Raw genomic sequence first — 118,475 nt, 5'->3', positions numbered from 1 at the left:
CTCTGAAAGCACATTGAAAAGTGTTAAATACATATATAATACACAACAGCCAGAGAAACCCTGTAAATGATATCCTTCTAAACAGTGCTTAGTGATGTCATCAGTTATAATCTCTGCTCAGTGATGTCATTTCTGTCACATGACTCACTGGCACTTTATAATGAATACTGTAGCCCCTGTTAAATATGAGGAAACTAGAAATCACCTTGGAGTCCAATGACTTGTATAAAAGTGCTTGGCCAGTTTACCTGGTCATGGAAGTGTTTGATGAATTATCCTTATATTTTATGATAGGGGTAAGTTATTCACTAAATGAACAGAATATTTGTATTTACTGGTGGAACTTGTATGTTCCAGTGCAAAGCAACCCGTGTATTTATCCAAAACATGATGCCTTCTAAAATCTCTGCCTGGTCTTTAATGTGAAATCATCCTGATCATCTAGTGATAAACTTTATGTAACTTAGTTCTATCACTTGGCCCCTCTGATCTCAGCAGTCTCCTGGGTTACAAATAGTGGGAAGGTGCAGAGAGGCCAGGGATGAGAACCACAACCATTTTTGGGGGTGTCTCCCTTCTATAAATGATGAATTGAAGCTCCAACCTGAAATGTGCTTGCGGTGCAATAAATATAAATGGGCCACTGCCACACTTCAAACTAATGTTCAAGTGCTACAAAAGGATTATTCCTCTTAAGGAGCTGCTATGTGTTTGTCTTAGTGTAACAAAAAGGATTGAAAAGCAACCAAAATCCAGGCACTAGTAGAACATACTTAGTCTTCTCCTGTTGCTGGAACACTAATTTCTCACTCTTGGGTGTTTCAATTTCTATTTTAACGCTCTTGTCTTCCTTTCTACCTCCTTCATCATTGATTAATTCCTCACACTTGTGTGTTTTATTTTCTTCTGCCTCTTCTTCATTTCGATCTTCTCCTTCACTTAATAATTCCTTACTTTCTGGTGTTTCCTTTTCTACACCCTGTTGTTCCTTTACCACTTCTCCTTCACTCACTAATTCCTCACTCTCTGGTGTTTCCTTTTCTACACCCTGTTGTTCTTTTATCTCTTCACCTTCACTAACTAATTCCTCACTCTCTGGTGTTTCCTTTTCTACACCCTGTTGTTCTTTTATCTCTTCACCTTCACTAACTAATTCCTCACTCTCTGGTGTTTCTGTTTCTACACCCTGTTGTTCCTTTACCACTTCACCTTCACTAACTAATTCCTCACTCTCTGGTGTTTCCTTTTCTACACCCTGTTGTTCCTTTACCACTTCTCCTTCACTCACTAATTCCTCACTCTCTGGTGTTTCCTTTTCTACACCCTGTTGTTCCTTTACCACTTCACCTTCACTAACTAATTCCTCACTCTCTGGTGTTTCCTTTTCTACACCCTGTTGTTCCTTTACCTCTTCTCCTTCACTCACTAATTCCTCACTCTCTGGTGTTTCCTTTTCTACACCCTGTTGTACCTTTACCACTTCTCCTTCACTCACTAATTCCTCACTCTCTGGTGTTTCCTTTTCTACACCCTGTTGTTCCTTTACCTCTTCTCCTTCACTCACTAATTCCTCACTCTCTGGTGTTTCCTTTTCTACACCCTGTTGTTCTTTTATCTCTTCACCTTCACTAACTAATTCCTCACTCTCTGGTGTTTCCTTTTCTACACCCTGTTGTTCCTTTACCTCTTCTCCTTCACTCACTAATTCCTCACTCTCTGGTGTTTCCTTTTCTACACCCTGCTGTTCTTTTTTCTCTTCTCCTTCATTCACTAATTCTTCACTCTCTGGTGTTTCTGGTGTTTTTACTTTCACTAGGAAGTGATGAAAAGTTGGTCATAATAATATTCTCACAAACACTAATAACAAACAGGAAACCAGTGACAACAATTTGATACCTGGAAGTTTCACAGGTTCTTCCGTCAGTAAAACCTCAGGAATTTCAGGAAGTTGAACAGGTGGATCGTTCTTCCTGCTTTTATTTTCCTGTAAAGATAAAAAAAAGAGACTTTTTAATAACGACATCATTTCAATTTGACTTTGTTATTGGTCAGAGTCACTTTAACTCAGGAACTATTTTATTGAAAGACGTAAAGCAGCAGAGTAATAGTGATGGGCAAAGTTCTCCGGTTTTGCTTTTATGAAAAAAAAAAGGGAAAAGTTTGCAAATCGTGAATTTTGATGCCAGTGGCAAAAAAAATTTCCGCCGCCGAACATTCTGACCTGCATTAAAGCCAATGGGCACCTTTAATTGTCGCCAGCATCAGAATTGTCGCAGGCGAACTTTCACGCCAATTTCACAAATTCTTTCACCAGCTGCAAAATGAGGAAATTCACTGCGAATTTGCACCTGCCGAATAAATTCGCCCATCGCTACTCATTTTCTATCTATTGAGGGCCACATAACTGTGCATTCCAGTATAATTATGGGATGTGTATATATGAATGAGTTTATATAAAATAGTATTTATTACCACTTTATTAATGTATTTAATTCATCTTAGGAATAAAAGATTTTCCCAATATATTAATTATTCTTAAAGAATTCACTAATAATACAGTTATAAGTATCAATCTTCCCCAGTGCAATCACTCATCACTAGTGATGGGCAAATAAATTCGAATGGCATGAATTTGCAGCGAACTTCCCGCGTCAAGTGTTTTTTGGACACGAGTACGAAAAGTCGCTCGCATCAAAATCTGTGCGCGTTAACATTATTCGGATACCCATTAACTTTAACGCCAGTGTCAGCTTGGACGCAGGCGTTAATTTCCAATTTTCAGGATTTTTCGTGAAAATGTTCGATTTTCACTATTTTTCGTGAAAATGTCAGAATTTCACAATTTTTTTGTGAAAATGTCTGAATTTCACGAATTTATCGTGAAGCTTTCTGATTTCACTATTTTCCCATGAATTTTTCACCTAATTTTTCTCTGAAATGGGAGAAATTCGCCCATCACTGCTCATTACAATGAAAGAGTAAAACATTCTTATATTTGTTGCAAACAATTTGTTCCTAGTGCATTTTCTTCTTGGGTTATTATGCTAAAAAAGCTATTAGTAAACTTACCCTTCTGCGGGGTCTGAAAAACTTGCTCAAAGCTTTTCTAAGTCTTCGAAACATTTTCTGTAACATAAAGAATAGAAACATATAGCAGTGAGTTTATGTCAGACTTTTACCTTTATTTTTCTTTGGAAATAATGAACATTTGATATGGAAGTTCCGCTGCACCAGTTGTGGAGGCTTATTTATTAAAGGTCAGATTTAATGGTTTTAGAGGTTTTTGAAACCACCACTAAACTTTAAAATCACGATTGTCATTGAATTTATTAAAAATTCCAATCATAAAACGTATGCATTGAAAGGCTCTAAAAAATGTGCATTTTTTCAGACAAATCAAAGCAAAAAAAATCTAAATACCTATAAAATTATAAAATTCTGTTAAAAAAATGGCTTAAAATGGTCCAATAGGATCAGCACACCTCCCATTGACTTCTATTGCACCTCCACAACTTGTACTTGCTGACGTTTGGCATTAAAGGCTTATTTAGACCTTTTTAGAAATGTAGGAAAATTACAAATTTTTATTATTAGTGGAAAACTTGTAATTTGATTGTTGGCAAATAGACCCCACAGAATCCAATAAACTAAAATAAGGTTTGATAAGGGTTCTATAACCAACATTTACTATACTATTTCTATTTCTATTATTCACAGTCGTGAGCATTTCATAAAGCCTCATCTCACTATATCAAGTTGATTTCAGGAAACGGGGCATATTTATTAAGGTTTGAGTTTTGGGTTTTCCACGAACATTTTGAGTTTTAGAGTTTTTTTGGTCAAAACTCAAATTTTTTAATAAAAACTTGAATTTTGAAATTTATTATACCCCAACCATGGAAATAGCTGAAATCCAAAAATACACCATCTAAAACCTGTCGAGGTCATGTATGAGTCAATGATGGAGGTCCCTTGAACCATTTAATGTTAATAGCCTTCATGATGTTCAAGTTTTTATCTGAGGGTTTTTTGCCTAAAACCTCGATCAATTCAAGCTATTTGAGTTTTTTATTAGGAAGAGTAACATCAAACAATGCAGTTTGTTTATATGAACTATAGTAGTGTTTCTGAAGCAAACAGATCAGTTTTACCAGTGCAGGGCAACACTACAGGGCATATTTAACAAGGGTCAAATGTTGAATTTAAAAAATGTTGAAATTCAAATTCAAAAAGACCAACCGAAATTAAGTCAAAGTTTTTTTTGGCCTTATAGGTCTGTTTTCAATCGAATAGGTCCGTATTTGGCTGAATTTGAATTGTACGAATCGCAGTAATTTGTTTGAATTTGAATCAACGTTTTTCCCCAAAAAAAATTTTGATCTTTCAAAGTCCACCATTTGACTCCAAATAGTTTCTAGGAGGTCCCCCATAGGCTAAAACAGCAATTCGGCAGGTTTTAGATGGCAAATGGTCGAAGTCTAATTTTTAAACAAACAGTACATGATAAATTTCGATATTCGAATGTTTTAATATTTTTCAAATATTTAAAATTCAAATCAAATGTGTACTATGCCCTAGTCAAAAAAAAGCTTGAAATTCAAATTTTTTTAATTTGAAAATTCACCTCAACCTTTGATAAATGTGCCCCTACATGATATTTCCATTACTTCAAAACACTTTGATGTTACTGCTCCTTTTAATAAGATACCATTCAAGTTCTTAGTTCATTAGAATTCATTAGAGTTCACTCAAGTTCATTAGAGTTCATTAAAGTTCATTTAATTAAATTCAAGGTCATTCAAGGTCATTCGAGTTAAATCGAGGTATAAAAAACTCGACATTCGACCTTTGATAAATAACCCCTCAGTGCCATGCAATTTGCCTAATGTATTCCCATATCTTATTTTAATCCCCTAAACCAGAAGTGAGCCCAAGCCTAAATCTAAACACACTGTGATTATTATGCATTTACCAACACTGTTTCATCTCTCCCGAGAGAAATGCTTCTGTCTGCTGAATCAATGTTGGTGTTGGTAAATTTATATTAAATATAGTAGGTGTGGATAATATAGAATTGTATATCTCAGGTAAAAAAGTAATTTTGCTACATAAAGCGATATACTTACCGATTGTTGTTAATAGATGAATAAGATGAAAATCTCTGTTCAGATATATATATATATTTATGTATATATAGATATATATATATAGATATATATATATAGTAAAACAAAGTAAATGCGATTAACACTGATCAGATGATGCAACCAGTCTGGTCAGAAGCTAAACCGCAAATGATACAAGAGTGGAACTGAATGCTCTAAGCTTGCTTTTGACTATTATGACATCACTGCTTTTGACCATTATGACATCACTTCCTGCTTTTTGACTATTGTGACATCACTGCTTTTGACCATTATGACATCACTTCCTGCTTTTGACCATTGTGACATCACTGCTTTTGACCATTATGACATCACTTCCTGCTTTTTGACCATTGTGACATCACTTCCTGATTTTGAACATTATGACATCACTGCTTTTGACTATTATTAGGCTAATACTTTATACAAAACAAAAGTGGATATGTGTATATATGTGTGTTTAATTGTTACAGTTGTGTGCTGTGTATGTGTGTATGTGCTGAGCATGCTAAAGCCCACCCACAAAACTGTCACAACTTACCCACAAAAATCCCAGTCCCCTGCAAATGAGCACAGGCCACTATTTGTTATTTTACAACTTCTTCTACTTTTTTTATACTTTCATCTTTTTAACTTTCCTTCATGCAGAACTTTTTGAACGTGGACTTTTTACTGGTGGCGCTGCTGAGAGAATCTCTGGAATTTCTACTCTCATAAGAACACTCAGTTTACCTGATGATCTTTTCATGGATTGCAGTGAATTCAAGTGATTTCAAGTGATTTCATCAGCACTTGGATTATGAATTGAAGTCTTGCACAAGACACTTTTACTTGTCATTTCAGCTGAATTCAGTAAATGACTGAGCTCCTGAATTTTCATTCAATGGATTTATCCAATGAATTCATCTCAGCACTTTATTCTTGGATGAAGATATGATACACATATACACCTGTTGTCTTTTCATCTCTCTCAACACAAGCATGAAAATAGTCATAGGGAGTGGCTAATAAGGGCTGTGATTGGCTATTAGTAGCCCCTATGTGGATTGTCAACCTACATTGAGGGTCTGTTTGGCAGTACATCTGGTTTTTATACAACTAAAACTTGCCTCCAAGCCTGGAATTCAATAATAAGCTCCTGCTTTGAGGCCACTGAGAGCAACATCCAAGGGGTCGGTGAGTAACATTTTACTCATGAGCCACTGGTTGGGGACCACTGGTATTGAGCATATCTGCTGCTAATCACTATGTGACTCCTTGTTTTGGTTGCCAAGTGTTATCAAAGTCTCACCTTGCAAGAAATTGCTTTTACTGCCCTGGTAATTGGGAGCCTTTATCTTAAAGAGAAGGAATTCCCAGTGGTTAAAATAAGCCCCATTAATAGTACAGGACTTTTTCTTATGTTGTTTATAGCAGGGGTCCCCAACTGCTGGGCCTCGGACATACTTGAACTGGGCCGCCAAGTCCAAATTTGATGCAGACGTACGAGACTTGATGCTGGTGCACCCGAACTTGACTTGGTTTGAGCAGTTTGCACCCCTCCTCCGGCCAAAAAATTAGGGCTTTACACCAGTCCCTGGGGCAAAAAAGGTTGGGGACCACTGGTTTATAGAACAATACATACATGGAAAAGGCTCTCCCGCTGGGCTCTATACATTAATACTTTCTATTTGTCACTGTTTTTCTAATATTGAAGTTGAAAGTGTCACTTTTCACCTTGTTGTGTCTTTCTAAAGCAGCTCTTTGAGGGGGGTCTAAATTTATAGATGAGATACATTTCTTATAGGGGTGGTTCACCTTTACTTTAACTTTTATTATGTTATAGAATGGCTAATTCTAAGCAACTTTTCAATTGGCCTTCATTATTTCTTTTGTTAAAGTTTTTGAAACATTTGCTGTACTGCCTTGACTAGATCCTCAGGGAATTCATATACAGTTGTCTCTGATGTTCTGTCCTAGCCTGTTCTGTTGATTTGCAACAACCTCCTCTTCTTATTCAGTTTCTACACAGTAGCCTGTGGTAGTTGTAGTTTCACTACACCACGTTTCCTTTTCTTCCACTTTGCGAAGGCCCAGCCTTAAGATTTAGGGGCAGATTTATAAATGGTCGAGGTGAATTTTCGAATGGAAAAAAATTCAAGATATTTTTTGTGTACTTTGACTACGGAATAGTGCAAATTCGATTTGAAATTGAAAAAAATGTGAATATCGAAATTTATCATGTACTGTCTCAAAAATTTGACTTTGACCATTCACTGTCTAAAACCTGCCGAATTGCTGTTTTAGCCTATGGGGGACCTCCTAGAACCTTTTTGGAGTCCATTGGTGGACTTTGAAAAATCAAAGTTTTTTTGGGAAAAACTTTGAATCAAATTTGATCGAATGAGCTGAATACTGTTACTGAATTCGGCCAAATACGGATCTATTCAATCGAAAATGGACCTGTTTGACCAAATAAAAACTTTGACTTTTCAATTCAAGATTCAACCCTTGATAAATATGCCCCTTCGAGTCAAATGTAACCCAAGCTTTAGTATATTAGCTGCTTGTCAACCCCGTTGCTCTAAAAAGCTCAAAATCATGTTACATTGAGTTGTTCTGGGGCTGTTTAGACTTATTTTAGAGAATGACAAAAAGGTTCAGTTCTTCATTGAATGAGCTTTATTGGTGTGAATGTACTGTGAAATGGACTCAGTGTTGTGAGCAGAGCCCTTTAAAGGATCACTATACAGTATAAATAGAACGTATTGTATATAAAATGCTGGGAACTGATTTCTGGGGTTACAATTGATAACGAGACTTTAGATTCGAGCTCATTGTGTGATGATGAAAGCAGTTTTGCAGCAGTCTCAGCTGGATCCGGGGTTTTCTTTCATTGGCCTCAATAGTAATTTGGGTGAAGCAATTGCACCTGAGATGGGGGTACAGGGGGGTAGAGAGTTGAATTAGTAACCCCACACAGCACCGTCACCTTCACTGATCTCTCATGATTTCCCTTTGTTTCACCTCATGTTCCTGTTGGAATGACTGACTCTCCCACTGCCTCTGCCTGTTGTTGTGTTATGGGCAAAATACCCTGATGCCCTCCTGCTGGGGCCCCACTGTCACTCATTCCTGCTGCACATCCATAGCCTTATCATAAGCCCTTGTGCCCTCCTCTGTGGGAAATGCCCCCCTATAAGATATATTGGATGTAACTGTCAGTGAATATCTGACACCCAACTGCTGCATGAAGACAGAATGAAGAGAAACAGATGCTGAGAGAGGAATAGTGAACATAAACTTGATTATTTCAGAAACAGTACAGAATTTTTAATGGATTGTATTTAGAAAGTTTCTTATTTCAGTATGAGGAAGCGTATATCAAATCTCATCATTTTTGCCATAGTTCCCCTTTAAAGGGGTGGTTCACCTTTTATTTAACTTTTAGTATGTTATAGAATCAATGGTCAATTCTAAGCAACTTTTCAACCGGTCTTCAATTTTTATTTTATATAGTTTTTTAAATATTTGCCTTCTTCTTCTGACTCTTTTCAGCTTTCAAATGGGGGTCACTGACCCCATCTAAAACCAAATGCTCTGTAAGGAAACAAATGTATTGTTATTGTTACTTTTTATTGTTCATCTTTCTATTCAGGTCTCTCCTATTGATTTTCCAGTCTCTTATTCAAATCAATGCATGGTTGCTAAGGTAATTTGGAACCTAGCAACCAGACGGCTGAAACTGTAAACTGGAGAGCTGCTGAATAAAAAGCTAAATAACTCAAATACCACAAAACCAATTGCAAATTGTCTCAGAATATCACTCTCTACATCAGGGTAGGACTACATGGACGTTTTTGGCGCAATCTGATATGCTGCGACAAAATGCTGCGGATCAACACTGCGACTTCATCCGACATTTCTATTTCTTACCTTATTTCTGTTGCATGTGACTTGTCGCAGGCGTTTTGTCGCAGTGCATTGGATCTTGCCAAAACGTCCATGTAGTCCTACCCATATATTAAAAATTATTTCAAAGGTGAACAACCCCATTAAAGGGCCAGTAACATAAAAAAAAAATTAATTTTTTTTCCACTTAACAAAAAAAACCCCACCAAGGCAGTTTTAACTTTAAATTCGCAAAGACTTTATTAAGAAATTACTTACCGATTCTCTGCTTGCGCTCCTCTTCAGAAATGGCGACAGGGCGACAATGTTGGTGGTTTTTTTTTTGTTAAGTAGAAATTTTCTTTTAAAAAAAATTTCATGTTACTGCACTTTTAAGTGCTCACTTCCTGCTCCTGGAAGACTTGGGGTCCACACTACAGCTGGACCACAGATTTCACTGTAGAAGAATCTTCTGCAGGGGTCGGATGCATGTATGGACTATAAGATCTACAAAACTTGCACGCTGCATTTTCATCCGACAGTCGGATATATGTAGTTCTTACCTGCGATTTCTTTTTCACTTCCTGTATCTTCAGAACATCAGACACGTCGCATGCGTTTCATTGCATGGCGACGCGTCGGCACCTGCGGTATCATGGAGTTCCTCCCTTAGTCTCTCCAATAGAACATATTCCATGTTCCGGGGTTAAGCAGTTAAGTACAATTTACAGAGTTAAAACTCATAATATAAAAATGGATACAATATAATTATACATAACAAGTCACATCAAATATAAAATTTAATCCCAGTGGCAACCGCGTCTGCAAGTCAAAGATCCAGTACACCTCTCCCTTATGTAATTTAGTTACAAAATCTCCTTATGCCTGTCTTAAAGTAGAAGTAAAGTGTAAAATAGACTAAGGCTAGAAATGCTGTATTTTGTATACTAAATATAAACATGAACTTACTGCACCACAAGCCTAATCAAACCAATGATTTATGCTTTCAAAGATGGCCACAGGGGGTCACCATCTTGTAACTTTGTTATACATCTTTGCAAGACCAAGACTGTGCACATGCTCAGTGTGATCTGGGCTGCTTAGGGATCATCATAAATTATCAAAACAGCACAAGTCAAATAATATCTGCCAGAAGCCGATACAACAAGACTGATTAATAATCAGAATATACAGACTGCACTGGGTCCTGTGTTGTCATGTAATCTAATGTGGATTTTATAGTTTTTGTATTGTTTAATATAAACTTTCTCCAACTCTGCAGAACCAGTGGCTGCAGCAAAATAATCCTCCAAATAGAATCCCAGTTTATCTGTTTAAATCTGGCTCCATGATCTTTGTCCCTGCAGCTGGAGTTGGAAACAGTAAAGGGGATGTAAAGGAAAAAATAAAATCCAATACAAATCTCTACACAGTCGCCGACTGCTCTACAGGGAAACAAACAAAGCTTCTTGAGTTCTGCATGGCTGGGAAGTAAGGTGGGGGCTCCCCCTGCTGTTCATAAGTATGATTGTTTCCCTGCAGAGCAGTTAGGGACTGTCTGACAATTCATATCCACAGCAGTAAATGAAGGGAGAATTTCACTGCATACAGACAGGTTTCTTATAAAAACGGTACATATTTTTGAATTAAAGTATATTGGAGATAGGTTTCTTTTTCATTAAAGAAAGTAAAAATGGGATTTTATTTTTTGCCTTTACATGCCCTTTAACTTGTTTAATTTGTTGTACAGAAAAATATTTATCTACATGAACTTTCCAGCAGTGAGAAAGACTGGTTATTATAGAGTCACATCAGCTGTTGGGGCCCCTTATTATTCCCTGGCCCCAAGCAGTTGCAGTTGGTCAATTTCCAGTAAAGTTATTGTTGCTTTTCAGTAAAATAATTTGTGAGTTTGTATCATAGTATCAAAGACCTTCTGTCCCAGTAAAACCTACTTGACTGCTGCTTGATTGTTTGTGTAACACACAGAACTTGACACCTCTTGGCCAAATGTGCAACTGCCATAGGAAAAATCAATCTGAAAAAACCTTGAAAAAGAAATTCTCCCACTCTACATATGGTGCAGCTCTTATCTGGCCAAACCCAGGGTATTTCCAAGCCATAGGAGAAATAAATCCTACTGACCCATATACAGGGCAATTGAACAATTGTCTTCTTCTGACTCTTTCCAGCTTCAAATGGGGGTCACTGACTCCATCTAAATAAACACACATGCTCTGTAATGATACAAATGTATTGTTATTGTTACTTTCTACATCATATTAAAATTAACTCATGGGTGAACAACCCCTTTAAACATAATAGCCCATGTGTCACACTTAGGGGCAGATTTATCAAGGGTCGAATTTCGAGGGTTAAAAAACCCTTGAATTCGATCCTCGAAGTAAAATCCTTTGAATTTCGAATATCAAATTCGAAGGATTTTAGCGCAAAAGGTTCAATCGAATGAAAATCATTCGATCGAATGAAAATCGTTCGATCGAACTCGAATGATCACTGGAATGATTTTTATTCCATCAAAAAAAAACTTAGAAAAGTGCTCTGGAAGGTCCCCTTAGGCTAACACTGATAAACTTCGAATATCGAATAGTCGAACGATTTATACTTCGAATCGTTCGAATCATTCGATTCGATCGAATTCAATCGAAATTCACCAATTCGATGGTCGAAGTACCCAAAAAAATACTTTGAAATTCGAATATTTTTGCATTCGAACTATTCACTTGAGCTTAGTAAATCTGCTCCGTGTTGCCACCTGGCCGGTAAAAATGATGGCTGATCCCAGTGTTATTAATAGGGAATAAAGATAAATATATAGGAAGGTCAGTGATCCCAATGTTATTAATAGGGAATAAAGATAAATATATAGGAAGGTCAGTGATCCCAATGTTATTAATAGGGAATAAAGATAAATATATAGGAAGGCCAGTGATCCCAATGTTATTAATAGGGAATAAAGATAAATATATAGGAAGGCCAGTGATCCCAATGTTATTAATAGGGAATAAAGATAAATATATAGGAAGGCCAGTGATCCCAATGTTATTAATAGGGAATAAAGATAAATATATAGGAAGGCCAGTGATCCCAATGTTATTAATAGGGAATAAAGATAAATATATAGGAAGGTCAGTGATCCCAATGTTATTAATAGGGAATAAAGATAAATATATAGGAAGGTCAGTGATCCCAATGTTATTAATAGGGAATAAAGATAAATATATAGGAAGGTCAGTGATCCCAATGTTATTAATAGGGAATAAAGATAAATATATAGGAAGGTCAGTGATCCCAATGTTATTAATAGGGAATAAAGATAAATATATAGGTCAGTGATCCCAATGTTATTAATAGGGAATAAAGATAAATATATAGGAAGGCCGGAATTTTTTTTTCAGAAAATGTTGCAACCCTAACCCCTACATACAGATATTACATAGCCGACATACACTTCATTTAGAGGCACGCTGCAGACTGTACTGAGATCTATACCATATTAATTGATGATTTATTTGCAGGAACTAATTACTATGGAAGCAGCAGCAGTCTGGCGGATTATATTTCTGCACTGCTGGTCCTGACCAGCCAGATCTCCCCCAGCCATGAATCCCATATGATTCCCTTGTGTGCTTCTATACAGCAGTTTTCAGGTTTCTGCTCTTATTATTTCAGTAATCAGAACCAGCAGTGCAGGGAATAATATAGACAGCAGGGAAATAAAGAGAAGCAGTGCAGGGGCAGAGTAAAGCTGTGACTGTTGGATGTTGCAGGGGAAAGAACTGCCCCAGGCTCCCCATACACCTCGCCTTCACCTGCTCCCTCTGTGCCAGGATCATGGGCTCAAGGTGACTTTGCTCTGACTGTTCAGCTGCCCAGGCAACACCTATACCTGAGTCTCTGGGGAGCAACACACAAGCCCTTTCTTCTCTCTCTTGTTTCCATAATAAACAGCCTGGCGTCTCCTTGTTCTGCCACTAAACAGCAGCTGATTTGGGGGGCCCCGAAGTGATGGGGTGCAACGTGAGTCTGTCCAATGACATGGAAGGATTAGGCCATGGGGTGCTCTCAATAAAGGAAGGAGAAAATTTTAAATTGCCATAACGACCCCACTGGATATCTGCTCCACCCCATATCTGCCCCTTTACTACAGGTCCTTCTCTCCTCCCCCATGTATGTTTCCTACTGAGTCCTCCACTTCCATTTGCTACTGAGATCTATGTATATATATATATTTATACTGAGTGCAGCTCATGGAGCTTTGGGTCACTGCTGGATGCGACTGTAGACTTTGTGTATGGGAAAATATTATCAACAGGAACATGGATTCATTTTGTTCTATTTACTAACACTATAAACCCCCGAGAACCAACCTGCTACTCTGTGTCACAGGAATCTGCCATCAGACTGCCATGTTTTGTGGGGAAATCTGTTACATTTGATCAAGCTAAAAATTTTGCTTTATCATATCTGATCCCCATTCTAAGCAGCAGTCCTGTCCTGCTTTATGGCAGCTGAGATTCTAGCTATCTGTATAACAGAACATTCTGTCCCAGTGGCTGCACAGATCCTATCTGATCCCCATTGTAAGCAGCAGTCCTGTCCTGCTTTATGGCAGCTGAGATTCTAGCTATCTGTATAACAGAACATTCTGTCCCAGTGACTGCACAGATCCTATCTGATCCCCATTGTAAGCAGCAGTCCTGTCCTGCTTTATGGCAGCTGAGATTCTATCTGGATAACAGAACATTCTGTCCCAGTGGCTGCACAGATCCTATCTGATCCCCATTGTAAGCAGCAGTCCTGTCCTGCTTTATGGCAGCTGAGATTGTAGCCAGATTGAGTCTATGTGTATATGATTGATGCTTTGTTACTCTGTATCACAGGGACGTGTCAGACTAGGAGACATTATATAACTCGCTGCCAGTGTTGAGCGATACCCTCCCTGGGGGCACACAGACGGAGGGGTTGGCCAGTGAATAATGACAACCAATCCCTGTGCTCTCAGGCTAATAAGCTCCAGAGCATGCTCCAAGAGGCAGGACTGGGCCGGCAACTCCTTCTGTGATTTCATTTTAGCCGGTGACTTTGCCTCTTTGTTGTTGTCACTGCAAACACAATGTTTCACTTATAGACACAAAGGGACCATCTCCGGCTGTATCTGCCCGGCACCAGCTGCTGTGTCAACTACTCCTTATTGTCCTCCTGCTATAAAGCCATTCATCAGAGAGTCAGATCCCAGTTTCTGATTGGCTCCCCTGCAGGACCAGCTGATAAAGGCCAGCACTAGCCGCATTACTGAGTCACAGCAGAGGAGCGACTATGTGCCTGAAGTACAGCCTGCAGGAGCAAGGTAATGAGAGGGTTAATGTGCAGATTCCTTGGGGCGCACATGACTGGTGGGTGCTCTATAGGCTCAGGGTGGCTACACGTGTGCTGCTCAGAATTAGCCACTGGGAGGTCTGACTGTCAGCTCTGGGTGTGAAAAGCAAGCGAGATGGGCAGAGGGATTAGTGGGGGACTTTCCCTTTAATTGGCTTCCAGTTGATTTAGACTCCCTGGGAATGGGGGCCTTTAGCCTTCTTATTGGGGTCCCAGCTCCCTTCCTTTCCAGCGCTTGTTGAGCTCTAATAACTGTCAGGGTCCCCAGAGTGAATACACGAGACTTAATTAGTACAATCGTTAATTATTTATACAGGTTCACACTTGTTTCTTAATGGTGTCTCCCCAGATGCTCCTGGATTGCAACTCCCAGCATGCTTTAGACCTTCGACGATGTATTGAAGAATGCTGGGAGTTGTAGTCCAGCAACATCTGAGGACCCTGGCTTTATACTAACCCTCCGCCCCAGTGTTGTTTTTAACCTACAGGAATGAGACAACCAGATCTCCCCCTGCAGCAGTTACACGTTCTGACTCGGCCGTTACAGCTTCAAAGGGAAAGAAATGACACAGGTTTTTAACCATAACAAGCTGTGCCTTCCTTTGCTGCTGTTTATATCTCCCCTCCTCCAGTTCCCAGGGATAGGCTGCAATACACTGTGTTTACCTCTATCAGCTGCACCTACAGCCTCTCCTTCCCTCATAGGTGTCTGACCCGAGTCGCCATGGCAACTAGACGTTTGATAGTTGACCTTTGCACCCCCCAGTTGTCAGGAAACTAAAAATCCCAGTATCCCTTAGGGTCCTGGGAGTTGCTCTCTTGTAATTCTGTTTATAGAAAGCAATTCTGAGTTACTTCCATATATATACCTTCATTATCCCCTATATTTAATATAAGGCACTACGTTTGCCCAGGAGCAGTAACCCATAGCAACAAATACGATGTTTGCTTTTTAAGCAGGTGACCAGTAAATGATACGTGCTGATTGGTTGCTATGGGTTACTGCCCCTGGGCAAACTTAGCGGCTCTTATTACATAACACCCTAAATGTTTCCCTGGTTTGTAAATGTAATTGTACTGTTTGTGTGTTCCCCTTCTCAGTCGGACCGACTATAGACACAGTTTATCATGTCAGCTCTCCTCTAGCCAAGACTACATTTCCCACAATGCTTTGCACACACCTGCTCTCCTGTGTTGTTGTCTCAGGTCTGTAGATCACAAGAAGAACTTGCAAGGCATTGTGGGAATTGGAGTCTTGTCTGCTGCAAAGGTTTGAGCAGTCAGGGAAAGCAGAGAAGGGAAATTTAAGGATACAGATCAACACTAGCAATACAATTCACAATTCACCATAAACCCATTGAGAATGTGCAATGATTGTATATTGGCTACATACTATTTTATTGGGTGCCAATTTACCTGTCTGTACATTTTTTGGGGTGTGGGAGGAGCCAACAGGGAGGATTTACCCTCTCATTGCAGATAGTCCCCAGGCTGTAATTGAACCCAGGACCCTGGAGATGTGAGGCAATAAATAAATGCTAAGTATTAATGCACTCTATCACTAATTGAGTGATAGAGTTGCCCATGTAGATCATCAAGGTAACACTCCCTGTGCATTTAATTGCCCATTAGCCTTAGGCACAGGTCTGTGGCCCCTCCCAGGTCCTGTTCACATTCTGACTCCCACCCGGCACCCAACTCCTTTGTAATTCAGGGAGTCCCTGTAGCCCATCCCTAGATCTCACGGATAGTTATTGAGTTGGAAAAAAGACTCCTGTCCAATCACAGGGAAGTTCAACCCATCGGTCACATTCATTCATCAACTAATAGCTCAGTCCCTGCACAACACTAGGGACCCGGGGCCCCTCATTCCTGGGCCTCCTGTGTGTTTATTGCAATGTCTGCTCCTGATCTCCTGCATAAAGGTGAGAGGGGGTGCAGAGAGGTGCAAGGCTCCTTTTGTGCAAATATTTTTGTATCTATACACATGGGTAGGTGCAAACTGAGTAGTAAATATGATCAGTAGAGTTGTGTAACAGTTAATGGGGAGACTGGTTTCTACTACTCTGCACACAGAATCCCCTGAGCAATAACAAACATTAATGTTTATGTTTGGAAAATAAATGGAGAGGAAATATGAATAATTAATTGGAAATAATAATCTGGTATTTGAGCTGTGTGTATCTCTGGGTATTGAAGCCTCATAGAGATCCACTATATTATATAGATATATAAATACATGCACTATAATTTAGCTTTAAAATGTTTTGACATCTCTTCATGTCTGTGCATAGCAGGATCAGTTACCCTTTATTTGAAATGCTGTGTTCTATTTATATTGCTTGTATTATGAGAGATAATGTACCCCCTACTGTAAATGATAAGGATATTAGAAGTCACTGAGGGGTTGTTCTGTGACCATATAAAGACACAAGGCTGCAGGCTGAGTTATACAGGGAACTCTGAGTATCACTCATGTATTATAAGGGATAATGTACCCCCTACTGTAAATGATAAGGATATTAGAAGTCACTGAGGGGTTGTTCTGTGACCATATAAAGGCACAAGGCTGCAGGCTGAGTTATACAGGGAACTCTGAGTATCACTCATGTATTATAAGGGATAATGTACCCCCTACTGTAAATGATAAGGATATTAGAAGTCACTGAGGGGTTGTTCTGTGACCATATAAAGGCACAAGGCTGCAGGCTGAGTTATACAGGGAACTCTGAGTATCACTCATGTATTATAAGGGATAATGTACCCCCTACTGTAAATGATAAGGATATTAGAAGTCACTGAGGGGTTGTTCTGTGACCATATAAAGGCACAAGGCTGCAGGCTGAGTTATACAGGGAACTCTGAGTATCACTCATGTATTATAAGGGATAATGTACCCCCTACTGTAAATGATAAGGATATTAGAAGTCACTGAGGGGTTGTTCTGTGACCATATAAAGGCACAAGGCTGCAGGCTGAGTTATACAGGGAACTCTGAGTATCACTCATGTATTATAAGGGATAATGTACCCCCTACTGTAAATGATAAGGATATTAGAAGTCACTGAGGGGTTGTTCTGTGACCATATAAAGGCACAAGGCTGCAGGCTGAGTTATACAGGGAACTCTGAGTATCACTCATGTATTATAAGGGATAATGTACCCCCTACTGTAAATGATAAGGATATTAGAAGTCACTGAGGGGTTGTTCTGTGACCATAGAAAGGCGCAAGGCTGCAGGCTGAGTTATACAGGGAACTCTGAGTATCACTCATGTATTATAAGGGATAATGCACCCCCTACTGTAAATGATAAGGATATTAGAAGTCACTGAGGGGTTGTTCTGTGACCATATAAAGGCACAAGGCTGCAGGCTGAGTTATACAGGGAACTCTGAGTATCACTCATGTATTATAAGGGATAATGTACCCCCTACTGTAAATGATAAGGATATTAGAAGTCATTGAGGGGTTGTTCTGTGACCATATAAAGGCACAAGGCTGCAGGCTGAGTTATACAGGGTATATATGTACATTACAGAGGTATATGACAGTTTTGGGGTCACTATACAGTAAGTGTTTGTGCTTCTCACTAGAGTCGGGCCTGTGTGACTGTGTTATCAGGAGACGGGAGTTGGCAATGGCTTCCATACATCACACCTTCATTATTAACTGCCACACCGGGACACGGCTTTGCTTTACCGGAGACCCCAGACCTGTCCCACTGAAAAGTCGAGCCCCCTCCAGCCGGGCCCCCAGCACCAGAGAGCGGCTCTGCACCTGCTTCACCCACTGTATAAATAACCAGAGCACCGGGGACCGGTCCCAGAGCTGCCGCTCTTACTCCTCGTGCAAAGCAAAGGATTGTGGGAAACCTGTTGTGCCCATTGGTGAATGCCAACCCTCACTTGTGCCAGCCGAGGGGAAACACAATGGCTGCCAGACCCCCCTGTACAAGACTCTTCAGGACTCGGTAAAGCAGTTCCTGCGGGGAGTCGCCTCTTGTCTCCGCACCCAGAAACCCTAACTGAGAATAAGCCCCAAATGGAGACAATATTGTCATTGTGGGCAAGTCGTAGCCTTTAGCCACTGGGTCTAAATCATTTAGCACGTTCAGCTCCGTGTTCCTCGGGGGACGTCCTTGTATCTGCTCAGGGGTGTGTCTATATCAGCTGCATTTTCCTGGGCTCTTCCCTTAGTCTTTATTGGGTCAGTACTGACTGTATAGGGACCTCTCTAGCACAAACATAATCACTGGACTTTACTAGTAACTGATACCAGAACCAGCCACATGGGACCCTTCCTATAAACATGGAATCTACATCAGAGGAGGCTTCTACTGGTTACTCCACTACCGGCTGGCAAAGGATCATGGGATTTGTAGTTGAGATAGAGCCATAGTGTATATGTCTGGGATCTATAATAATTGCAGGTAGATAATCAGGTGTCTTTGTGCCACAGAGGATTCTCATTTATTCTCTGCCAGTTATAAAGAATGTGAGTGTCCCTGCTCCCAAAGCACTGGGCATGGATTGGCTTCCTAATCCCCCGGCCACATTTCATCTTCTGAGAGTCATTTCTTATAATAAACCTGGCACCTGATCTACATCCTCTGTCTGTCTGCCTGTTACTTAAACTTGAAGGTTATGTTTGCTTTCAACAACATACTGTTCCATTTCTGTAGCCCCAGTACTGACCCAGGTACAGAGCTCTGATTCTCTGTACTTCCTGCTCCTGGGCTGTTCTCTTTCCCATGGTCAGACAGGAACCTCCCCCTGGGTAAGTGAATCCAATCTCCCCCAGTACTGACCCAGGTACAGAGCTCTGATTCTCTGTACTTCCTGCTCCTGGGCTGTTCTCTTTCCCATGGTCAGACAGGAACCTCCCCCTGGGTAAGTGAATCCAATCTCCCCCAGTACTTACCCAGGTACAGAGCTCTGATTCTCTGTGCTTCCTGGGCTGTTCTCTTTCCCATGGTCAGACAGGAACCTCCCCCTGGATAAGTGAATCCAATCTCCCCCAGTACTTACCCAGGTACAGAGCTCTGATTCTCTGTGCTTCCTGCTCCTGGGCTGTTCTCTTTCCCATGGTCAGACAGGAACCTCCCCCTGGGTAAGTGAATCCAATCTCCCCCAGTACTTAACCAGGTACAGAGCTCTGATTCTCTGTACTTCCTGCTCCTGGGCTGTTCTCTTTCCCATGGTCAGACAGGAACCTCCCCCTGGGTAAGTGAATCCAATCTCCCCCAGTACTTAACCAGGTACAGAGCTCTGATTCTCTGTACTTCCTGCTCCTGGGCTGCTTTCTTTCCCATGGTCAGACAGGAACTTACCCAGGTATCCAGGGAAGATTGCTGCCTGACAATGGGAAAGAGAGTAGCCCAGTAGTAAGAAGTGTAGAGCTTAGAGGTGTATGTCTGATCATGGGAAATATATATCCAGAGACGTGTTAGGCTCTTTACAAGTACAGGGCCAGTTTTCTCTATGAGTACAGCCCAGCACGCAGGGGTATCAGCTAATTTGTGCTGAAGGCAGAACCGGCAGTGGAGCTAAGTACTTATGTGCCTGTAGGTGGCAGCAGTGTGAACCATTGCTATATAATAGGACGGCTCTATTCAATCATTACACACAGTGAGACAATCCAGTATATAATTGGTTAATTGTGGCTCAGGGAAGCAGCTGGAATGACATAAGGGGGTTAAATACTGAGATGGAGGAAGGAGTTAAACAGCAGTTGGGGGAGGTGGGGGTTAAATAACAGGCTGTTGCCCCCAGTTCCAAACTGTTCTGCACAGACAAGGCACGAGGCAGCGCCCCCCTAAAATAACTGTTACACCCAGACACTGGCATCCCGGAGCCTCCCAGGCATTTATTGGGCAGAGAATTCCTAATATGGACTCGTCCTGACTCCCCCCCCCCGCTCTGTCTTATCACCTTGTGACACTGATGTGACAACTGCTTTATTCTCAGCCCCGCTTAACCCCTTCCCTGCCAGTGGGGCTGCCATGCATTCCTATGATATTAACTCTTTGCTGCAGTCAGGCTGATGAGAAGAGAATGAGAGAGCACCTCATTGGATGTCTATAGAGAGGAGAGATCACCCCATTACCCAAAAAGGTTCAACGTTCCTCACGGAGTGTAACAAAGAGGCAGAAGAGAGACAAAAAAGAGAGAAATGCTAAATGCAGTAAGGTCCAGGCAAAGGCCCCAACAGATACAAGTGTGGCCCCTACTCACAGTAATGTGACCTTACAGTGGCTCCTCATTGAGTGTGAGTGCAGGGCCGATCCTGCGCATTTCGCCGCCTGAGGCGGGCTTCATTTTGCCGCCCCCCCCTTCCCCATGGTACTCACTTTTCCTGACATGGACTGGGTAGGGGAGGGTCCACGTCGCTAATGCAGAGCGCGCAATTGCGCGCTCTGCACTAGAAGAGCCAAATTTCCGGGTTGAAAACCGGAAATTCGGCTCTTAGTTACCAGGAGCGGCATTTTTGCCGCCCCTGGTAACCAGGGGGGCGCTGCCGCCTGAGGCGAGTGCCTCAACTCGCCTCATTGGCGGAGCGCCCCTGTGTGAGTGTGAGCTAATACTGTGCCTCTCATGTTATGTGGTGTACTTGTATATATGCACCCCTAGTGCTCTATAGCAACTATCATTCAGCTTTATTCTTCTTCCTCTACTCAACTGAACTGCACCTCCCATCAGCCTGGAGGAACATGCCCAAGAACTCTGCAACCTCACATCAATAGTTGCAATGGGTTAATGAAGATCTGGAGGAAAGAGGTGAGTGCAAAGGAGACAAATACAGATCTTCTCTCAGTAACACTTGCTAAGCACTGACACATTAACAACACTGTGTGATTCCTTCCCCTGCAGGTAGAACCTCTCTCTTTTGGACTCAACCAACTCCCAGGCCCTATGGAGAATCATGGGACAGACAAGCAAGATCCAACCACCTGTCTTATACTCTTTATTTCATCAGCCCAGTGGGCTCATCCCAAGAGTTGCCTTTACATGGGGCATCACCTATCCATGTGCCCAACTACTTGATCTTCTCACTGGGCCCAGAATCACAAAGAATGTCCAAGGACACTATGGGCAGGTGAGTGAGACTCATGGCCAGATGAGTGAGACACATGGGCAAGTGAGTGAGACTCATGGGCAGGTGAGTGAGAATCATGGGCAGGTAATTGAGACTCATGGGCAGGTGATTGAGACTCATGGGCAGGTGAGTGAGACTCATGGGCAGGTGAGTGAGAATCATGGGCAGGTAATTGAGACTCATGGGCAGGTGAGTGAGACTCATGGGCAGGTGAGTGAGACTCATGGGTAAGTGAATGAGACTCATGGGCAGGTAATTGAGACTCATGGGCAGGTGAGTGAGACTCATGGGCAGACAAGTGAGACTCATGGTAGGTGAGTGAGACTCATGGGCAAGTGAATGAGACTCATGGACAGGTGAGTGAGACTCATGGGCAGGTAATTGAGACTCATGGGCAGGTGAGTGAGACTCATGGGAAGGTGAGTGAGACTCATGGACAGGTGAGTGAGACTCATGGGCAGGTAATTGAGACTCATGGAAAAGTGAATGAGACTCATTGGCAAGTGAATGAGACTCATGGGCAGGTGAGTGAGACTCATGGGCAGGTAAGTGAGACTCATGGTGCAAGTGAGTGAGACTCATGGGCAGGGGAGGAGACTCATGGGCAGACAAGTGAGGGTCTAAACCACCAGCTCTTTCACCATTTTACTATCAACATTAATGGAAGATGCTGGGAGTTGACTCTTTGAATCTATCCCATACTCACTGGCCTGGATTTCACTTATTGTGCTAACAGACCCCTCTTCCTTCTTCTCCTGCAGTGGGGCCTGTGATGCAGAATAAGCCCAAGAGCATCCCCTACGCTGCACTGTGGGTTCACCCCTGTAATTTTATCCTCCACAGCCCAACTGCAATATACTGTCTTGGATTCGCTGTCCATGGAGTGAGGGGCTGATCTTGACTTGATTAAATAGTTTGGAAATCAGAGGAGAATCAGTTATTTAGAGTCTATTTCCCAAATGGCCCAGAAAGAATCAAATACTAACTGTCAGTTTACTGATGTGCCCCTGCACCTGTGGGAGATAGGGGGGATATTCAGGGGAATCTGAAATCACATACCCAGGGCTGAAGGGTTAAATGCGAGGAGACTATATCTGCTGCAGTACCAGTACCAGCCACCAGGCAGTCAATTATTCCGTATTCAGTGCCATATAAACTGCCAGCTCAGCCCCTCCAGACAAAGTCGCCTGTTTATTGGACTGTATATGGAGACCCTTATTTCATACCACGTGCATACAGCGCTGCGCAATATGTTGGTGCTCTATAAATACACATTAATAATTGATTGTTGCTAGGTAACGGCAAATAATACAAATAAAACCTGATTTCTTCTAGTTTTAAGTCCGTCGCCAGAGGCAGAAATATTCACTGTTTTGGGAATATAAAATCCTTTATTAGAATGATAAACAAATATATTTCATGTTCACGGCGTGGATACAACAATAAAACACTGAAGGAAATGGCGATTTGTTCTTTTCTATCGAGTGAATTCCATTTATCAGTAGAAACGTCTCTGTGTGATTAAATGTCATTAAATGTCATTAACCCCGTCTCTGCCGCTGCTCTGCCAGTTAAGGGGGGCACAGATCAGAGAGAAATGGCAATGAGACCCTCAGCAGCCGCCAATGTAGAGTTAGAGTCTATGTCAGGTGACCGGTTAAAGGAACAGTAAACCCAAATCTAAATTTGGGAGAATGAAAGAAACAAATGCAAAGAACCCTCAGTACTCACCACTATCCATATCCCATTCTGTTTACTGTTTGTGGCCTAAACCCTTCCAAATCCCAATGTTCTTTCCATATCCAGCTCTCCTGTCTGATCTATTTCCTGCTTGTGGGCTGAACCCTTCCTGTTCTTCTTCCTAAATTCAGCCCTTCTGTCTTCTCTGTTTCACTCCCCTTTTCTCTACATTCTATCATCCCTCCTCTTTGTGCCTATACAGGAATGGGGAAAGCAGATGGAATGAGAATACAGTGACAATCGGTTGGGCGAGTAGGTGGAGCACATGGAGTCCCCCTGGTTTGGGACACTGGGAAGGAGGCGGGAGCAGTAAGGGATCAGGAGGGAAAGGGGCAACTAGAAGGCAAAAGGGGTGGCAGAGGGCAGGAGTGGAAACCAGTGGAAGAAGAATGGACCAACTGCAACTAGAAATTAAAGAGCAGAAACACAGACTGGGATAAGTAGGAAAGGGTTAAAACAGCAAAATGTAAAATAAACGGTTTTATTAACTTATATGTCAAGAGTGTACTGTTCCTTTAACCCACGGGAGACTTCGGCAGAGTCTGGGGGTCTCTCTCGCGGGGGGTTTCGATTCTTTGTAACTTGTGTCCAACACACACACAAACCAATCACAGCTACAATTGTGCGCTACACATTTCTCTGCATTTCCAGGTAACAATCAGGAGAGCTCTGGCCCCCTGGGAATAATATCATTTGGGAGTGAAGCAGTTAAACAGTTCATGGTGAGGGGCAATAGGGCAGGTTGTTCCTTCCAAACCAATCAAGCCCATCCCTGTTACCCCCCATTCCTGCTCACCCCCTTTATTTAGATTTTAATCTCAGTCCTGAAGGTCTGTTGCAGGTGCTCCGAGTGCTTTGCCGGGTTCCTCTGGGCCTTCACCGTCAGGTTCCCGTCCTCCCCCAGAGCAGAGGTCACAGTGGTGGGGTCCACGTCCTCTGGGAGTTGACATTTGTGGGTGAAAGTGTTCATGATCGTCCCATCAGCCCCTAACTGGAACAGAAGGAGTTAAAGGTCACATTTCTCATGCCAAGTGAATCACATAACAAGCTGACCATGGGAAAGAGAACAGCCCAAGAGCAGGAAGTACAGAGAATCAGAGCTCTGTACCTGGGTAAGTACTGGGGGAGATTGGATTCACTTACCCAGGGGGAGGTTCCTGTCTGACCATGGGAAAGAGAACAGCCCAGGAGCAGGAAGTACAGAGAATCAGAGCTCTGTACCTGGGTAAGTACTGGGGGAGATTGGATTCACTTACCCAGGGGGAGGTTCCTGTCTGACCATGGGAAAGAGAACAGCCCAGGAGCAGGAAGTACATAGAATCAGAGCTCTGTACCTGGGTAAGTACTGGGGGAGATTGGATTCACTTACCCAGGGGGAGGTTCCTGTCTGACCATGGGAAAGAGAACAGCCCAGGAGCAGGAAGTACAGAGAATCAGAGCTCTGTACCTGGGTAAGTACTGGGGGAGATTGGATTCACTTACCCAGGGGGAGGTTCCTGTCTGACCATGGGAAAGAGAACAGCCCAGGAGCAGGAAGTACAGAGAATCAGAGCTCTGTACCTGGGTAAGTACTGGGGGAGATTGGATTCACTTACCCAGGGGGAGGTTCCTGTCTGACCATGGGAAAGAGAACAGCCCAGGAGCAGGAAGTACAGAGAATCAGAGCTCTGTACCTGGGTAAGTACTGGGGGAGATTGGATTCACTTACCCAGGGGGAGGTTCCTGTCTGACCATGGGAAAGAGAACAGCCCAGGAGCAGGAAGTACAGAGAATCAGAGCTCTGTACCTGGGTAAGTACTGGGGGAGGGGATTGGATTCACTTACCCAGGGGGAGGTTCCTGTCTGACCATGGGAAAGAGAACAGCCCAGGAGCAGGAAGTACAGAGAATCAGAGCTCTGTACCTGGGTAAGTACTGGGGGAGATTGGATTCACTTACCCAGGGGGAGGTTCCTGTCTGACCATGGGAAAGAGAACAGCCCAGGAGCAGGAAGTACAGAGAATCAGAGCTTAGTCCCTGGGTAAGTACTGGGGGGATTGGATTCACTTACCCAGGGGGAGGTTCCTGTCTGACCATGGGAAAGAGAACAGCCCAGGAGCAGGAAGTACAGAGAATCAGAGCTCTGTACCTGGGTAAGTACTGGGGGGATATTGGATTCACTTACCCAGGGGGAGGTTCCTGTCTGACCATGGGAAAGAGAACAGCCCAGGAGCAGGAAGTACAGAGAATCAGAGCTCTGTACCTGGGTAAGTACTGGGGGATATTGGATTCACTTACCCAGGGGGAGGTTCCTGTCTGACCATGGGAAAGAGAACAGCCCAGGAGCAGGAAGTACAGAGAATCAGAGCTCTGTACCTGGGTAAGTACTGGGGGAGATTGGATTCACTTACCCAGGGGAGGTTCCTGTCTGACCATGGGAAAGAGAACAGCCCAGGAGCAGGAAGTACAGAGAATCAGAGCTCTGTACCTGGGTAAGTACTGGGGGAGATTGGATTCACTTACCCAGGGGGAGGTTCCTGTCTGACCATGGGAAAGAGAACAGCCCAGGAGCAGGAAGTACAGAGAATCAGAGCTCTGTACCTGGGTAAGTACTGGGGGGAGATTGGATTCACTTACCCAGGGGGAGGTTCCTGTCTGACCATGGGAAAGAGAACAGCCCAGGAGCAGGAAGTACAGAGAATCAGAGCTCTGTATCTGGGTAAGTACTGGGGGAGACTGGATTTACTTTCCCGGGAGTAAGGAAAATCTTAGCTTCCGGGGTAAAAGCCACTGACCTTCTCCGCATGGACCTCAATCTGATTGTTGGACGTAGTGACAATAATGTCCTCAGGGGAGAAATCTCTCACATCGACAGCAAACTGGAAGGTGTTTCCCACGCTTTTCACATTGTCTGCGGCCCCTGTGGGGAAATGAGAGGGAACAAGTATTTACTTGCTAATGAAGGAGAATAAAGGAGAATAAAGGAGAATAAAGGAGAATACTTCAAATGATGGTCCCGCCCTTTACACATCCAGTTTTTACATTTATCAATGGTTTTGTTTGCTCTGCCCCAACCAAGTTTTCTTAGGTCTCCCACTTTCCCAGCTAAATCAATCACAGGCCCCTCCAGGCAGCAGCGCTGCAATAAAATATGAATAAATAATAAATAAAATACAGAAAGTGGCAGATGATGATCAGATTCTGTGCAGTTCTCTAGTTTATAGTCACTACCGGCTCAGAATTCAATCCTATTAATCCTGGGGATCTCAGGCTGTTCCTGCTGCTTAAAGGGACAAGCTCTCCTATTTATATAAGTGAGTTTATTTGCCCAGTGTGGGGAGTAATGTGCGCGGCAAGGTCTGTGCATCAGAACACGGCTTCTCCGTGGGGGTCTACACACAGGAGTAATTTAACATACAACATAGTCACTGCTTTTATTGGACTGTTAATACTGGTGGCAACATTGAAACTGCACCAGTAGCCCCCCATGCTCATAATAAAGTCCCAGCATGCCCTGTACTAGGTATAATAACCCATGAGCTCCCAGTAGTAAGGGTGCTGGGAGTTGTACTCCAGCCTCATACACAACAGTTAGTATAGGTATGGGTATATAGAATTTAATTAAAAGTAGGGAGGGGTGTGTGTATGGGGCTGGGTTTTCATTTGGAGGGGTTGAACTTGATGGACTTTGTCTTTTTTCAACCCAATTTAACTATGTAACAATGTGAGTGACAGCTGCAGGGTATTGCTAATAATAATAATAATAATAATTATAATAATAGTAATAATAAAAATGCCTTGGACAGTATGGCACCTCCTGCTATCCTGGTGGGTTACAGAGCAAGTGGCAGTTTGTAATTAAACCAGAGCTGACAGTATGGGCTGATACATACAGAGGAATTGTTTGTAATTACAGCTGAATCCTCAAGGTGGCGCCAGTAGCATGACCTCTAGAGCCACAGAACAAACATTAGAGGTCAGTGGATATGAATACAGAGTATGAATTAAAGGGAAAGGTTTGCTGTGTTTGAGGGGATATATTTATGTTATTTATAAACACAGCTGCCCCTGTCTGTATACAGTGAAACCTCTATTTTACATCCCCTGATTTTAAGTTTTCCCTCATTTTACATTTTTTTGTTTTGTAGTCCCATCTATATATTATGCATAATACATTTTCCCTGATTTTACATTTTCCTGGATTTTACACCATTTTTTTCCGGTCCCCTGAAATGGGGTTTAACGGTATATATATGTATATAAGCTATTTCCTGAAGACGGCTCAGGTTTAGGAGCCGAATCGTTGAAATGTTTATTTATATTTATATTTATTCATATATATAATGACTATACATACAGAATACGGGACTCATTGAACAGGATACAGGGATCCTTAAAGGGATATGATCATCACATGATTCTGTTTAAAGGGATCAGAGGGAAAGGTGTTTGACAATATTGTATAAAGTTTGGTCCTTTTGGTGGGAACATATTTTACTCCACTGCTAAAAAAGATTCTGGTCCCTGTGTATAGTAAACTTGACTTTATCCACTTCCTTCGTAGGAAAAGGAAATGAAGAACGCCATTATTATTTTCGGCTCTTGGCCTTTAAAGCATTTATTGCAGCAGAAAAGTGGCATAAGCTCTCAGGGACCAGCCTTAGATGCACCTGAGGAAGGGCTTGTCCCCGAAAGCTTGTGCCACTTTTCTGCTGCAATAAATGCTTTAAAGGCCAAGAGCCGAAAATAATAATGGCGTTCTTCATTTCCCTTCCCATGAAGTTGATTCATTAAAAGTAAGTGGTGTGCCGAAGAACTAAATCATTTATCCACTTCCTGATTATTTCTACTTCCTCTCCAGCAAAGTGCAGCAGTCCTGTCTTGCTTTGTGGCAGCGATTCTAAGTATCAACCAATGAATTGTCTCAGAAGGCACAGCTGGATCAGTTACCCTGATTAATATTTAATAAAATAGTCCCTGATGATGCCCAAAGGGTGGGGCACACAGAGCCAGACCGATGAGCTTTGGCACCAGGGGGGCAACTGTGCGTCTCCTCGATATCCCCTGTGTGCAGCAGAGTTGGGGGACAGACCAAGAAGGGAGAGGGGGAGACAAGGAGATGCTTGTGATGGTTCCTTGGATATAGACAATCAAATTGCAACATTGCAGTTGCACCCCTGCCTTTTCCCAAATTGGTTGTGCCCTATGCAGGTGCCTTTCCTGCAAACACATGGGTTTTGTCAATCAATGAGGCAGATAGTGTTGGTGACAGTTGGGCATTGCTCAGTAATTCAGCGTGTGCCTGGGACAATATTATTTGGAATAATTACCAGTGACCAAAATAACAGTGTGCCCTTGGCCTCTCCAGGCTCAGATAAAGGGTAACTCATCAACTTGAGTGCCACATCATTTGTATTAAAAGTCCAACTTGCCTGGGTAGCCCAGTGGGTCGCCGTGAGGTCTCCGAAACTTGCCAAAGTCATCGCCGAACATTCCCTGGGTCTTGTCCATGAATGGCTCCCGGGGCTGGCTGGAAGATGAGGAAGAGGAGGAGGAGGTCTGCTTGATGGTATGCTCCGATCGGAAGGCAGAGGAAGATTTCAGATTCATTGAAGTCCAACGTTGGGTGTTTAGAGGAGGAACCCACCGAGGTGCCCGGGGAAGAGCTGAGACCCCCCAACTGGAAGACGAGAGCAGAGAAGAGAGAGAGAGATGAGGGGTCTGGCAGGTGTCTGTGAGTCTGTGAGTCTGACTCTGCTCCAGCCAAGCTTTATAGACTGACAGCCCCCCCCAGGGTTATATTTAGAGGCTGCAGCATCTCCCCCGGCAGCTGTGGAAAGTTTCAGTGCAGAGAGTGTGACCCTGTGGGATCAGAGGAGTGAGCTCATAACTCACAAGTGCTGCACCCGGGCACCCTCTCCCCAGGGGCTTTCCTAGGCCGGGACATGGAAAAGGACTGGAGGGGTTGTATGGTATCAGTAATGGGGTAACATTCACCAAACTACAACTCCCAGCATCCCCTGCCAGACAATGTCATAACAAAATGGCCAAGGAACCAGATACTTTCCACCTAAATGAGGTGCTGCCATCTTGATGCTCCCAGGGGTCCCTTGCGTCTGTCCACTATTAAAATCATGGGGTGCCTGGTGCAGAGGGCGGTACCCAGTTCCATGTAATAGAAGAGCAGCACTGTCTTGAGTAAAAAGTCAGATTTTCTTCCCTGGGAGGGGTAATACATTTTCACTTTGTAACTTTCAACAAGTTTTCTTGTCCCTGTGGATGTTCTATAAAATACCACAAATAAATCCAGTTTGGGTCAATCCCAACAACTGTGAATTTTATGCTCTGTATTAACTAACAGCAACCAATCAAAATGCGGCTTTATTCTCCTTATTAGTACAGGGGGGCAGTCAGAGCTCACTGCCATCTGGTTGCTATGGGGAACAGCTTTGCTGTAAAATGAGGACGATTCCCCAATTTCTGAGCTGTATGAGACTGTATGTGGCTCCCCTGAAAATCTGGTTAGAAATGTTGCATGGAGGGTAACAACGATAGGGAATTGCACTGATATTTTGCGCTGCTTTAGTAAATGAGCCCAAATGATGTATATTGGTATATCTAGTCTCACCCAGGCTGGATCTGGTACCAAGAAACAACACTGGCAGCAGAGGGGTTAACTGAGGGTCTTGTTATCTCCTGATTGGATTATCCCTCCGGCCCCTCCCCTTCTGCACTTTCATTGTTTCCTATTATGGTAACTGAATCCCAGTAGTAAATGTGCCCCAGGCTCGGCCACTTCTCGGCTCCAGCCGCCGGCACCAGGCCAAATACTGGAGGGGGGATTATACTCTCTGGGAAGGTTCAGTAACTGCCAAACCTGCTGCCCACAGTCCAATCTGTCAGGGGATGCTGGGAGTTGTAGTTCAGTAACAGTATAAGAGCTGCAGATTGCAGGATTACAAATAATGGAGCCCCACACAGAGCCCACCCATATAGGGGTCCAGTTCCCGGGGTGAGAATGGGGGGGAGGGAAGAAGAAGGGGCACCCCCCTTACTCTCTGTGGTACCTCTGATTATCTACTCCCATTATTTGAGCAGAAACTCATCTTGGGATTGGCTGTTAGTGCCGTGTCTGTATCAGCCAATCACAGGCAGAGTCTGTAGGAATAATGATATTGACTATTAAACCCCCAATAATTCAGAAAAGCTGTTTAGTAAGTTCCAGGGCACAAACCCCCCAACAAGAAGGTCCAGGTCACCCCAACATTTCTTTTATAACCCATGTGAGTTTTGTGACATTTCCATTCAAATTTCCTCCTGAACTTTCAAGAATTTAATTTCTAATTTGGAACATAGGGAACTATATCCCCCCCCCAATGTATCCCCCAAGTGATCAGCCAATAGGAAGGAACCTAAATAGCCTCCCTTTAGTTCAAGGGACCTATACAATCCTATTGTACCCCCTTGTTGCACCCTGCTGCCCTCACGTGGCTGTGACACAATCAATTTGTGTGAACAGATATTATTGGCCGACAACTCCCTGCACCCTTCAGTATATATATACGTAATGAAAGGGTTAAGAAGAGAAGTTGAAAGAGGAAGTGGAATAATAATAATATAAAGGACAGTTTTTCTTTAATCAGGGTGGCACAATGTGTGCCCAGTTGTGAGGAATTCCATAGGGGGCACATTGTCCTTGAGCATTCCTGGCAGTCGTTGGCAGCAGTGCAGTAAGTGAATGTTCTCTCACAGAATTAGATGGTTACACACAGCAGTGACTGAGCAGCTGGTTCCCCCCATAGACAGATCAGTACCAAAGTGCCAGGAATAGGGCAGCGGGTCAGTGCAATGGAATTGTCAGCTCTTCATGTTCCAGCCGCTTAGTAACGACTCCCGGGGGCTGAGTCACTGCTTGGGACAAGCGTCATCCGTGCGACCCCCCCCCAACTGTCCCGAAACCACAGACACTTAAAGGGCCGGTCCAAAGGCAACAATAGAAATTGGTTTATTTGTGTCCTGTGAGTGCAAAGTATATCTGATATCAGCTTGGGTCTGTCAATCTCTTCTGCGCTGTTTCAGGAATCAGAACCAGCAGTGCAGAGAGTATAACCAGCAGGACAGATACTGCTTTCATTAGTAATCCACACTGGCAAATTGTGTAGAATTGAATCTCTTTCATTAATGGGTGGATTTCCCCTTTAAATAAAACAAACACTATATTTACCTGGGGTGTAAAGTGCAGGAGGGCCTCACCTGTCTCTCACCTGTTACACTGCTTGTTCTCATGAAGAATCAACAGTTAAACCCTGGGTTGCTGGGAGTAGAGGGGGTCAGGGAGTTATTTGTCTGATCTCTCTGACATCATCACTTTTATTAAGTGTTGTCACAACACAGGGACATATTGTCACAACAGCCCGGGGGCAGGAGGAACGTACGGCAGCCCCATCACCACTGACATTACCCACAATCCCCTGCGACTTCCTGCAAATCTTCCCACCCCTCTGTCGGTTTTTGGGACCCCATCTCTGCACGAGACATTGTGTAACAGCTAACGCTCCCCCCAATTACTACAAGGGAAACTGAGCTGCTGAGCGTTACTAACATCTGCCCCATAGCAACTGTTACAATTGGTCCATGAGTCGCTCCACTTCCCATATCATTCCAAGAGAGCTTGCAATCTAATTTTTCTCCAATAAACACACTAGTACCAGCTGACATGCACCTGTATTTCTGTCCTATGGGTGGGAACCAGAGCCCCCTACACAGACACAGTAGGGAACCTATAAATATAAACTCTTCCAATAGGGGTGGTTCGTCTTTACATTTGCTTTTGATATGATATAGAACGGCAAATTTTTTTCTTTTTCATCGTTTTTGAATTATTTGCCTTCTTCTTCTGACTCTTTCCAGCTTTCAAATGGGGGTCACTGACCCCATCTAAAAAACAAATGCTCTGTAAGGCTACACATGTATTGTTATTGTTACTTTTTATTCCTCATCTTTCTATTCAGGCCTCTCCTATTCATATTCCAGTCTCTTATTCAAATCCATGCATGGTTGCTAGGGTTTTTTAGCCCTAGCAACCAGATTGTGGAAGTAAAAAAAAAAAACATAAATAATAAAAAATGAAAACCAATTGCAAATGGTCTCAGAATATCCCTCTCTACATTATACTGAAAGTTAATTTAAAGGTGAACAACCCCTTTACACGAATATGAAGAGAAAACGTAAGTGTGGGGCAGTATCACAACTGTGTAACAGGCTCTTCCAGCATCTCTGTTGCCCCAACACAACTGTCAGCTCATAAACAAGAGACGGAAGAGTTGGGAGTGGAATTGGGAGAGAGAAGGAGGAGAAGAAAACCCACAAAATTCCTGCCTCCCCCCATGCTGAGAGTTGGACTGGGCTGGGATCAAGGTGACTGAGTGGAATTCACTCTCACCTGCAGCTCATTCTTATTCCACTCACACTCGCCCCGGGGACGTTCTGCTCCACTTGCCAAGGACTTTATAATAAATACCTGCAACTGTCAGACTGTCAGACTGTGGGACTGGGGCAGCCGCTGACAAGTATTGGGGTGTCTGTGCCTCTTGGCTGCTCTTGTGCCCCATTCACGGATCTTGGGATGAATTGAAGGTCACACGATCCTCTGAAACAGCAGAACCTTCACTAACCTGATACAGGTGAGTCCAGCACTGTCCAATCAGACTAGAGAAGGCACTGATGGCTCTTAAGGACTGGAATTTGGCAACTTATTTTGTGGTGTGAAACCTGCTTTTGTTACTCCATTTCTTGTGACTTCTAATATCCTTATCATTTACAGTAGGGGGTACATTATCCCTTATAATACATGAGTGATACTCAGAGTTCCCTGTATAACTCAGCCTGTAGCCTTGTGCCTTTATATGGTCACAGAACAACCCCTCAGTGACTTCTAATATCCTTATCATTTACAGTAGGGGGTACACAATCCCTTATAATACATGAGTGATACTCAGAGTTCCCTGTATAACTCAGCCTGCAGCCTTGTGCCTTTATATGGTCACAGAACAACCCCTCAGTGACTTCTAATATCCTTATCATTTACAGTAGGGGGTACATTATCCCTTATAATACATGAGTGATACTCAGAGTTCCCTGTATAACTCAGCCTGCAGCCTTGTGCCTTTATATGGTCACAGAACAACCCCTCAGTGACTTCTAATATCCTTATCATTTACGGTAGGGGATACATTATGCCTTATAATACATGAGTGATACTCAGAGTTCCCTGTATAACTCAGCCTGCAGCCTTGTGTCTTTATATGGTCACAGAACAACCCCTCAGTGACTTCTAATATCCTTATCATTTACAGTAGGGGGTACATTATCCCTTATAATACATGAGTGATACTCAGAGTTCCCTGTATAACTCGGCCTGCAGCCTTGTGCCTTTATATGGTCACAGAACAACCCCTCAGTGACTTCTAATATCCTTATCATTTACAGTAGGGGGTACATTATCCCTTATAATACATGAGTGATACTCAGAGTTCCCTGTATAACTCAGCCTGCAGCCTTGTGCCTTTATATGGTCACAGAACAACCCCTCAGTGACTTCTTATATCCTTATCAGTTACAGTAGGGGGTACATTATGATATGTGTATTGATGATATTATACTCTACATGGTTCTGCAGGATTTTCTGTCTCTGTTTCCACCCTCTGTGTAACCTCGATCCTTAGCTCCGTTTAGTTGCTGCTCACCCTTGCCACAAAGGCAATTGTCACCTTGTTATCATAACAGAATTCAATTTATTTACAAGTGAATTTTTATCTCCTCACTCAGAGCTGCTTTATGGTTTGTTGTCCCTAAACAGAGCGACACCTTTTCCTTCCTCTTTATTGTCACTGAGTCACCCAAAATATATGAGATTTATGGGCATGAAATCAGGTAGGCAAAGTACAGAGAAGAGCGACTAAGCTGATAAAGGGAATGTGAGGGATCAGTTATGGGGAAAGGCAAGTTGGGATTGTTACACTGGAGAAGAGACAGTTAAGGGGGATATGATCACTATATATAAATATATAAGGGGGATATGATCACTATATATAAATATATAAGGGGATATGATCACTATATATAAATATATAAGGGGGATATGATCACTATATATAAATATATAAGGGGATATGATCACTATATATAAATATATAAGGGGATATGATCACTATATATAAATATATAAGGGGATATGATCACTATATATAAATATATAAGGGGATATGATCACTATATATAAATATATAAGGGGGATATGATCACTATATATAAATATATAAGGGGGATATAATAACTATATATACATATATAAGGGGATATGATCACTATATATAAATATATAAGGGACAGTAATGAAATAGAGAAAGTACAGAGAAGAGCGACTAAGCTGATAAAGGGAATGGAAGGGATCAGTTATGGGTTAGGATTGGTTACAGTAACTAATGTAACAGTTTAGACAGTGACTCCCCATTACTGAGCTGCTACTGGGGAACATGGGAGTGGATGGAGCAAGTGGGGGTCCCAGGTTAGGAATATCTGAGTTATATACACAGTCCCCCTCTTATGATAGTGGCCCTAATATTATGACCCGACTTCTGGTTTGTAGGAGAACTGACGTTTATAGATGAGGTTCAGTCCAAAGAAGGAAATGGTATGGCAGCTCCCTCTGCAGATAACTGTACCAACATCACATAGTAACATAGTAACATAGTAATTTAGTAACTTGCTTAAAATAAGACAAACGTCCATCAAGTTCAACCTTTTCTATAAACATGAGACGTAAGTGCTAATTAATTCAGAGGACAATCCAATTGCAATGGGAGCTGGAGAATAAAATAGACATTTTAGGTTGAGAAGAAAATTGACTTGTTTTGTCCATGAGATAATAAAGTCAATAGTGTAGGTTAACTTGCCCTTTAATAGAAGTGCTGGTGTCAGTGTGAGACACTGGGGGACTATAATTTGTTTTGTTTTGTATCTTTCTGTTCTTCCATCAACCCCTAATCCCCCTGTGTTATCAGCCCCGGGGTGGGATATTTATAGCCCCATTAGGTCCATAGAGTCTGGGACTGGAATGTGCCGGGAGATTGGAATAATCACGGCTCAAGTATCCCGACAATTGCCGGCTTTGTGCTGGATTTTCCATGAGTTGACTTGGGAGGGACAGACTATTTTGAGATGGAAATGGGGGGGAGGGTGTTGCTGCCGCTCCTTGTCCTACGCCCTGATCCCTGTGCTGCGCTGGACAGATAAGCACCCAATGTCTCCCAGTGTCTCCCAATGTCTCCCGGTGTCTCCCAATGTCTCCCGGTGTCTCCCAATGTCTCCCAGTGTCTCCCGGTGTCTCCCAATGTCTCCCAGTGTCTCCCGGTGTCTCCCAATGTCTCCCAGTGTCTCCCAGTGTCTCCCAATTTTTTCCAGGTGTCTCCCAATGTCTCCCGGTGTCTCCCGGTGTCTCCCGGTGTCTCCCAGTGTCTCCCGGTGTCTCCCAGTGTCTCCCAGTGTCTCCCAGTGTCTCCCAATGTCTCCCAGTGTCTCCCAATATCTCCCAGTGCCTCCCAGTGCCTCCCAGTGTCTCTCAGTGTCTCCCAAAGTCTCCTAGTGTCTCCCAATGTCTCCCAGTGTCTCCCGGTGTCTCCCGGTGTCTCCCGGTGTCTCCCGGTGTCTCCCAGTGTCTCCCAGTGTCTCCTTATGTTTTTCTGTCCAGTTATTCCTACATCATTAAAAGGAACAGGATGATAATGTTTGCCATTACTTTACTTCACTCAGAGTCGCTCCCCCAGAGCAGAACCACAAGGCTGACAATTTATTTGCTCTTTTGCAGTCAGCGCTGTCATTAGCCCAACATTTCAACCAAATACAGAATAAATTTTACAAGAAAAATAGTCACTTTCAGGAGTCATGTGACTTTGGATTCAGTTATAGATATACCCTGCAGTATCTTTCTCTGGCTCATTGGGTACCGAATTCTATTATTATTATTATTATTATTATTATTATCCTTTATTTATAGGGCTCTCAGGTCTGCACCACAGCAAAAGGGCTCTTCTCTTTTCCTACCTGACCATGGGAAAGAGAACAGCCCAGGGGCAGGAAGTACAGAGAATCAGAGCTCTGTACCTGGGTAAGTACTGGGGGAGATTGGATTCACTTACCCAGGGGGAGGTTCCTGTCTGACCATGGGAAAGAGAACAGCCCAGGAGCAGGAAGTACAGAGAATCAGAGCTCTGTACCTGGGTAAGTACTGGGGGGAGATTGGATTCACTTACCCAGGGGGAGGTTCCTGTCTGACCATGGGAAAGAGAACAGCCCAGGAGCAGGAAGTACAGAGAATCAGAGCTCTGTACCTGAGTAAGTACTGGGGGAGATTGGATTCACTTACCCAGGGGGAGGTTCCTGTCTGACCATGGGAAAGAGAACAGCCCAGGAGCAGCAAGTACAAGTATCATTATCACATGTTAAGTTCCAACATATTCTACAGTGCTGTACCTGTCCGAAAGAGCTTGTAATCTAACAGATTCTATATATGATTCTAGAGCAGTGTCACAAGACCCCCATGGAACTGTTTTTATGTAACTAAAATAATAATAAAATGAATATGTCACTTTCTAACACTGGACCCAAAATAACCATAAAATATATGGACCTGATTCTGTATAATACAAATATTTCCTATATCCATTTTTATTGGATTTCCCACAAGCTCCGACTTCGACAGCCCAAGGCCGTTGCCCATAAGAACTGTAAGCCTATCCCGAACCCAAACAGAACCAACGGTGCTGCAGAACTGAAATTAATCATTTATGATAAACTATATATTAACTATTATAATTTATTTATTTGTATGGGCTGAGAGGTTGTTTGTGCGCTTGAGAATTCAAATCAACTGCACTGGCTTTTCTCCTTTATATCAGCAGCTCCCCCTGCTGGTCACATCCATATCTACTGCCTTTGCTTTATGTCTTTGGTTCTGGGTTTTTTATGATTTACATTAGAAAAGAGGTCAGAGGTTGGGGCCAATAAAACATTTTAATGGCTTCTCCAACAAAATCATCTTATGTTAATTGTTCTCAGAAGTCACTGAGGGATTGTGTGACAGGGAACTCTGAGTATCACTCATGTATTATAAGGGATAATGTACCCCCTACTGTAAATGATAAGGATATTAGAAGTCACTGAGGGGTTGTTCTGTGACCATATAAAGGCACAAGGCTGCAGGCTGAGTTATACAGGGAACTCTGAGTATCACTCATGTATTATAAGGGATAATGTACCCCCTACTGTAAATGATAAGGATATTAGAAGTCACTAAGGGGTTTTGTGACCATATAAAGGCACAAGGCTGCAGGCTGAGTTATACAGGGAACTCTGAGTATCACTCATGTATTATAAGGGATAATGTACCCCCTACTGTAAATGATAAGGATGTTAGAAGTCACTGAGGGGTTGTTCTGTGACCATATAAAGACACAAGGCTGCAGGCTGAGTTATACAGGGAACTCTCAGTATCACTCATGTATTATAAGGGATAATGTACCCCCTACTGTAAATGATAAGGATATTAGAAGTCACTGAGGGGTTGTTCTGTGACCATATAAAGGCACAAGTCTGCATGCATACATGGAATTCCAAAATGAATATCCTTATCCTTTACAAGACAGGGTAAATTATTTTCTGTTATACAAAGGTTTCAGGGAGACATGTGACATCACTAAACACCATATATAGGTATATATTTTACAGAATGGTTGTGGCTCTGTGTATTATATAGTGAATAAAGTAACCCTATTGTAAAATATAAGGATATTATAAGTTAATATAATAACACGAGGCCAAAGGCAACAAGGGGTACTTTTTTTATTATAAGACACACGTTTTAGTGAGTCATGTGAAAAAAATGACATCACTACTCACCGTTTATTACTGATGACATCACTGGTCACCATTTATAAGGATATAATTTACAAGATATTCATGGCTTTTGTGTATTATTATAATCAGATATAAGTAGATTGATTCTTTCTTTCCATCATTTCAAGGAATTATAGGGGACGGATGTGACCGCGTTCCCTTTCTCACCCCGTGTGACATCACTGCACATCTCATCACTGATTGGATCGACTCATCATGAGCCGTGTGCTGGTTATTGAGCAGAGGGAAGGAGAGGAGAAAACCCTCATACAGAAACATATTTTCCGCCCCTTCCCGAATACACGGAGGGTTGTTATAGGTGAGGGGTGCAAATCTGTGCTGTGAATATTGGGGTTCAACTAAAATTGAGGCAGCGTGAAAGAGTAATGGGCCCCGGGTCCCCAAGTCTAAGAGACATTTCTATTGGACACTCAGTATTGCTGCTAGGGGGCTAATGGTTTGGGTGGCAGTGGTTCTAAGAAAGATTCTGCTTTGGGGTCCAGTCATGTCTAAAGATCCGGTAACTCGCCCGTGTCACCCAACTGTCATCTCATGTCCCACAGATCACCTGCAGCACTTGAAGAACTTCCTTTTCCGAATCGGCGATGACTGGTACTTCCTGTTTGCACTTGGCGTTATCATGGCGCTCATCAGCTTCACCATGGACTTTACCGTCTCCAAAATGCTTAATGGTAATAACCACATAATATAAATATATATAAATATATCAGCCATGTTGTTCTGCCTCCCAGTGATGGACTTAGACTCATATCTCTAACAACATTGAGTGAAAAACAGCTCCCCCTGTAGGCCCCATGTAACACTACAGATTACAGAGGGTCTTCATAGAATACAATGGGCTTAGTTCTTCCACGGTGGCAAATGCCATTAATAGCTCTTTATGGGATGACAGAATGGAAGCCTCCGATCCCATGCAATACATTGCCCTCCAAAGCACCCAGACTACAGACCAGCTCCATCATATTCTTCCTCCTCTCTCAGCGCACAGGTGGCTCCAGCAGGAGCTCGGGGGGAACGTGCTGCTCCGGTACCTCTCCTGGATTGTCTACCCAATAGCACTCGTTGCCTTCTCTACTGGCTTTGCCCAGAGCATCACTCCACATTCCGGAGGTAAGGAACCCAACATCCCTACAGAAGGCAAGGACTTGGCTCCAGCCCACTCACCTCTGCCTGATCAGATACGGGTAAATGGTGACCCTGACCCTTGTGTTACTGGATATTCCCTTTCCCTAGAACATTTCTGTATACGCAGGTTCTGGAATCCCTGAACTAAAGACCATTCTATCTGGAGTGATTCTAGAGGAATATCTCACCATCAAGAACTTTGGGGCCAAGGTTGTGGGCCTGACCTGCACTTTATCAGCCGGCAGCACCATGTTCCTGGGCAAAGTGGTGAGTTGAATTCACTTATCCAGCGGTAAGTTCCTGTCTGACCATGGGAAAGAGAGCAGCACAGGAGAAGGAAGTACAGACAATCAGAGCTCTGTATCTGTGTAAATATTGGGAATGGGGGGGAGATTGGATTCACTTACCCAGGGGGAGGTTCCTGTCTGACCATGGGAAAGAGAGCAGCCCAGGAGCAGGAAGTACAGAGAATCAGAGCTCTGTACCTGGGTAAGTACTGGGGGAGATTGGATTCACTTACCCAGGGGGAGGTTCCTGTCTGACCATGGGAAAGAGAGCAGCCCAGGAGCAGGAAGTACAGAGAATCAGAGCTCTGTACCTGGGTAAGTACTGGGGGAGATTGGATTCACTTACCCAGGGGGAGGTTCCTGTCTGACCATGGGAAAGAGAACAGCCCAGGAGCAGGAAGTACAGAGAATCATAGCTCTGTACCTGGGTAAGTACTGGGGGAGATTGGATTCACTTACCCAGGGGGAGGTTCCTGTCTGACCATGGGAAAGAGAACAGCCCAGGAGCAGGAAGTACAGAGAATCAGAGCTCTGTACCTGGGTAAGTACTGGGGGAGATTGGATTCACTTACCCAGGGGGAGGTTCCTGTCTGACCATGGGAAAGAGAACAGCCCAGGAGCAGGAAGTACAGAGAATCAGAGCTCTGTACCTGGGTAAGTACTGGGGGAGATTGGATTCACTTACCCAGGGGGAGGTTCCTGTCTGACCATGGGAAAGAGAGCAGCCCAGGAGCAGGAAGTACAGGGAATCGGAGCTCTGAATTGATTAGGAAGCTGGGAGTTGTTTAGTTAGAGATGGAGGGCCACTCAGTGGGTATCCATATGGAAAGTGCTTGCTGCTGTATTGACCCTTTGGTATAATGCGCTGGTGTGATAATTCCTTATCCTCACAGGGCCCCTTTGTGCACCTCTCCAGCATGATTGCAGCCTACCTGGGCAGAATGAGAACTTCTGTCGCTGGGGATTATGAGGTATGTAGCACTAAATATCCCTTATAATCTCATATATGTTGTACTCTGAGTTGCCAGTGGGGGCGCTGTTTGTGTATTTACTGCCTCATGACTTGCACTACCCATATTCCTTCTTCCAGAATAAGAGCAAAGAGCATGAGATGCTGGTGGCCGCTGCTGCAGTGGGAGTATCCACAGTCTTTGGGGCACCAATAAGTGGTAAGGATTTGGCCAAAGATTATTTTAAATGCACCAATATGGCTCCTTGTATCCCTGGAGAAACTTGGGAAAATCTAAGGACTGCTCTACAGTCACCACATTGAAAGCTGAAGGGTAGGGGTTAGATATTGGGGCTGTAGGTTGAACTCCCCTCATTTCTGCTGTGGCCCTAAAGTGGCCTCCTTGTGTCTAACTACAGCCCTGCTTTTCTCTGCCCCATAGGAGTCCTGTTCAGCGTGGAAGTCATGTCTTCGCACTTCGCTATCCGGAATTACTGGCGCGGGTTCTTTGCAGCGACCTGTGGGGCGTTTGTGTTTCGCCTTTTAGCCGTATTCAACAGTGAGCAGGGTGAGTGGGTGCAGGGGGGCTACTTTCTTTGAGACCAAGAAATGAATAGGGATTCAGTTTTTTTCTGTAAAAACCCTTTGATCAATGGGCTGGAGATTATATCGTGATTCTTCTGATTCTTCTCCCCACAGAAACAATCACAGCCGTCTTCAAAACCAGTTTCAAGATCAGCTTCCCCTTTGACCTCCCAGAGATGTTCTTCTTTGCCATATTGGGGTAAGTTCAGTCTATCTAGGCCTTTTCCTGTTTGTGGGCTCAACCCCAACCCTCTTTATGGGTGGAACAAGGTTTAATTGCTTGGTGAGACCATTAGACCTAACAAGTGAACAAATCCACCCACTTACCTGTATGTCTTTTCAGGGTGGTGTGCGGGCTGATTGGCTGTGCCTATCTCTTCTGTCAGCGCTGGCTCCTCGGATACGTCAGGAGAAATTCCCTCACTTCCAAGTTACTGGCCTCTGAGTAAGTAAGGCTACCTGCTCTCCCATCTGGCCAACTGGGCCTTCTCCTGTCTCTGTTTCTCAGACCTAAGTGGCCCCTAAGAGGGTGTTACCTGGGTAGAGGGCATTACCAGGTCCTGATGTCCCCTGGGTTCCAGCAGCACTAACACTTACTGAGCTCTATACGTAAAGGGGCCACAGAGAGAATCACAACTAAATCCCACATTCTTCTGGTCACATTTATTGTGTCTCATTGATACATTTTGATGTGGGCCTTACAAAAGGTAGGTGTTGTTTAGAATAGAATAGGCTAGAATATGATAAAATAGGATAGAATAGGATTGGATAGACTAGAAAAGGCCGCTGGCCCAGACCCGCTCCCTGATAAAATGATCTTCAGGTCACGGCAAAAAAAAACAGTACGTGCACAATCATGGCAGACTGCGATGGGGCAAGGGGCCCGGAGGGGGCCCAGAGACAGCAGCCTGGGTGGGCCTTGGGCCCCCAGTCTGACCCTGGACTAGAATATGATAAAACAGGATAGAATAGAATATGACAGAATAAAATAGAATAGGATAGAATATGATAGAATAGGATAGGATAGAACAGGATAGGACAGAATAAAAAAGAATAGGATAGGATAGAATAGAATATGATAGGACAGGATAAAATGGAATAGGATAGAATAAAATAGGATAGAATAGGCTAGGATAAAATAGAATAGGATAAAATAGGATAGGATAGAATATTATAGAATAGGATAGGATAGGCTAAAATATGATAAAATAAAGGATAGAATAGAATAAAATAGGATAGAATATTATAGATTAGGATAGGATAGGACAGGATCAATTAGATTAGGATAGGATAGACTAGAATAGGATAGAATAGTATAAAATAGATTAGGATAGGATAGGCTAGAATATGATAAAATAGAATAGGATAGGACAGGATAAGATAGAATAGGATCTGCTGGAATATGATTAAATAGGATAGGATAGAATATCATAGAATAGTATATGATAAAATAGAAAAGAATTCGATAGAATAGGGTAGGATAAAATAGAATATGATAGTCTTAAATGGAATAGGATATACTAGGATAGAATAGAAAATGACAGAATATGATATAATAAAACAGCATAGGATAGTACAGGATAAGATAGAATAGGATAGAACATGATAGAATACAATAGAATAAAATAGGACAGGATAAGATACAATAGGATAGAATAAGATAAAATAGTATAGAATATTATTGAATGGGATAGCATAGGATAGGATAGGCTAGAATATGATAAAACAGGATAGGATAGAATAGGATAACATATGATAGAATAGGATAGAATAGAATGGATAGGATAGACTATTATAGAATATCATAGAATAAAATATAGACTAGGATAGGATATAATATTATAGAATAGGATATGATAGGATAAAATAGAATAGGATAGGGCAGGATAAGATAGAATAGAATAGGATCTGCTGGAATATGATAACATAGGATAGAATAGGATAGGATAGAATATCATAGAATAGGATAAAATAGAATAGGATAGAAAAGGATTGGATAGGATAAAATAGAATTTGATAGTATAGGATTAAATAAAATACGATATACTAGGATAGAATGGGATATAATAAAACAGAATAGGATAGGATAAGCTAGAATAGGATAGGCTAAAATTGAATATGATAGGATAGAATATTATAGAATGGGATAGAATAGGATAGGTTAGGCTAGAACATGATAGAATAGGATAGAATAAAATAGGATATGGAAAATAGGATAGAATAAGATAAAATAGGATAGGATAGAATATTATACAATGGGATAGAATAGGCTATGACAGGCTAGAATAGGATCAAATAGTATAGGATAGAATAGGATAAAATATGATAGAATAGGATAGAATGGATAGGATAGAATATTATAGAATAGGATAGGATAAAATATAGGATAGGATAGAATATTATAGAATAGGATAAAATAGGAAAGGAATGGCTAGAATATGATAAACTAGGAAAGGATAGGATATTATAGATTAGAATAGACTAGAATTGGATAGCATATAATATTATAGAATGGGATAGAATAGGATAGGATAGGATATGATAGGATATGATAGAATATTACAGAATAGGATGAAATAGAATAGAATAGAATATAATAGGATAACATAGAATATGATAGAATATTATTGAATAGGGCAGAGTTGGATAGGATAGGCTAGAATATTATAAAATAGGATATAATAGGATAATAGAGAATTGGATAACATAGGATTGGATAGGACAGGATAGAATATAATAGAATAGGGTAGGATAGACTAGAATAGGATAGAATAAAATGGAGTAGGATAATATAGAATAGGATAAGATAAAATATTATAAAATAGGATAAGGTAGTCTAGAATATAATAAATTAGGATAGAATTGGATAGGATAGGGTAATATAGAATAGGTTAAACTAGAGTAGGATAAAATAGGATAGAATAGGATAGGATAGATTATTATAGGATAGGCTATAATATGATAAAATAGGATAGAATATGATATAATAGAATAGCATAGGATCAAATGGGATAGGCTAGAATATGATAAAATATGATAGGATAGGATAAAATAAAATAGAATAGGATAGAATAGGATAGTATAGGATAGAATAAAATAGATTAGGATAGAATAGGCTAGAATATGATAAAATAGGAAAGATTAGCATAGGATAAAATATGATAGAATAGGATAGAATAAAATAGAATAGGACAGGATAGGATAGAAAAGGATAAAATAGTACAGGATAGAAATTATAGAATGGGATCGAATAGGATAGAATATTATAGAATGGGATAGAATAGGATACAATAGACTAGAATTGGATAAAATAGGATAGAACAGGATAGGGTAAAATAGAATAGGATAGGATAAAATAGAATAGAATATGATAAAATAGAATAGAATATTATAGAATAGGATAGAATAGGTTAAAATAGAATAGGGTAAAATAGAATATCATATGATAGGATAGGATAGAATAGGGTGAAATAGAATAGTTATATGATATATGATATGATATATGATATTATATGATAAAATAGGATAGTATAGGATAGAATAGGATAGGATACAATTGAATAGATAGAATTGGCTAACATAGGATAGGACATGATAGAATATTATAGAATATAGGATAGGATAGGGTAGGATAGAATATCATAGAATAGGCTAGCATAGGATAGGATAGGCTAGAATATGATAAAAATAGGATAGGATAGGATCAGATAGAATATTATAGAAGAGGATAAGGTAGAATAGTATAGAATAGGATAGAATAGAAAAGGATAGGATAGGATAGGATAGAATTTTATAGATTAGGATAGAATAGTATAGGATAGGCTAAAATATGATAGAATAGGATAGAATAGGATTGAATAGGATAAAATAAAAAAGGATAAGATAGAATAGGAAAGTATAGGATAGAATAGAATAGGAAAGGGTACGATAGGATAGAATAGTATAGGATGGGCTAGAATATGATAAAATAGGATATAATTGAAGAGAATAGAATTTGATTCCCCTGAGAATTAGACTGTAAGCTCCAGGGCTTCATTCTGCTTTGGTCCATATATAGAAGAAATCATCATTCCCTGTAGATAACAAATGTTTTTCTTTATCCCCTCCCCCACACCAGTAAACCCATGTACTCAGCGCTGGTGGCTCTCCTAATATCCTCCATCACTTTCCCTGAGAGTCTGGGGCAGTTTCTGGCATCGAGGGTAAGTTTCCTCACTCATATAAATCTTTATAAGATCTGAGTGGAGTCAACTGGAGATAATGAAAGCAGAAGTCTGATTGGCTTTCCCAATTCCCTTTCCTTCTTCTGACCCCCCCCCCCATTAGCTGACGATGAAGGAGCTTCTCACCTCCCTGTTTGACAACCGGACGTGGTGGACCCTTTCCCAGAATTCCTCACTGGACAGGTCCCCTCTGGTGGATCCCAATAATTTGTGGCTGGAGTGGGCGAACCCTCAGTTCACAATATTTGGAACCCTGGCCTTCTTCATCATCATGAAGGTGAATAACTTCTCTTTTTCTTTTATAAAACTCTTCCCAAGAAAAAAACAGTTTCTCTCCCAGTGAGAAAAAATAAAATTCTATGCAACTTCCCAATATCCATTCATTCCTCATTCTCTGCACTGCTGCCTCTGACTCCTGATACAACTTCCCAATATCCATTCATTCCTCATTCTCTGCACTGCTGCCTCTGACTCCTGATACAACTTCCCAATATCCATTCATTCCTCATTCTCTGCACTGCTGCCTCTGACTCCTGATACAACTTCCCAATATCCATTCATTCCTCATTCTCTGCACTGCTGCCTCTGACTCCTGATACAACTTCCCAATATCCATTCATTCCTCATTCTCACTGGGTTTATAGTTCTGTGTAACTGTCATTGTGTCTGTCCCTTTCTCTTCTCTGCACTGCTGCTTCTGACTCCTGATACAACTTCCCAATATCCATTCATTCCTCATTCTCACTGGGTTTATAGTTCTGTGTAACTGTCATTGTGTCTGTCCCTTTCTCTTCTCTGCACTGCTGCCTCTGACTCCTGATACAACTTCCCAATATCCATTCATTCCTCATTCTCACTGGGTTTATAGTTCTGTGTAACTGTCATTGTGTCTGTATCTCACTCACTACTGATGCAGAGTTGCAGTGGTGAATAGTCATGGAAAACAAAGGAAGAAATAGAAAGAGACAAATAAAACTCACTTTAAATAGCAATTACATTTACAAAAAACATTAATATCACTGAAAATGACTGGATATTGGAAAAAGGTTAGGGCCATTTCTTACAGGTAGTGGAGGCAGAGGAAAGCAGTTTGATAAAGAAAGAGCTCCCTCTTTATATTGCCCATAGTGATCAATTTAATGTTAAAAACTACCTCAATTAAGCTCCTCCTGCTGCCTGACCAAAGGAAAGAGAACAGCCCAGGAGCAGGAAGTACAGAGAATCAGAGCTCTGTACCTGGGTAAGTACTGGGGGAGATTGGATTCACTTACCCAGGGGGAGGTTCCTGTCTGACCATGGGAAAGAGAACAGCCCAGGAGCAGGAAGTACAGAGAATCAGAGCTCTGTACCTGGGTAAGTACTGGGGGAGATTGGATTCACTTACTCATTGGGTGAGGTTGTTAATGCATACCTCCCAACTGTTCCATTTACCACGTTTCCCTTTATGATCTGGGCCCTGAGCATTTATTTCTCCTTCTCTTCCAGTTCTGGATGTTCATTTTGGCCACAACTCTGCCAATGCCAGCGGGGTATTTCATGCCGGTGTTTGTGTTTGGTGAGTGATTCCGACCCTGGGTCGGGGTGTTCTGGGGTTCCTGGCTTGCGGGGCCACTGTCACTTTAATTAGATGCACTTGGGGCTGAATGTTGTAGGTGTTATATCGACCAATGGTAGAAATTACAAATGGGTTGTTGGGAAATTGCCTCAGACTGGGGCCACTGGGAGATCTGCAGGTGCTCTGGCAGCTTAGTCTGAGCCCAACTACAACTCTCTGCATCCCACTGTCATGTAGTAGAACAATATCTGGATATCACATTAGTCACTAACTGTCACATTTATTGGCTCCTCAATCCTCACTGGTGTCTGTACCCCCCTCTCTCTCTCTGTAGGTGCTGCCATTGGACGCTTGGTCGGCGAGACTGTGGCCCTCCTCTATCCTGAAGGAATTGCTGCGGATGGCATTGTTAACCCTATCATTCCAGGAGGCTATGCCCTGGCAGGTACTAACTCACAGTTTCATTTGTACATTGGGCAGTGTCAGGGCAAATGCATCACTGGCCAATAAATCAGTAATTTAACTATTTATCTTTCAATTGGGAAAGTAAATGGGAGGGTGGGGCCCATTCAACAGAACAGACCTATGTGCTATATTGGTACCAAGTATCTGAATTTGACTCACTGGCACTTGGCTTGGCTGCTGGGGGGGGTATTTACAAAGGGGTAATAGAAACCAGAATTAACACCTCGGAGTGTCTGGCAGCCGTGAGGCTTGTGCCAGTGATAAATGACCCCCCTGAGCGACTTCTGCTTCTAAAATTGGCTCCAGTCTGAGCTACAAGTCTCCCAAACTGACAGTTGCTTTCCACTCAGCACTGAAATGTGCAGCCGGGGCCACGGGGGTCAGTGTTAACTCATTTAGCCCTTTAATAAATGTCACCGCGTGGGCTAATAAATCACATTCTGCAGAATACGGGGAACGATGAGTGGGAAACTGCAGGGTTTAAAGGGGAAGTGTACACCTGTGTTCAACAAGAGCTCAGTTAATAGGGGAAATTAAACGGAAACAGAATTGATGTTTAGTCAGATTTTCCCTCCCAATTAAAACCCCTAGACCTTTTTACCCAGAACCCCTTACTAGTTACATAGTTACATAGTTAAATTGGGTTGAAAAAAGACAAAGTCCATCAAGTTCAACCCCTCCAAATGAAAACCCAGCATCCATACACACACCCCTCCCTACTTTTAATTAAAATTCTATATACCCATACCTATATTAACTATAGAGTTTAGTATCACAATAGCCTTTAATATTATGTCTGTCCAAAAAATCATCCAAGTCCCTCTTATAGTCATTAACTGAATCATCACCCGGCAGTGCATTCCCCAACCTCACTGTCCTCACTGTGATGAACCCCCTACTCTGTTCCTTTAAATGAAACTTCTTTTCCTCTAGTCTGAAGGGGAGGCCTCTGGTACGTGATTCTCTTTATGGGTAAAAAGGTCCCCTGCCATCCTATATACTAACCGAAGGCCTATCTATGTCCCGAGTGGAGGGGAGGCAGATGCGCACGCAACTTCGGTTAGGATCTATGAGATGCGCGCGCAACTTCAGCCGAAAGACATAGATGCGGCCTTCGATTAGCAGATGTGCTGGAAGGTTAGGATCAGAACAGGTTAGGATCGGGGAGGCAGATGCGCTGGAAGGTTAGGATCTAGGGAGGCAGATGCGCTCACCGTCTCCTTCTGCCTCCCGCCGCCTCTTCTTTCCTGCTCACTCAGGCGGCGACCGCTGGAAGGTTAGGATCTAGGGAGGCAGATGCGCTCACCGTCACACTAGGGGAACCGGTTGCGTACCTGCACGAAAGTCTGTATAAGCGTCGGCCATCTTGCTACTCCTCTGCGACTTTGTCATCCGCCCACTGCCAAATCCGCCCACTAAAGTCTGTATAAGCGTCGGCCATCTTGCTACTCCTCTGCGCGTTTGTCATCCGCCCACTAAAGTCTGTATAAGCATCGGCCATCTTGCTACTCCTTTGCAAGTTTGTCTAATGGCGGCGCTAGCGTCACTCTAGGAGGGGAACCGGTTGCGTACCTGCACGAAAGTCTGTATAAGCGTCGGCCATCTTGCTACTCCTCTGCGACTTTGTCATCCGCCCACTGCCAAATCCGCCCACTAAAGTCTGTATAAGCGTCGGCCATCTTGCTACTCCTCTGCGAGTTTGTCATCCGCCCACTAAAGTCTGTATAAGCGTCGGCCATCTTGCTACTCCTTTGCAAGTTTGTCTAATGGCGGCGCTAGCGTCACTCTAGGAGGGAACCGGTTGCGTACCTGCGTGGGTGGCCATTTTTTAGCAAAACGGGCTATATTATCTCCAAAAAATATTGATGTTGACATGATAAACAACCAAGTGATTGCATTACTTCCTGGACAAAGCTGTGTCTTTCTGAGTACTGACTGTATTGATTCTGAAGACGAAAGTGAGAAACTTAACTTCCCATTAGAATATTTAAACACTATCAACAATGCTGGATTACCACAACACAATCTAATACTCAAAGTAGGAACAATAGTCATGCTGTTAAGAAACCTTAAGGGTAGGGGCACACGGCGCGATTTCGCCGCGATTCTGCGCTAAGCGAGTTGTCGCTGCGTTTTTTAAGCCGAAATAGCTTTGCTAACTTTGGCGCTGGCGTCAATGCAAATCGCGGCAAAATCGCTGCGCTAATTCACACGCGGCGATTCGTTTTCTATTGTCGTCCGAAGTTGCCTCGCTGAGCGTTTCCGGGCGACAGTAGAAAAAGAATCGCCGCGTGTGAATTAGCGCAGCGATTTCGCCGCGATTTGCATTGACGCCAGCGCCAAAGTTAGCAAAGCTATTTCGGCTTAAAAAACGCAGCGACAACTCGCCCAGCGCAGAATCGCGGCGAAATCGCGCCGTGTGCCCCTACCCTAACACTAAGCAAGGTTTATGTAACGGTACACGGTTGGTTGTGAAGAGCATGAGACAAAATGTTATCAAGGCAGAAGTGCTTACAGGATCCCATAGCGGTGATACTGTTTTGATTCCCAGAATTGACCTTACCAGTTCTGACCAGGAATTACCTTTTAAACTTAAACGACGACAATTCCCCATTAAGGCTGCATTTGCCATGACAATCAACAAATCACAAGGACAAACATTGGATAAAGTCGGCATTTACCTATCTGAGCCTGTGTTTGGTCATGGTCAACTTTATGTTGCATTTTCAAGAGTGCAGCGTTCATCTGATGTTAAAGTCAAGATTTTAAGTACAGCTCACCAGGGAGAACTCATTCAAGGACAGGAGAACATTTTCACAAAAAATGTTGTTTATAAAGAAATTTTTCAGTAACACTTTACTACCAATAAACTCAAAATTTAAGAATTCTAATAGCAGATAGGTAATAACAAGCAATAGGCACAGATTCACTCTACATCCCCACAAATTAGCGTCGCCAGTTGCTGCCTGGGGATGCCGAGTGAATCAGCACCCATCGCATTTTGCTGCCTCACTGTTGTTACCATTCTTTCATTAACGATTCTTTAGAGAATCGGGGGTTTACTGGTTTGTCTATAATGTCCTCTAATGTACTTGTAAAGTGTAATCATGTCCCCTCACAAGCGCCTTTTTTCCCCCAGAGAAAACAACCCCAACCTTGTCAGTCTCCCCTCATAATTTAACTCTTCCCTCCCTCTAACCAAGAGTGAAGAGGAAGGTGAGAGTAACTATACAGAACTTTCTTAGAGTCCACTTGAATGAAATGTAGTCTCACTTAGTAACCCCCTGCTGGGTAGGTGAGAGCATCCCCAAAAACCCAGTTACAGAGTGCTATGCTTCTACTCCTGGGCTGACAGGAACCTCCCCCTGGGTAAGTGAATCCAATCTCCCCCAGTACTTACCCAGGTACAGAGCTCTGATTCTCTGTACTTCCTGCTCCTGGGCTGTTCTCTTTCCCATGGTCAGACAGGAACCTCCCCTGGGTAAGTGAATCCAATCTCCCCCAGTACTTACCCAGGTACAGAGCTCTGATTCTCTGTACTTCCTGCTCCTGGGCTGTTCTCTTTCCCATGGTCAGACAGGAACCTCCCCCTGGGTAAGTGAATCCAATCTCCCCCAGTACTTACCCAGGTACAGAGCTCTGATTCTCTGTACTTCCTGCTCCTGGGCTGTTCTCTTTCCCATGGTCAGACAGGAACCTCCCCTGGGTAAGTGAATCCAATCTCCCCCAGTACTTACCCAGGTACAGAGCTCTGATTCTCTGTACTTCCTGCTCCTGGGCTGTTCTCTTTCCCATGGTCAGACAGGAACCTCCCCCTGGGTAAGTGAATCCAATCTCCCCCAGTACTTACCCAGGTACAGAGCTCTGATTCTCTGTACTTCCTGCTCCTGGGCTGTTCTCTTTCCCATGGTCAGACAGGAACCTCAGCCTGGGTAAGTGAATCCAATCTCCCCCAGTACTTACCCAGGTACAGAGCTCTGATTCTCTGTACTTCCTGCTCCTGGGCTGTTCTCTTTCCCATGGTCAGACAGGAACCTCCCCCTGGGTAAGTGAATCCAATCTCCCCCAGGACTTACCCAGGTACAGAGCTCTGATTCTCTGTACTTCCTGCTCCTGTGCTGTTCTCTTTACCATGGTCAGACAGGAACCTCCCCCTGGGTAAGTGAATCCAATCTCCCCCAGTACTTACCCAGGTACAGAGCTCTGATTCTCTGTACTTCCTGCTCCTGGGCTGCTCTCTTTCCCATGGTCAGACAGGAACCTCCCACTGGGTAAGTGAATCCAATCTCCCCCAGTACTTACCCAGGTACAGAGCTCTGATTCTCTGTACTTCCTGCTCCTGGGCTGTTCTCTTTCCCATGGTCAGGTGGGGTTACTGTCTGATATGCTGATTAGGGCAATGAATAGAAGTTATTTATAATGTATCTTTCTCTGTCACCAATCAGGGGCTGCCGCTTACTCTGGGGCAGTGACACACTCTGTCTCAACCGCACTGCTCGCATTCGAAGCTACGGGACAGATCGCACACATCCTGCCGGTCATTCTATGCGTATTAATCGCCAACGCTTTTACCCAGAAGTTGCAGCCGTCATTCTACGATGGCACCATAATCGTGAAGAAACTTCCGTATCTCCCTCGCATTCGGAGCCGCGACATCGAGTAAGAAACGCACTTAGTTCACTCTCTTTGGCTGAACCTTGATTAATCCTCAAGGCCTTATTGGTTAACCCAGCAGATAACTCCTCCTCCTGCTGCTCAACATACAGGGCTGAGTTAGAATAGGACGAGGCCCCCAACACTGGGGAGACACCACTATAAATCAGGAGCGAAAAATATTTGTCCCCCCAATTTAATTGGAGTTAAATATCCCCCCTCCCCGTCAGTGGGATGTTGGGAGTTGACTTCATCCTACTGGACATGAGTGTAAGTGGGAATGTTCATTAAAGGACAAGTAAACCTTAAACATAAGTGAATATAAAATTGATGAGGGGGATATTCTAAGCACTTTTGCAATGTACATTGATTATTATTTTTATTTTTTATTCCAAGATATTAAGGGATACATGTGCTGTTACTATGAATGAATTGTGTTACAACAGCGCCACCTGCTGGTCATTTTCCCACCAGTCTGACCAGCAAGTAGTCAAGGAAGTTGTCAGGAGAAAGAAAGAGGCTGATGTTCTTCTGCTTAGGAAAGATGTGAGAAAGGTTTCTAATTTTATTCCTAAGCAGAAGAACATCAGCCTCTTTCTTTCTCCTGACAACATTTCGGCAAGGGAAATGTGGGGCCGAAATCTCCTTCCACTAACCACATAGCACAAATACCTGCACTAGTCGGGAGAGTCTCACCTTTGCTTTCAGGCAATTATTGGGGAGAATTTCAAATATTTTCAAATATTTCAACCCCACTTGGGCTCTGCTCCAACTGGTTGGCCCCGTATATCACCGGCTGCTTTTCCTTCTCTGTCGCCCAAGTTCCTATAAGGTGAACACAGAGGAGTTTATGAACCCGGACATCAGAGTTCTGCCCCGAGAAGCCGGATTTGAAGATGTTCTGAAAGTCATCACTGCGTCCGACGACTCTGAGTACCCAGTGGTGGATAATACAGGTACAGGGTTTCACCTGCTCAGAATTTGGCTACAGCTCCATTCCCCCTCCCTGACTTGTGTTTTCATCCCCTCGCAGAGTCGCAGGTTCTGGTGGGCACAGTCAAGAGACCACAACTCATCCACTTCCTGGAGACCCACGAGTCACATGAGCGAGCGGGTCCCACAGAGAAAGAGGTGGGTGTAGGTGACCAGGGGAACATTGGATATTCTCTACAGAACCATTATGTGCCGTCATATCACTGCCGGGGGCAATAAATTATCTGTGCAATGTGCTGCTGGGGCAGGAGGGGGCCGTTGTACTTCAAGGTGTCTAGGGGACTGTTCATTCGATGAGAAATGTGGGGACACTGGGGGCTTCACAAGTTTCTGCAGGGCGACAGGTACCTGGGACTGACATAGAAGTGGGGTAAGGAGTTTGAGTTTGGTGCTGGTGAGGAACCTCTAGGGCTGGGAGTCAGGGAGAAGCAGCCAGGCCCAAATAATGCACCATGGACCATGGTCTTACAATTAAACTCATGCTAATGATCTTCCGGATTCTCTCTTAGAATCTTTCTGAAGGCAATCTTGGTGAGGCGTGCAGCATAGAGCCAGTCACCTTCCAGCTCTCCACATGGACCTCCCTGCACCAGGTAAGTGTCAGTCTCTTTTCCAAACAGTCCTAGTACACCAGTAAATACCAGCTCCAGTGCAAGTCTACTCTTCATATAGGCCTCCTTCCCTCAAGCATAAGTCTTTCTTCCATTGGAACACAACTCTACCTCTCATGACTTACCAACACACGTTTCTTCATATGAATGTTTCTACACCGACCATCCTCTATATCTCGACTCCAATGATCTGTAAGCCTTGGTGCCACCCTTCTATCCATATGGGCATCACAACACCAACTGTCAGTTCCTAGGGTCACTGTGTCCTGTATGACAATTAGGCATCTATTATCAACTGTCAACCAACACACAGCTCTTGTCTCCATATGAACAGGTCTACACCAACTATTAGCCTCTAGTTCCATATTGTCCTTCATTTGGACATCTTAATATTACCTGTCAACCTGTACATAATGCCACCCTCTGTAAGAACATCTCAATACCAACATCAGCCTCTGGTCCTGCTGTGTCTTCCTCTGCCCATCTCAACATCACCCATCTCTAATACCAACAATACAACTGATCCTCCATACTGATATCACCAACGAGCAGCCTCTAGTGTCCCTCTGGCCTCTGTCTGGACTACCTTGACCTTCACTGAGTCTCTTCCCTTCATTTTACCCTCTACTCATCAGCTCTGGTACCAACCCGTAGCTCAATGGGCAATGCAGCTTTTTCCATTTTGCTAAAGAGCGTCTCTGTCCATCTCCCACAGTTGCCTCTAACTTATATGAGGGACTTGTGAAAGGTCAGGTCTTTCCCTCCTTCTGCCCATTCTTATTCAGGTCAATGGGAGCAGAAGGAGATGGTCACTTCATACCCAGCTGAAAAGCAAAGTTTGTGCTACTGACCTGTTGTTTTTCTCTCCCCTCTGTACCAAAGGCCCATCATCTCTTTGAGCTCCTGCATCTCCAGAAAGCGTTTGTGACTAAATATGGCCGGATTGTGGGGCAGGTCACCAGGAAAGAGGTATTGTGCTCTCATATTGATCTAAGACCAGGGGGGTGGTTTGGGTATGGGTATTAGAATGGGGTGTACATCTGCTCCTGGGCTGCTCTCTTTCCCATGGTCAGACAGGAACCTCCCCCTGGGTAAGTGAATCCAATCTCCCCCAGTACTTACCCAGGTACAGAGCTCTGATTCTCTGTACTTCCTGCTCCTGGGCTGTTCTCTTTCCCATGGTCAGACAGGAACCTCCCCCTGGGTAAGTGAATCTCCCCCAGTACTTACCCAGGTACAGAGCTCTGATTCTCTGTACTTCCTGCTCCTGGGCTGTTCTCTTTCCCATGGTCAGACAGGAACCTCCCCCTGGGTAAGTGAATCCAATCTCCCCCAGTACTTACCCAGGTACAGAGCTCTGATTCTCTGTACTTCCTGCTCCTGGGCTGTTCTCTTTCCCATGGTCAGACAGGAACCTCCCCCTGGGTAAGTGAATCCCCCAGCACTTACTCAAGTACAGAGCTCTGATTCTTTGTTGAATTAGATCTAACAGCTGATTGGCGGCTTCAAGGCCAAACAACATTTACGTTTGCCTTTTTCTTTTAGATGAAGAAAGCGATTGAGGACCTTGCGAACCCTAAGTGATCAATCTGGTTGCCAGGGGCCACTCAGGTACCCTTTAAAAAAACTGAAGAAGGACCGGCATGGGGGTAAAAGAAATTCATTAAGGTTTCTAACCTGAGCCTCCTTCGACCTACAACTTCGCCTTGAATTAAACACATATATGTCACAGAGCTGAGAATAGTCTGTTTCTTACCTGGAACCTACAAAATCCCCATTGTCTTTGGTCAGATGGAGCAGCCCTTCCCCCCTCCACAATAGAGTGTTGTCTGCGCCAGATGCATCTCAATAAACGTGGCTTTATTTATCCTCTGTATCCCAGAGTAATGGGACAACATGGAGGCTGCAATCCCTATATGAGCCATAAGGTGGCAGTAGAATCCCATATAGTGTTAGAGAATTGGGCTCCATTGACCCTGCATTTTATCCTTCACCCCCTCCCCAAACAGACTCCTTGTTACTTGTGACACCATTTTATTGGATTCCAGAGAAGCTGTTGCACCTGAGCTTTCAAAACCACCTCTCCGCAGGACGCCAGGAGCAGCCGGGTGGTTATAAAAGGACACATTAAACACACACACATTGTAACTCACACACGGAAGCCCACGGGAAGTCACACTGCTCCATAAATAAAATATACAAAAATATATATATATATATATCACTCGCAGAAGATAAACATCAGGGTGGGAGGATGGTGGGTGTAAAGATCCTGCTGATTCTCCATCGATAGATTCACCAGGGTTCAATACGTGACTGTGCAAATAGCGCCCTCTGTAGGGCTGGTAGTGAGAATCTGGGCACTGGGCAAAATGAGTGAGGCCAGCGGTGCCAGGAACGGGGTTTAAAGGGGAAATCTTTGTCTGTAAATGTCCCCACCCTGTGATTCATTCTTGCCCTCCCAAGTAAATTTCCACAAATAAAGGTGAAATGATCCAACTGACCCCCTTGGCATTAGCGAGTTGATGATCCAGTCCTGGAGTTCTTCTTTTTAATTCCTCATTCATTCTAAATAAATTTATAGAGATTCACAGAGTGGATTATTACACCCCAATGAGATTGGGTTAGTTGTCAGCTGTGCTCATTTGTTTAAAACCTGTGCCCATTTGTCTGTACTTCCTGTTCCTGGGCTGCTCTCTTTCCCATGGACAGGAACCTCCCCCTGGGTAAGTGAATCCAATCTCCCCCAGTACTTACCCAGGTACAGAGCTCTGATTCTCTGTACTTCCTGCTCCTGGGCTGTTCTCTTTCCCATGGTCAGACAGGAACCTCCCCCTGGGTAAGTGAATCCAATCTCCCCCAGTACTTACCCAGGTACAGAGCTCTGATTCTCTGTACTTCCTGCTCCTGGGCTGTTCTCTTTCCCATGGTCAGACAGGAACCTCCCCCTGGGTAAGTGAATCCAATCTCCCCCAGTACTTACCCAGGTACAGAGCTCTGATTCTCTTTACTTCCTGCTCCTGGGCTGTTCTCTTTCCCATGGTCAGACAGGAACCTCCCCCTGGGTAAGTGAATCCAATCTCCCCCAGTACTTACCCAGGTACAGAGCTCTGATTCTCTGTACTTCCTGCTCCTGGGCTGTTCTCTTTCCCATGGTCAGACAGGAACCTCCCCCTGGGTAAGTGAATCCAATCTCCCCCAGTACTTACCCAAGTACAAAGCTCTGATTCTCTGTACTTCCTGCTCCTGGGCTGCTCTCTTTCCCATGGCAGGGTGCAATACCCTAGCCCTGGGAGGCCTTTCCCTAGAGAATCAGAGCTCTGTACCTGGGTAAGTACTGGGGGAGATTGGATTTACTTACCCAGGGGGTTATTACTCGTGTGAGTGCTGCAAATGGGCACAGGTTTAAGCCAAGCCGACCTCCCTCTGATGTTGAGTGTTACAGTTGAACAACAGAAGGGAAGGGCCGTCAGTTTCCTGGTGATTTGCACTAAGAATGTAGAAAACACAACATGGACAAGTGGATCAGACTCCCCTGTGGAACATCCAGTGACTTAAGTCAAATAGAGATAATGTGGTTCTGCTGGTTATTCATATCGTCCCACCAGCCCTGAGATCCAGTGGTACTGGGAACCCCCCCCCCCAGACTCCAGTCGGGATTCCCTGTTCTCAGGACATTCGTGCTGCCAATCAAGTGGGTGTTACTCTGCTGCTTCTGAGGAGGTGGGAGCCAATCAGAGTCAGAGGGAATGTATGGCCCCCACCAGTATCACAGAGAGCCCATAATATTTGGGGTCCCCCTAGTTGAAGAAGACCTCGTCCTCAGACAGGGAGCTGCTGTCCACGTAGTGCAGGGAGTTGTTGAGTCGGGGTTTGAAGGATTCCGGAAGGGCTTCCCCCTCTCCTGCTGCTGCTGCTCTGGAATTGTCGGAGCTGCTGCTCATTGTCCCACAGGGAAACGCAGGCGGGTGAGTCACATCCCAACTCTCCATGGGCAGTAAGTGCTGGGGGGCCGCTGATAAGGACACGGCCGAGGAGTACGACAGGCTCCCCCCCACATCTGATCCGAAGGCCCCGTGGGTGTAACTCAGAAGCCTCCCCTGTAGGTAGAGACTCTCCAGGTCTGAATGGGGAAAACAGGGGAAATAAACAGCAGGGGGCAGAATTGGACAGACATAATACAAAGGCTATTGTGATACTAAACTCTATAGTTAGTATAGATATGGGTATATATCATTTATGTGACAGTAGGGAGGGGTGTGTGTATGGGGCTGGGTTTTCATTTGGAGGGGTTGGACTTAATGGACTTTGTAACTACAGTATATAACTATGTAACTATATAACTAACTGTGTAACTACAGTATATAACTATGTAACTATATAACTAACTGTGTAACTACTGTATATAACTATGTAACTATATAACTAACTGTGTAACTACTGTATATAACTATGTAACAATATAACTATGTAACTGTGTAACTATATAACTATATAACTATGTAACTATGTAACTATGTAACTATATAACTATGTAACTATGTAACTATGTAACTATGTAACTATATAACTATATAACTATGTAACTATGTAACTATATAACTATGTAACTATGTAACTATGTAACTATGTAACTATGTAACTATATAACTATGTAACTATGTAACTATATAACTATGTAACTATGTAATGATGTAACTATGTAACTAAATAACTATATAACTATATAACTATATAACTGTGTAACTATGTAATTATGTAACTATATAACTATATAACTGTGTAAATATATAACTATGTTGCTGTGTAACTATGTAACTATATAACTATGTAACAATGTAACTAAGTAACTATGTAACTATAAACCTATGTAGCAATGTAACTATGTAACTAAATAACTATGTAACTATATAACTATGTAGCAATGTAACTATATAACTATGTAACTATATAACTATGTAACTATATAACGATGTAACTGTGTAACTATATAACTATATAACTATGTAATAATGTAACTCTGTAACTATATAACTATGTAACAATGTAACTAAGTAACTATATAACTATGTAACTGTGTAACTATATAACTATGTAACTGTGTAACTATGTAACTATATAACTATATAACTATGTTGCTGTGTAACTATATAACTATGTAACTGTGTAACTATATAACTATATAACTATGTAACTATATAACTATATAACTATATAACTATGTAACTGTGTAACTATATAACTATGTAACTGTGTAACTATGTAACTATATAACTATATAATAATGTAACTCTGTAACTATATAACTATGTAACAATGTAACTAAGTAACTATGTAACTATAAACCTATGTAACAATGTAACTGTGTAACTATATAACTATATAACTATGTAACTGTGTAACTATATAACTATGTAACTGTGTAACTATGTAACTATATAACTATATAACTATGTAACTGTGTAACTATATAACTATGTAACTGTGTAACTATATAACTATATAACTATATAACTATGTAACTGTGTAACTATATAACTATGTAACTGTGTAACTATGTAACTATATAACTATGTAACTATATAACTATATAACTATATAACTATGTAATGATGTAACTATCTATCTAACTATATAACTATGTAACTCTTTAACTATGTAATTATGTAACTAACTATATAACTGTGTAAATATATAACTATGTTGCTGTGTAACTATGTAACTATATAACTATGTAACTATATAACTATGTAACTATGTAACTATATAACTATGTAACAATGTAACTAAGTAACTATGTAACTATAAACCTATGTAGCAATGTAACTATGTAACTAAATAACTATGTAACTATATAACTATGTAGCAATGTAACTATATAACTATGTAACTATATAACGATGTAACTATATAACTATGTAATAATGTAACTCTGTAACTATATAACTATGTAACAATGTAACTAAGTAACTATGTAACTATAAACCTATGTAACTATGTAACTGTGTAACTATATAACTATGTAACTGTGTAACTATATAACTATGTAACTGTGTAACTATATAACTATGTAACTATATAACTATATAACTATATAACTATATAACTATGTAACTGTGTAACTATGTAACTATATAACTATATAACTATATAACTATATAATAATGTAACTCTGTAACTATATAACTATGTAACAATGTAACTAAGTAACTATGTAACTATAAACCTATGTAACAATGTAACTGTGTAACTATATAACTATATAACTATGTAACTGTGTAACTATATAACTATGTAACTGTGTAACTATATAACTATATAACTATATAACTATGTAACTGTGTAACTATATAACTATATAACTATATAACTATGTAACTGTGTAACTATATAACTATATAACTATATAACTATGTAACTATATAACTATATAACTATGTAACTGCGTAACTATATAACTATGTAACTGTGTAACTATGTAACTATATAACTATATAACTATGTAACTGTGTAACTATATAACTATGTAACTGTGTAACTATATAACTATGTAACTATGTAACTATGTAACTATATAACTATGTAACTATATAACTATGTAACTATATAACTATATAACTATATAACTATGTAACTATATAACTATGTAACTATATAACTATATAACTATATAACTATGTAACTATATAACTATATAACTATATAACTATGTAACTGTGTAACTATATAACTATGTAACTGTGTAACTATGTAACTATATAACAATATAACTATGTAACTGTGTAACTATATAACTATGTAACTATATAACTATATAACTATGTAATGATGTAACTATCTATCTAACTATATAACTATTTAACTCTTTAACTATGTAATTATGTAACTATATAACTATGTAACTATGTAACTATATAACTATGTAACTATATAACTATGTAACTATGTAACTATATAACTATGTAACAATGTAACTAAGTAACTATGTAACTATAAACCTATGTAGCAATGTAACTATGTAACTAAATAACTATGTAACTATATAACTATGTAGCAATGTAACTATATAACTATGTAACTATATAACTATGTAACTATATAACGATGTAACTATATAACTATGTAATAATGTAACTCTGTAACTATATAACTATGTAACAATGTAACTAAGTAACTATGTAACTATAAACCTATGTAACTATGTAACTGTGTAACTATATAACTATGTAACTGTGTAACTATATAACTATGTAACTGTGTAACTATATAACTATGTAACTATATAACTATATAACTATATAACTATATAATAATGTAACTCTGTAACTATATAACTATGTAACAATGTAACTAAGTAACTATGTAACTATAAACCTATGTAACAATGTAACTGTGTAACTATATAACTATATAACTATGTAACTGTGTAACTATATAACTATGTAACTGTGTAACTATATAACTATATAACTATATAACTATGTAACTGTGTAACTATATAACTATGTAACTATATAACTATGTAACTATGTAACTATATAACTATATAACTATATAACTATGTAACTATATAACTATATAACTATATAACTATGTAACTGTGTAACTATATAACTATATAACTATGTAACTATATAACTATGTAATGATGTAACTATGTAACTATATAACTATAAAACTATGTAACTATTTAAATATGTAGCTATGTATCTATATAACTATATAACTATGTACATATATAATTATGTAGCTATGTAACTGTATAACTAACTATATAATTATGTAACTATATAACTATAAATTCCATGGTTGTGTCCCAATCCCAAATCTCCCCCCTCCGCCTCCTGTATGAAATGGATCTGCTGTTGCCCAATGTGGGTCACTCCCTGAGACCTGAGCTTCAGCAACAGTTCAGTGTCCCAGATTCCTGTACAGCAACTCCCAGCAGCTCCCAGATGAACTAGGTTGGCTCCATTAATAACCGGGGAGTAGGGAGGGAGGTGGGACTCTGATGCACAGATATGGGGGGGCAGCAGGAGTGATTACCTTGCAGCTGGGGCACTTCTTGTGAGCCCAACCCAAAATGCATTTCTTCATCATCCAGAGAGGACCAGGCGCTGAGTGTGGCTTCTGTGATAGCGAATTGCTCTGCGACCCCTGAGTATAAGGAACGAGAATCAGAACCTGCCCCAATATACAGGACTAGAACCAGCCACATACCTTCATCTACTTGCCCAAAGCCAGTCTGCGGGTACAGAGGGGCAACTGCAATGGGGTTAAGCAAATCTGTCAGTTATTTGCCCCGGGGCACAGAGTATCAAGGGATCAGATTGTTGGTTCTGACCCACCAAGACCTTTATACACAGTGAGGGGCAGTGGAACCTTAGAGTGTGGGAGCATTCCCTGGGGACAGTATTTCTTGAGGACCAACGGCTTGTCCTTAAGAAATGGGGATGGGTTGTTCACCTTTAAATGTTAGTATGATGTAGAGAGGGATATTCTGAGACAATTTGTAATTGGTTTTTAGTTTTTGTTATTTGTGGTTTTTGACTTATTTTGTTTTTTATTCTACAGCTCTCCAGTTTGCAGTTTCAGTCATCTGGTTGCTATGGCCAAATTCCCCTAGCAACCATGCATTGATGTGAATAAGAGACTGGAATATGTATAGGAGAGGCCTGAATAGAAAGATGAGGAATAAAAAGTAACAATATCAATGCATTTGTAGCCTTACAGAGCATTTGTTTTTTAGATGGGGTCAGTGACCTCCCATTTGAAAGCTGGAAAAAAAGAAAAAATGAAGACCAATTGAAAAGTGGCTTACAAAAAGCCATTCTATAACCTACTAAAAGTTAACTTTGAGGTGAACCTCCCCTTTAACAAGGACTCAAGATCCAAGTTGTGATTCCCCAGGAGCAACTGATCCATTGATTGTGTCATAGAGTGAGAGGCCGACAGCGCTGACTAGTGGTCAGAATGCAGAACTGCTAGTGATCAGGTGCAAGTGAATGAGCAATGCTGCCTGTCCCTGAGCAACAACATGAGTTCTCCGCTTCATTTCTCACTTGTATGAGGAGAAACAGGAACGGCCAATGGGGAAACAGATTAAGTGAGTGTGGGGCTCAGTTTGGGAGATTTGTACATTTATTATTTTCCTGGTCCTGGAACAGTTTCTTCCTTCTTCCCCGTCTCTCCATCCAAACCCAGTGCTGTACCTGCTGCAAAACGCGCTTCCTTCAGCTCATCCGTCAGGTCTGAGTAACGCTCATCATCAGTAACAGAGGGGTCCCAGCCTGATTGGGGGGCACTCCAGCCTTTCCACTCTATGAGGTGGGCGACCCTCCCGCGAGCCATGGCTGTTGGCTTTGTGATATGGTCCTTAATCGTTTGCACCAAACCTTAAACAAAGCGACAGAAAAACCCTTTGTACATTTCATATTTATCATCCTACAGTACTGGTGTATTCACTATAGACTATGAGCAAACTTAGGGACTGTTCCTGCTGAATTGTGCTTAGTACAGGGAATACCTATGTACCATAGTTTTATGGGATCTCTCTGTACAGACTATGAGCAAACTTAGGGGACTGTTCCTGCTGAATTGTGCTTAGTACAGGGAATACCTATGTACCATAGTTTTATGGGATCTCTCTGTACAGACTATGAGCAAACTTAGGGGCTGTTCCTGCTGAATTGTGCTTAGAACAGGGGAATACCTATGCTGCCATAGTTTTATGGGATCTCTCTGTACAGACTATGAGCAAACTTAGGGACTGTTCCTGCTGAATTGTGCTTAGAACAGGGGAATACCTATGCTGCCATAGTTTTATGGGATCTCTCTGTACAGACTATGAGCAAACTTAGGGACTGTTCTTACTGAATTGTGCTTAGTACAGGGAATACCTATGCTGCCATAGTTTTATGGGATCTCTCTGTACAGACTATGAGCAAACTTAGGGGACTGTTCCTGCTGAATTGTGCTTAGTACAGGGAATACCTATGCTGCCATAGTTTTATGGGATCTCTCTGTACAGACTATGAGCAAACTTAGGGACTGTTCCTGCTGAATTGTGCTTAGTACATGGATCTACAGGTTTATATTGTTTTAAGAGGCACAGGAGTTCAGGAGTCACTCACTGTGGGGGACAGATTGTGGCTTGGGGTAACTGACTGAATGCCCCGGGGCATCTGCATCATTAGTAGCCCCTTTCTTCTAGTACTCTGAACCCCAAACAAGTCAAAGTCACATGTCCTGAAGGAGCCAATCACACGCACCCACATACCTGTAAGTGATGAAGTGGCGAGTTCTGTGATGTTGTAATTGCTGCCGTTTTCCTTGGAGTCGCACATAAACCCATTTGGAGACTTGAAGCATTTCTGTGGGACATGAAGGAGCGGAACCATTAAACCCAATCCCTGGAATTAACTTCTAAAATTCTGTTATTGGTTAAAATTGGTGAGAGATTGGATTGACCATGGGAAAGAGAGCAGCCCAGGAGCAGGAAGTACAGAGAATCAGAGCTCTGTACCTGGGTAAGTACTGGGGGAGATTGGATTCACTTACCCAGGGGGAGGTTCCTGTCTGACCATGGGAAAGAGAACAGCCCAGGAGCAGGAAGTACAGAGAATCAGAGCTCTGTACCTGGGTAAGTACTGGGGGAGATTGGATTCACTTACCCAGGGGGAGGTTCCTGTCTGACCATGGGAAAGAGAACAGCCCAGGAAGTACAGAGAATCAGAGCTCTGTACCTGGGTAAGTACTGGGGGAGATTGGATTCACTTACCCAGGGGGAGGTTCCTGTCTGATCATGGGAAAGAGAACAGCCCAGGAGCAGGAAGTACAGAGAATCAGAGCTCTGTACCTGGGTAAGTACTGGGGGAGATTGGATTCACTTACCCAGGGGGGAGGTTCCTGTCTGACCATGGGAAAGAGAACAGCCCAGGAGCAGGAAGTACAGAGAATCAGAGCTCTGTACCTGGGTAAGTACTGGGGGAGATTGGATTCACTTACCCAGGGGGAGGTTCCTGTCTGACCATGGGAAAGAGAGCAGCCCAGGAGCAGGAAGTACAGAGAATCAGAGCTCTGTACCTGGGTAAGTACTGGGGGAGATTGGATTCACTTACCCAGGGGGAGGTTCCTGTCTGACCATGGGAAAGAGAACAGCCCAGGAGCAGGAAGTACAGAGAATCAGAGCTCTGTACCTGGGTATTGGGTAAGTGGAGACTGGAATAATCACAAAGCCATAACATAAATACTGTTCATAAAAATATATAATTATGGTGAATGTTTTTTCTTACCTTCCCCATTTCATCCTCTTCATCCTCCTCCTCTTCAGGGCTTTCTGTTGGTGCTGGATCCCCTAGGGGACGAGGGGCTTGTGCAGACATTGGGGGGCTGGCTGACTTGGTGACATTGTTGGACAAGTGAATGTCCTTGTGGCCACTGAAGAAGAACTCTGTATGTGAGCGAGAAAGTGAGTCAGACCCAGAGCCGGTAGTGATTCCAGCTAGTGATAAAGGACAACTAAAGGGGTTGCAGGGTCTTTTAGCCACATCAGTGCATTAAAACTCCTAAGCAAAGCTGTCTTGTGCTAGTTTGTTTCAGGAGTCAGAACCAACAGTGCAGAGAATATAAGCAGACAGACAGACAGACAATGACAGACAATAGCAATGTGAGCAGTTGCACAAAATTATAAACCCAGTGAGAATGAGGAATGAATGGATATTGGAAAGTTGTATCAGGAGTCAGAAGCAGCAGTGCAGAGAAGAGAAAGGGACAGACACAATGACAGTTACACAGAACTATAAACCCAGTGAGAATGAGGAATGAATGGATATTGGGAAGTTGTATCAGGAGTCAGAAGCAGCAGTGCAGAGAAAGGGACAGACACAATGACAGTTACACAGAACTATAAACCCAGTGAGAATGAGGAATGAATGGATATTGGGAAGTTGTATCAGGAGTCAGAAGCAGCAGTGCAGAGAAAGGGACAGACACAATGACAGTTACACAGAACTATAAACCCAGTGAGAATGAGGAATGAATGGATATTGGGAAGTTGTATCAGGAGTCAGAAGCAGCAGTGCAGAGAAAGGGACAGACACAATGACAGTTACACAGAACTATAAACCCAGTGAGAATGAGGAATGAATGGATATTGGGAAGTTGTATCAGGAGTCAGAAGCAGCAGTGCAGAGAAGAGAAAGGGACAGACCCAATGACAGTTACACAGAACTATAAACCCAGTGAGAATGAGGAATGAATGGATATTGGGAAGTTGTATCAGGAGTCAGAAGCAGCAGTGCAGAGAAAGGGACAGACATAATGACAGTTACACAGAACTATAAACCCAGTGAGAATGAGGAATGAATGGATATTGGGAAGCTGTATCAGGAGTCAGAGGCAGCAGTGCAGAGAAAGGGACAGACACAATGACAGTTACACAGAACTATAAACCCAGTGAGAATGAGGAATGAATGGATATTGGGAAGTTGTATCAGGAGTCAGAAGCAGCAGTGCAGAGAAGAGAAAGGGACAGACACAATGACAGTTACACAGAACTATAAACCCAGTGAGAATGAGGAATGAATGGATATTGGGAAGTTGTATCAGGAGTCAGAAGCAGCAGTGCAGAGAAGAGAAAGGGACAGACACAATGACAGTTACACAGAACTATAAACCCAGTGAGAATGAGGAATGAATGGATATTGGGAAGTTTCTTAGAATTAGATTTTCTTTGATTAGGCAATAATTGTATTTTTGGATTTATATCCCCTTTAATGTCATCGATACTTTTTATGGATAAAAAAAATGGTGCTGGTGCAGAAAGCCCCCTACTCTCTATTTGTCACCTGCCCCTCCCCCAGATCCCCAGCTGTAAGATTCTTATAAATAACATAAATTTATTCTCTTGCAGCATGTGGCCCTATGGCCCCTCCGTAGCCTTTATATTATACCCATGAAGTGAAACCTCATTTATTATGGATGGAGCAGCTGAACTGCCGCCCCCACTCACCCCCGTTGTGATGGGAATAAAAACTCATCCTCTCAGTGCCCATTCCCAGCACTGAGATTCATGTATAAATGGTCTAGTAACCCACGGCAACCAGTCAGATATTTGTTTACTCTTGATCAGTAAATGTTCCCTGCTGATTGGGTTACTAGACCTGATGCAAAACCATTTGTTACAGGTCTTCTCTAACCTGGACTGTGGTTGCTATGGCCAGCTGTAGCCAGCAACCAGAAACCAAGATTATTCTGGCTATTATTTGAACATTATTTTATTACTTGTCCTTTTATTTGGACCCTTTCCTGTTTCTCTTCCCAATGGGTAGTGGAAATAAAGCAAAGAAATGCCAGTAATAAAAAATACACACTAACTGCTAATCTTCTATTGTACATCGCTACGGCAGATGTTGGTACTTTATATTTATGTGTTAATAATAATAATTGTATTGCTACTTGACAGAGAATCAGCACTGCAACTGCCACCATAAGGCTTGCCTGGATATGGTAAAAGAGCTTACAATCTAGGCACCCTTACAGCCAGATTGTGGTGAAATCTCCTTTCCTCCCCACCAATGAATCACTCATTCCCCTCTCTTGGTAGGGAATCCCATAACCTGACTGTCCTTACAGTAAAGAACCCCTTCCTATACTGATGGTGAGATCTCCTTTCCTCCCCACCAATGAATCACTCATTCCCCCTCTCTTGGTAGGGAATCCCATAACCTGACTGCCCTTACAGTAAAGAACCCCTTCCTATACTGATGGTGAGATCTCCTTTCCTCCCCACCAATGAATCACTCATTCCCCCTCTCTTGGTAGGGAATCCCATAACCTGACTGCCCTTACAGTAAAGAACCCCTTCCTATACTGATGGTGAGATCTCCTTTCCTCCCCACCAATGAATCACTCATTCCCCCTCTCTTGGTAGGGAATCCCATAACCTGACTGTCCTTACAGTAAAGAACCCCTTCTTATGCTGATGGTGAGATCTCCTTTCCTCCCCACCAATGAATCACTCATTCCCCCTCTCTTGGTAGGGAATCCCATAACCTGACTGTCCTTACAGTAAAGAACCCTTCCTATGCTGATGGTGAGATCTCCTTTCCTCCCCACCAATGAATCACTCATTCCCCCTCTCTTGGTAGGGAATCCCATAACCTGACTGTCCTTACAGTAAAGAACCCCTTCCTATGCTGATGGTGAGATCTCCTTTCCTCCCCACCAATGAATCACTAATTCCCCCTCTCTTGGTAGGGAATCCCATAACCTGACTGTCCTTACAGTAAAGAACCCCTTCCTATGCTGATGGTGAGATCTCCTTCCCTGCAGTGTAGTTCTAGAGAGTGGGTAGGTTTCAGTGCAGACAGTGTTTATTTATAGATGAGTGCGTGGATACCAGCTGTCTGCTTTCTTCGTACATTTGTTGACTTTTCCGCCAGATTGCGTGTCTCAGTTTCCATGGTAACCTTCCAGCTTTCGTCTTTTGCATCCTCCACCTTGTGTATTTGTGCTCAGTGTATGAAGGGACTCGGCCTGACAATACCAGACTGTGGCTTTTTCTACACTAAGCTAAGGATTCTGGGAGCTGTAGTTTGGAAAACACTGGGAATCAACAAGTTGGATATTTAGTTACATGAGACAGGGTATAACAATATTACAGCACTGTACCCCTCCCCCAGCACAGAACAACTTTGTGTCTCCCTCTGGTACAAACGCCCCAGCATGGGGCCCCACAATAACTGGTCTCAGCATTATGTATGACAGTGGCCCCTGAATTTCATAATACAGTCACCCCAAGAATTTTACACAATAAACACAGCAACATATGACATGTCCTACTGTCTCCATCTTCTCCTACTGTCTCCATCTTCTCCTACTGTCTCCATCTTCTCCTACTGTCTCCATCTTGTCCTAATGTCTCCATCTTGTCCGACTGTCTCCATCTTGTCCTACTGTCTCCATCTTGTCCTACTGTCTCCATCTTGTCCTACTGTCTCCATCTTGCCCTACTGTCTCCATCTTGTCCTACTGTCTCCATCTTGCCCTACTGTCTCCATCTTGTCCTACTGTCTCCCTCTTGTCCTACTGTCTCCATCTTGTCCGACTGTCTCCATCTTGTCCTACTGTCTCCATCTTGTCCTACTGTCTCCATCTTGTCCTACTGTCTCCATCTTGCCCTACTGTCTCCATCTTGTCCTACTGTCTCCATCTTGCCCTACTGTCTCCACCGCATCTCTCTGTCCCCATCCTGTCCTACTGTCTCCATCTTGTCGTACTGTCTCCATCTTGTCCTACTGTCTCCATCTTGTCCCTCTGTCCCCATCTTGTCCTACTGTCTCCATCTTGTCCTACTGTCTCCATCTTGCCCTACTGTCTCCATCTTGCCCTACTGTCTCCACCATGTCCCTCTGTCCCCATCTTGTCCTACTGTCTCCATCTTGTCCTACTGTCTCCATTGTGTCCTATTGTCTCCCATCTTGTCCTACTGTCTCCATTGTGTCCTATTGTCTCCATCTTGTCCTACTGTCTCCATCTTGTCCTACTGTCTCCATCTTGTCCTAACGTCTCCATCTTGTTCTACTGTCTCCATCTTGCCCTTCTGTCTCCACCGCGTCTCTCTGTCCCCATCTTGTCCTACTGTCTCCATCTTGTCGTACTGTCTCCATCTTGTCCTACTATCTCCATCTTGCCCTTCTGTCTCCATCGCGTCCCTCTGTCCCCATCTTGTCCTACTGTCTCCATCTTGACCTACTGTCTCCATCTTGTCCTACTGTCTCCATTGTGTCCTATTGTCTCCATTTTGTCCTACTGTCTCCATCTTGTCCTAATGTCTCCATGTTGTCCTACTGTCTCCATGTTGTCCTACTGTCTCCATGTTGTCCTACTGTCTCCATCTTGTCCTACTGTCTCCATCTTGTCCTACTGTCTTCATCTTGTCCTACTGACTCCATCTTGTCCTACTGTCTTCATCTTGTTCTACTGTCTCCATCTTGTTCTAATGTCTCAATCTTGTCCTACTGTCTCCAGCTTTGTATCTGCTACCTAGTACTGTTGCTCTATGGGACACCAAGAGGTTGTGATCCCCCACAACAGCAGGGAAGGGGTTAATAGAAGCAGTTGGCAGCCATAGAGGAATCTGGGGATCATCTGGCCATTACATGTACACGTCTGGTCTGTGGGGGCAGATAAGTCTCTGTGTATTATATTTGCACTTGGTATTCAGGTTGTGGGCAGTTTGGGCAGGAGATGGACACTCCATGGAGATGAATATAATCAGTACCAAGTAACTGCACCAGTGGAGGTGATGCCCCTGACTATGGACACTCAACAGGCAGGAACAATGGCAGAGATGCAGAGAATACCAAATCATTTTCCTTTTTCTTCTGACTTTTTTCAGCTTTCAAATGGGGTCACTGACCCTGCTCTGTCCCCATATCAGCTGTACGGAGTCTCAGGGTTTTGCTAAGGACTAGAGAAGATTTATAACTGGATTACTGACTCCAAGAACTTTTAATGTAATAACATCCTGGGCCCCTAATTCTCCATTGTTGGTGTCCCAGGGTCAGGAATAACGTCCCTCTCAGCGGAGACCCCGGGGCCCCTATATTCAGCCCCTGCAGTCAGACACCCCTTCTCTTGGGAGAGTTGGGAATAAGGAGATCTTGGCTGCTCTGCGCTGACTCTCGGCTGCTAATTAGGGAAATAAAGCGCTGCCAGATTTCCTGAAATCCAAAACAATTTTAATGAGGCTGAAGCTGCCCACGCGGTGGGAACCGACAGTACAACTGCCCCACCTGCTCAAACTTGGGGGGGGGAATCATATACTCTCCCACCTGAGCAGGTATCTGTGTGTCTGTCAGCTTGTGCCTCATATACTTTACATATATATTATATACAGTTTTGTGTTTGTACCTTTCTGCACTGCTGGTTCTGACTATTGAATGTAGCAGGAGTCAGCTTCCCTGCAGCCATCTCTCCAATCGCCTCATGGGATCAACTGGATCCTACCACATTGTTTAAGGAGTCAGAACCAGCAGTGCAGAGAATAGCCAGACAGCTACTGATTTTTTTTAATGACATGGAATGTATTTTTCTGTTGGGAAAGGTTATTTAAGGGTTTCCATCCCCTTTAATAAAGGAACAAGCCCCTCCCTTTATAATCATTGGGCAAATGGGGAAGAAAGAATTTTGGGCACTAAACGAATTTCCACTAATTTTATTCACCATGTGACCCAGTGATGTCCACTAGGAATCTCACCCCTCCCCTGTAATAGGGCTGTACCATTAGGGTATTAGCAGGGGGCATTAAGACCTGCTCTGAAGTGATGAAAACCTTAAGGAAATTAGATCCTGGGGTAGGGGGTCCTTTTGAACTTCACTATTTTGTTATTTTGCCTCCATTAACCTTCTTTTATCCTTTATGTCCCTCTGAGCTAAAATCACCTGATGCTATTCATGGGTCTTCCCACTTTCCTTGTGGATTAAAGGGGATAAAAACCTAAAAACAACATTTTGAATTATGAAAACATAATTCTAAGCTACTCCCCATATTCATTCCTCGTTCAGTTTCTGATTCTTTAATCAATGTATCAGGAATCAGCTGACTTCCGCTACATTGTGTCAAGAGTCAGAACTAGGGTTTCCACCTGTTCTGGAAAAAAATACCGGCTTTCCGATATATTTATCTTTTTTCCCTATTAATAACATTGGGATCAGCCATCATTTTTACCGGTCAGGCTAGTAAAATACCGGCTGGTGGCAACCGAAGTCAGAACAGAAAGCAGAAAGAGACAGACAATGACAGATAGAAGCAATGACAGTTGTACATAACTAGGAACCCAGCGAAAATGAGGAATGACAAGTTATTGAGAAAGGTGCAACCCAAACTCCCAGCATGCTCAGCTAGTGAAGTCTCATGGCAGGTAGGTGGGCACATAAACAGGGGCACAGGCTGAAGTGGCACCACCTCTGGCTCCCAAATGGGAACTGGTTGTTGTCTTTGTTCTCCTGCTGCTCATTCTTCCCATAAAACAACTGCCCCATATGGGCTGGGAATTGATATTTATCCTGAATTCTAGGGCTTGTTCTTTATTGGTTGGTTCCCACATTCCTTGTTTATCTGTGAGTTTAATGCGGCTCCTAGATTATCATTTGGAAATGCCCCCTGTCAAGGTTAAATGGTTCCACTCCTCACAGTCTGTAGAACAATCTGAATTTCATGGCGGGGGAGAACAAATAATTCAATAGTAAATTAGACCAATTGCAAAAAGTCTTGGTGTAGCTATACGTACATCATACTAAAGGCCTCAAAAGGGTGTCTTCTCACTAAAGTGGGGACATTGTTTGACAAAAATGGGGTCAATATGTAAGAATATATTTTAATACATCCTTAATCAGCCTCACCAAATCCACTTACACACAACATGGAGACAGAAGGACAAGATGGAGACAGTAGGACAACATGGACACAGCAGGACAAGATGGAGACAGTAGGACAAGATGGAGACAGTAGGACAACATGGAGACAGTAAAGCAAGATAGAGACAGTAGGACAAGAAGGAGACCGAAGGGCAAGATGGAGACAGTAGGGCAAGATGGAGACAGTAGGAAAGACGGAGACAGTAGGACAAGATGGAGACAGTAGGATAAGATGGAGACAGTAGGACAAGATGGAGACAGTAGGACAAGATGGAGACAGTAGGACAAGATGGGGACAGTAGGACAAGATGGAGACAGTAGTAAAGATGGGGACAGTAGGACAAGATGGAGACAGTAGGGCAAGATAGAGACAGTAGTAAAGATGGGGACAGTAGGACAAGATGGAGACAGTAGGACAAGATGGAGACGAAGGGCAAGATGGAGACAATAGGACAAGATGGAGACAGTCAGGCCTGGACTGGCAATCTGTGGGTTCTGTCAAATGCCGGGGGGGGGCTGCTGTAAGTTGCCACAGACAGTAAATATATATAGGGCTGGTGGGGGCTGTTTGGGCCTATGTGTACCTGAAATGCCAATTTTTGAATCTCAGTCCAGACCTGGAGCCAGTAGGACAATATGGAGTGTTGGCTAAGCTGCACTCCTTCCATAGTTTGTTTGTGATGTGAGTGAGGTACAAGGTCCAGTAATTCCCAATTCCCCACCTGTAATTGCCTTGGGTGGATCTTGCACAGAGGAGCCCTCCTGCTCAGATGCATTCCATGTATTTAAAGGGGCGGTGCACCTATGAAATAACTTTTACCACAATATAGATATCGATGTAATTAACCTTTAGTGGATTCCAAACTACTTTCCCTTTCTCTTCTCAATAAGCTAAAATGGCATGTGGTTGGCCAGCTCAGTATCCAAACCAATGTCTGGTTGCTAGGGTCAGTGTGACCTCAGCAACAAGATAAATGATGAAATTGCAGACCTGAGAGCTGAGGAACCAACTGTCAGTTCTTAAACCAGAGAGGAAAACAGAGATACAGACCAAGTACAAATTATCATATATAAAGTCATTGTCTTTAACTCGTTTAATGCCACCAGCTGTTGAATCTACCTGCCCGGGTTTCTCTTTGGTTTCTGCCATGCCACGCATCTCCTGGGCACACACACCTGCTGCCTTATGTTCTGTTCACAGTCAGACCTGAGCTCCACCTTGTAGCCCCCCAATGGGATGGGGTAATTATATCAGTGGGGGATTCAGGAGTCGCACAGCCTCTCTTTAATGAAGTGTTGCTGATGTCCTTATGAATGACCCCTAGGGTGGAAGTGACCCCTGCATTCCAATCTGGGTGCTGCCGTCTCCCCTCCATGACACCAACACTATAAAGTTGGCACCCAGGTTAAACCAGCGGCAGGTTAGAGGGTGCGGGGTCCATGGGGTGAGTCTATGGGGGTCTCTGCACAGAATGGAAACGGCTCTTTACAAAACTACATTCTGTGTCTTCTTAACCCTGTGAGTGCCTGCAGGCCAAGCACCAGCACCCCCAAATACCACTTCCCCCCAACAATAAGAGATATAGGCAGGAGACACCAGCTGCATGGGGGGCTGCATATTTACAGGGGACATCCGATTGTACTTCTGCCCAATTGAGCCCCTGTGATACCAAATGCCCTCTGTGCCCTTCCCTCGGGCCTCTCTGTGGGGGGCAGTAGTGAGCCCAGGGCATGGCAGCACCACTGGAATCGTTTAAAGGGACAGAGACGAGAAGGTCACGGAGCTGCCATTCACTTACATGGGAAACAAGGACAATTCCCAAGATGTGTGTGTTTTTCGGTGCCGCTCTTCCATTGCCATGACAACAAGGTCTGTGCCATGCCGGGCACCTTCATCTTTAATAGAAACAATCACTGCCCCCCCAGGCTACTTGCAGCACCTTCCTATGTGTAATGGATCCGTGTCAATCCCCTTGCTCTGTGCTACTTGTTGCAGCAGTCAGAACACCCTGTGCACCGTGTGCCTACTGGGTCGTATGAAACTTTACTGTGACGGAACCAATGCCCACAGCGATTGTGTTGCACAATGAGACACGATTTTGCCACCTACGTAATTTCCCACTAAAATTAACAGCAGAACCGGATCACTTGGGCATGTGGCGTTAGTTGAGATAGTGCTGCATAATACTGACCCAGAATAAGAGCTCGACCTTATATCCCAGCATGCTGTGCACTTTACCCATCATGTTTGGGTTCTGGAGCAGGAGCTGCGGGTATTGGGCACCTGCTGGGCAGAACAGCTCCCTCTTACTTTGGGTTAACCCCTTGCAGACCCACTTATACCTTATCCTTACACTCCCAGTGCCCCCAGTTACCCCTTATAAGCCACAAGTGCATTGCCAGTCAGCGCTCTGTCGTAGCCATGGCAATAGCAGATGGAGCTGTGGCACCTGTGAAAATGCCCTATTTTCAGAATAGGATTGGTGTGAAACAGAACAAGGACCCCAAGTGGCACCGTGTTTACATTACACCCCCGGGTAAAGAAGACAAGGACTCACCTTTGGAGATACAAGATCCCATAACGAAGGGCAGGCAGCCCTGTGCCATCCAAATCCTCTCGGAGACTGATCCCCAAGTCGCCTCTGTTTGGTTTTGTTTCCCCTTTACAGACCTTCCCGAGACTCTCTGTTGCCCACCATTCCTACTGTGACATTGGGGGTCTCAGCAGTCCCAGCTTGTTGTGCACAGCGCAAGCTTTGTGACCCCTGGCAGTGGTTGGCACTGGAGTGGCAGATAGACATGGCAGTGAGTGGGGGTGAGTGGGGGGCTCTGCATACGTCTGTCTGTGTCTTTGGATTGTACTGGGAATATTGGGAAGGGGGGACACGAGTGGTCACGTTGGATGTGACTGTTGCTCAGAGACTCTCAGACTGTCTGTGCTGTGACATCACCCCCTTCCCATTGTGCCTCTTGTCTCTGGGAGGCGTCTCGCACAAGCTGCGTCTCTCTGACAAACCCCTTTGCTTTCCCTTTTATTCCTGTAGGTGAAGCAGCTGTTGCTCTGGGTGGGGATTAACCCCGACGCTGCTGGATTGGGCTGCTTTGTATGGAGAGTGAGGGGGGCACATGCTGTATGTCGGGGCCCTGCAACCGGTGACTCTTCCCTTTATTCTCAGGTGCCGTCTATTCACTTTGGGACATTGTTCCCTTCTTGCTCCTCAGCAGGGAGTGGGGCACATGTTTTTCAACAGGGGGAATTTGCTCGGATGAAGAGGACACTGCAGTCAGTTTGGTCAAATCTTTGTATAACTACAACTCCCAGCATCCCCTTTCAGCAGTTGGAGGGAATTATACTGTGTTCAGGGCCTCCATTAGAAATCACGGGGCCAGTACAACAGCATTTTTGGGGCCCCCTGGCGCCCAAGACCCACCTCAGATGCCTCCAACTCCACATCACAGTTAAAAGACCACACAGACATCATGGAGTGACGGTGGAGGGCAGCAGGGAGTTAGGGTGGAGGGCAGCAGGGAGTGATGGTGGAGGGCAGCAGGGAGTGACGGTGGAGGGCAGCAGGGAGTGACGGTGGAGGGCAGCAGGGAGTTAGGGTGGAGGGCAGCAGGGAGTGACGGTGGAGGGCAGCAGGGAGTTAGGGTGGAGGGCAGCAGGGAGTGAAGGTGGAGGGCAGCAGGGAGTGAAGGTGGAGGGCAGCAGGGATTTAGGGTGGAGGGCAGCAGGGAGTGACGGTGGAGGGCAGCAGGAGTTAGATGGAGGCAGCAGGAGTGACGGTGGAGGCAGCAGGGAGTGAAGGTGAGGCAGCAGGGATTTAGGTGGAGGGCAGCAGGGAGTGACGGTGGAGGGCAGCAGGGAGTTAGGGTGGAGGGCAGCAGGGAGTGACGGTGGAGGGCAGCAGGGAGTTAGGGTGGAGGGCAGCAGGGAGTGATGGTGGAGGGCAGGAGGGAGTGACGGTGGAGGGCAGCAGGGAGTGAAGGTGGAGGGCAGCAGGGATTTAGGGTGGAGGGCAGCAGGGAGTGACGGTGGAGGGCAGCAGGGAGTTAGGGTGGAGGGCAGCAGGGAGTGACGGTGGAGGGCAGCAGGGAGTTAGGGTGGAGGGCAGCAGGGAGTGACGGTGGAGGGCAGCAGGGAGTTAGGGTGGAGGGCAGCAGGGAGTGACGGTGGAGGGCAGCAGGGAGTGACGGTGGAGGGCAGCAGGGAGTGACGGTGGAGGGCAGCAGGGAGTGACAGTGGAGGGCAGCAGGGAGTGACGGTGGAGGGCAGCAGGGAGTTAGGGTGGAGGGCAGCAGGGAGTGACGGTGGAGGGCAGCAGGGAGTGACGGTGAAGGGCAGCAGGGAGTGACGGTGGAGGGCAGCAGGGAGTGAGGGTGGAGGGCAGCAGGGCGTGACGGTGGAGGGCAGCAGGGAGTGACGGTGGAGGGCAGCAGGGAGTGACCCCCCCACAATCACTGGGTCCGTTGACTGTATATTTACCCCCCCATGTCACTTACACTCCAGGAATATGTATAACATCTCTTTATACTTCATTTAGTCCTTGCGCTCAGGATTCCGGAGATTTAGGAGTCGCTGAGAATGAATAATTAATTCTCATTTACTTTTCTCTTGTTTGTATTGATTGGTGTTTAGCAAATGAGCTGATTTGCATATTTCTGCTGACAGCCCCGCCCCTTTGGATCCTGGTCACTGAATTAACCGATTGTTTGGGTAAAGGATAAATTAAATGATAAAACAAATTATGTACAAATTCCATTTGACTTAGTTCTCATCAGTTAACTGTGATTTCATTGACTTGATCTGGGATCAATACTTGCCCTTTAATTAAGGACCTTGCGACCCCTGGGACATTTTAATCATCTGTGTTGTCTCCAAATGCAATTAAAGGGACACTGTCTACTCAATAATAACCGATTTATTGGACTTAAACACAATGTTATAATCTGTGTGATACTCTACCTTCTCGGGGACTGTATTTCCTGGTACTCGTATGACTGTCTCTACTTCCTTTGAACAGAGGACTGTATTTCCTGGTACTCATATGACTCTACTTCCTTTCTGGCTGAATAACAGCAGTTCTGCCTTGGTTTATGGCAGGGAATAGCACTGAGCTGTTACTGCTGGAGAAGAATATGAAATATTAAGAAGTAGAAATAAAACACAATTGACACCTCCCTATTTCTTTTATTAAAGGCAAAGGAGCGGCGCTGCTGATACAGGGAAGGGCCTGTACTACTGGGCATCTGCCGGGGGAGGGGGTAATTCGTTGGCCAAGACTGGGGCAGAGCTGGTGCAAACAGAGGCCACACAGTTTAACTTTTGTGATTCCCCCCCCCCCAGTGTCCATGGGATTTACCAAAGGGTTAAATAGTCATTGTCTCCCTCTCTCCCTGTACAGCAGTTATAGAACAGACATACAGGGGGCAAAGTGCAGAAATAGGTGCAAAGTCCCTGGGGATATTCGGGAGCAGTTGTTTATGCTCCAGAATAGAAATGGCCACTAGAGAAAACTCCCCGCAAGCCTTCAGCCCAAGCCTCAGATGTGTGTGAGACATTCGGGCTCAGTGACATTAGTACATAGGGATCTGGCAGGAGCAGCCCTGGCATTGCTCATACAACTCCCTGTTAGTCTGTGGGACATTCGGAGGAATCCCGGGGGGCTCGGCTGCTGAGTGTGGCTGGTGGCCAAGTCATGGTCGGAGAGAAGCCAAGTTGGCTACAGCATTTTAACCCCCTCCTTATGAGAAGTTATGTACAAATTGCCCCGGCCCCAGGAGCTCATGGGATTGGTCTGGGCTTTGGTCACAGATTTAATCAGAGCAGCACTAAGATTGTCTGGAAATCAGTTTAGAGCTGTAATAAAGTGACAGACAGAAATGCTATTCATTTTCACTATTCACTAGTCACTATTCAGTAGTCACTATTCACTAGTTACTATTCACTAGTCACTAGTCACTATTCAGTAGACACTATTCACTAGTCAATTTTCACTAGTCACTATTCAGTAGACTAGACACTATTCACTAGTTGCTATTCAGTAGACACTATTTACTAGTCACTATTCACTAGCCACTAGTCACTATTCAGTAGACACTATTCACTAGTCAATATTCACTAGTCACTATTCAGTAGACACTATTCACTAGTCAATATTCACTATTCACTATTCAGTAGACACTATTCACTAGTTGCTATTCACTAGTCACTATTCACTAGTCACTATTCAGTAGACACTATTCACTAGTCAATATTCACTAGTCACTATTCAGTAGACACTATTCACTAGTCAATTTTCACTAGTCACTATTCAGTAGACACTATTCACTAGTCAATTTTCACTAGTCACTATTCAGTAGACACTATTCACTAGTTGCTATTCAGTAGACACTATTTACTAGTCCCTATTCACTAGCCACTAGTCACTATTCACTAGTCACTATTCAGTAGACACTATTCACTAGTCAATATTCACTAGTCACTATTCAGTAGACACCTTTCACTAGTTGCTATTCACTAGTCACTATTCACTAGTCACTATTCAGTAGACACTATTTACTAGTCACTATTCACTAGTCACTATTCAGTAGACATTATTCACTAGTCACTATTCACTAGTCACTATTCAGTAGACACTATTCACTAAACAATATTCACTAGTCACTATTCAGTAGACACTATTCATTAGTTGCTATTCAGTAGACACTATTTACTAGTCACTATTCACTAGCCACTAGTCACTATTCACTAGTCACTATTCAGTAGACACTATTCACTAGTCAATATTCACTAGTCACTATTCAGTAGACACTATTCACTTGCCAATTTTCACTAGTCACTATTCAGTAGACACTATTCACTAGTTGCTATTCAGTAGACACTATTTACTAGTCACTATTCAGTAGACACTATTCACTAGTCACTATTCAGTAGACACTATTCATTAGTTAATATTCAGTAGACACTATTTACTAGTCACTATTCACTAGCCACTAGTCACTATTCACTAGTCACTATTCAGTAGACACTATTCACTAGTCACTATTCAGTAGACACTATTCATTAGTTAATATTCAGTAGACACTATTTACTAGTCACTATTCACTAGCCACTAGTCCAGTGATCCCCAACCAGTAGCTCGTGAGTAACATGTTGCTCTCCAACCCCTTGGATGTTGCTCCCAGTGGCCTCAAAGCAGGTGATTATTTTTGAATTCCAGGCTTGGAGGCAAGTTTTTGTTGTTTAAAAACCAGGTGTACTGCCAAACAGAGACTCAATGTAGGTTGACAGTCCACATAGGGGCTACCAAATGGCCAATCACAGCACTTATTTGGCACCCCAAGAACATTTTTCATGCTTGTGTTGCTCCCCAACTCCTTTTACTTCTGAATGTTGCTCACGGCTTCAAAAGGTTGGGGATCCCTGCACTAGTCACTATTCACTAGTCACTATTCAGTAGTCACTATTCAGTAGACACTATTCAGTAGACACTATCCACTAGTCACTATTCACTATTCAGCTTTGTTTTCCGAAGTCGTCCGAAGTTTCGTCGTGAGGCAATTTCAAGTGACCTCGAAAAACGAAGTGCTCCGAGTGCCGGGCGACTAAATCTCCCTGAATATTCACGTGTGCCTGTGCCCTAAGTGGTTGAAAACTTCTAAGTGCACTTCAGTACAGCAGCCACTAGAGGGCGTCTCTGCTCTTCATTTGCACCCAATGCAGCTTTGAAGGTCATTGATGGACAGAACCAAGATGAGTAGCCAATGAGGCTCAGGCAAAATAATTACACATTGCACTGTTTTTACCCAGAATGCCACAGCTTTCTCTACATTCTACATAGTAACAGAGTAACATAGTAATTTATGTTGAAAAAAGGACACACAGCCATCAAGCTCAACCTTTTATAAGTTAACTTTTCAGTAGGTTATAGAATAGCCAGTTCTAAGCAACTTTTCAATTGGTCTTCATTTCATTTTTTTATATTTATAGTTTTTAAATAATTTGTCTTCTTCTTCCGATTCTTTCCCCTTTTCATATTCCCCTAGTAACCATGCATTGATTTGAATAAGAGACTGGAATATGAATAGGAGAGGCCTGAATAGAAAGATGAGGAATAAAAAGTAACAATAACAATACATTTGTAGCCTTACAGAGCGTTTGTTTTTTAGATGGGGTCAGTGACCCTCATTTGAAATGTTGCTTAGAATTAGCCATTCTATAACAACTTAAAGGTGAACCACCCCTTTAAGACAGGACCTGAATTAAGGGGCAGGTTTCATGTCATACTAAGTGCCCTGACTGAATCCAACCCTAATTACTTTAATTATCTGAATAATTTATTTCTATCTATCTGTAAATTCCTCATGTATTACCCATGAACACTTCTCAATGATCTGACAGTTTATACTGTATATATATATATATATCTAGCTGTGCCTTTCCAGCTTTCAGTTGTACTTTCTCTGAAGAAGGGGCCTGGGTGCTCCAAAAAGCTTGCAATCTATTTTCATTGGCCAATATAGGTATCACTTCTACTATACTTTTGTATTTGTTTTTTATTAGTTATTTTTCTCACTGGCTAATACAGTACCACAGTTTTTGTTTTGTATATAACCTGCCTAACTGCCAGTTGATCCAGAGGAAGGCAAAAAGACCATCTGAAGTCTCTCCAATTTGCCTCAGAGGGGGAAAAATTCCTTCCTGACTCCAAAATGGCAATGGGACCAGTCCCTGGATTAAAGGATAAGTAAACCTAGAAAGTGAATGTAAAATTGATGAGGGGGCGATTTTAAGCACTTTTGCGATGTACATTCATTATTTATTTATTTTTAATTCCAAGATATTAAGGGATACATGTACTGTTACTATGAATGAATTTTGTTACAACAGCGCCACCTGCTGGTCATTTTCCCACCAGTCTGACCAGCAAGTAGTCAAGGAAGTTGTCAGGAGAAAGAAAGAGGCTGATGTTCTTCTGCTTAGGAATAAAATTAGAAACCTTTCTCACATCTTTCCTAAGCAGAAGAACATCAGCCTCTTTCTTTCTCCTGACAACTTCCTTGACTACTTGCTGGTCAGACTGGTGGGAAACTGACCAGCAGGTGGCGCTGTTGTAACAAAATTCATTCATAGTAACAGTACATGTATCCCTTAATATCTTGGAATTAAAAATAAATGAATAATGAATGAACATTACAAAAGTGCTTAGAATAGACCCCTCATCAATTTTAAATTCACTTATTTCAAAGGTTTACTTATCCTTTAACTTCTGAACAGAGGGTTCAGCTTGAGGGCCAGACATTTGTATCTAAGAGTTTCCCTGTAGCTGCTGATACACTTCTTGTTGGCCCCTTTCTGTTGAATTGCCATAAATCTGTACCAATGCTGCCCCCATCAGGACATTGAGTGGAACTGCAATTGAATAGGAAGTTGAGTGAGTTCTGCAGGTGCAACTACATCATTATTGCTCATTTGTTGCAGCATGAAACTATTTTTGCATTTTATGACCCAGCGCTGAGCCATGCGGAAGTGGCAACACCCCGGCTCCTCGGTGATACTGATCATTTACTTAGTGTTATATGTGATATTATATGTTATATTATATGTTTTATTATATGTGATATTATATGTAATATTATGTGTTATATTATATGTGATATTATATGTTATATTGTATGTTATATTATATGTAATATTATGTGTTATATTATGTGTGATATTATATGTAATATTATGTGTTATATTATATCTTTTATTATATGTTATATTATATGTGATATTATATTAGTGTCAGAGACAGACGGATTGGAATGCCTGCGGGAGGCGCACACACACTAATAATCCCTTAAATGATTGGCACTTAATTGTCTGGGAACCGAATTAACCCAAAGCCTAAAATGAATCTGAGTATCAGTTACAGGATCAAGGGAATCCAAGCAGGGAGTTGGGAGATTTGAGGTTTGGCAGGTGACGGTTGGTGAGAGTTGTAGTTTAACAAGAGCTATATACTAGAGCTATATACTCAGTGACATACAGTTCTGCCTTATCATTCCACAGTTGTCGGTGGGACACAAGGAAATTAGTTGACTACTCTGTGTGGCCCCAGGGTTGTGGCCCCTACTTGCACCCTCTAGAGCAGGGATCCCCAACCTTTTGAACCCGTGAGCAACATTCAGAAGTAAAAGGAGTTGGGGAGCAACACAAGCATGAAAAATAGTCATGGGCTGTGATTGGCCATTTGGTAGCCCCTATGTGGATTGTCAACCTACATTGAGGTTCTCTTTGGCAGTGGTTTTTATACAACCAGAACTTGCCTCCAAGCCTGGAATACAAAAATAAGCACCTGCTTTGAGGCCATTGGGAGCAACATCCAAGGGTTTGGGGAGCAACATGTTACTCACGAGCTACTGGTTGGGGATCACTGGTCTAGAGAAAGCTCTGTGAATCTTCTCCTGTAACTAAAGGCCGTTCTGATCACTCGCCAGCAGATGGCGCCAGGGTCAAGGCCAGAGTCTAAAGCTCATTATTAGACAATTAGACAAACCCAGGGAAGTTACTGAATTCCGTGGGGCAACTTGGCCACCCATGAATATAAAGAAAGGGCACGGGCATGAAATCCTACAGGGATATTGGCAGCTTCAGGCTGGAAGTGGGCATTGCCCCTAATATACAAGGACAAAGGTGCAGGAATCATATCTATGAAGCTTATTTATACATAGTACAAGTACAAGTACAAGCTGGGAAATATTATGTGCCTTATTATTATTATTATTATTAACAAGTATTTATAAAGCGCCAACATATTGCGCAGCGCTGACCTATGTTATAATGACTTTATCCAGAAACACCCCCTTTTATCTGTGGGGTCCCAGCCCTTACGCTGCTACTCTCAGCCCCCCTGCACCTGCTTTTTCTCTTTCTATTCCCTGTCCTGCCGGTTCTACTGAAACAGACCAGACCTGGAAAACCCACTTCCGCTACATTGTTTCAAGAGTCAGAACCAGAGAACAGACGAGGCAGCTATAGCTTTCAATAACAATTACGTGAGACAGTGGTGGATTGGGGGGGGGGGTGTTATTTAATGATATTTTATTTCTGTGAGTCCAGTGAATCCGAGTCTGAGGCTTGAAGCAGGGAGTTGCAGGGAGTTGCAGGGAGTTCTGGTCTGGCAGGTGCAGCAAAGCCTGGAGTGGACTTTGGAATGAGGAATGAGGATATGGGAACCTGGGCGTTCCATTAGCAGCTGGAATGTGTCTGAGTCACGTCCTGGTGGAGAAGTAAAGAATTCCTGACATTCCGGGCCTGGGCCGTTCTGCTTATTCATCTGTATGAACTGTCTGTCTCAAGTGCTGATAATGGGGGGTAAGAACAGAACAGGGTCCAGGCGGCAATTGGCCTCCTCTCCTGACTCCTCCCACCCTGCACTGTGCCCAAACTGTCAGGGCCCAAGTCAAAATTAGCCCCACTTTCTCCAGGTGTCACTACAGTCACTCTCCCCTGTATTCCTGGGGCTGCTGTACACTCACACTCATACTCATACTCACACTCTTACACACACTTCAATACACATACACACACATATACACACATATATACACACATACTGTATAGAGGAATTGGATGTCAGATCAGAACTTGTTGGCCACTTATTCAAGATAATGAGCCTGAGGTTAATGAAATTCAACCTGTCATTCAAATTATTCCTACACGGCTTCTAGTTGGTCCCATAAATTTGTCCCTAATTTACTCCATAAAATACATAAAAAATACCAGTAAAAATGGCCATATCTGTGCCTGGCTCCACCCAACAGCCTGCCCACTTTTCCATAAGCCCCGCCCCACTATGGCTCTGCTGCAAATTGGGACTGTCCTCACTAAATGGGACCATTGGGCAGGAGGCTGTGGGAAGATAATGGTGGGCGCACAGGTTGGAGGTTTCCAGCCAAATTGGGCTACTAATTTATAGCCCAGGCGGGTTTTGAAAGTACAAACTAGCCAAAGTATGGATTTGGGCTACTTATGTGGCCTTTGGCTGGTTTGTACTTTGGAAAGTAGCCAAAGTTTTTTTTTGCCCTAATGTGCCAAGCCTGCGTTCCCAATGCATGTTGGGTATTGTAGTTTTTGTTTCACAATTTGCCAAATTGAATGTAAGACTACAATACCCAGCATGCAATGGGACTGACTTGTGTAGAAGTCGGGAGTTACCAGATTTTGGGCTCTGTACCCCAGTCTCCCGTCACTCTTCAGCATTCTTTTTGGGGCAAATATCTGCTGGCCACCAAAATGTCTAGAGGTTTGACCTGTTTTACCAATATTTATTGAAATTGTATATGAATTAGGCTTTATGGGCCCCTATACCCCCCGGCGATGAGCAAATCTATCCAAATGCTTCATGTAAAAATGTGAAAAAGACGTATTTTCATTTAAATTCATTCATTTTTTTTAGACTTTTGTTTCACTGCACATATTGGGCTATTTGTGGGCTACTGTTAAAGTGCCTCTTGGCTAGTTTTGGGCTGGTTTGTAGCCGACTGTGGCTGGTTTTGAAACCCTGGGTGCACACGACATTGGGAAGAACCTGAGCATTTTGGGTGCGGCTGCTGCTGCTTCTTGTACCAACTCCGTATCAGTGAGCAGCAGTTCTGCACCTTAATACTAATAAAGTCCTTTACTGCCCCTTTATTGGCCCTTGGAATGGATTCCCCACATCTCTATGTCACAGAGACTTTCTCTGCAGTTGATCCCGGGGAGCGGCGACCTTTGATCCCAGCGCAGAGGGAGGGGCACCCGCAGGTAAACTTCTCAGGGTCACTTGCGGCTTTGAACTTTCCCTTTGCCGTCAGTAACAGGCGGTTTGATCTTGTTTCCATGGAGACCAGATAAGCCCTCGGCAAATAACATTGTCCCCTGACAAAGGTCTGACACATTGAGAGCGATTTTCATTCATAAAGTGAGTTGTACACACGCTATCCACACCTGCGCCATTCATCTTGTCCTGTCTCACTGTATTTATATATATTATATATTATATATTAATCCCACGTAATCACTGAGGAGATTCACGGAGCCACCAGGCTGAGGTGTAACAATGACAAAGGTTGAAGACATAGCTGGTTAAAGGGGAAGTAAAGTGTAAAATAGAATAAGGCTAGAAATGCTGTATTTTGTATACTAAACATAAACATGAACTTACTGCACCACAAGCCTAATCAAACAAATGATTTATGCTTTCAAAGTTGGCCACAGGGGGTCACCATCTTGTAACTTTGTTATACATCTTTGCAAGACCAAGACTGTGCACATGCTCAGTGTGATCTGGGCTGCTTAGGGATCGTCATAAATGATCAAAACAGCTCAAGTCAAATAATATCTGCCAGAAGCCGAAACAGCAAGACTGATTAATAATCAGAATATACAGACTGCACTGGGTCCTGTGTTGTCATGTAATCTAATGTGGATTTTATAGTTTTTGTATTGTTTAATATAAACTTTCTCTAATTCTGCAGAACCAGTGGCTGCAGCAAAATAATCCTCCAAATAGAATCCCAGTTTATCTGTTTAAATCTGGCTCCATGATCTTTGTCCCTGCAGCTGGAGTTGGAAACAGTAAAGGGATGTAAAGGCAAAAATAAAATCCAATACAAAATCTCTACACAGTCGCCGACTGCTCTACAGGGAAACAAACAAAGCTGCTTGAGTTCTGCATGGCTGGGAAGTAAGGCGGGGGCTCCCCCTGCTGTTCATAAGTATGATTGTTTCACTGCAGAGCAGTTAGGGACCGTCTGACAATTCCTATCCACAGCAGTAAATGAAGGGAGAATTTCACTGCATACAGTCAGGTTTCTTATAAAAATAGTACACAATTTTTAATTAAAGTATATTGGAGATAGGTTTCTTTTTCATTTAAGAAAGTAAAAAATGGAATTTTATTTGTTTGCCTTTAAATGCCCTTTAAAAGAAGAATTAGCTGTACTTCCTGCTCCTGGGCTGTTCTCTTTCCCATGGTCAGACAGGAACCTCCCCCTGGGTAAGTGAATCCAATCTCCCCCAGTACTTACCCAGGTACAGAACTCTGATTCTCTGTACTTCCTGCTCCTGGGCTGTTCTCTTTCCCATGGTCAGACAGGAACCTCCCCCTGGGTAAGTGAATCCAATCTCCCCCAGTACTTACCAGGTACAGAGCTCTGATTCTCTGTACTTCCTGCTCCTGGGCTGTTCTCTTTCCCATGGTCAGACAGGAACCTCCCCCTGGGTAAGTGAATCCAATCTCCCCCAGTACTTACCCAGGTACAGAGCTCTGATTCTCTGTACTTCCTGCTCCTGGCTGTTCTCTTTCCCATGGTCAGACAGGAACCTCCCCCTGGGTAAGGGAATCCAATCTCCCCCAGTACTTACCCAGGAACAGAGCTTAAATTCTCTGTAACTCCTGCTCTTGGGCTGCTTCTCTTTCCCATGGTCAGACAGGAACCTCCCCCTGGGTAAGTGAATCCAATTCCCCCAGTACTTACCCAGGTACAGAGCTCTGATTCTCTGTACTTCCTGCTCCTGGGCTGTTCTCTTTCCCATGTCAGACAGGAACCTCCCCCTGGGTAAGTGAATCCAATCTCCCCCAGTACTTACCCAGGACAGAGCTCTGATTCTCTGTACTTCCTGCTCCTGGGGCTCTCTTTCCCATGGTCAGACAGAACCTCCCCCTGGGTAAGAGAATCCAATCTCCCCCAGTACTTACCCAGGTACAGAACTCTGATTCTCTGTACTTCCTGCTCCTGGGCTGTTCTCTTTCCCATGGTCAGACAGGAACCTCCCCCTGGGTAAGTGAATCCAATCTCCCCAGTACTTACCCAGGTACAGAGCTCTGATTCTCTGTACTTCCTGCTCCTGGGCTGTTCTCTTTCCCATGTCAGACAGGAACCTCCCCCTGGGTAAGTGAATCCAATCTCCCCCATACTTACCCAGGTACAGAGCTCTGATTCTCTGTACTTCCTGCTCCTGGGCTGCTCTCTTTCCCATGGTCAGACAGGAACCTCCCCCTGGGTAAGTGAATCCAATCTCCCCCAGTACTACCCAGGTACAGACTCTGATTCTCTGTACTTCCTGCTCCTGGGCTGTTCTCTTTCCCATGGTCAGACAGGAACCTCCCCCTGGGAAGTGAATCCAATCTCCCCCAGTACTTACCCAGGTACAGAGCTCTGATTCTCTGTACTTCCTGCTCCTGGGCTGTTCTCTTTCCCATGGTCAGACAGGAACCTCCCCCTGGGTAAGTGAATCCAATCTCCCCCAGTACTTACCCAGGTACAGAGCTCTGATTCTCTGTACTTCCTGCTCCTGGGCTGTTCTCTTTCCCATGGTCAGACAGGAACCTCCACCCAATCTAAGATCTGAAGTTTTCCAAGTGATTATTATTGATTATTAGCATTTGGCTGCTGGTAATTTCTGGCAGGACAATTTTTGTGGCCCTGGGGCTCATCTAAGACAAACAAGTGAGTGTCAGACTTACTAGAGAGACTTTACAACAAGTGGGTGGATTCTTTCCCTCACCCTTTAAATAATATTATTCACATCAGTGCCATGGGGGTCGCAATAGAATTAAATGCCCTCCATCCTGCCAGCCCTTGTGCCACACGTATGTTACCATAGAAACAGGGATGTGGGACAATAGCAGCGACTGTTGCGGTGTCTGAAAGGGACGGCCCCACGGAGGGGCAAGTGCAGGACAATATTGTCATTAAGTGAGGAGATGTGCAGAGCATTTCTCTGCTCCTGTTGCTTTAACCCAAGAGACATGAGTGCTGCTCTGCTATAGGACATTGACTACAGAGCTGGTTTCAAACAGTTGGTCCCACCCCCAGGTTGCAGAGGATTGGAAGGTGATGACCAATCAGGAGTGAGATTTGAGTAGATCTGTAGGTTGGCTGCTGAAGGCTGTTAGGGTTAGGCAGTGTCGGACTGGGAAGCCAGGGGTCACCAGAAAACATTAGGCTGAGGGTCCACTTTCCAAACTATTATTCCTCCTCTCCTCACTCTTTATTCTCATAGTTTTTTATATCTACTTACTATACTCTTATCTTCCATTATTCAGCCTCTTAAAGAAATAGGGAATGGCCATGAAATAGGCCAAATGATTAGAAGCAAGAGGCCCACTGACACCTGGGCCCAGCGGGAGTTTTCCTGGTATCCTGGTGGTCCTGTCCGACACTGGGTATAGGGGTCCCATGCTTTGGTGCTGATTTGTCTCACTCAGTTACAGTATCGCTGTGCTAAACTAATTACCCCCTGTCTGGGTGAGACCTTGAGCGAGGGAGGGCAGTACAACCTCCAAAGGGACCCCTGTAGGGCGGAGCTACGTGGAACTGGAGCAGTCGGGATTCCCAGGGGCCTTTCTCAAATCTTTCCTAAGCAGAGCCTCTTCCTTTCTAGTACATACAATATATACAGTACATACAGTACATAGAACACATACAGTACATACAATAAATACAGTACATACAATAAATACAGTACATACAATAAATACAGTACATATAGCGCATACAGTACATAGAACACATACAGTACATACAATACATACAATACTGTACATACAATACATACCGTATATACTCATGTATAAGCCGACCCGAGTATAAGCCGAGGTACCTAATTTTACCTACAAAAACTGGGAAAACGTATTGAGTCGCGTATAAGCCTAGGGTGAGAAATGCAGCAGCTAAGTTTCCCTAAATGTGGCTCTTCTAGCTGAGAGAGCCCAATTGTGCCTCTCTGGGCTAGCATCGTGGAACCCACAACCTCCTCCAGAGCCAAAAAGATGAGGGGGGGGGGCAGCAAGCAAATGGGCCAGGATCACCCAAGTGGCAAAGCTCTCTGTCAAGCATCACCTAATATCACTTGAGGTTCAAAGCAGCCTGGCGGTTCCAGTGCTCTCGGGTACCATATAACAATAGGATGGTGATAATAAAACTGTTTAGAATGTATGTGATAAATGTATGGCAAAATACCTTCTTCAGAAGAACTGCTGTCTCCATCGTACCCTGTTTCAGAGCAGTCACACTCAACCTTAGCAGGGAAGGGGTTAATCATCACCCCTGGCTAGCTTCTATTACTAAACTGCAATGTTACCGTGGTAACCCGTACCGCACTCTCTACTGGCCACTGCCATCTTGCCCACTGAAAGTCTCGTGAGAGTTGCAGAGGCTGAGCGAGAGCGGACGGGGAGTAACTCGTACCGGTAACTTGTGCAAGATTAATACGGAGTCCGGGAGGATCTGGCGGAGAACGTCGCAGTTGTGGCGGACATGTTTGCGGACAGTGGCGAGAGAAGAGGCGCTGGTCTGTGAGCGCTGCCTGCAGGAGCAGCCGTAACACAATCCCAGGTACTGTGTGTTGTTCTGCAGGGAAACTGCATAGACATTGTCCTATTCACTATTTTAGTACCTGCCACGGACCCCAATAGTGAACCCGAACCTGCCCGCGGATATCTCTGGTGCGCATTGGCTTTATCGCTCGCTTGTCTGCAGGGTCTGGTCTGGTACTGACTCGAGTATAAGCCGAGGCAGACTTTTTCAGCACATTTTGGGTGCTGAAAAACTCGGCTTATACTCGAGTGTATACGGTACAATAAATACAGTACATACAGTGCATACAGTACAAAGAACACATACAGTACATACAATACATACAGTACGTACAATAAATACAGTACATACAATAAATACAGTACATATAGCGCATACAGTACAAAGAACACATACAGTACATACAATACATACAGTACGTACAATAAATACAGTACATACAATAAATACAGAAATATCCCCGCATAAGCCCCAAAAAAACACTTACATTTACTAAATACATACAGTACGTACAAAAATACAGTCTACAATAAATACTTTTAATTTTATAGGCTAAAAGAAAAAAGAAACATAAGACTACAATACATACAGTAGTAATAAAACGTACTACAAAAAACAGTAATAAGCGCTTTACAGTGCAAAGAACACATACAGTACATACAATCCCATAAATACCTTAAAATAAATACTTTTACATAAAAAAAATACTTTTACAATAGCGCTAACAGTGAAAGAAAATACATATAAATACATACAATTTTTCCCAAAAAATTACATACATACAAAAATCAGACATTAGGCTACAGTACAAAGAAAAAATACGTACTAAATACTAAATAGTAAAAAAATACATACATAAATAAATACAAATAGCGCTCCTTTGCAAAGAAACATACATACAAAAACATACAATACGTACAATAAAACAGTACATCAATAAATAAAGATTTTATAGGCAACAGTAAAAAAAACACACCCCAGTACACCCCAATCCCATACAGTATTTTAAATAAAAAAAGACTACAAAAAATACAAAAAAATACAGTACATACAGTGCCCCCATTAAAATTAAAACCCTTTTACAGTACATAAAAATTTTTAAAAATACAGTACTTTCAATACATACAAAAATACGTACATACAGTGCAAAGGTATTTTAAAAACACTTTAAAAGTACTGAAACCCCCCATACAATAAACAAACATCCCGTACATAAAATAAAATACATACTAAAATTTAATAGATGGTGGTTTTCCACACCCCTAATATTACAGTAGATTAATACAAAAATACATCAACATACAATATTTTACATACAAAAAATATTCCCTGTGTTAAGTAGGGGTTTTGAGTAGTAACGGAGCCGCATGTGGATTTATCTTGCTGGGGACCCTTCGCCCCGGGATTGGATCCACCCAAAAAAAAAAGGAATTGCCCCCGGGGCGCAGGGCGAAGTCCCGGGAAAACGTTACCGGGGGAAGAGAGACCCGGAATTTTATTTACCCAATAAAAACCAAATTCCCCTAATTATTAACCCAAAAGGAATTATCATAGATTTTAAAAAAAACATGAAAATCGGGGGGGGTTAAAGTAAGGGGGCCCCGGGGGGCCCCCTAAATTTTTACTAAGACACTATCTCTCCCTACTATACCTGCTATCCCACAGTCACACTCCCTTCCCAGAGACTATTATCCACTGTTCTATAGGCACCATCTCTCCCTACTATCCCTTTTTTTTTTTTTTTTTTTTTTTTTTTTTTTTTTTTTTTTTTTTTTTTTTTTTTTTTTTTTTTTTTTTTTTTTTTTTTTTTTTTTTTTTTTTTTTTTTTTTTTTTTTTTTTTTTTTTTTTTTTTTTTTTTTTTTTTTTTTTTTTTTTTTTTTTTTTTTTTTTTTTTTTTTTTTTTTTTTTTTTTTTTTTTTTTTTTTTTTTTTTTTTTTTTTTTTTTTTTTTTTTTTTTTTTTTTTTTTTTTTTTTTTTTTTTTTTTTTTTTTTTTTTTTTTTTTTTTTGGGGGGGGGGGGGGGGGGGGGGGGGGGGGGGGGGGGGGGGGGGGGGGGGGGGGGGGGGGGGGGGGGGGGGGGGGGGGGGGGGGGGGGGGGGGGGCTATCCCACAGTCACACTCCCTTCCAGAGACTATTATCCCACTGTTACTATAGGCACCATCTCTCCCTACTATACCTGCTATCCCACAGTCACACTCCCTTCCCAGAGACTATTATCCACTGTTACTATAGGACAATCTCTCCCTACTATACCTGCTATCCCAGTCACACTCCCTTCCCAGAGACTAATATCCACTGTTACTATAGCACCATCTCTCCCTACTATACCTGCTATCCCACAGTCACACTCCCTTCCCAGAGACTATTATCCACTGTTACTATAGGCACCATCTCTCCCTACTATACCTGCTATCCCACAGTCACACTCCCTTCCCAAGACTATTATCCACTGTTACTATAGACACCATCTCTCCCTACTATACCTGCTATCCCACAGTCACACTCCCTTCCCAGAGACTATTATCCACTGTTACTATAGCACATCTCTCCCTACTATACCTGCTATCCCACAGTCACACTCCCTTCCCAGAGACTATTATCCACTGTTACTATAGACACCATCTCTCCCTACTATACCTGCTATCCCACAGTCACACTCCCTTCCCAGAGACTATTATCCACTGTTACTATAGCACCATCTCTCCCTACTATACCTGCTATCCACAGTCACACTCCCTTCCCAGAGACTATTATCCACTGTTACTATAGGCCCCATCTCTCCCTACTATACCTGCTATCCCACAGTCACACTCCCTTCCAGAGACTATTATCCACTGTTACTATAGACACCATCTCTCCCTACTATACCTGCTATCCCACAGTCACACTCCCTTTCCCCAGAGACTATTATCCACTGTTACTATAGGCACCATCTCTCCCTACTATACCTGCTATCCCACAGTCACACTCCCTTCCCAGAGACTATTATCCACTGTTACTATAGGCACCATCTCTCCCTACTATACCTGCTATCCCACAGTCACACTCCCTTCCCAGAGACTATTATCCACTGTTACTATAGGCACCATCTCTCCCTACTATACCTGCTATCCCACAGTCACACTCCCTTCCCAGAGACTATTATCCACTGTTACTATAGACACCATCTCTCCCTACTATACCTGCTATCCCACAGTCACACTCCTTCCCAGAGACTATTATCCACTGTTACTATAGGCACCATCTCTCCCTACTATACCTGCTATCCCACAGTCACACTCCCTTCCCAGAGACTATTATCCACTGTTACTATAGGCACCATCTCTCCCTACTATCCCTTTTTTTTTTTTTTTTTTTTTTTTTTTTTTTTTTTTTTTTTTTTTTTTTTTGGGGGGGGGGGGGGGGGCTATCCCACAGTCACACTCCCTTCCCAGAGACTATTACCCCACTGTTACTATAGACACCATCTCTCCTACTATACCTGCTATCCCACAGTCACACTCCCTTCCCAGAGACTATTATCCACTGTTACTATAGACACCATCTCTCCCTACTATACCTGCTATCCCACAGTCACACTCCCTTCCCAGAGACTATTATCCACTGTTACTATAGGCACCATCTCTCCCTACTATACCTGCTATCCCACAGTCACACTCCCTTCCCAGAGACTATTATCCACTGTTACTATAGACACCATCTCTCCCTACTATACCTGCTATCCCACAGTCACACTCCCTTCCCAGAGACTATTATCCACTGTTACTATAGGCACCATCTCTCCCTACTATACCTGCTATCCCACAGTCACACTCCCTTCCCAGAGACTATTATCCACTGTTACTATAGGCACCATCTCTCCCTACTATACCTGCTATCCCACAGTCACACTCCTTCCCACAGACTATTATCCACTGTTACTATAGACACCATCTCTCCCTACTATACCTGCTATCCCACAGTTCACACCCCTCTTCCCAGAGACTATTATCCACTGTTACTATAGGCACCATCTCTCCCTACTATACCTGCTATCCCACAGTCACACTCCCTTCCCAGAGACTATTATCCACTGTTACTATAGACACCATCTCTCCCTACTTTTTTTTTTTTTTTTTTTTTTTTTTTTTTTTTTTTTTTTTTTTTTTTTTTTTTTTTTTTTTTTTTTTTTTTTTTTTTTTTTTTTTTTTTTTTTTTTTTTTTTTTTTTTTTTTTTTTTTTTTTTTTTTTTTTGGGGGGGGGGGGGGGGGGGGGGGGGGGGGGGGGGGGGGTTACTATAGCACCATCTCTCCCTACTATACCTGCTATCCCACAGTCACACTCCCTTCCCAGAGACTATTATCCACTGTTACATAGACACCATCTCTCCCTACTATACCTGCTATCCACAGTCACACTCCCTTCCAGAGACTATTATCCCACTGTTACTATAGACACCATCTCTCCCTACTATACCTGCTATCCCACAGTCACACTCCCTTCCCAGAGACTATTATCCACTGTTACTATAGCACCATCTCTCCCTACTATACCTGCTATCCACAGTCACACTCCCTTCCCAGAGACTATTCCACTATTACTATAGACACCATCTCTCCCTACTATACCTGCTATCCCACAGTCACACTCCTTCCCAGAGACTATTATCCACTGTTACTATAGACACCATCTCTCCCTACTTTTCCCTGCTATCCCACAGTCACACTCCCTTCCAGAGATATTATCCACTGTTACTATAGACCATCTCTCCCTACTAGCCTGCTATCCCACAGTCACACTCCTTCCCAGAGACTATTATCCACTGTTACTATAGACACATCTCTCCCTACTATACCTGCTATCCCACAGTCACACTCCCTTCCCAGAGACTATTATCCACTGTTACTATAGACACCATCTCTCCCTACTATACCTGCTATCCCACAGTCACACTCCCTTCCCAGAGACTAATATCCACTGTTACTATAGGCACCATCTCTCCCTACTATACCTGCTATCCCCAGTCACACTCCCTTCCCAGAGACTATTATCCACTGTTACTATAGACACCATCTCTCCCTACTATACTGCTATCCCACAGTCACACTCCCTTCCAGAGACTATTATCCACTGTTACTATAGACACCATCTCTCCCTACTATACCTGCTATCCCACAGTCACACTCCCTTCCCAGAGACTATTATCCACTGTTACTATAGGCACCATCTCTCCCTACTATACCTGCTATCCCACAGTCACACTCCCTTCCCAGAGACTATTACCACTGTTACTATTAGACACCATCTCTCCCTACTATACCTGCTATCCCACAGTCACACTCCCTTCCCAGAGACTATTATCCACTGTTACTATAGACACCATCTCTCCCTACTATTCCTGCTATCCCACAGTCACACTCCCTTCCCAGAGACTATTATCCCACTGTTACTATAGCACCATCTCTCCCTACTATACCTGCTATCCACAGTCACACTCCCTTCCCAGAGACTATTATCCACTGTTACTATAGACACATCTCTCCCTACTATACCTGCTATCCCACAGCCCACACTCCCTTCCAGAGACTAATATCCCACTGTTACTATAGGCACCATCTCTCCCTACTATACCTGCTATCCCACAGTCACACTCCCTTCCCAGAGACTATTATCCACTGTTACTATAGGCACCATCTCTCCCTACTATACCTTGCTATCCCACAGTCACACTCCCTTCCCACAGACTATTATCCACTGTTACTATAGACACCATCTCTCCCTACTATACCTGCTATCCCACAGTTACACTCTCTTCCCAGAGACTATTATCCACTGTTACTATAGCACATCTCTCCCTACTATACCTGCTATCCCACAGTCACACTCCTTTCCCAGAGACTATTATCCACTGTTACTATAGGCACCATCTCTCCCTACTATACCTGCTATCCCACAGTCACACTCCCTTCCCAGAGACTATTATCCACTGTTACTATAGGCACCATCTCTCCCTACTATACCTGCTATCCCACAGTCACACTCCCTTCCCAGAGACTATTATCCACTGTTACTATAGGCACCATCTCTCCCTACTATACCTGCTATCCCACAGTCACACTCCCTTCCCAGAGACTATTATCCACTGTTACTATAGGCACCATCTCTCCCTACTATACCTGCTATCCCAGTCACACTCCCTTCCCAGAGACTATTATCCACTGTTACTATAGGCACCATCTCTCCCTACTATACCTGCTATCCCACAGTCACACTCCCTTCCCAGAGACTATTATCCACTGTTACTATAGGCACCATCTCTCCCTACTATACCTGCTATCCCACAGTCACACTCCCTTCCCAGAGACTATTATCCACTGTTACTATAGACACCATCTCTCCCTACTATACCTGCTATCCCACAGTCACACTCCTTTCCCAGAGACTATTATCCACTGTTACTATAGGCACCATCTCTCCCTACTATACCTGCTATCCCACAGTCACACTCCCTTCCCAGAGACTATTATCCACTGTTACTATAGGCACCATCTCTCCCTACTATACCTGCTATCCCACAGTCACACTCCCTTCCCAGAGACTATTATCCACTGTTACTATAGACACCATCTCTCCCTACTATACCTGCTATCCCACAGTCACACTCCTTTCCCAGAGACTATTATCCACTGTTACTATAGGCACCATCTCTCCCTACTATACCTGCTATCCCACAGTCACACTCCCTTCCCAGAGACTATTATCCACTGTTACTATAGACACATCTCTCCCTACTATACCTGCTATCCCACAGTCACACTCCCTTCCCAGAGACTATTATCCACTGTTACTATAGGCACCATCTCTCCCTACTATACCTGCTATCCCACTCCCTTCATTATCTCACAGTGTTACAAGTTATAGCTATAAGGCAACTGTGATGTTTTGGATCCCCCCGTTGTATTTATCTCTGATCCCAGGCAACACTGTGAGTTCAGATAGATGAATATAAATAGAGAATTTGAGTGTCAGACAAAGGCAGGAATTGGATCTTTCGACAGGAGGGGGCTCCAGGCTTTGGTTTGTTTTCCGTTCTGATAAAAGTTTCCACTAAAAATTCAAGAGCTTTTGACAATGGAGAAACTGCGGCTGAAAATGGAATTCAGGGGACCTGGTTATTGAAAGGTTAAACCCCCGGATGTTACAATTGGTTATTAGCACTGCACCCCAAAACTGTTCTGTTTCATGGGGAACAATGGGCCAATCAGGAGAAATGCACAGAGGTTGGGGTGTGGGGAAGGTTTACATGGGGGTTGGTGGTGGATTTCAGGGTTGGGGTGATCAGCGATGGTGGGGGCCCTTGAGGTTAGGTTATCTGACACTGGATGTATCACGGCTGTCCAATCAAATCCATATCTGTAGTTCCTTCCCAGGATTCTCCATCAGCCAATGGCAGGAGGTTGGGGGTTGGAATATAAATAAGTGGGGCCCACACAGGGTCTTTGGCCCCAGGAAGTCACTGCTGGATGGAGGGTACAGGGTATAGTTTAGGGGTTCACAGGGAGACCTACAATTGATTCTCATTCGTTATATTCACTGTCAGGGGTCCAGTTTATGAGTCTGGGGGTGTTGGGTTCATTAGTGAGGGTCTCTGTTCCCCTCATCATTATCCCTTGGATCCAGCGGCTTTTTGCACAGACATTTGTACATAGCACCCAATTTATTTCTAGTTGCCGGGGGCTCGTGGAATTTCTACATTTATTGCCCCGAGCCGCCGGCGCTTTTTGTCTGTTCCTGCTGCGCTAACGGCGAAAATATGTCCTGGGACAAACTGCACCTGGTTACGACTCAGTAGCCAATTGTACGGGGGGGGGGGTGCTCATTAAACCCTGTACTGAGGTCACTAATGAGCGTCTGTACAAAGAGAATTCAGAATATGCAAGAACATCAGAGTAATTATATGTCCTGAAAATGAGTGGGTGAGACTTGGGAGGGGGGGATGGGGCCATTTCCAAATAACTGCACTTTAGGGTGGAATTCTCATTTGCCTCGGCTTTTAGTGAGGTGCAGCTTTGCCTATGGTTTTAGTGGAGGTTTTTGAAATAAACTTCCTGATTGGCTTACAGATATTAGTGTAAGGTTAATTAATGACCCTCCTGATTGGCTCAAGTGTAAGGTATAGTGATGACCTTCCTGACTGGCTACAACCCCTACACTCTCTCCAACAAGTAAGGGAAGCCAGTTTCTCTGCTGCTTCACTAGGAACAGGATTCTCTGTACTTCCTGCTCCTGGGCTGTTCTCTTTCCCATGGTCAGACAGGAACCTCCCCCTGGGTAAGTGAATCCAATCTCCCCCAGTACTTACCCAGGTACAGAGCTCTGATTCTCTGTACTTCCTGCTCCTGGGCTGTTCTCTTTCCCATGGTCAGACAGGAACCTCCCCCTGGGTAAGTGAATCCAATCTCCCCCAGTACTTACCCAGGTACAGAGCTCTGATTCTCTGTACTTCCTGCTCCTGGGCTGTTCTCTTTCCCATGGTCAGACAGGAACCTCCCCCTGGGTAAGTGAATCCAATCTCCCCCAGTACTTACCCAGGTACAGAGCTCTGATTCTCTGTACTTCCTGCTCCTGGGCTGTTCTCTTTCCCATGGTCAGACAGGAACCTCCCCTGGGTAAGTGAATCCAATCTCCCCCAGTACTTACCCAGGTACAGAGCTCTGATTCTCTGTACTTCCTGCTCCTGGGCTGTTCTCTTTCCCATGGTCAGACAGGAACCTCCCCCTGGGTAAGTGAATCCAATCTCCCCCAGTACTTACCCAGGTACAGAGCTCTGATTCTCTGTACCTCCTGCTCCTGGGCTGTTCTCTTTCCCCTGGTCAGACAGGAACCTTCCCCTGAGTAAGTGAATCCAATCTCCCCCAGTACTTACCCAGGTACAGAGCTCTGATTCTCTGTACTTCCTGCTCCTGGGCTGTTCTCTTTCCCATGGTCAGACAGGAACCTCCCCCTGGGTAAGTGAATCTCCCCCAGTACTTACCCAGGTACAGAGCTCTGATTCTCTGTACTTCCTGCTCCTGGGCTGTTCTCTTTCCCATGGTCAGACAGGAACCTCCCCCTGGGTAAGTGAATCTTCCCCAGTACTTACCCAGGTACAGAGCTCTGATTCTCTGTACTTCCTGCTCCTGGGCTGTTCTCTTTCCCATGGTCAGTCAGGAACCTCCCCCTGGGTAAGTGAATCCAATCTCCCCCAGTACTTACCCAGGTACAGAGCTCTGATTCTCTGTACTTCCTGCTCCTGGGCTGTTCTCTTTCCCATGGTCAGACAGGAACCTCCCCCTGGGTAAGTGAATCCAATCTCCCCAGTACTTACCCAGGTACAGAGCTCTGATTCTCTGTACTTCCTGCTCCTGGGCTGTTCTCTTTCCCATGGTAAGACAGGAACCTCCCCATGGGTATCCAGTCTCCACTCTTCAGTACTTTTTCAGGCAGTAAGGGGGAGGTTCCTGTCTGACCATGGGAAGGAGAGCAGCCCAGGAGCAGGAAGTACAGAGATCAGAATTCCATACCTGGGCAAATGCATCCAGTTTTCCTTCCAGGTAGACTTAACAAATAACAGATTGATACAAGGGACACTCCCTCTATATTTGCTATTGAGCCTCTGAGCAGAGTTGCTGCTGATCGTATATAAGTCTATGAGTAGTCAGGGTGGAACATATGATGAGACATTTAATGCCACACACTGAATATTTCTCTGGAATGTACCACCGGCAGTGACTGGGCAGCACCAGTTCTTTGTAGGGTTGGGGGTCCTGGAGCCCAAACTTCCCGTCCTGCAGATGTTTGGCCCGACATTTCTCACGTACGATCCCATCTGTATGTCATTTTCCTCTCCCCGCAGCCAGAATTAGGCAATGGAGCTTCTGGATTTTTAATATCCTCACTGCCCCGGCCCCAGGAATGAGCTGCAGATAAAACCCCTTTGTCTGGCTCCCCCCATAAACTCTGCTGGAATCCAACTCTCTCTCTCCCTCTGACATCCAAGAGCCGCACTGTAGCCATAATAAATGTCTCACTCATTCACTAGCCAATTTAACCTCTTCAGGTGTGGAAAATCCCTGTTCCTATATTCTGTATCAGGGCCTCGACTTGCAACCAGGAGAAAGTCATCAACTACACTGAGATGCAAAACTTAGTCCCCAGGGCTCCAACACCTCCACATTTTATCTGACCAATCAGACAACGGCTTTCCATAGACTATGACCAAATGCAACAGGGGTTTTTCAAGGGTGCTGAGCTTGGTTATGGCAATATATTACATACCTATTTAGTGCTACCAATCCCTATTTCTGTAGGGAAATGAGAGAGAGCAGACAGTAACCCTTCCAACACTTTCCTCTTGTCTCTATATATTAGGTACCTATCTAGTGTTACCAATCCCTATTTCTGTAGGGAAATGAGAGCAGACAGTAACCCTTCCAACACTTTCCTCTTGTCTCTATATATTAGGTACCTATCTAGTGATACCAATCCCTATTTCTGTAGGGAAATGAGAGCAGACAGTAACCCTTCCAACACTTTCCTCTTGTCTCTATATATTAGGTACCTATCTAGTGTTACCAGTCCCTATTTCTGTAGGGAAATGAGAGAGAGCAGACAGTAACCCTTCCAACACTTTCCTCTTGTCTCTATATATTAGGTACTTATCTAGTGTTACCAATCCCTATTTCTGTAGGGAAATGAGAGAGAGCAGACAGTAACCCTTCCAACACTTTCCTCTTGTCTCTATATATTAGGTACCTATCTAGTGTTTCCAATCCCTATTTCTGTAGGGAAATGAGAGAGAGCAGACAGTAACCCTTCCAACACTTTCCTCTTGTCTCTATATATTAGGTACCTATCTAGTGCTACCAATCCCTATTTCTGTAGGGAAATGAGAGAGAGCAGACAGTAACCCTTCCAACACTTTCCTCTTGTCTCTGTCCCTGTGGAATGTGTAATTTTACCAGGAATATTTTGGGACTAAATGGTCCGTGTGAGACTGAGGCCCAAGTAATTTTCTTTGACACAATTCATTTCCTGAGCGGAGTCGGATCCCATTTGGAACAGAATAAGGAAATGAGAGTGTGAGGAGACCCTTTCCCTGCTGGATAGTAAAGAGCGTCTGCTCAGGAGAATGATAGAAATAACAGCCTGTGCCTGTGACTGATGTGGGATATAAATCTAACCGGCAGCAATGGGGGATAATTGGAGAAAATTACTGTTTTTGCTCATATGGAAAAAATCTCCGGATGAACTGAAAAGACAATTGGATTTTAAGGTTTTAGAGAGAAGTATAAAGTGAGACTGGATATAAATAATGTTAAAGTGTCAGTTGTTCTGTTTCCTTGGCTCTGTGTTTGATGCTGCCATGTGGATTTTTAGTTTTTTTTTGGGGGGGGGGGCTCTAAGGCTTATTGTGACCCATTATGCTGAAACATGGCAGCTGATTGATCGATGGAGCCAATAACTCATTCATTACCGGAGCACCTGTGTGACTGATGGGCTCTTTATGGAACGCGGTTCCCTTTCACATGTAGGAGACACATTGGGGCCATTGTGTTACTGTCAGACACAGAGGATGTTGCAGTTGATGGTTTATTGGTGCATTTCATTTAGGGCACATCTGCCACCCAGCCCCGTGTTCTGGTCCCACCAGGAAAGCCTGGCAATGGTCACTATCACAAATGGGGTCCCATATAAAATAACTTGAACCCCCATTTTAATAATTATTGGTTAAGGAACTTTTAGGCTTCAGAACTTTTGAAAAGAATTTCTGGGCCCCCTTTTTGAGGGATTTTGCTCCCGTTAAGGGTCCTGCTCCAGTCCTCTCCATGGCCACTGCTTCTTTGGTAGTTATGCCATGTTGCATTTGCTGTCTAACTTTGGGTGAGGATCACCTTGGGCCATAAGGTTACAGATATATAGAAACATTGGGGTAACAGTCACCCTGCTATAGTTCCAGGGGTACCCAGGGTACAAATAAGCACTCACCCCAAATCTCCCCCTAACTGACCTTCAGACTGGGCCCCCTTAGCTCATAACAAGGTTACAGATATATAGAAACATTGGGGTGTCACCCTGCTATAGTTCCAGGGGTACCCAGGGTACAAATAAGCACTCACCCCACATCTCCCCCTAACTGACCTTCAGACTGGGCCCCCTTAGCTCATAACAAGGTTACAGATATATAGAAACATTGGGGTGTCACCCTGCTATAGTTCCAGGGGTACCCAGGGTACAAATAAACACTCACCCCAAATCTCCCCCTAACTGACCTTCAGACTGGGCCCCCTTAGCTCATAACAAGGTTACAGATATATAGAAACATTGGGGTGTTACCCTGCTATAGTTCCAGGGGTACCCAGGGTACAAATAAGCTCTCACCCCAAATCTCCCCCTAACTGACCTTCAGACTGGGCCCCCTTAGCTCATAACAAGGTTACAGATATATAGAAACATTGGGGTGTCACCCTGCTATAGTTCCAGGGGTACCCAGGGCAAAAATAAGTATTCACCCCAAATCTCCCCCTAACAGCCAGATATTGGGCCCCTTATGGTGGGTATATGGGTAACAGCCCTTGCCAAACAAGCAGACATGAATATGGGTATGAGCAGCTTTATAAAGGGGAAGATGTTGTTGGCTGGAGATGAAAGAGGAAGATGATGGTGATGGTCGGATCTGTCAGTACAAACACTTAGGGCAGCGGGGAGTTCCTGGACAGGTTTATCCGTCATCAGACCCCCAGTCTCTGACAGCCCCACATGTACATCTAAAGATCCTTCCCTCCATCTGTCATCATCCTAACTGTCAGGCCAGTCCTATCAGCTGCCACATCCATTACTGTTCCAGTGACAGGCAGCCCCCCTGCAGTTCCAAGTAGCTAAATTGTTTTAATCTGTTCCCTGGACTCCCCCTGGGGGGTAACAATCTAATGGTAATGTGCCCCCTGCTGGGACAAGAGCTAATCCCTTGTTCCTGGATGAGCCATTATCACAGGACAGTTGTTTATCAGATTCTCGGGATTAGGGAGCGGCTGAGTGGGGAAGTGGTGGGGGCCCCGTGGGACGGGAGTTAGAAGTGAGGACTGGAATTGTTTGTAGCATTTGTCACATAAGGAACCAGCCTGATTCCCAGCGGGCCCTTCCCGGGAAGCCTTATCTTACAAATGAGCAAATGAGGAGCCGGATCTGTTTTATTAACTGTGGCCCTATCAGCTGGGCCCCGATGGAGTCGTTAAGAGTTAAAGCACTTGCACTTACTTTACTGTATATAGTGCAAACATGTTCCTCAGTGCTGTAGAGTATATACATCATTCCAATCAGTCCTTGCACCCGCAGAGCTTACAATCTAAGGTCCCTCTCACATTCACTAGAGAATTAAAGAGGAACTCTGACACGTCCCTTACATCCCACCCTCCTTGGTTCTTACTCTTGAAACACTGTAACAAAAGGCAGTTCTCCTCCAGGCCTGTTAATAATCTGGCCGGATGCGACTCCTATTTTTCAGAACCAGTCAGAACCAGCAGTGCAGAGAATAGAAAGGGACGGATTCTGCTTTTAACAGTACTTGCATTTTCTTTTAGGTGGAGTTCCCCTTTAAATCCCCCTGCTCTTGTATATTCATTAATAACGCCATCTCTTTTCCTTTATTCAGGGAGGAGAATAATTGGTCGGGCAGAGAACAGCCCCCCCGCCTGCAATAATATTTTAAAGCGAGTGTTTTCCTTTAAATTAACTGTTAGTATTATGTAGAGAGTGATATTCTGAGACAATTTGCAATTGTTTTTTTTTTTTTTTATTTGTGGTTTTTGACTTATTTTGCTTTTTATTCAGCAACTCTCCAGTTTGTTATTTCAGCCATCTGATTGCTAGGGTACTTATCCTGTATGTACCTGACATATTATAGGGCATATTATATTATTATTATTAGGACATATTATATTTGTAGCGCTATAGTGAATTGAGTGCACCTTACTCTACTATAAGCTCCACTCCCAATAAATGTGCTCCGGATGAGACCTTAAAATCTTAGGGAGTGAGCCTTCGCAGGAAGCAGGGTGTAGTGCAACTGTAACTATTTTCAGGGTGCAAATAATTGGGCGCCAGTGGTTCTTATAACTTAACCATAGAACCGATTTATTGAACATACAATCCTCAGTGGAGTGTACATAAAGAGAACATTGCAGGTCATACATTACATTGGATAGGCAATACTCACAGCACCTTTGGTCAATATAAGTTCCCTCAGGAACGAGAACAATGAATGCAGCCTTGAGGAGGTACACCCAGCTTTCAGCCTTTTCCCTAAGTGGAACCTGAGGGGAAACTCTACCCTAGGTCTGTACACTTAGTCCCTACTTCTGCGCAATTAGTATCCTGGGATCTTAATCCCACTCACAATCTGCGGAGGAGCCTCAAGATGCTCAACTAAATATCCTGACTGTCTGTCACTCCTAGAGTGACCTATAAAGGTGAGTAGCCTATTCTTACTAGACCTGACCTGTCTAGGTTCCACTCGAGCTCTGCCTGCCTGCTCAGACCAGGACTTGCACAAAATGGACACTGAAAGCATGGCTTCAAAGTCTTTTATACTCTAGCACAATGCCATCTACTGTCACTGGGAGAAACAACAAGGGGCCCAGTTTAAAGCAGGAATAGGAAACAGTTACCCCTCCCAACAGTATTTTAGGACCCAGTTAGGTGTCTACAACACTAGAGAAACTGCCTGCTAAATAATACAGGGGATGGCTATTTTACACATCCCTACATATTATTATTATTATTATTAGACATATTATATTATTATTATAGGACATATATTATTATTAATATTATAGGACATATTATAGTATAGACTCCCAGTTCTGCTGACACCTAAGCACCCCGGGAGTTTCTGTCTGTGGGGCGCCAGGCAACACCCTCCTAATGTTATAGATTTACCAGGACTGATTTGGGGGGGGTTTATTGATAATTCAGTTTGCTGCCCTAGAGCTGCTATTGCCTATAGTTCATATACGGTGCCCCCTACTGCCTGGGAGTAGCCACAACTCCTACTGAAACCATATTTATTTACTACACTGTCCCGCAGTTATTGGCCCTTCTCCTGGCCCATCTTGCCCCACTATACACACACTGTCAGCTCTGCAGCTGCACAACATTTCCCAGGCTGGCACATCAGCCCCACAGCACAGAGACAAGGGTGCGGTGCTTATTAAAAAAATCTCAGCAGCTCAATATCAGGTGTCGTTCCTATCAGGACATGTATCTTGTCTGTTTCTGTGCCAGCAAATACCCACCTATTGTCCCACACCCCCACCCTTACCCTGGCACTGCCAAGTGTTGTATTGTGTTACTCCTGCAGGGTGGCGCCTCTCCAGGCAATTATTATGCAAATCCCTAGAGTTGTGAAATCCGACATGCACCGACAGAATTGCACCGCTACCCTCGTATATCACCCGACATGGTGGGTGGCTCTCGGGAATATGGCAGAGCTAACGTGCACAGTGGCACCCACACTCCAAACTTGGATAGAAATCATTTAAAGGGGAATTATTAGCAAACACACCATATGAATAGGGGATTCTCATTTGTCTATGCTCTTTTTGCATGTAAAGATGGGAACATTTAGTCTCACTCAACCTTCCAGAAACTTGAGTTGTATCAGATTTATTAGACTTGTGAGCACAGGCAGCACAGAGAAGTAGTGTGGGGCTTATTATAAGAGCTCATTATCAGTCCTTGCACTGGAAGGCAAGTGAGGCTAAATCACTGTTACCTTCCCAGCATTACCTTCTCTCCCACAGTGACTCTGCACCCACCCTATTGTATGTCCATTTTGTACACAAAAGATGTGTGTGTCATTGCACCCCCCAAAATAAACCTTCCTCCAGACTTGCAACTCCCTGTCTCCTCTGTAGGACGGCTAGGAATGTTGGGGTTTTGCAGGTGAAGGTCACTGTCTGTTGGGTGTTTTGGGTGGAAACCCCATTACAGGGGTCAGTTATGGAGTTTGGGGTGCAATGCTGGATCAGGTGGTTACAGATATGAATTGTATGTAAATTGGGGAAAATGGACAGCCATAGGTAGGAGAACTGGGGCTCCAAGCAGATCAATGGAAATGGAAATGAATCATGGGATTAATTAGGGTTTGTGAGTATGGAAAAAGAAGGTACAACATGAAACCCATTAATATTTCATTATATACTCCCCCGCAGAGCTTGCAATCTATTATCACCATGCAGAGCTGAGAGATAGACCTACAGGTAATGGAATGTTCTGGGCAGTGGTGAAGAAGACAAGAGATGCCCAAGAGGAAGAAGCGAGTCGAGGAGAGTGATACATATGGCTGCCGGGCAGGACAAGTCTGGGCAATATATAAAGTGTGTTTCTTCTCCCCTCAGAATATTCCACCTGCAGCCCCTCCAGCTGTTATTAACCTGCACTTTCCCACAATGCATTGTTCTCCTGACAGCAGCTTTGTGTTGTTTCAACAGGGTTTGAAACAACAAGGGGTACCCCAATTCAGTTCTACTAGGTCCCCCATCATCAATCCCTGCAGGCTGCTCAGGGTTATTCTCTTGTAACTATCTCAGTATATTCCTGGGCATCTGTCCTGCTCCATCTTTCCATCCCATCAAAGTAATCAGCCCAGTCCTGCCATCAAGATCAATGCAGAGAATGGATTCTGAATACAGCATTAGCCCCAGATGTGCTGCTATATGAGCATTAAAATGAATATTTAGCACTGCTTAACCCCAGCCATGCCAGTGAGATCATTACATAAAATAGAATAAGTGCATTATATTAAACAGTGCAAGATATCCCAGTAAAATCACTGCAAAAATGGATTCAGAAAATTGCAACCCCAGACATGCCAGCAAGATCAATGCAGAGAATGGGATACCGGGTATTAGATAAATGATTATATAATCACTGGGGAGACCTAAAATTTGGCACAGTTATTTCACGTTTCCTTTATTGTATATTCTGTAGATCTGTATTGGTGCTGTATATAAATAAAGGATAATAATAATAATAATACTCCTGCGCCAGCTGCAACACTGCTGCCATCATTAATGCACCATTGGAGGAGATCAAAGCGCAGAGGCTGGGGGTGCGGAGTGGAACAAAGGTTTCCTTATCAGCGGAGATTGGGGGGGTTCAGAGTGTTGCATGAGATACTGCCTGACCCACAGGGGAGAGAATCCTTCAAAGGCTCATCCTGAAAAATGACCCAAACAAATGACTGTATGAACGACTCCTGGGCATTTCGGGGCTTATTTGGTTCCATTGTTTTCCCACCTGTGCCCCATAAGCAGCCGCATGAGACTGACAGGGTCACATGGTGTTATCACATGATGAACTGTTGGTTTAGACTCATGACACTGTTTGGCTTTCAGTTGTTAGCAGCACTGGGTGTTGGGGGATAATGTCCAGATCTCCTGGTGGGACCCCACTCTTGCCTTTTGGTTTAACCCCAAAAAAGGAAAGGTTGGAAATAAACCTCGGACCCCAGGGATGCAAGGCAGCAATACCTGGGCTGCTGGGAGTTGCTGTTGTACAACAACCATTGGGCAGCAACTAATATCTATTTCTCATGGAAAGTGTTACATTTTACTCCAAGTGTCACTGTTTTCCCCAGGTTATTCCTCTTGGTTATGCCATGACACGAGCCTTAGGTTGCCCTGCAGATAAGAGAAGGGGGTCACATCAGCCTGATCGGCACAGCATTGGGCACAACTCCCAGCCCTCTGGCACCGGGTAGTGAAGCCGCTGTGTGTTGCGCCTGGCGCTGGCACAAAGAGAAACTCGTGGAATGCAGACGGAATGTATCTCTCACCCTGTAATTGTTTGTGGGTCCGACAGGCAGGGGGCTGAGAACAGGGGCCTCTTATTATGCCTGCTGGGTCATTTTAGGGCTAATTGCAGCTTATTTAGCATTTCCCATTTCCAAAAAAAATTTCAATCAGAAGTCTTGTTTCCGTGAATAAGGTGATTTATGGGTCTCTCTTTTCATGCCCAGGAAAGAGGGGAGCGGAGCTCTAACCTGCATTGTAGTTAGGGTTGCACTTGCACCTTTATCTTTATTCCCTATTAATAACATTGGGATCATATCACTGACCTTCCTATATATTTATCTTTATTCCCTATTAATAACATTGGGATCATATCACTGACCTTCCTATATATTTATCTTTATTCCCTATTAATAACATTGGGATCACTGACCTTCCTATATATTTATCTTTATTCCCTATTAATAACATTGGGATCATATCACTGACCTTCCTATATATTTATCTTTATTCCCTATTAATAACATTGGGATCACTGACCTTCCTATATATTTATCTTTATTCCCTATTAATAACATTGGGATCACTGACCTTCCTATATATTTTTCTTTATTCCCTATTAATAACATTGGGATCAACCATCATTTTTACCGGCCAGGATGGTAAAATACGAGCCAGGTGGCAACCCTAATTGTAGAGGATCACAAACTCCCTGTGTTCTCCCGGCGGCCCAGTCCCCCCAATCTCAGGTTTATATCTGGGTCCCCAATGTTAGCACAGGGGGAGAATCACAGAACATGCAAGGCATTGTGGGAGTCTTGGCCGAATAATGCTACACTGACATGTAGTCAGAACCAGCAGTGCAACTAAAAGCGAAGGACAGACCCTGCTGACTTTATCTCCCCACTATTCTCCCTCCTCTCTCTTTCATCCCTGCGCTTGGTCAGCAGAATTTGGCCTTTATTACAGGGCGGCCCAACCTCAGCCGTTCACTAAAGAACCGGTTCCTGAATTCCATCTGGAAAGTATTTTGTGCCCTGTAATTGCTGGTGGGGAGCCGCGCGGGGGCTGAGGCCACATGGCTACTCCAGTTTGGAGACAAATTTAGTGTTTTATGAGATTCTGTTCCCTTTTCTCAGCCAGAAATAGGAACATTCCTCCAATGTGCTTTATATAGAGCCCCAAGGGGTGCTGGGAAACACAGGTCTGAAGCACTGCATTGTGGGTAATTGTGACAAGGCCTGGGGCAAAACACTCCAAGAGAAGGAGGAGCCAGGAGTTATCTGACATTTAGGCCAAAATACATTAGAACCCCCCAATACAGGCAGAACGGTGAGAAATGAAATATATATAAATAATAATAATATCTGTTAGACACGAGCATGATGGGAAACACTCAGAGGTTTGGAAAGTTCCTTCATTTTTTAAATATTTTACTTGTTTAACTCCCCCCCCCCAACATCAGAGATTTCAGCTGAACCTGATAAGGGAGACACGTTCCTCTCGCCTTCCACAAATGTTTGTCTGATATTGTCCAGTCCCACGTTATCTCTCCTACACCCCCCCACGGCCCACACACAAGAAGCAGGAGAAGCTCAACATTAAGGGCTGCGGGGAGTAGGGGGCACAGATTATAGGGAGGGGGTCATGAGATATTATGGAAACAAATTTAAATACATTACTGGGAGGAAACGCAAAAGAACAAAACTGGAGATAAAGGGAACTCTGAGTATCACTCATGTATTATAAGGGATAATGTACCCCCTACTGTAAATGATAAGGATATTAGAAGTCACTGAGGGGTTGTTCTGTGACCATATAAAGGCACAAGTCTGCAGGCTGAGTTATACAGGGAACTCTGAGTATCACTCATGTATTATAAGGGATAATGTACCCCCTACTGTAAATGATAAGGATATTAGAAGTCACTGAGGGGTTGTTCTGTGACCATATAAAGGCACAAGTCTGCAGGCTGAGTTATACAGGGAACTCTGAGTATCACTCATGTATTATAAGGGATAATGTACCCCCTACTGTAAATGATAAGGATATTAGAAGTCACTGAGGGGTTGTTCTGTGACCATATAAAGGCACAAGTCTGCAGGCTGAGTTATACAGGGAACTCTGAGTATCACTCATGTATTATAAGGGATAATGTACCCCCTACTGTAAATGATAAGGATATTAGAAGTCACTGAGGGGTTGTTCTGTGACCATATAAAGGCACAAGGCTGCAGGCTGAGTTATACAGGGAACTCTGAGTATCACTCATGTATTATAAGGGATAATGTACCCCCTACTGTAAATGATAAGGATATTAGAAGTCACTGAGGGGTTGTTCTGTGACCATATAAAGGCACAAGGCTGCAGGCTGAGTTATACAGGGAACTCCTAGTATCACTCATGTATTATAAGGGATAATGTACCCCCTACTGTAAATGATAAGGATATTAGAAGTCACTGAGGGGTTGTTCTGTGACCATATAAAGGCACAAGGCTGCAGGCTGAGTTATACAGGGAACTCTGAGTATCACTCATGTATTATAAGGGATAATGTACCCCCTACTGTAAATGATAAGGATATTAGAAGTCACTGAGGGGTTGTTCTGTGACCATATAAAGGCACAAGGCTGCAGGCTGAGTTATACAGGGAACTCTGAGTATCACTCATGTATTATAAGGGATAATGTACCCCCTACTGTAAATGATAAGGATATTAGAAGTCACTGAGGGGTTGTTCTGTGACCATATAAAGGCACAAGGCTGCAGGCTGAGTTATACAGGGAACTCCTAGTATCACTCATGTATTATAAGGGATAATGTACCCCCTACTGTAAATGATAAGGATATTAGAAGTCACTGAGGGGTTGTTCTGTGACCATATAAAGACACAAGGCTGCAGGCTGAGTTATACAGGGAACTCTGAGTATCACTCATGTATTATAAGGGATAATGTACCCCCTACTGTAAATGATAAGGATATTAGAAGTCATTGAGGGGGTCTGTGACCATATAAAGGGCAGTACCACCCACATGTGTTTGGGTTACCAGTAAATCAGGTGCTAAAATGGACCCATATGATGAGGCACAGAGCGCCATGTGAACAAACAGAGATTATTTCAGTGTGGGGGTATTTTGCATGTAAATAGGCGCAGCCGGGGGTAGAATCCTCAGATTAGTTGGCCCCTCTCATCTGACACATTTGACATGAAATCTCCAAGACAATTACCCAAGAAAATAAACAGCCATTAGAAGCTCAGAGCTGAGTAAATGGGCCGTGCAGAGAGGGTGGAGGTGCCACGCAGGTGTCTGGGCCAGTACTAGTCACTCACCAAAGGCAAATGTCCGATTATCAAGAGCCCTGACTCCCTTATAATGTTGTCACACAAAATTAAAGGGGAACTCCACCCAAAATCTTGCTTAAGTTTGTTTTATTAAGATTTAAGAGAAGAGAATCTCGTTCTAAGGGTAGAACTCCATGAGCGTTTTTCATCAGATCGACGCTGCCGACAAAACGTACGAGACAAGTCGGATGGAGTCGCACGTGCGAAGAAATAATTGGACTCAATGAAAAGTCGGAGGAAACAACTACATTACATCTGGATGCAGAAAGCAGCGCCTTCATGCGACAGTCAGACATTGTAGTTGTTACCTCTGACTTTTCATTCAGTCCAATTATATCTTCACGCGTGCGACTCCATCCGACTTGTGGCGTGCGTTTTGTTGGCGGGCGTTGATCTGACAAAAAACACCCGTGGAGCTCTACCCTTTATTTATCAGATGTCTTCAACTACATTGCTTCAGGAGTCACAACAAGCAGTACAGAGAATATAACCTGCCGGATAGACACTGATTTCAAAAAATATAATTGTGTTTGTTAAAAATGAGAAAAAATTAAATTTTCACATTTTTTTTATAATCTATATTTGTCTAATGATTTTGCTGATTCTGCCTCAGCCCAGCTTTCTTCTGACTCCCATTACTATAGTTAAATGGCTTGCAAGCCTCTCTAGCCAATAGTCCTGTAAAAGTGAGAATTAGGAGCCAGTTTATAGAATGGGAAAACGTTGCCTCGCTAGTGGCACGAATAAAAGTTTAATCACTGGTCTAGTCATTATTTAAATTTTTTTTGTGTCTTCCAGACACCTTCTGCCTATTTATAATGCATGGGAAAGGGTTAATGATATTGGAATGAAACGTTGACTGAACCCCAATAGTTAATCACGCTGGATTAACTATTGCTTCTGTTCTAAATTGGCATTGCTATGGCAACAGTGACCCACCCAAAAATCCAGACTGATCAGCTATAGGAAGTATCCGGGAGCTGGAGGGCTGCCACTTGGATGACTGAGCTGTAACAGGAATGAAGTACAGATGTTACTGGACCCACATGAGGGAAAAGGTTAATTGAGTATCAGAGTTGGCAGGTCTGTTGCCCACATGTGAGATACCAGCCTGGGGGGGGGGCATTCCTGGCAGAAAAGAGTGTTGGAACATTCCCAGAGACTTGTTGAGACAGGACTCAGCTCCAGAGAAGACTCAGGAATGTCCGCTCCAATTCACATACCAACGCCTTGAGATCAACATGGCAACCCCTGCGCTCGGTATCATCCTCAGATACCCTGTGAGTCTGACCCACGGCCATTGCCAACATATGATTAACATAAACATAAAATTCCATAAATCTAGCTTTCCCCCTCATTATCCTCTAATCAGTGAGGCTTCTCTTGACTACAGTGCTGCAAATGCCAACACCGTGCTGCTGTACACGTCTGCTCATACACCAGCTCTGTCCATATGAAATCCAGCTTCATTGCACTAATGGGCAAACCTCTTGTCCCCTGGGGATTTGAGTATTGAAGTATATTGGACTGTTCCACTGAGTGGGAAATACATGGGTGTTACAAAGCAGTTATGGGTAGGGGGCATTCAATTTCCATTAGGGCTGCAGGGCCCCTCATTTGCATAGTGGATAACAGAGAAACTGTTTACAATACAACGGTTTAGTACATAGGAAGAGATAAACAGAGGTCAGGGGTCACTTGCAGCTCCCTACTCACCCAGTAAATAATATATAGTGTTACTGGTCCTTTAAGTAAAGAGGCTGCAGAAAATGGTTTTGATTGGCCCCCCTATAGTCCTACTTTGCATTAGGGCTGGACTGAGAACTAAAATAGGCCCTGGTATTTCAGGTACACAGAGGCCCAATCAGCCCACACAGAGACCCAAACAGCCCCCAGCAACCCACTAAATACTCACTTTCTATGGGACCTTATAGCAGCCCCTCTGGCATTTGCCAGAACCCACAGATTGCCAGTCCGGGCCTGCATTAGGGAGATGCAGACAGGGGCAGCAAGGCAATGTTGACCTTTGGGTTATACTCCATGAGGGTTTTAGGGGTCCCTGCACATGATATTTACACCTAGTGCAGTTTCTCATGATGGAGCTGCCATGCTGCTTGTCCAGTTCATTCACCTGGTACAATACATTTGAGAACTGAACCGGGGGAGGGGGGGGCTGGATTGAGCCCATAAGAAGATGCACAGGGAGAATTATATAAACGAGGAGCTGTTTCCATTTGTGCATTAGGATTTTAAAGGCTTCGGTCCATTTCAGGGTTAAGAGCCGTTTGAAGTTGACCTGATGTCACTGCTCCGGGGAAGTTGTTTTGTTACAATGTTGTGTTGCTTCTGTTTCCAAGAACTGGTTGTAACAATGACACAAACTTCAAAGTGACATAAACAGCACAGGGACCCCCCCCCCCAAAACTGATTCTTCTAATGAACCCCAATAACAACTTCCTATCATTGGCTTCTATGGAAAATATCTGACCCCCCCAAATTAACCCCCTGTTCTCGCTAATATGAGGAGGAAATGTTATTGTTATAAACAAATTGTTACAAATAGTTACAGTTGGCCCCTCACCCCTTTAACCCCTTAGGTGCTACAGACTCAATGTTTCCAGCTCATATTTTCCCCTATGAGAAATCTGTGTTGCCTGACGATGAGGATAATGAGTGAGAGAGAAGCTCTTCTACCTTCTAATTTACATTCCTTGTGTATGTGACGGAAAATATGTAGTTCTGCGTGTCCTGTAATTATCTGCCAGCTCAGACGTTAACCCCTTCCAGCCCAACCAAGGGACACTTGCCGCTCAGTTTGTTCAGTTAGTGTTACTTCTTCAACACAGATACAACTATATGTAACATAGCAAATAGCAAAGTAAAGAAGAAGGGGAGAGAAGCAAGAAGATGGGGGGTGAGGAGAAGAGAAAGGGGGTTAGGGAGTAGAGAGACACATGGGGGAGAGGAGAAATATAGAAGGGGAGAGAAGAGGGAGGATGGGGGAGAGTAAGGCCAAACAGTTGGGGGATAAAAGGAAAGGAGAGGGGATGAGAGACAGAAGGAGAGGAGGGAAAGGGGGTTAGGGAGTAGAGAGACAAATGGGGGAGAGGAGAAATATAGAAGGGGAGAGAAGAGGGAGGATGGGAGAGATTAAGGCCAAACAGTTGGGGGAGAAAAGGAAAGGAGTGGGGATGAGAGACAGAAGGAGAGAAGGGAAAGGGGTTAGGGAGTAGAGAGACAAATGGGGGTGAGGAGAAATATAGAAGGGGAGAGAAGAGGGAGGATGGGGGGGAGTAAGGCCAAACAGTTGGGGGAGAAAAGGAAAGGAGAGGGGATGAGAGACAGAAGGAGAGAAGGGAAAGGGGGTTAGGGAGTAGAGAGACAAATGGGGGAGAGGAGAAATATAGAAGGGGAGAGAAGAGGGAAGATGGGGGAGAGTAAGGCCAAACAGTTGGGGGAGAAAAGGAAAGGAGAGGGGGGGAGACAGAAGGAGAGAAGGGAAAGGGGGTTAGGGAGTAGAGAGACAAATGGGGGAGAGGAGAAATATAGAAGGGGAGAGAAGAGGGAGGATGGGGGAGAGTAAGGCCAAACAGTTGGGGGAGAAAAGGTAAGGAGAGGGAGGAAAGAATTTAAAGGAAAGAAGTAAGGGAAAACAGTACTTTGTATGCTAACACATTTAATAATGTTCGTCAAAATAAAACAGTTCCCTTTCACTGATGGGGATGATTTGACCCCAGTAAGCCCTTTCTATAAGATTTATTTTCCTATGAAATGAGGTGTGGGCTCTTCTGTGGCATTGAAGTCCCCCACCATGTGTTAAAGCGCGGGGCAGAGAACAGGATCCTGATGATTGTGCAGGAAGGAAGAAGTGGTGGAAACAGAAAACGTCAGGGATCACCAACTGCCCAATGCCATATGAGATCCCAACTTATCCTTATCGTTTTTTTCTGGGGGGTGGGGCACACAAATGGAAACAGTTAGGAAATTCAATGGCTGGAACAGACCCTACCTTCTGCAGACTCATGTCTTCCTACTGTATTCAGACAAATGGAGTACTGAGCCTGGAGTTTTAAGAATGGGGCAATGAGCCTAGCATGGAGTGTATATATATATATATAAATCATACATATATATATATCTATATATATAAAGGATGGCTGGCATTACAGTAAATGACTGACCCCGGGGCCCCATATTGTAACATCCTGCTGGAGTCATTTAAAGGCCTGGGAACTGACTCATATTTAGAATAGAAGGAAGTGGAAATTTCGCTTTGTTAGGATGTGACCTCTCATTTCCACTCATCCCATGCAATTAGGTCTGTCCTTAACCCTATTAATTACACCAGGCATCGTTATCTACATGACATTACACTGGCCCCCAAGTCCTTTGGTAGAATATGAATATAAACTGCTGTATCCGCTCGTCCAGCTGCCCAGAAGAAAGTCTGTCCTGACTGATCAGTAAAACATATACCGTAAGCACCACGGGCCTCGTTTCTGCCTATTTGCATTTAGTTTCATTAGGATGTGGGTGGGGCTCAGCCCACAAGCAAGAAGCAACAAACAGGTGCAAAAGAGAACCTAGGTACAAAAAATATCAAGTTTAGGGCAGGACTCCGCAGACAATTCTGGCGGACCGACGCACTGCGCAAAAACGCAGGCGTCACGTCAGATGCGACGGAAATAAGCTAAAGCTGGCCATAGACGCAACGATCCGATCATACGAATCCCGACTTTTTCGTCCAGCGGAGATCGGTCGTTTGGTCGATTGGACAGGTTAGAAGATTTCGGCTGCCGATATCTCTGCGTGTATTGCCGATCGTACGATTTTCAGTGGGAACAAGCTTTGTCGGACATAACTATCGTACGATTACTGTCAGGGGCAGAACATCGGCTCATCTGTTCTTTTACTACTTTATTTGATCTGAATGGTTAGTGGCAGGTCGGGAGATGGGAAAGTCCGATCGTACATTTTTTCGTACGATCAGATCTTTGCGTCTATGGAAGCTTAAGTAATGCTATTGTCGGATCATGTTGCATTGTTGATGCGACGCGTCACGACTGTCGGATGCAGACACAGCGTGCATCATCTGCATCCGACAGTCATGTTGCGTTGCATCAACGCTGCGACACAATCCGACAATAGCATTACTTACCTTATTTCCGTCGCATCCAGCGTGACACCTGCGTTTTTGCGCAGTGCGTAGGATCGCATAGGATTGTGCCGGAATCGTCCGTGGAGTCCTGAGCTTATGATGCTCCCCAACTCCCAAGGGTGGACAGCAGAAGTCTTGGTCCCTCTGAAGGATGGAGCTTATAGAGAAATGGGAAGGGTTTGGGGTGAATCTGGGGCTCAGAACATGGTGGTCATGTTTAAATGTTTGGGGGGGGAGCAGGCATCAATGTGAGCCCCCCATTTGAACTGGTTTTTTATTCTGACAATGCAACAGGGATGGATCATTCTGGGACATTAGTGCCCCGCTAGTGATTAGAAGGGAAGAGAAACAAAGCCTTGGGTGGGTGATCATGTGGCCCCTGGCTCAGTGTATGTGGGGGGTAGAGGGGCCCCGCTGTGAATCTGGCAGGGGGCACATAAGCTCTGCCTTTACCCCGTGGGATCGGGTCCAAAATCCAATTTTGTAAAATATGCTCTAAACATTTTCATGCAAATTCCTTTGAAATCTTCCCAAACGAGTCATCATTAAACGAGCGTGACCTGCATGGATCTAATTAGATCTAATCACTGTGTCAGCCAATAGAAACAATGGAATTGGCACCAGCTTTTCAGTCTGACTGTGAAGTCAGTTTGTCTTTCCAGCTCCCTTAATTATCCATCGGGCACAGATTTCCCTGGAATTCCAAAACCCGCTGGCATTCTGTGATCTGCAGGCGTCGCTGATTGGCACCGACAATGGCCCATTGTGTCTTCTTTTGATGCAATGAGCGGATTCCAAGGGCTTTGGGTTTTTTTTTGGGGGGGGGAAATTGGGTCACGAAACCAAAAGAACCATAACAGCTGTTTTATGGGTGGGAGCAGGGTCAGATCTCGGAGGCACAAGGGGCACAGTGATAGGACACACAATAACAGTTAGGAATGAAAGTGAACGGATGTCATGCCCTCAGCGCAAAAACAGGTTAAACAGAACCAACCTCTATTATTCACTTGTCATTAATACCAGTCCCACACTTTAATGAGAACTAGACCCCAACTCCTCTTTAACCCCCTCTATACCTAGTCACTGATAGAAAAGGCACTGGCCTGGCATTATGTTAAAATGGTATTTGTACTATGCCCCTGGCCACAGTACCCCCTTCCCTTTATACAAAAATGATTATGTGTGGAAGACCAACCTGTAGTCATTAGAATACTCAGTAGGCTAGGCCAACCTGTAGCCAATCAGAGATTTAGAATACTCACTAGGCTAGATCAACATGTAGCCAATCAGAGCATGAGAATACTCACTAGGCTAGACCAACATGTAGCCAATCAGAGCATGAGAATACTCACTAGGCTAGATCAATCTGTAGCCAATCAGAGCTTTAGACTACTCACTATGCTAGACCAACCTGTAACCAATCAGAACTTTAAAATTCTCACTAGGCTAGGCCAATCTGTAGCCAATCAGAGCATTAGAATACTCACTAGGCTAGACCAATCTGTAGCCAATCAGAGCATTAGAATGAGGGATGCACAGAATCCAGGATTCGGTTCGGTATTTGGCCATTTTCAGCAGGATTCAGATTCGGCTGAATCCTTGTGCCTGGCCAAACCAAATCCGAATCCTTAAAGTCATGTGACTTTTCGTCAAAACACAAGGAAGTAAAAAAAAAAATTTCATTGGCAGCTCTCTTTTTCCCTCCCCTCACTGATTTGCATATGCAAATTATGGTTCGGATTTGGTTAGGTATTCGGCCAAATCTTTCACAAAGGATTCTAGGGTTCGGTCTAATCCAAAACAGTGGATTCTGTGCATCCCGAATACTATTAGAATACTCACAACGGTAGATCAACTCTTGTGATTTGCTGAAAGGAAGCCAAGGTCAGGCAGCTGTTGACCAATCAGGAGCCCTGTGGGAAGCTACATGGGATGGCAGGGCCGGTAAGGCTGACCTATGGAGAATGGCGATTGCTGCAGTTACAACAAGTGAGGGATCATTTAATCTCTCTCACATACATAACAAGCCCCTCCGGCTCTGCGTCCTGGGAACGAGCGCTTGGAATCCCCAAAGGGGACAAATATTGTTTATAAATTCTTTTTCTGGAAAATTAAACTTCCTGTTTTCCTATTTTATAGACCCAAAAAGAACAGCCTGTGGCCCCTCATCCCTAGAGACTGTTTCTTCCGCTGTGACTAATCTTATGTAGCGACCAAATAACCAGGAGCACCCGGGGGGGGCGGTTCAGCCCAATGGACTGGAAGGATAATTAGGTTCATCTGATTCTGTGACTGTCCAGGGATGAAGTGGAGGAAGTTTTGGGCTTCAATTTAAAAGAGCAAAAAATACATTGATTAGTGCAGCCTGACTCCAGCTGTTGTTTTCCTCCCAAAGGGCCTCAGACCCTCTGTATGTTATTAGCCTAAGGCTAGTATTGGCCAGTAACTCCTGATACCCCCTGTGCCCTGTACCATTATATTTATAGGCACCTGCTGTCCCTGTGCCAAACCCCCCAAAGTCAATGGCATTGGGCAGAGAGGCATCATAAGTATAGAGTGACGGACCCACTGGCTGCTCTTCCCTCTGTATAGAGGGACCCCTCACCCCTGTTTGTTTCTAGTTAAGCACTTAACCAGTTGTGTTTCCTAATCAGCTCATCAGTCATTTGTAATGTGAAGTGAACCCTAGGGCCATGCCAGGTCCTGTATGGCGTCTTCCACAGCTTTATATATATA

General features: G+C 43.5%; 3 protein-coding genes across 4 annotated transcripts; 1 reads left to right on the top strand and 2 right to left on the bottom strand.

Annotated features, from left to right (window-relative positions):
* Positions 1–22,882: 22,882 nt before the first annotated feature.
* On the bottom strand, positions 22,883–32,834 carry hspb7.L (heat shock protein family B (small) member 7 L homeolog). 2 transcript variants are annotated; one of them, NM_001093089.1, is given in 4 exon segments: positions 22,883–24,242; positions 26,025–26,149; positions 28,662–28,909; positions 32,750–32,834. In NM_001093089.1, coding segments are annotated over 3 exon segments (489 nt in total). In that variant the 5' UTR covers positions 28,840–28,909; positions 32,750–32,834; the 3' UTR covers positions 22,883–24,056.
* Positions 32,637–55,381, top strand: clcnkb.L (chloride channel, voltage-sensitive Kb L homeolog; the record flags this gene model as incomplete). Its single annotated transcript, NM_001085839.1, is given in 21 exon segments — positions 32,637–32,912; positions 38,310–38,500; positions 38,745–38,873; positions 39,184–39,312; positions 39,455–39,594; positions 40,508–40,585; positions 40,705–40,783; positions 41,006–41,131; positions 41,263–41,347; positions 41,492–41,593; positions 45,266–45,350; positions 45,475–45,648; positions 46,857–46,926; positions 47,261–47,364; positions 47,366–47,371; positions 51,836–52,050; positions 52,867–53,000; positions 53,078–53,175; positions 53,547–53,630; positions 54,531–54,617; positions 55,194–55,381. Coding segments are annotated over 20 exon segments (2,067 nt in total). The 3' UTR covers positions 55,233–55,381.
* Positions 55,382–56,843: 1,462 nt separating this feature from the next.
* Positions 56,844–75,089, bottom strand: LOC108696852 (protein FAM131C). The gene is made up of 6 exons (XM_018226536.2): positions 74,630–75,089; positions 64,943–65,100; positions 63,928–64,021; positions 62,861–63,043; positions 61,695–61,805; positions 56,844–57,771 (listed from the first exon to the last, which is right to left on the bottom strand). Exons 1-6 carry the CDS (start codon positions 74,676–74,678, stop codon positions 57,449–57,451), a joined length of 918 nt encoding a protein of 305 aa, XP_018082025.1. The 5' UTR covers positions 74,679–75,089; the 3' UTR covers positions 56,844–57,448.
* Between the last annotated feature and the right edge of the window lie 43,386 nt (positions 75,090–118,475).

The sequence above is a fragment of the Xenopus laevis genome, chromosome 7L (assembly GCF_017654675.1).
Source record: "Xenopus laevis strain J_2021 chromosome 7L, Xenopus_laevis_v10.1, whole genome shotgun sequence".
NCBI lineage: Eukaryota > Metazoa > Chordata > Amphibia > Anura > Pipidae > Xenopus > Xenopus laevis.
Note: the sequence above shows the minus strand (reverse complement) of the source record. Positions and strands in the feature narration are given on the sequence as shown.

Bases quoted from the DNA above. Each gene is read 5' to 3' on its own strand.
- hspb7.L (XM_041568516.1), bottom strand. From the start codon at position 28,839: ATGAATCTGAAATCTTCCTCTGCCTTCCGATCGGAGCATACCATCAAG. The intron at 26,150-28,661 runs GCAAGTTGGACT...ATTTCCCCACAG, and splicing joins CGACCCACTGGGCTACCCAG to GGGCCGCAGACAATGTGAAA. The intron at 24,243-26,024 runs GTCAGTGGCTTT...CTTCTGTTCCAG, and splicing joins TTGAGGTCCATGCGGAGAAG to TTAGGGGCTGATGGGACGAT.
- LOC108696852 (XM_018226536.2), bottom strand. From the start codon at position 74,678: ATGGCACAGGGCTGCCTGCCCTTCGTTATGGGATCTTGTATCTCCAAA. The intron at 65,101-74,629 runs GTGAGTCCTTGT...GCTCACATACAG, and splicing joins GGGATCTTGTATCTCCAAAG to AGTTCTTCTTCAGTGGCCAC. The intron at 61,806-62,860 runs GTACAGCACTGG...CCTTATACTCAG, and splicing joins GGAAGCGCGTTTTGCAGCAG to GGGTCGCAGAGCAATTCGCT.